The sequence below is a fragment of the Pinus tabuliformis genome, chromosome 8, assembly GCF_031772625.1.
Source record: "Pinus tabuliformis cultivar Carrire ecotype Pingquan chromosome 8, CPIR1, whole genome shotgun sequence".
Lineage (NCBI taxonomy): Eukaryota > Viridiplantae > Streptophyta > Pinopsida > Pinales > Pinaceae > Pinus > Pinus tabuliformis.
Window position 1 is genome coordinate 288,586,511 of NC_142294.1, and position 144,179 is coordinate 288,730,689.

Here is a 144,179-nt window from a genome sequence, read left to right on the forward strand (position 1 = left end):
GTGGAACAAGAGCAACCACCTCCCATGACTGAAGGGCAAACAGAAAAAGAGGTGGAACAGCAGGAAGTACATCAACAGCAGCAGCAGCAACAACAAGAAGAACAAACACAGGAGCAGCCTGTACAGCAAGAGCAGACAGTGGAAGCCCCAAAATCCACTGAGCAACAGCCACAGCAAACTGTGCCTCCAAGGCAAGAAACATCAGCTGAAGCATCAATCCTCCAAACTCCACAAAAGGAGGATACTAGCAGGAAAAGGGACAGAGAGACTCCCTTGACCACATCAATAAGTCATGGTGAGAAAAGACAGAGATTGAATCCTTTCTCTGAGGAGGAAATGCCAATAGGGCAGTCTTTGGGCATGGGCCCACCTAGTAGAGAAGCATCCGCAAGTTCCTTCCAACAGGAACAGGACAGAACAATAGGAGGAGAAGTCAGCTCCTCAAGCCACCAAAGAGAAGCTGAAGGAGGAATTAAACAGCAGTTCATAGACATAAAGAGGAGGAATGAGCCAATAAAGATACAACTATACAATCATTTGTTGAAAATGGCTCCCACTAACCAGCAAAGACTGATGTCTGCGTATGATGTTAGTGAAGGCAAAATGATCATGAGTCATTTTTTGCCAGCTGTAGCATAGCCCCAGTCTCCTGCAGATTATATAAGGACCAATCTTGAGGTCCTTGCCAAAGACATCCACCCTATGGACAAAATTGAATTACACAAAAAAACGGGTGAGATGGTGTATGCCTCCTTGGAAGACAAAACATTGGATAATTATAGGCTAGAGAATAGCCTTCATAATACAGCTGCCCAACTTGAGTTGGAAAGGGCATCCTATCAAGCAAAGGACAACAGAATAAGGTCCTTAGAAGATATAATTATAGAAATTGGGCATGATCCCAAGGATATCAAGGGCATACAAGAGATATTGAAGTTGAGGGATGCAGACATGGCAGCTTTGAGGAGAAAGATCAAAATTCCAGCCACAATTCACCCTCAAACAGATGAAATTGTCCAGCAGAGGCATGATCAAGATGCCACAGCTTTGCTGGTGTCTCTATATAAGCAGCTAATCCAGACTCAAGAAAAGCTGGGAGAATCAGAGGCTGCACAGGCAGCATTACAGGCAGCTTTGAAGCAAAAAGAAGAAGGTCAGACCTCCCAGCCTCCTCCTGAAATAATAAACCTTGAGGAAACTGCTCCAACTACTGTTCCTCCTCCTCAACAAACAGGACAGACAGCACCATCCACCTCAGCACCACCAGCAACAACAGAGCAGGCCCCAAGCCTGGACATGCAAAAGCTGAGAAATGAGATTCAGGCCTTGGAAGCACAAATGACAGAACTAAATGAGGCCAGAGAGAAATTAGCCAAGGTAAATGAAAGATATGACAAATCCAAGCAGACCGTGGCAGAAAAGGGCAGGGAAATAAAAGCCCTCAAAGACAGGATAAAGGAGCTAGAAAAGGAGCTCCAACTGGATAAAGTGGTGGCTGAGATCAAGACAGTGCTATGGGCCAATATTGGCCAGTCTATTACTAACCAATGGCAGTATATTGACACAATCCATGAGCAGTTGGAGCTCATTACAAAAGCACAAAAGGAAATTCAGAGATCAAGGGCAGCTCTAGGCAATATGCCTGAAATTGCCACCAGGATGGTCAATGTGCTCAACAATAGAACAAGTTCTCAGTTAGCAACTATGGGAATTCCGAACAGGACTGAGACTATTATGTTGGTAAAAAGGGTCCTTACACTAAGAAACTTAGTGCAGACATTGGAGAGAAGGACCCAAGACATGCAGACCGAGGTGAACAGATTTATGGACAAATTTGTGGTATTACAGAACAGAGGTCTCCCTGGCTTGCTGAACAGTGCAGGAAAACTACTTACCCATGAGCAGTATGCCAAGAGGGTCAATACATTCGCCACAAGTCAGATCACTGAAAGGCCCAGCACCTCAGAGGAAACAGGGCCAGCTACAGGGCAAAGTCTCTACAACAGAGTAGAGAATTTATTCTTTATAACGAATGAAATTAATCACCTGTTTGAAGTGCCTCCTAACTTCTATAAATACACAGAGGCAGATGAGACTATGGATGCAATTCTTAGGCATCAACTACCCACACAGGAATGGTGGACAAAGGCAATACAGATGATCCTATAGACCAGGAAGCCATTCTTCAAGTTTTCATCAAAGAATACAAATTGGCATGCACAGGAAAACTTAGTAAAATCAGCATGCATGAAAAGATAAAAGCTGAGCCAACTCAACAGGACTTTCGGCCAGCAAGTCAAGATGGACAGCTACAGGTGACAGGGCCGAAAAGATACAGCAGAGCAGCCACATCAACGCATTTTCCAGCATTTAAAGCAGATCATTCCAACCGACTCAGTGGCCTCCAAAGGCCAAAATATCTTCTGACTGATATAAATGAACATTTATGATGTATTAAAGGCAGCAATAACTTTTTATCTGCTGTTATGTACAAAGTTGGTGAAATATTTATTTCTCAGATGACTCAACGCCATAGATATTTTGTATTACCGTTTGTATATATTTGTCCCTGGCATAAGCTTGGAGGTGGTTGTTGTTGATTTCTTTTGGAGAAGTTCCTATGCTGTAATCTTTGCAGAGTTTAATAATAGAAGTAATGAAATTTCTGAAGTTCTGAGTTGTTGAATGCGTTCATGGTGTTTTGTTGAAGTTTGCAGGATCCCTGTGCATCTCATATACAATAAGTTTTCTGTAACTCTCTTCGTTCTGTGTTTCAATCTTTTACAACCCATAAATGTTTCTAAGTTCTTAGTATTTAGCAGCAAAGAAAAAGAATAGCCTTCAGGATTTATTCATGGAATACCCTGGGCTCAATCTATGTTGTTAATGAATGTTTTCCTCAGTTATAATCTTGATAAGTGTAATTCTTAATTGCTACACTTTCAGAATATATCTTTCACAGTGACCTTTGTTTCAGGAATTCAAGTTTGCTCCTGAACAAGATATTTCACTTTCACAGCATTAGCTTAATGAAAAATTCTTGATTGCTTTCCATTGGCTAAAACATGCATGATCATACATCATCACTTAAGCCTTGAATTTTGTTTGTTGAGATACCCAATAGGCCCTGCAGTCTGAACATTCCCACTGAAGCATTTCAAACATTTCACAGCTCTAGACTCCATTGCCCAATGAAATACAACTGTCTGAACATTACATCTTAGGTATTGAAAGACATCCTTCAACCAAAACATAAACAAAAAACCTGAGCATAATAGCTAGCCTAAAATACTATCATAACAGAGACAAATCATAAAGAGAGAACCCTCTCTGATTACAGTTTGGCTAGAAACTGTAGTCCAAAGATTGGTTAGTGGTTACCCGGGCCGTATTCCCTTGGGAGTCATAGGGAACAACCTGGGTGTTAACATAAATGGTGACTCCACTGGGGAACATAAGCATAATTTTCAAGCTGTTGTCCATCCGTAGACAGTGGTCCTAAAAAGCTTAAACAGTCCCTTAAACAATCCTAAAATATCTTAGAAAACACCAAAAAACAAATTCAGAAGCTGGGTCCTAAAAGGGAAGCCAGGCACACTAGGTCAAACCCTGACCTAAATCCTCCAGCAGTTTTTGAAAATCCAAATACAATTCCCAAAATAATCAGGAAACAGCAAAGGCATAAAAATTCTAGAGATTTGAGTCCTGAGACAGCTCACCCTGAACCAGTTCCAACTCCTATCAAGGTTCTATTTCGATCCACTCCTGTTTCCCCCAGTTCACCATCTACATCTCAAAGCCCTCCTTTCACATCATCACCCACTGCACATCTCCCCTTGAATAATACCCTAGGTGCTGCTACACCTCTTACCCCTGTGGTAAACACCGTTCCTTTTATCCCAGTTGCTCCTGTAAATCCCCCAAACCTTGTGAATATGGCTAACAGATATGCACCCTTGCAGATACCAGCTAATGCTGCAGCTCTACCCCAAGACTACCAAACCAAAATCTCATATTTTGACTCTACTGGTCCTTTGACAGTTATTCAGCATGCCAAAAGGATGCAAGACCATTTTGAAACTTATGAAATAGATGATGACAGTGTGAGAATGAGGATGTTTGTTCAAAGTCTCACTGGGGATGTAAGAACTTGGTTTAGATCCCTGAATGCAAATTCCATCACAACTCCTGATGAGCTTTATCAAGCCTTTACTAGCAGATGGGACAAGAAGAAGGATCCTCTGCACATACTTGGCGAATATGACACTATCAAAAGAGGTCCCCAAGAGACTGTTTTGGAGTATTGTGCAAGATTTAACAATGTATATAACGCAATCCCGCAAAATTTAAGACCTCCCCCTGATTTGGCCTTGTACAAATTTCCTGATGGTTTTGACCTTGATATGGCCTATCAGTTGAAGGAGAGAGACCCTCAAACTCTTGCAGATGCCCAAAGGGTTGCTGTCACAGTGGAAGCTAACCTGATTGCCAAAAGAAACAGAGCAAGGTTGGAAAAGAGAACCACCTTCAAAGAAGAACCCTCAGCCTTTGATAAAAAACTGGATGCAATACTCACTGGTATGAAGAGATTAGGGGACAGAGTGGAATCGGTTGAGAGAAAATCATCATGGGAAGCACCACAAAACAACCCTCCTAGGAATCCAAATTTTAGGAGAAATCAAAATCCAAACGTTGGCAAGACTAATTCTGACCAAGACATAAGACCCCCTTTCCAAGAAAACTATGCTGAAACTTCCATATCAAGTGAACCCAATGAAGATTCTCAGATTAATTTAATGGGTCTAGATGGTGAAAGTCAAGTCTTTTTGACACAAGAAGACCATGAGGATGAGGTAATCAAGCTGTTCCCAATCAAATCAGGTGAGTCATTTGACTTCAAACAAGGCTATGACACCGTTGTTTATGAAGTCCATAAGCAATACAAGCTAAGGAGCAGAACTGTACATGTAACACAGCCTGAAAAGATAAAAGATAATCAGCAGCCCAAAAGAGCCATAGTTACAGAGCCAAATGACCTAACAGATTCGCTTTCAAAAGAAGTAACCATTGAAGAAGTCACTGAACCAGCGTCTTCAAAACAGCAGCCCATGGAGGCATCATCCTTGCACCCTAACCCAAGTATCACTCCTCAAGAGATGAGCAAGAAGGGCAAGCCTCAAAGTCAGGATAACAATCAAGATGAAGAGTTAGTGAACAAGGAAAGAAATGTCATCCACAGCCAAAAGACCCAATCCGAAAAATCCTTTGACCTAGAAACTGAAATTAGTAAAGTGAAGATAGCAATTCCTCTCTCAGAGTTGGCCAAACACAGCATTTACAAACAACAAATCAGGAAATCCCTCCAACTTACTAGCAACAAAGATGATGTTAATGTGTTGGATGATACCCCAGAGCTACTTTTTGGCCCTGAGGTGGATGGAAAGACAGCAGGTGTAGGCATTTTACCTTTCTATGTCAGCCTGCATGTTCATGACAAAATATTACACAATGCAATGTTTGACTCGGGTGCCTCTCACAACCTGATGCCCAAATCAGTCATGGAAAGACTGAACCTGGATATTACCAGACCATACAAGGACCTGTTCTCCTTTGATTACAGCCAAGTCAAGTGCTTAGGCCTAATAAAAGATCTATGTGTGTGTCTTGTTCAGTACCCAAACAAAACAATTCTAATGGATGTTGTAGTTGCTGACATCCCACCCAAGTATGGGATGTTGTTATCAAGGTCATGGGGGGCTAAACTTCAAGGTTCCCTGCAGTTAGATATGTCATATGCCACCATCACTGTTTTTGGGCAACCAAAGAGATTATACAGAGAAACATTAATGAAGTACATGGTCAGCAGTGAAGAAAAGCCTCAAAACTTTCCCATATATGATGTCCATTCAGACATAGACTCATACATTCTCTTCAATAATAATGCAACTCTCTCAGACAATGAGGTTGAACCCAAGACACTCATACAAGAGGAAGACACCAAGGAGCAAACTGCTACCCAAGAAACAAGGATTAAGCAAACATTAAACACAGCTGTTGCTCAAGAAAGCGAACAGGCTCCATCAAGTGAGGATACTGCCCTAGAAAACCAACCAAATGGAAAACCACAGCTTCAACTTACAATTCCAGCACATAAGGAGGTCATTAAGTCCTCCCTGGAACCAGAGATCCTATGGGTCCTTGAGTTTGATGGGTCAGTCAACAAATTAGGGGCAGGAGCTGGAGTTTGGATACATAATAAACAAGACAGTTAGGCAGAAGGCCGAGCCTATAGACTGAATTTCAAGTGTACTAATAATATGGCAGAATATGAAGCCCTTTTACTAGGCCTCAAGCTAGTAAAGTTCTTACAAGCCACAAAGGTCTCAATTATGGGGGATTCAGATTTAGTCATCCAACAAGTGAAGGGAAATTTTGTCACCAATGACAAGAGACTGAGGTCTTATAGGTCTGTTGTGGCTGAAATACTAAGCTTCTTCACTGAATGTCAAATTACTAAGATTCCCAGAACCCAGAACTTGCATGCCCATAGTTTAGCCACATTTGCAAGTACCTGCAAGCTGCCTTTTGAGCCCCATCATTGCTTTACAGCTGAGGTAAAACACAGACCTTCTGTCCCAAACAATGTCAAAGACTGGCAGGTATTTGAAGATGATGCACAAATAAACAACTTCTTGACCTTGCAACAAGAATTTGCAGGGCTAAATATTGACACTGAAAGAGCAAGTCAATCACAAATACCTGAAAGAGCAAGTCAATCACAAATACAGTTTGAACAGACTAACCACCCAATATCACCCAAAACAGCAAAACAAATGCTAAATCCAACTATTTTCAACAAAGAGAACATACTACACATTCTGCAAACCAATCATGAGGAAGTAGCTGTGGTAGAGGCTGAAATCATAGAGCTGAAAGACAACTTTCTCCCAACAGGCCTAACTCCATTAGAAGACATCTTTGACTCAAATGACATCCCTAGAAAACCAAAAATGCAGCCCCTAAATACAGCCATTGAAGAATGCAACATTGGCACTATTGATAAGCCCAAGATAATAAAGCTATCTGCATCTCTGCCTCCTGACCAAAAACCCAAATACATTGACCTTTTCAAAGAGTTTCAGGATGTCTTTGCATGGGGTTATGAGGATTTAAAATCCTATGACACCTCTGTTATCCAGCATACTATCCCTCTCAAGCCTAATCAAAAGCCATTCAAACAGAAATTGAGAAGGATCAACCCCATGCTTCTCCCCTCAATTGAAAAGGAACTACAAAAAATGTTTAAAGCTGGTATCATAGCACCAATCAGGTTTTCTGATTGGATTTCAAATTTGGTGCCCACAAGAAAGAAAACTGGTGAAATAAGGCTTTGTGTGGATCTTAGGAACTTGAATCAAGTATCCCTCAAGGACAATTATCCCTTACCCAAGATGGATCACATTCTTCAACGAGTGGTAGGTGCCTCAAGGATCTCATTACTTGATGGATTCTCAGGTTTTAATCAAATCTTAGTACACCCTGATGATCAAGACAAAACTGCATTTACAACCCCATGGGGAACTTTCAAATATGTGAAAATGCCTTTTGGATTGAAAAATGCAGGAGCAACATTTCAAAGAGCAATGGATATTGCTTTTGCCAAGGAGATTCATGACTTTCTTGTCATTTACTTAGATGACCTTACACCTTTCTCAAAATTAGACCAAGAACATTTGAAACATTTGAGACAGATCTTCCTAACATGTAGGAAATATGGAATCTCCTTGAATCCCAAGAAATCCTTATTTGGTTTAGAGGAAGGTAAACTATTGGGCCACATCATTTCTAAAGATGGCATTAGGATTGATCCAGACAGGATACAAGCTATCTTACAAATGCCCCACCCAAGAAATATCAAAGAATTGCAAGGATTTTTGGGAAAAATCAATTTCTTGAGAAGGTTTATCCCAAACCTAGCAGAACTGATCAGACTACTAAATAATATGCTAAAGAAGGATTCAAAAGTGAAATGGACAGTCGAAGCAAACCAAGCCTTTGATGGTATAAAATTGGCCCTTACCCAAACCCCAGTCCTAACCAATCCTCAATTTGACAGGGAATTTATCATATTTTCTTTTGCTTCCCAACACACAATTGTTGCTGTCTTGTTACAGAAAGACGACCAAGGAAATGAGAAGCCCATTGCTTTCTTTAGTAGAGCTCTTAGATATGCTCCTCTAAAATACCAAATCATGGAGAAACAAGCTTATGCTTTGGTCAAGGCCATCAAAGACTTTAGGATCTACATCCTCTATTCACATGTTATAGCTTATGTACCAAGTCCTATTGTCAAAGACATTCTCACCCAAGAAAATTTAGAGGGCAGAAGAGGAAAGTGGATTGCCAACATTTTGGAATTTGAGATTGAGATAAAACCTACAAAACTAATAAAAGGGCAAGGTTTGGCCAAACTAATGACAGAAGCAAACTTCCAAGCCTTAGACATCAACCAGCTGGACAGTGAACCGGAGCTGGCGACTCCAAAGATCAATGTAGCCTTTGAACAATCCCCTTGGTACTCTGATATATGTTATGTATTGCAAAACCTGTGTGCTCCCCCAGGATTGTCCAGAACTAAATGTAGGTTCTTAAAAATGAAAGCTTCTAAATTCTGTGTTATGGATGGAAATTTATTTTGGAAAAACCATGAAGGGATATTGCTAAACTACCTAATTGAGAATGAAACTGACAATATCATAAAAGAATTTCATGCAGGTGACTGTGGTGGACACTTGTACTGGAAGTCCACTGTGGATAAAATACTGAGGGCTGGTTACTACTGGCCCACCATGTTCTCTGATGTCAAGAGATTCACAACCTCATGTCACAAATGTCAAGTGTTTGAGGGAAGGAGACAGTTACTGCCACTTCCCTTAAGGCCTATTGCAACAGAGAGACCTTTTCAACAATGGGGCTTGGATTTCATTGGGGAAATTCATCCCTCATCTTCAGGCCAACATAGATGGATCTTAACAGCCACAGACTACTTCACTAAGTGGATTGAAGCTGTTCCATGCAGACAAGCAAATGATTCAATAATCATTCAGTTTTTGGAAAATAACATATTGGCTAGATTTGGCTGCCCTGACAAAATAATAACAGACAATGCTGCTGCTTTCAGATCTAAGAAGATGGTGAATTTCTGCCACAAATTTCACATTACCCTGGGCCATTCTACTGCATACTATCCCCAAGGAAATGGCCTTGTTGAATCATCAAATAAAAGCCTGGTGAACATCATAAAAAAGGTGCTGGAAGAGAACAAAAGGAATTGGCATAAGAAGCTTGTGAATGCCCTATGGGCAGATAGACTAACAACCAAGAGATCAATTGGGACCAGCCCATATGAGTTGATTTATGGATTAGAAGCCAAATTCCCTTCATCACTAGGAGTGCCTGTTATGAAACTTCTTCAAGAAAGTCAAGCTGAACCAAATGATATGCAGAGAAGGATCAATCAAACAATATGCTTGCAGCAAACTAGAGATCAAGTCTACAGCAGAGTTCAAGTTCTACAAGAAAAATTAAAGAAGGCCTTTGACAGAAGGACTAAGGCAGAAGATTTCAACATTGGTGACAAAGTCCTCAAGTGGGATTCAAGAAGGGAAGATAAAGGAAAACATGGAAAATTTGATTCCCTTTGGAGAGGACCATTTGTTGTCCAAGCAGTACAAGGAAACAACACTTATTTCCTTAAAAGTCTTAATGAAACTGATTTGGATGAAGGTCCTGTGAATGGCAGGATGCTGAAGCACTATTTTGACTACCACCCATAAGTGCAGCCTGAGCTTCCATTGTACATATTCAAGTGTATATATTACTCTCGGTAGGATGTAAAAAGGCAGTTTCTCAAGTTTATTAACTATCAGCAAAAGGCAAATAGGATCAGAGATCTACCAAGATGGGAAGAGCACAATTTTAGCATTTTAAGGCAGCATACTGCAAGTATTGGTGAAAGCAGTCAAAGGCCAAGGCATTCTGACCTGCTGTTCTTGGTCTTTCTAATGAAAAACCATCCCCATGTGGAGCCATTGTTAGCTACCTATACCAATAGGTTTCATATTTCATGATTGGCAAGGAAAGGTCCAAATATGCTCTGCTTTGATGATGCAAAGATCCCATATTTCCAAGAGAAGACAAGCTGTGCATATAGCTTGATATAGACTCAATTTTGATGGATGGTCCAACTGCCTAATCTGGATCATGCCATGTTTTAAATTTTCAGTTGTAGAATAGAGAAAGAAGTCTGTCCAAACTGTTTAATCTTGGCAGACAAGTAGCTTAGGTAGAGAAGTAAGGCTCCCAACTACTTAATCTGGGACCTTGGAAGCAATAAGGGTAGCAGTAGATAGAAAATCAAAAGGAAAAAAGCCAGAGAAAAGAAAAGGCAAATAAGGGTCTGCAAGACTAAGTGCACCCTCCAAGAAAAAACAAAAAAATGCTAGGCAAATAGATGGATAGGCAGATGGGGTTGCAGAAGTGTCATTCCTTACAATTGAAGGTGTGCTAACCTATTTTACAAAGCAAAATCAATGGATTGAGAAGTCCTTCTTCTCTATCAGGTTGCAGCAAAGCAAAGAAGCATGTCTAACTTCCCAATTTTCCCCTTTTCCCATTCATTACTAACATCCCCTCATCAGTTGAGATTCATGAAAGAATTGGTGGTTTTATGGTGGTTCTTAGTCCTTTAAAAGCCACATTTCTTGTCTAAAACTCTTTTTATTTTGACCTACTCCCTAAGCTAAGTTATTTTCAAATAAACTTAGTAATATCACCCCTCATCCACTCTGTCATCCACATTAATTTCTAACCTCTATTATATAATTCTCCTATGTTACCCTTTCCCTACTATTATAACACCATGGTGTATAAACCCCCAAGCATTCTATAAATATCCCTCCCCTTGGCATTATAGCCAATAAAGTCCTCTGTCAGGGATCAAATGGACATCTGGTCAGTTTGAGAAACCTAAGGCTAACCCCCTTCCCCCTTCTGAATCCATTTTGACCCATTACACCTTCATTTGCTAAGAAAAACATATGAAAAACCCTTTTTACCCATAACCCGCTTCATTTGCAAAAAGCGCCCAAAAACCCACTTTGCCATTTTATCCAAAGTATCGGCGTGGTAATGTCTTTATTTCTATTTTACATTGAAAAACCATATAAACCCGCTGAAACCCAAAGTCCCGCTGGGCACGCTGTTCAAAAGAAAATACTATTTTATTACCTCCCCGCTGCCGTATCGTCCGCACTGTTCGGCGACCCGTCAACCGTCCGATCGGGCGCCTTTGATCGGACGGCCATTATGCATATCGGGTTGGGCCCGACGTCCGAAGATTAGCGCCCGAGAAACTGTCAGAGGACGACGTCAGGCCTTTGCCACGCGTCGCCCTCACAATTTCTCGGGTCGCCCTCTGACAAAACCCTGACCGTATCTAAGGCGGTCCGAGAAAAACCATTACCGCTTATCATTTACCGCCGGTTCTGTTATGCCTGCGTCATCACCACGTCGGACCCACGTCAGTGCCACCCCGCCGTCGCGTCAGCACTCTGGTCCACCCCTGCACCGATATGTCTGCCACCTCATTATCCCGTGGACCAATCACAGCTTGCCACCTCACCCGGTGACGTCATGCTGACGTCATCCGACCTTGACCCCACCCAATGACGTCATGCTGACGTCATCTCAAAAACGCGCCAATATGCCAAAAATCCATATTTTAGCCAAAAATGCGTGTTTTTTCTCACTTTTGCCAAAACAACTATTGATTTTCCTGCATGCATTTTACGACCAATTTAGCGCCAACCTGCACAACTCAACTCTGAAACCGTGGGCGCCTCCGTCGTACCTGCATTTGCAACTGTTATCGACAATTCGCAAGGTATTTCTCAAAATTGCTCCCTGCACCTAGTTTTATCCATATTTCTGCAAGAAAACTGTTTAAGAGAGTGTAAAACACCAAAATTACCATTAAGCATTCAGTGACCTGCACTCATTTTCAACTAGCAAGGCAACAAACCTTCTGCCAAGCCTGCATTTGACCAAATTGACCTGAATTCACAGGTAGTTCGCGCAGTCGTGAACTAGAAACCTCCATTACATAAATTCACCACAGAAACACTCTAGTCACTCCTACTACTGTTTTTATCAGTCCTATAAACGGTATTTCAATTGCTGTTTTCTCAATTCGCCCTCTGTCCCCTACAATTCACAGTTACATTGTCAAGAAACTCCTCTGCGTTCTTCTGCTCACTCAAAACAGTTTACATACAATTCAGAAGCCTTACTAGCCATGGAAACTCCAATAGCCTTGAATATCCAGCCTCTGAATGCCCCTCAAAGGGAGTTAGACTGGAAAGCCCTGGGGGATGTAGATTATCAGATGATAGAGTGGTTCCCAATGGGTTCTAAGTTTAATATTCACATGCTAAATGAATTGAAAGCCCAACACCTTGGTAGAGCTGATATTTTGGGGATTTGGGACTCAAATTTGCCCATCTACAACCTCCCTCAAGTCAATGCCCTTCCAGACTTGATCCACAAGTGCCAGGAATGCTATGATCCATGCCAAAGAGCTGTTCTCAGTCCTACAGGCTCAATATTATTCCATATCACCCCAGAAACCATAAATGAGATGCTGCATTTCCACTCTGCAAGGCCATTGACCCCTCTCTCCATGCTGGACTTAGTAAAGAAGGGGAGTAATTTTTCAAGTGCCCAGATCATCAAAATTAATCAATTATTCATACAGCCAAGCTCTGAAACTATGAGGACTCCTCCTATTGGATATCACTACCTGAATGACTTGGGTAGAATGCTGGTAGATTTGATCAGCTACGTTCTGGGGTACAGGGGAATTGAGGATGTTGATGACACTATAATGGCAATGCTGTCCATATTTTCTCCTGGAAAGCCTCCAGCTGTACACTATGACTATGCCACCTATATCGCAGAAAAGATCCATGAACAGCTAATGAATCTACAAAGAGAAAGGGTGTTCAGATACACCTCATACATCTACCACCTGTTCTTGTTTTATCAACCAGACAGTTTCTCCATTCCCCTCAAGAAACTTAATGCCCAGGGGAATCCAAGGTCAGTTGTGTTTTGGACTTCAGTTTTCCATAATATTTCTCAATCACCATACACATACTGTGAATTTATAGACCTGTTCATTCACCCAGCTATGACATTGCTGTATGGTGTCCCTCCTCCAAAGTTGACCGATGACATGCAGAGAGTTTTCCATCTCTCCAAATCCTACAGCATTGGTGATTGGTATTTTTACCAACACCACACAGTAATCAGAATATATGGCTATGAATTGGACCCTTACAGGCTGCCAAGGTATGTCCCTATGAGACTTTTTGCCCTAGAATACTTCAGGCAGTTTGGAAATGCAGACTGCTTCCATTTCCAAAGTAGGAATAAGAAGGTGCAGCTGAAGGTAAGGAACCAGCTAGGCCCTTTTCTATACAATAAAAGAGAGGAGGGATGGAAGGAGGCAGATATGATCTTAGAGGGCTTCAAATTGCAAACCAGTTTCAAATGGATACCTTATGACCCTAATCATTTTATCTCCCTCAGAAGGATTAAATACAAATTGGCTAACTATGCACATGTTAGGCTGCCTCATGTTGAAAAGTATGCAAATTCTTTGAGCTGGAAAGAGGGCACTCTAGAAGAGCCAATTACTAGAGAGCAGATGCTAGAGAGAGAGGCTAGGAATTTGCAAAAAGAGGCTGACTTGGAAACTTGTGGACAGGTTTCCTTATCATATCAAAGGCAACTTGGAGCATCTGCCTCTTCTTCAACAACACATCAGCAAGCTGCCATGGACACTCAACAGACATCCAGCAAAGGCAAAGAAAAGCAGGTGGAACAAGAGCAACCACCTCCCATGACTGAAGGGCAAACAGAAAAAGAGGTGGAACAGCAGGAAGTACATCAACAGCAGCAGCAGCAACAACAAGAAGAACAAACACAGGATCAGCCTGTACAGCAAGAGCAGACAGTGGAAGCCCCAAAATCCACTGAGCAACAGCCACAGCAAACTGTGCCTCCAAGGCAAGAAACATCAGCTGAAGCATCAATCCTCCAAACTCCACAAAAGGAGGATACTAGCAGGAAAAGGGATAGAGAGACTCCCTTGACCACATCAATAAGTCATGGTGAGAAAAGACAGAGATTGAATCCTTTCTCTGAGGAGGAAATGCCAATAGGGCAGTCTCTGGGCATGGGCCCACCTAGTAGAGAAGCATCCGCAAGTTCCTTCCAACAGGAACAGGACAGAACAATAGGAGGAGAAGTCAGCTCCTCAAGCCACCAAAGAGAAGCTGAAGGAGGAATTAAACAGCAGTTCATAGACATAAAGAGGAGGAATGAGCCAATAAAGATACAACTATACAATCATTTGTTGAAAATGGCTCCCACTAACCAGCAAAGACTGATGTCTGCGTATGATGTTAGTGAAGGCAAAATGATCATGAGTCATTTTTTGCCAGCTGTAGCACATCCCCAGCCTCTTGCAGATTATATAAGGACCAATCTTGAGGTCCTTGCCAAGGACATCCACCCTATGGACAAAATTGAATTACACAAACAAACGGGTGAGATGGTGTATGCCTCCTTGGCAGACAAAACATTGGATAATTTTAGGCTAGAGAATAGCCTTCATAATACAGCTGCCCAACTTGAGTTGGAAAGGGCATCCTCTCAAGCAAAGGACAACAGAATAAGGTCCTTAGAAGATATAATTATAGAAATTGGGCATGATCCCAAGGATATCAAGGGCATACAAGAGATATTGAAGTTGAGGGATGCAGACATGGCAGCTTTGAGGAGAAAGATCAAAATTCCAGCCACAATTCACCCTCAAACAGATGAAATTGTCCAGCAGAGGCATGATCAAGATGCCACAGCTTTGCTGGTGTCTCTATATAAGCAGCTAATCCAGACTCAAGAAAAGCTGGGAGAATCAGAGGCTGCACAGGCAGCATTACAGGCAGCTTTGAAGCAAAAGGAAGAAGGTCAGACCTCCCAGCCTCCTCCTGAAATAATAAACCTTGAGGAAACTGCTCCAACTACTGTTCCTCCTCCTCAACAAACAGGACAGACAGCACCATCCACCTCAGCACCACCAGCAACAACAGAGCAGGCCCCAAGCCTGGACATGCAAAAGCTGAGAAATGAGATTCAGGCCTTGGAAGCACAAATGACAGAACTAAATGAGGCCAGAGAGAAATTAGCCAAGGTAAATGAAAGATATGACAAATCCAAGCAGACCGTGGCAGAAAATGGCAGGGAAATAAACGCCCTCAAAGACAGGATTAAGGAGCTAGAAAAGGAGCTCCAACTGGATAAAGTGGTGGCCGAGATCAAGACAGTGCTATGGGCCAATATTGGCTAGTCTATTACTGACCAATGGCAGTATATTGACACAATCCATGAGCAGTTGGAGCTCATTACAAAAGCACAAAAGGAAATTCAGAGATCAAGGGCAGCTCTAGGCAATATGCCTGAAATTGCCACCAGGATGGTCAATGTGCTCAACAATAGAACAAGTTCTCAGTTAGCAACTATGGGAATTCCGAACAGGACTGAGACTATTATGTTGGTAAAAAGGGTCCTTACACTAAGAAACTTAGTGCAGACATTGGAGAGAAGGACCCAAGACATGCAGACCGAGGTGAACAGATTTATGGACAAATTTGTGGTATTACAGAACAGAGGTCTCCCTGGCTTGCTGAACAGTGCAGGAAAACTGCTTACCCATGAGCAGTATGCCAAGAGGGTCAATACATTCGCCACAAGTCAGATCACTGAAAGGCCCAGCACCTCAGAGGAAACAGGGCCAGCTACAGGGCAAAGTCTCTACAACAGAGTAGAGAATTTATTCTTTATAATGAATGAAATTAATCACCTGTTTGAAGTGCCTCCTAACTTCTATAAATACCCAGAGGCAGATGAGACTATGGATGCAATTCTTAGGCATCAACTACCCACACAGGAATGGTGGACAAAGGCAATACAGATGATCCTATAGACCGGGAAGCCATTCTTCAAGTTTTCATCAAAGAATACAAATTGGCATGCACAGGAAAACTTAGTAAAATCAGCATGCATGAAAAGATAAAAGCTGAGCCAACTCAGCAGGACTTTCGGCCAGCAAGTCAAGATGGACAGCTACAGGTGACAGGGCCGAAAAGATATAGCAGAGCAGCCACATCAGCGCATTTTCCAGCATTTAAAGCAGATCATTCCAACCGACTCAGTGGCCTCCAAAGGCCAAAATATCTTCTGACTGATATAAATGAACATTTATGATGTATTAAAGACAGCAATAACTTTTTATCTGCTGTTATGTACAAAGTTGGTGAAATATTTATTTCTCAGATGACTCAACGCCATAGATATTTTGTATTACCGTTTGTATATATTTGCCCCTCGCATAAGCTTGCAGGGGTTGTTGTTGATTTCTTTTGGAGAAGTTCCTATGTTGTAATCTTTGCAGAGTTTAATAACAGAAGTAATGGAATTTCTGAAGTTCTGAGTTGTTGAATGCGTTCATGGTGTTTTGTTGAAGTTTGCAGGATCCCTGTGCATCTCATATACAATAAGTTTTCTGTAACTCTCTTCGTTCTGTGTTTCAATCTTTTACAACCCATAAATGTTTCTAAGTTCTTAGTATTTAGCAGCAAAGAAAAAGAATAGCCTTCAGGATTTATTCATGGAATACCCTGGGCTCAATCTATGTTGTTAATGAATGTTTTCCTCAGTTATAATCTTGATAAGTGTAATTCTTAATTGCTACACTTTCAGAATATATCTTTCACAGTGACCTTTGTTTCAGGAATTCAAGTTTGCTCCTGAACAAGATATTTCACTTTCACAGCATTAGCTTAATGAAAAATTCTTGATTGCTTTCCATTGGCTAAACATGCATCATCATACATCATCACTTAAGCCTTGAATTTTGTTTGTTGAGATACCCAATAGGCCCTGCAGTCTGAACATTCCCACTGAAGCATTTCAAACATTTCACAGCTCTAGACTCCATTGCCCAATGAAATACAACTGTCTGAACATTACATCTTAGGTATTGAAAGACATCCTTCAACCAAAACATAAACAAAAACCTGAGCATAATAGCTAGCCTAAAATACTATCATAACAGAGACAAATCATAAAGAGAGAGCCCTCTCTAATTACAGTTTGGCTAGAAACTGTAGTCCAAAGATTGGTTAGTGGTTACTCCGGCCGTATTCCCTTGGGAGTCATAGGGAACAACCTGGGTGTTAACACCTAGAAGCACTCAATGGGTGCTTGAACTAAATATATTTCCCTTGAGCATGAAACCCATGTCTCAAGAACAACAATAATAAATTTATTTTTCTTTTTAATTAAATACATAAAATCATGATTACATATGTCATTATGAAGACCAAACCTAGTTACATATTTCAACACTCCCTCTTAACTAGGGAGGTATTCATAATCCATACAAGGTACTTGGACATTCTCAATCTGAAGAATTCTCATCAGAAGAGTCGTATTGGTAACTCATATGTTTAGCATCATATCATCCAGCATTGTCACATAGCAAGGTTTTGACTAACAACTCTATCTCTCCAAAAGATCAAAGCACAATGTTGGCAAGACTAATGATTTACAGACACCTTCATCATTGTCTCTCAAGGAACATACCCCACACGGGTTCTCTCAGGGTATATCCTTCCAGGACTATTCTTATCTTGGATTCCCAGTCCTCAAAGAATATTGGTCCTCTATGACTACTCCTATCTTGGATGCCCTACCAAATCCTCAAAGAGTATCATATGTCATATGTTTGCCCAATCCTCCATTCTTTCTTCCCCAAGTGAAGACAAGAATGATGTGTCTATCTCTCCCTCTCAACTAGGGAGGATATACCCATTCCTATAAAGGAATGTACCCATTCCTACAAGAGGAATGTACCCAAGTTCCTCTCATCATGGAATTTTTCCAAGCTCCCTCTCAACCAAGGACTTGCTTCCAAGCTCCCTCTCAACAAGGGACTTGCTTCCAAGCTCCCTCTTCACCAGGGACTTCTTTCCAAAAATAGTTTTCTTCTTTATTGGAGATCATGGGACTTTTAGCTGCTTATTGAGCTCCTCCTTTCAATGTCATTAATTTTATCTTCATTAATATGGAGCCTTCATCATGTAGGGCATCGGTCATCCATCACTTTCCTCAAGTCAGTTATGTCATCCTTCCCCTTATCGGAAAGTAATTTTCTAGTCCACATCTGGCTTTCCTTCATATAACTACCTCTTCCACATCATGTTTCCTTTAGGATCTTCCATCCCACCACATGATTACTAGTTGTAGGTGACATCCACAACTCTTTTTCTGATAGCCCTGCATTAATCCTTTCAGAGGTTATTCAAAAACCAAAAATGAACATCAAATCAAAATTACCTTTTGTGATGGCCTTTCATCATTACATTTGTTGCTAGAGACATCAACATCCTGCATATTCATAAACACATCTCCAAGGCTTTCAATGTCAAGGGTATTCTTCTTTTTCAGACTTTATCAAGGTCTTCATACCTTTCCCATGCAGATGTCATATCAGATTCATTGTATGTTGATTCCTTGTGACCTTAGTTGAAAATTTCACAATCTCTTATTTCTTTCTTCACATATTTCTCCCTAGGAACATCCATCTGTAGTTCCTTCATCTTTTTCAACCACCTCATATTCCATATGAGGACATATTATGTTGATTTCGTCTTGTCAATATGTGAACTATCACTTCATGCATCTTTCCAACAAAAGAGAACTCTTTTCTTCAATCATGCTCGCAAGGTAGAGCATTCATCCATGCTATCTGCAACTATATGATGGCATGACTCAAAATACATACATACCTCATTTATTCTTTTTGGTCATCTAGACTTCCTTCAACAACTTCTTTGATTGAAAGTACTTCAACCATATTGACATGTTGTACTCCTTTGTCATCATACCATCATCCCATGAATCCCATACAAGATGGAATTCTCAGCGAGACACTTGCTTATTCCAAGAGAGGTGAACCTTCAAATGAAGATTCCAATGGAAGATCTTGATTATCCTCATCCTGCAAATGCTCCTTCCTAATGATGATGATACATGATGAGTTCTTTCTATGCTAGATGACTTTTATTTTCCCATAAGTACTACTTATGATTTCAATGAGGTTACTAAGAGCTACTTCCTTTCTATGATGACTTCTATAATAATGTAGACTTCTACATCATCTATCCTTTCAAGATTTTCTAATGAGTTCTTGTTTTAACAATATGCTTCTAATATGATGAAATCTTCTACTAAGATGTACCTAGTCATAATGCTTCTCATATTGACTTCCATGGTAGAGGTATTTTCACATCCTACTTCTCCTTGCTATGCATTGAAGGAACCCTCATAGTGAAGATCTTGTTGACCTAGGTTGTCATTAATGTCAATATGGAAATATTCTAGATACTAATATGGCAATATCCTAGATACTAGAAGCCAAGGGGAAGCCGAGCATATCCATGAAGAGACAGGAGCAAGGCCATCAGGATAGCCAAGCCATAAGCAGGAGGAGTTACCAAAGGAGGCAGATTAAAGCATATCACAGGATATCAAAGCAAGAGAGGTGTTCATATATGCAAGGAGGTCTTTGAAAGACACTGCCAAGCTGGAGGAGCCACATTGGAGCAATAGGAACTATAGGAGGAGCCATATATATATGTAATATATATATACCAAAACTGAGTTCTCAGAGCTACAGGAGAAAACAAAGCGAGCAAAATAGACCATATATATATGCCATATATAGGCGTTTAACAGAGCCATATCGGAGGAGCATAAACAGAGCCTACCGGAGGAGGATTACAGTGGAGAAGTATATAATATTGGAGGAGCCACATAGAACTAATAGAAATCATATGGGAGCACATATCACATATATATGCATGCATTTAACAGCTATCGGGAGCTATCAAAGCCATATATGCCACAGATAACACTACGGGAGCAAAAATCACAGATAATGCATGCAAATACACTGTCGGGAGCAGAAATCACATGTATGTGTGAAATTACACTATCGGGAGCCATCGGAGGAGCAAAGGATGCATTAATACTATCAAAGGAAGAAATACTTATTTGTATTGCATATACACTATCGGCGACGCAGACGCATGTATTTATGTGCACTTACACTATCGAAGGAGCAAGATTCTATATCTATATATATATATATATATATATATATATATATATATATATATATATATATATATATATATATATATATATATATATATACACTACGGGAGCAAAAATCACAGATAATGCATGCAAATACACTGTCGAGAGCAGAAATCACATGTATGTGTGAAATTACACTATCGGGAGCCATCGGAGGAGCAAAGGATGCATTAACACTATCAAAGGAAGAAAGACTTATTTGTATTGCATATACACTATCGGCGACGCAGACGCATGTATTTATGTGCACTTACACTATCGAAGGGGCAAGATTCTATATCTATATATATATATACCACTATCGGTGGCATAAACATACATACATAGGCAAATACACTATGGGAGGCGGAAAGCAGACTTGAAACTTTATACACAGGAATGGTGAGTCATATCGGATCCGGAACCTAATATCACATCACCACAAGGGAGTGGTCTATGTTAAGGTCTAGACTTGGACATTTGCGATGTGCGATCGCCGACATATATCGCATCGGCACTTCGGGAGCGGGAGTTACAACATGTCAAGCGGTTCTTTGCGATCGCTGATAGCGATATCGCATTAGACCACCGCTAAGGGAAACCCCCGGTTGCGATACATATACACATGCCGACTGTGATTTCACTATGGATCCGATACAGTATAGATGCGGGTATACAATTTCTTGAAGTTCGCCCTTTAGCCATTTTGCTTGTTTTTCCTGTGTAAATGAATTTTTGGTTTACTCGGCATTTGGAGGCAGAAATACACTACGGAATGCTCCCGATAGTTCAGGAGGCTGAACTAATGTCGATGGTGATTGCGATCAAGACGTGGCAGGTCCGTTAAACGAAACAATCCCTATGTATGCTTGCTATCATGAGAAAACAGGAGTGTTGTTACAGTTTTTTGAATATGTGTCCTTTGTGTATGACTCAGTCCTCGCCATTGAATCAATGTGCCCTGTGAGCATGAATAGACAGAGGAAATCGAAAGCCGAGAAGCTGAAGAAGCAAGCGAGCATAGAGGAAATGACAGCGACTGAGGAGGAAGCTGATAGGATAAGCGAGCGTTGAGGAAGCTAAAGGGCCAGCGAAGAGAGGAAACCCGGAGACAGAGGCATGGGGAATGAATAAAATAGGTAAAAAAGAGAACAAGAACATTGTTGAACGTTGTTGAACATTTTTGTAGAAATAAGCTGGAGGAGATAGAGGCAACGAGAGGGTTCAGCAGAACAGAAATAGGGTTGAAGGACCAACAAGACAGTAGACAGTTGAAGGGGAGAAGTAGCCAGCAGAGAAACACAGAAAGTTTTTCTTTATGCAGAGCTTACTGCAGCTCACAGTAGACTGACTAAAGCTGTGTGAAGACATTATCAGAAGTCGTGAAGGGTATTGGACACTCTTTGTGGGAAATATGAAGAGTTGTAAAGACTCCTTCATAAGAATACTCGTTGGCATTGATGTTGTAGCATGGAGACTACAGTGAAGTTGTAAACAGACAGAACTCAATAATGAAGAGTTCTAAGAGCAGAGCATCACTATCAAATATGCCTTGACAAGATTGGGTCGAAACCCTTGGGACTGGTGCCTCAGAAGCAAGAAGGATTGGAGTCCTTGGGGTTGGTGCCTTAGAAGCAAGAAGCATTGGAGTCCGTGGGGCTGGTGCCTCAAAAGCAAGAAGGATTGGAGTCCTTGGGGCTGGTGCCTCAGAAGTAAGAAGGATGGAGTCCTTGGGGTTGATACCTCAAAAGTAGGAAGGATAGGTGTCTCTTGGAACTGGTGTCTCAGGAACTGGAAGGATTGAAGTCCTTGGGAGTTGGTGCTCCTAAGTCCAAGACTGGTGTCTTGGAAAAATAGAGTTGGAGCTCTGGAGATTGGAGCCTCACAAAAGTCCAAGTTGGTGCTTGGCAACCGATTGCAACCACTTATATATTGTATCTATTTTACTACAAAGATTATATTAATAAAAGCATTTATTATTGTTGTTCATCTTATGTTCTGAATATAAATGTTTTAACTGGTAAAACAATATTCGGAAAAAGAAATATTGATTCACCCACCCCCCTCTTAGTATTTCCAACAATTGGTATCAGAGCTAGTACCTTCATTCAAAGCTTAACAACTTGAAGGTTGACCTTTAGAACACAAATGGCGAGGTCAAGGAAGAAAGTCTCTAATCCTCCTAAGGATATGTCTCCCTCTACTATGAAAATAGAAGACAATCAATTTGAGGAGGCTCCAAGGCTCAATGGGAACTTTAATATATGGGAAGCAAGAATGAGGAATTTCCTACAAACTCAAGGCATTGAAATCTGGAAATCAGTGATTGTTGATAGCAGGATGGATGAGGAATCCAAGGAGTACAATGCAAAAGCAATGAAGGCAATCTTGAATGGGCTACCTGATTCTGTAAAGAACAATCTAGGAAAATGTTCATCAGCAAAGGGTATATGGGACAAACTTCATGACCTTCACTCAAAAGGGGCATTGACCATGACCATCAATCATGAAGATTATGGAAATCGAGAAGGAAATCCAGAACCCATCATAGAAGATGAAGAGAATGAAAAAGATTTTGTAAAATAACTCCTCGCTCAACTTATGACTGCCATGGAAGATATTAACAATTTGAAAAAGAAAAATGAGGAACTTAAGAAGATAGCACTAGTTGGTGACCAAGATCAAACAAGGAAGAAAGTTGACCTCATCAAGCTTCAGGTACAAAAAAGGGATGAAGAGCTTGCCAAGCTTAAGAAGGAAATTCATCAAAGCAAAAGAAAGCATCATGAAGAAGTCATATCCATGAAAAATCAATTGAATAAAGCAAAGAAGCAAGAAGATACCTTGTCAAGTCGACCTAAACAAAGGCACAAGAGCTTGAACAAACTTGAAGAAGAGATTGGTCAGTACAAGGTAGAGGTCTCCTCTCTCAAATCTCAACTACAAGAAGCCAGGAAACAAGTACAAGGAGCTGAGAAGACAAAGGAAGCATTGGAAGTCATAGAAGGACAGGCTGATAAAGCAGGAAAGGAAAGAAACACCATGATCTATCAACTAAAAGCAAAGGATGAAGAAATCTTCAAACTAAAATCTAACATCAAGCTTCCCAAGGCTGAAACATGTAAAGCTACTCGTATCAAGGAAGAAACTGAGGAACAACTTGCTAAGAAGAATAATGAATGTGAAAGATTGGAAGAAGAGATTGTCTTCCTCAGAACAAAGGTTAAAGGGATGAACAAAATCTTGAAGAGCTCTCAGGCCTTGGATGACATGCTCGTCTATCACAGATGTCCATCTGATAAATTAGGTCTCGAGTATGCAAGTGAATCCTCAAACAAGAATGAAAATGCTTCAAACAAAAGAGATGTGAAGAAGCCAGAAAGAAATGGTGATGCTCCCGGTTCCAGCAAAGGCAAGGAGAAAAATCAAGGCTACAATAGAAGAAATCCTGCTCCAAGAAGAAATGTAGATGATGTCAAAGATGTGAGAGGCAATGGTTATCATCAAAGGACCTCAAGGAAAAAAGGCTTCAGAAGTACATCAAGGAAATCTCCATCTCCCAGGTACCAAAGTTCATGTTTTGGTTATTGTTATTCTTGTACAAACTTTGGTCACATGGCAAAAGACTGTAAAGTATATCATAAAGATAGATGTTATGGTCCCCAATCATCTCATAAAAATAGATATTATAGTCCCCAACAATCTCCAAGAAACAATTTTGCAGGAAGAAAACATGAATTCTTATTCATGAACAATGTAAAATGCTTCAAGTGTCATAAAATTGGTCATATGGCATGAGACTGTAACTTAACTTGGGCTCTTACACAAGCTAGAACCATGCAAAAGAAGAAAGTTACACAAGTATGGAGAAGGAAGGAAATACAATCCAAAAGTCCCTTGAGCTCTCCAGCCAACAACATATGTCATTGGCCTGAATTTTGACAATCTAAGAATTTTATGAGAAGTCTCTACCAAAAGGAGATGATGCATATAGTTAGGGGGAGCCTGTAATTCTTGATCACTATTATAGAAGCTATTAGTGAAAAGGGTCCTAATGAAATCCTTGTTGAGCTATATTAACAATCATTCTTTGATGAAGATCATGTCTCAGGAGTACTCCATTGAAGAATAAGATCCTGTAACCATTCTTTGGACTGTTGTTAAAGAATCTTTTCACTTAAACTCTAAGTAGTATTTGGAACAACAGAGAATGGCATCTAACACTAAAGAAATAGAGCAAACAACTATGGTGTTGTTATCACAGAAGTTTATGTCTTAACTCAGGGATTTAATGAGAGAACAGATAAATTCTAAACACTAATAGAGGTAATCTTCAAACAGACAAATACGTCTAGAATGAAGATTGAAATAAGAGAAGTTGGCAGCATATAACAAAACTGAAGCATTGCATGAAGATGCAAATCAGTAATTATATTTAAAAGACAGGCATAGACTGGATATCTGAATCTGCTAGGGAAATAACATGGCAAAAGGAACAACCTCACTGAGAAAATATAGCAATAGTAAGGCACAACCTCTCACCATTTCCACCCAAATGAAATGATGTTGAACACTGGATGGTAGTCCTTTAAAGAGAAGCACAGAGACACAAAGAAACTCAGATCTAAAGAAAGATGGCAAGAAAGACAATCTCAGTGGCGTTTTTCTCTAGATTCGGACTATGAAGGTCTCTCAATTCTGCCTGTGGAGACAGCAATATGAATTGAAGCATAAAAGCTTGGACTTGGACACTTGGTGTATAGCTATTTGAAATCTGATTGTAAGCATTGAAGTAGAGCATATTTAAGCATTATTGAAGCCATGATAAAGCAGTTTTGAGACATGAAGATGGAATAATGTGCAAATTGATGATAAAGCATCAATCCTTCTATCTTGAGTAAAACGAAGAAGAGCACTATGACAGGGAGAGTCACAGACCCATGAAGACCTACCATTCATGAAGAACATAAGCAGTTTGATAGGGGGAATCACAAAGCACTCCTTTCCCATTGATGTCAAAGGGGGAGAGAAGAAGAATATTGCCATCAATAACAAAGGGGGAGATTGTTGACCTAGGTTGTCATTAATGTCAATATGGCAATATTCTAGATACTAATATGGCAATATCCTAGATACTAGAAGACAAGGGGAAGTCAAGCAGATCCATGAAGAGACAAGAGCAAGGCCATCAGGATAGCCAAGCCATAAGCAAGAGGAGTTACCAAAGGAGGCAGACCAAAGCATATCATAGGATATCAGAGCAAGAGAGGCGTTCATATATGCAATGAGGTCTTTGAAAGACACTGCCAAGTCAAAGGAGCCACATTGGAGCAAGAGGAGCTACAGGAGGAGCCATATATATATGCCAAAATTGAGTTCTCAAAGCTACAAGAGCAAACAGAGCGAGAAGAATAGACCATATATATATGCCATATATGAGCGTTTAATAAAGCCATACCGGAGGAGGCTTACAGCAGAGCATTATATAATATTGGAGGAGCCACATAGAACCAATAGAAAGCATATGGGAGCACATATCACATATATATGCATGCATTTAACAGCTATCGGGAAATATCAAAGCCATATATGCCACAGATAACACTACGGGAGCAGAAATCACAGATAATGCATGAAAATACACTGTCGGGAGCAGAAATCACATGTATGAGTGAAATTACACTATCGAGAGCCATCGGAGGAGCAAAGGATGCATTAACACTATCGAAGGAAGAAAGACTTAGTCATATTGCATATACACTATCGGCGGCGCAGACACATGTATGTATGTGCACTTACACTATCGGAGGCGCAGGCTTATATATATATATATATTACACTATCGGAGGCGCAGGATTATATAATATATATATATATATATATATATAATCCTGCGCCTCCGATAGTGTAAGTGCACATACATACATGTGTCTGCGCCGCTATATATATATATATGCATTTGCACTATTGGCGGCATAAACATATATACATAGGCAAATACACTATCAGAGGCGGAAAGTGGACTTGAAACTTTATACACAGGAGCAGTGAGTCATATCGGGTCCGGCACCTAATATCGCATCGGCACTTCAGGAGTGGGAGTTACAACATGTCAAGCGGTTCTTTGCAATTTCCGATAGCGATATCGCATTGGACCTCTGCCAAGCGAAACCCCGATTGCAATACATATACACACGTCGATTGCAATTTCGCTATGGATCCGATACAGTATAGATGCGGGTATACAATTTCTTGAAGTTCGCCCTTTAGCCATTTTGCCTCTTTTTCTTGTGTAAATGAATTTTTGGCTTGCCCGACGTTTGGAGGCAGAAATACACTATGGAATGCTCCCGATAGTTCAGGAGGTTGAACTAATGTCAATGGCGATTGCGATCAGGACGTGGTAGGTCCATTAAACGAAACAGTCCCTATGTATGCCTGCTATCATGAGAAAATAGGAGCGTTGTTACAGTTTTTTGAATATGTGTCCTCTGCGTATGACTCGGTCCTCACCATTGAATCAATGTGTCATGTGAGCACGAATAGACAGAGGAAACCGAACGCCGAGAAGCTAAAGAAGCAAGCAAGCACAGAGGAAATGACAGCGACTGAGGAGGAAGCTAATAGGATAAGCAAGCATTGAGGAAGCTAAAGGGCCAGCGAAGAGAGGAAACTGGGAGACAGAGGCATGGGGAACGAATAAAACAGGTAGAACAGAGAATAGGAACGTTGTTGAACGTTGTTGAACATTTTTGTGGAAATAAGCTGGAGGAGACAGAGGCAGCGAGAGGGTCTAGCGGAACAAAAAGAGGGCCGAAGGACCAACAGGACAGTAGACATTCGAAGGGGAGAAGTAGCCAGTAGAGAAACACAGAAAATTGTTCTTTATGCAAAGCTTAGTGCAGCTCACAGTAGACTGACTAAAGTTGTGTGAAGACATTATCAGAAGTCGTGAAGGCTATTGGACACTCTATGTGGGTAGTATGAAGAGTTGTAAAGACTTCTTGATAAGAATACTAGTTGTCATTGATGTTGTAGCATGGAGACTACAGTGAAGTTGTAAACAAACAGAACTCAATAATGAAGAGTTCTGAGAGCAGAGCATCACTATCAAATGTGCCTTGACAAGATTGGGTCGGAACCCTTGGGGCTGGTGCCTCAGAAGCAAAAAGGATTGGAGTCCTTGGGGCTGGTGCCTCAGAAGCAAGAAGGATTGGAATCTGTGGGGCTGGTGCCTCAGAAGCAAGAAGGATTGGAGTCCTTGGGGTTGGTGCCTCAGAAGTAAGAAGGATTCGAGTCCTTGGGGTTGATACCTCAAAAGTAGGAAGGATAGGTGTCTCTTGGAACTGGTGTCTCAGGAACTGGAAGGATTGAAGTCCTTGGGAGTTGGTGCTCCTAAGTCCAAGACTAGTGTCTTAGCAAAACAGAGTTGGTGCTTTGGAGGTTGGAGCCTCACAAAAGTCTAAGTTGGTGCTTGGCAACCGATCGCAACCACTTATATATTGTATCTATTTTATTGAAAGATTATATTAATAAAAGAATTTATTATTGTTGTTCATCTTGTGTTCTGAATATAAATGTTTTAATTGGTAAAACAATAGTCGGAAAAAGAAATACTGATTCACCCCCCCTCTCAGTATTTCCAACAGATCTATCCCTTTGGATTTCTTCTCATTGGGTTCTTCCACTTCTTTGGTTATATGAGCTTCATTTCTTTCTTTCCTCTTGTTGTGCTTATTGAATTTCAAACAATCTCTCTTGTGATGCCCATATTCCTAACAGCCATAGCATTGGATCTTTGACACATCCTTCTTTCCAAAAAATGCTTGATACGAAGTTGCCCCATCCATCAAGTAGTGTATTGAGTACCATGGTGGTCATTTATCATGATTTCCCCCAACTCTTGTAGTTGGTCTCATATTTCTGACAACCTCGTGAAGTATGAGGCTATTCCTTCTTCCTTTGATATCTTCATCTTATAGAGCTCGATTCTCAATGATATCACTTCTCCTACAGTACTTACAAAGAATAATTCCACCAGTTTGTCATAGATGTCTTTTGACTTTTCCAATTTTGCTACATAAGGATTCTTTGAGCCCTTATTTCCCTTTTCATGTATTCAGCTAGAGCTTGAGCTTCTTCCTTTAAAGGTTTGGTGACAGAACCCCTAACATGCTCAATGACTTCATTTTCTATGAGGATCAAATATATCCTCTTCTTCCATCCAAGAAAGTTTGACGACCCAACCAATTTGTTGTTCTCCTTACAAAATGAAGTCATTTTTTAGAGGTTCAAATATAGATATAAAGATACTTACTTGTAAAGCAAAGATACTCCTCGATGACGAAATCTTCAACTTGATGCCTTCTTGATTTTGATGATGATGTAGATAATAGAAGATGTCTTCTTGGTGAAGATGCATTCCTTCAAAAGTGATCCTTGGCTCAAAGGGAGATCACAATGATTCCTTGATGATGACGACAACGCTTTTCCCTGCTTCTCTTCCTTCAATTCAACGCTAGTCAAACTTGTTTCCCAACTTCAAATTTCGTCCCTTTTTCAGAATTTTAGCTTGTTGTAGCAGTTATGCAATTTCATCCTTTTCTGCAGTAATCCTAGATCATACAAGTGGCTAGAAGATGGAAAAATTTTCCTCCTTTCTACTTCGCTTGACTTGACTTCTTTTTCTTTTTATTTGGGTTTGCAAAGGAGACCATTCTTAGCACAAAATTTGACCCTTGATGGTGGATACAATTAGATACTTGTTGTTGTAGAAGAATGTCCTAATACTTTGCACGAGCGGAGAATATAGACCAAAAAACACACCCAAAAGTGTTTTGTTCTTCCTTCCTTGTGATAGTGATTGTAGAATGTGTGAGATTCTAAAAGCGCTTCAAGCTTATAACCCTTCTTTGGATGGGCTAGGGTTTTGAGGTCTTCTATCTTTGAGATGTGATGATCCTTGATATGAATGGTCATTCTTGATGATTGATACTCTTGATGTTTCCAAGGTGATCTCTTTATACTTCAGCCCTTGAGTATCCTTCTTTGTGTTGCCCTTCCTTGATGTAGTCACCTTAGCCCTAAAACCATGTTGAGAAATCTAGATGCAGCAAGTGTGGGCTATTTCTCTTACTTTGATAACTTCTTGTGATGTATTTTTACTTTACTTGATTAAATTATTGTCTCGTTTATTATTATTATAGTTCTCTATCATCAAACAACTACCAAATCATAAATAACAATGAGACAACAAGACACAAGATGCAGGCGATCAGCCAGAGCCAAAACCTCTCCAACTGAGAGGAAAACCCACAAGAATCCTTCTCTTCTTATAGAACTCCAATTGACAAATTACAAGTCCTATGACACTTGACCAAGACCCTCCAAGACCAATTCAACTTTCCTTCTTGATGAGCTTTCCTTACACAGCTTCCAGCAAAAAACATCGACCTTCCAACAATTTCTCTAGCAACTTCGACCTACCATCTTCATAGCTTCCACCTTGATGCAGCTCCAGGAACTTCAACCTAGCACCTTCACAGCTTCAACCTAGAAGCAACTTCATAGCTTTGACCTAGAAGCAGCTTCACAGCTTCGACCTTGCAGCTTCATAGCTTCAACCTTGCAGCTTCACGGCTTCGATGCAGCTTCATGGCTTTGATGCAGCTTCACAGCATCGACCTTGTAGCTTCACAGCTTCGATGGAGCTTCAGAATTTCATCTAGCCTGGTAACTATAGAAAACCTAAAAAGAGAGAGAGAGAGAGAGAGGCCCAAAACTTTGATTCTTCTTCTTCTTCGTCCTTGTCCATCTTCTTCCTTGAGGAGATCGAACTTTCTTGAGAGTATGTCCTGAGTTCGAGTTCCTTCTTATATATATATATATATATATATATATATATATATATATATATATAGATATATCCTTTTGACGAGTATGAATTGTTATCTTGAGGCCAACTTGTCCCTTATGTAGGACGACTTTGTATTTGTGCCATGATGAGGAATCAGAGGTTCTTTTGACTCAATAATTTTTTCTTTACAATATGTAACATGCCCAAATGGGTCTTCAATACATGACAATGACTCAATTGACTTTATGACAAACCTAGAAGCACTCAACGGGTGTTTTACCTAAAAATAAATTTCCCTTGAAGATGAAACCCATGCCTCAAGAACAATAATAATAAATTTATTTTTTATTTTCATTAAATACATAAAATCATGATTGCATGTCATTATGAAGACTAAACCTACTTACATATTTCAACACCCAATGTGTATGAAGTGGCTCAATCATGAATTGACTTAGTTTCTATATATATATATATATATATATATATATATATATGGATGGGTGTTCACATGGAACAACAATGCTTCAATAAATTATCTGTTGCCAAGTCAGGTTTAACGATACCTTTGCATAACTTCTTGAAATTCAATCGAAGTGTCCAATGATTTGCATTTCCACTTTCCAAAAACTCTTCAATATCTTCACAATATAGATTTTCTTTTCAAAACTTCAAAAAGTGATCCATCATGCCATGATTCTTCATTTCGAACTTCAGAGGCCAACTCCCTCTTATTTTGCCCATTAGAGGCTCATTACCTATCAAGAATAGACCATCAGCATATAAAACCAAATTCAAAGGCATACCTTGGACCAATTTTGAAGTAGTATTTGGATTGGAACATCTTCTTGGCTTCACCAGGTAACTGTCAATGCAGACATACCACACTCTAGAAGCTTGCTTCAAACCATACAATGCTATCTACAAACATTAAACTAATCAAACCAATATACTCAGACTCACATAAATCAACTAAGTCAGCTTTTTAAGCCTTGGATGTCAAACCAAAACTAATATCAAAGTCATAAAATTGTATGCCATGGTCATTGTAAAAAACTCTTTGGACTAGGTGTTAGGAAGAGCTCACATCCAAATACCATGTTACGACTTCATCTATTGTCATGTCAACAAATTGTTAATAAGCAAAACTCCATCAAGCCATCCATATAATCATAAAATTATTTTTTTCATTATACATCAAGGACAAGCCATATAAGTTTCATGCATTCATTGTGAGATCATTGCATACTGAATCACAATTGTTTATACTTCAACCAATGTGTCAAAGACAATCATGCCAATACATAATCACTATTGAATACCAACATTAGACACTGAAAGTCAATATGCCCACATAGCACTATCATCAAGGAAAATCATTAGTTATCAAGTCAAAACCCTAATTTGTTATCATTGTGAATTCAAACAATCCATAATCCAAAACATATCTATGAACTATCAAGCATCATGTCACAACTACTCATATATATTAAACCAATAAGCAAAATCTTGTCAAACCCTTGCAGTTGTTATCAAATACCATCATATACTAGCTTCAATGATCAAATAGCATATTGATATGCATATTTCGGTCCCCTACAAACACAAGTTTAGACAACATATTCACATTTCCTATAGTAATTCAAACATTCAAACTTCCCTACTCATAGGACTTTCTATTGTATGCTCCATAACTGTAGGGTTGTCATACTCCTAGTGCACTCTTGATCTCGAGCATAAGGCTTTAGTTTTTGTGACATACAAGCACAACCGCACCTATTCTTTTGTGCGGTTGAGAGGCCTATAACCACACTCTTAAGTATTTATCCTAGTGGTTTGGGTTTAGACTAAGAGAAACATTCTCCTCTCAAACCAAAAGTCTAACAACATCAGATATTTCACTATTCATGTCCAAAAATCAATCTTCAACAATAAAGAATCTTCTATAAATTTATAATGCAAATGATAATAGAAGTAGGAATCTTATGGAGAGTTTCACCCTTTGAATGGGAAACCACTTCAGTGATCATCATTCAAAACATCAAGGTATCTATCATTACATGTCATGCCTCAGCAGAACTGTTAGATCATAAAACTATATCAGGTTCTAAAGCATATATTCATCATGGCCATAACATGTTAGCATCGGTTACTTCATCATCACATATGAACATGACATCAAATTTTCATCAAGGTTTAGAGTCATATGATTAGGGCAGTTGACAGGGGTATCATCATACTTCAAAGACTATAATCACTACATCACTTATTTATCATATTACTCAACCATCAAGTTAAGACATCCAGATTTATCACATTGTCTAATTTACTAAGCTTATCAAAACCTAAACAAGGTCAACAAGAAGATCCTAAATATCAATCTTATTGTTACACTTTCATCATTAAGGTTACCATGCTTATCACAAGTATCAAATCACAATATATCAAAGTCAATGCATCTAGGAAATTCATCATGTTTAAAATGTAAGATCCTTTACAAATATCAAGTGCACCAATATATCACATGTACCACAAATCAAACTTCCTTTCATATGCATGCATGAGCCATTTGTGAAGGTGATATTCTCATCATACCTTAGGACTTACCTTGCCATCCAATATTGCACTTGAAACAATATACTATACATACCTTAAAACGTTCAAATACCTTTGCATTTTGCATCTCTTTGACATGGGAAATTGTACCTCTTCTCTTCATGCACCTCAAATGATCCTCAAAAATCACATCTCATAAGGAGTTTTTATAATGCCCCTAATAATAATAATAAATAAATAAAATAATATTAATGTATAAGTAAATAAATAATAAATAAGAAAGAAAATATAACAATAGTATATAAATCATAAATAATGAAGAGAATATATTAATAGTAAATAATAAATTAAAGTTCTAAATATATATATAAAAGTAAAGTTAACAAATAGTAAAAAGGAATAAAATAAGAGTGAGTTAAATTAAGAGAAATATTAAATTAAGTAAAACTTAAAATAAAGAAATAAAAGTTGGCATGTTGACACATGGAATGTATGCATGCGGATCCTATTTCCATTTTTGGAATTGTTTGGTCTATTTAATGGATGATGAGGAGGATGAAATTCATCCATTCTCTTGGGAGAAAGGTGTTGTGAGACAAAGGATTCCCTGGCAGTAATACGTTGATTGAGGGTTCGGGGGTCATCATCTGTAAAAATATTATGTAGTTGAATGTACATTTGGGTGGAGAGTCGTTCCCAAAACTTGGTTGCGGTTAGCGAGATTCAAATAGCGTTCAGTCTGAAATCATAAGGAATATCATTGCTACAAGTAAGTCATTTTTGCTCATGTTTTTCAAAAATTACATGCTAATTAGTTGAATAGTTTACATGTTGATTATGAAGCACTTTGGTTGTATATTTTAATTGTGGATCATTATAAATTTGGGAAACCCTGACTGCCATTAATAGATTTGGTGTTGAAACTATACACCCTAGTTGATTTAGAAAGTGCAATCACTCATATTTCATCAATGCATTTCAAAGAAGAAAAAGATTTGCAGAAGATAATGGAAGAAAAAAGGTGTTATCAATTGATTTTATCTTCTAATATTGAGCTTATAATTATCTTTGCAGATTGAGAACACATTCTTGGGAGAACCAAAGATTGTCAAGGGTCCAAGGGTCGATTTATAGCACAAAGTGGGCCGAGTTCCTTATTCTTGCAGTTGGTCGAGTTCATTGTGTCATTGGACTGAGTTTTTCCTTTATTTTCAGCTGAGCCTAACTCCCATTGTTGGTCATGGGTCTTCTCTTCAAGCTGGACGAGTTTTGGAAGTGTATTTGCTGGCATAAACCAAATCCCTGAGGAGCATGTAGAGGGGACACTTACTATCAGTCAAGGGCAGTGTTTCAGTGAGTTGTAGATGACTTAAAAGGGGGCAAAGTCATCAATCATTTGTGGTTTATTTAACTGTTGGACAAGTTTAGTTCAAAGCGATGGATTCTCCCTTATCTGTTACACGAGTTACCTTCATTTAAGGCTAAGTTTTGTTCTTTGGTTGGCTAAGCGTTCACCCTTTTGTTGGCTAAGTTTACTTATGGGAAAGGGTTGTGCTATACCGTGTTGACTAAGCATATACATTAGAGGTTGCATTTGAAATAGACAAGGGGTCGAGCTCCTAGTTGTAGCTTGCTTGGGCCACTAAGATTTATAGTTGGAGCAAACTTTGCCTTGAATACCCATTTGATTGTGTAAATATCAGTTTCCTATGTCCACTGTGTTTTTTTTATTCCTACATTGTTTAAGTTTGTGAAATGGCTATGTGCTCTTAAAAGACTATTGTGTATTTTTTTGAAGTATGTTTCAATTAGAAATGGTATTATGTGGTTTCCATTATGGTTGTTAATATTATCAATACTTGTTGAGCTTAAAATAAATGTCAAGTTAATGTGTTAAAGAATTCTCATAAGCATTTATCTAGCATTATATGATTTTTTGTAACAAGAACCAAGGAAATACACCTGCGGTAGTATATCTACACATTGTTTGACGAAACCTTTCACTCAAAGCTTCAGCAAAACTTAGAAATTTATTGCTAAATTTAAGGTACTTTTAAGGAAGGTATCTTACACAATTCCTACCAAGAGTTTTATATATATATATATATATATATATATATATATATATATAAGATTCCATCTTCTGTAATTTATGACATACATGGACATAATACATCTCCATTTACTCTCTTGCTTGTCTCTCTCTTCTCTTCTCTTTTAGACACACTTTGTTAATATTCCTGGGAGAGCCAAAGATTGGCAAGGGTCCAAGGGTCGATTTATAGCACAAAGTGGGTCGACTTCCTTATTCTTGCAGTGGGTCGAGTTCATTGTGTCATTGCACTGAGTTTTTCCTTTATTTTCAGCTGAGCCTAACTCCCATTATTGGTCATGGGTCTTCTCTTCAAGCTGGACGAGTTTTGGAAGTGTATTTGCTTGCATAAACCAAACCCCTGAGGAGCATGCAGAGGGGACATTAGTCAAGGGCAGTGTTTTAGTGAGTTGTAGATGACTTAAAAGGGGGCAAAGTCATCAATCATTTGTGGTTTATTTAATTGTTGGACAAGTTTAGTTCAAAGCGATGGATTCTCCCTTATCTGTTACACGAGTTACCTTCATTTAAGGCTAAGTTTTTTTCTCTGGTTGGCTAAGCATTCACCCTTTTGTTGGCTGAGTTTATTTATGGGAAAGGGTTGTGCTATACCTTGTTGACTGAGCATATACATGAGAGGTTGCGTTTGAAATAGATAAGGGGTCAAGCTCCTAGTTGTAGCTTGCTTGGGCCACTAAGATTTATAGTTGGAGCAAACTTTGCCTTGAATAGCCCTTTGATTGTGTAAATATCGATTTCCTATGTCCACTGTGTTTTTTTTATTCCTACATTGTTTAAGTTTGTGAAATGGCTATGTGCTCTTAAAAGACTATTGTGTATTTTTTTTTATGTTTCAATTAGAAATGGTATTATGTGGTTGCCATTATGGTTGTTAATATTATCAATACTTGTTGAGCTTAAAATAAATGTCAAGTTAATGTGTTAAAGAATTCTCATAAGCATTTATCTCGGCATTATATGTTTTTTTGTAACAAGAACGAAGGAAATACACCTGTGGTAGTATATCTACAAATTGTTTGATGAAACCTTTCACTCAAAGCTTCAACACAACTTAGAAATTTATTAGTAAATTTAAGGTACTTTTAAGAAAGGTATCTTACACAATTCCTACCAAGATATATATATATATATATATATATATATGAGATTCCATCTTATGTAATTTATGACATACATGGACATAATACATCTCCATTTACTCTTGCTTGTCTCTCTTTTCTCTTCTCTTTTAGACACTCTTTGTTAATATTCTTTGATTAAAATATGCATTGCACATAGTGTTATTTTGGTTATATGTGTTGAGAAATCAATGCATGTAGTTATTTAGGTTTTGATTCCTCTTTTCTTGATAATTACTTGTGATATGTGTTGGCTTCTTTACTTCTTTGTTATGTTATCTTTCATCAAGCAGTGATCAAATCAAAAATGTATGAAGATCAAAAGAGACACAAGATGTAGACACAGCCAAGGAAAAACTCCTTTCTAGGGGAAAACACAGTCAAACTCTTCTACTATAATCAAATCAAGTCACAATGAGACAATCCAAGACCTTTTGACCAAGACAAATACCTCCTTCAATCACCAAGTCAACCCTCCTTTCACGTGGACAAAATCATGCCAAAATTAACTCCTTCAAAATTGCTTCAAACCACAACTTTGGCTCCATGCAACTCAGAATTCCAGACCTGCAGATACTACAGAAATTTTGGCCCCTGCAACTAGCCCAAAAACCCTAAAGATCTCGCACATTAAAGAGATGATGCCCAAAAACTTCAATTTTGTCCTTCCTTTTATTTGACCTTTCTCCTTGACTTCCTTCTCCTTTTTCTCTTCCTTCACTTCAGATCGAACTTGTTGATGGATAGATGCCAAATAGGTTGAGCTCTGCTTCTCTTTACACTGCTTCCACGAGGTCAAATAGCCCCAAACTAATCCAACTTCATCAAGGTAGGGTCAACTTGGTGAGGAGATGAAAGATAACTATTTTGACTCAAAAATAATTTTCTTTACATGATACAAAAGCCCAAGAAAGGTCTAATAAATGTGACAATGATTCTTATGATTCAAGAAAAACCCTTGAAGCCTACAATGGAGGCTTTGACCTAACAAATAAATAAAATGAGCATGAAACCCATGCTTCAAAATAATTTTATTTTTCTTCTTTTTCAATTTTACAATAAATACATAATGATAAAGTACAATAGCAATTATGAAGATCGACGATAGTTACATTTTCAACAATATGCACCCTTACTTGATATATACATGAGAAAATTTGTATATTTGTATATAATGGTTTGGATTCATATGGATGCATATGAATATATATGTTTTTTCAGAATTTGAAGATTTTATAATTTTTTGGCTAACAGTTTTTTAGTCTAGTTGTTTTTAGTTCCTGTTACCCACCAAAATGGGTTACCCCATGGGAGAAATTTTTTCTCCTACATTTCACAGCCAACAGCCTCTAACATACACTATTTGATGATGATATGTCATGTGCCTCCACCATTTGCATCAACCATGTGCCTCTCAACATCCAACATTTAGATTTGGATAATGGCGAGCTACTATTCAAAAGGTACTTCGATAATTTTTGCAATCAGGTGCTTATGCTTATTTGCTTTGAGCATTTAGTATGGATAAAGGGGTGATCTAGAAAATTGGCCAATCTTGACCGTAAATCTATTCTCTCACTTTACAAAGGGGGTTAATCTTTATCCCTAGTCTAGTGGGACCTCCCTTGAAGCCTTAGGGTTATAGGAGGGGCACTAACTGGAAAACCCAAATTGATATTGTGTGTTCATTATCCCCTATACCATACCTTACACTTTCCATCACACATTACAACCCTTGTATAGCACCTCCATTCTCTGGGTGTAACTTGCCATTGATTCTTTGAGATTTGGCACCCACATGTCCACATTACTTGAGTAGGGCCAGAAAATTATTGTTCGAGAGGTTGACGTAGTTAAAGAGTGAAAAGCATATCATGTCTGCAATAAAAGAAAAGAAAATCAAACTACAAAAGATGGTCAGGGCATAAATTAGTGCGTGGAAAAAAGTATAGCATGAGCTCTACCCTCTTCATATAACAATCACCTAGTTCCTCAGCACATGTTGCTCCTTCATAGTACATCAAAAGGAACCCTTGTATGTTCCAACCCTTATGAGTGATGAATTGTCTCATCTTAAGGGGTAATAAAAATGCTACATCATAAAGAGCAAGTTCTAACAGTATATGCAATAATACAATGTATTATCCAGAAGAAGTAAAAGTCGAACAAGACGGATAGAAAAAGTAGGTCGAGCAGGGTAACTCATGACTCCACAATTGCTCCCTCTAAATTTTATTTTTTTTGGCCTCAGATGTTAAGAGTTCCCTCACTCCTTCCTTCCCCCTAGGATCATGCATCCAAACTCCCGAATAGCTCTAGTGGACTCAAACAGTGAACCAATGCCCCTCTTGTTCTCCTCCTCGTCGGTTATCAGACTCAGGCATTCTTGACATCATGGACCTCATGTTCAGCTCTCTCTCTCCATGCGCTCTTTACTAGTTCGTTGCTACAGTTCTATACATGTTCTTGTTCATGTAGATGTCCTATTGTTTGCATTTTTCATTACCTCATTTTACATACATATATAGATATATTTTGTATTAGATTTAGCTTTTCTAGGAGTAGCATTTGCACTCGCACATTGTACTCTTACTGGATCTATCCTCTAGTGCCATCAACCTACTTTTGTGGTCATTCATTGGACAATAACAAAATTATCTTATATTATCTTATACACTTAGGATGTGGACACCCCATCAGCTAGTCCCCTTGCCCATGGCACTTGGTTGTAAAACCATTTCCCCTTCATTATCACATATTTACACTAGCACCTATTGATTGAGGGGTTGACCTTGGAAATGTCACTTCCCCTTGAGGGTTGGAAGCACCTAATAGGGTTTATCATTAGCCACCTCTATCAAGGTAGGGAACAACTTTACAAGACTTGGTCTAGTTAGATATCGGAAGGTGATCCTTGTTTGAAGTATTAGCATGCCCTTAATATTCAAGTTTGGTCCACTTATATGCATATGTGATCTTGGTTTGTGATGAATGGTTGCCTTCACTTGAGTTCATGTTGTTTTGTCACATGGTCCATTGCAGCCTAGGCCTTGAGGGCACTCTCTCTATAGGTACCCAAGCCCTTCAAAGAGATATATGGCTTAGAAGATGCAGCGTTGAGAGATTTGTGCCTCCAGACAGCATGAGTGGATGCTACATGTCCCATAGCACCTTCAAGACCCAGGACATTGATCTTCTTTGACCCAACATAGAGAATTTCTTCACGATGACACCACTAGACCCAACATATGCCCAAGCTAGCCTTAACACAACCTTATGGGCAGGACTTGACTCAGAGCCCAAATGAGGATGGCCTCCCATTGAGAGACTTGGGAGGGCTTGTTACATGTGGAGAAACCCTAACACTGGACAAAGGAGGTCGTATTTTGACAGTTAGAGACCCATGGAAACCACGTGATGGCACCGCAACTAGACTTAGTGCCCCAGAGGATGATTTGAGGGCAATTCCTTAAATTTTGGATGATCCAAGCACTTTGAAACTTTTTCACATCTCATCACACCTTGATATGGCATTTGGAACCTAAAAAGGGTATGATGTCATACATGTGGGTATTTATTGATTATTTTGTCACTTAGCTAATAGGTTGGCTTGTAGCCCAAGGTTTTCTTATGTTAAACTTGATTTAGGGGCTTCATTAGTCATAAACTAGTAGAGGTAGAGCTCATATAAACAAAGGTCACCGCATTTATATTCTCATCATCACTTGTGGATCAATTCAAGCTCTCTTAGAGGATTTTGGCCTAGCTGAAATAGACTTGTTTCTTGTGGAGATGTGATCATTTGTGGAGTGTTTGCTTATGGAGACTTTCTATTGCTTTGGAGATGTCATTTTGGAACAATAAAGGATTGGTTCATGCATTTTCTAGGGTTTCATTTTTCATAAGTAGATCTCCCTCTAGACTCCATCACCCAAGATCAGGCACTGGCTTTTTTCGCATAGGTGATCACACCATAAATTTTTCCACTGCATAAATCACTCTCTCTATATTTTCAACCCTTTAAGGCAAGTTGCTAGGCTAGGGTTAGGGCTAAATTTCAACTAGGGTGCATGTGTTGGCTTGTGAAAGGGTTTTATATGTGGTTGGTAACACATTGCCTTAAAATCATCTTTTTCCTGTGGCTAATTCTTCCATTTTAGGGTTGACATCATAAGCCCTAGGCAAACCCTAATCTAGCCCTAGAGTTCAACTTGGGGCTTGTTGTCCCTAAAATTGATCATATTCATCTATTCAAGCATTTTCTTGGCTTTGTGCACCTAGGTAAGCCTATTAACCTTGCTTATTCATAAACCCTAGTCACTTGTGACCTAGATAGGCCTTTTGGAGGGCATGCTTTGCCTTATCTAAGCTAGTTTGAGCCTTGTCCTTAAGTTGAGTACCTATCCTAAGCCTGTCCTCATCACCTCCAAGCCTTATACTTGAATATCCATTAGGTGAGCTAAATAGGGAAGCCTCCCTGTGTGAGAATCCACTAAAGAGCAGGAGGTGGTGGCTATGGTGATAGTGGGCCACACCTCATAGTGTTGTTACTTGGTCTAGCTTTTGTCTTATGAGCTCCACTCACAAGACCTATTAGATTTTGAGGCAACAATTCTAATTTGGTTCACATTGTTGGGGTCGACTAGTTCAAGGACCAGACTAGTTTTGATAACACTAATAGCGAATACCCTCCATCATTTGTTGAGCCAATTGAAGGGTTAAGACCAAATCCTCTGCAAGGTGGACATTAAGAATTAGTTACCACCAAGCAAGGATATGCCTCTAATTTTCCCTTTCACTCTAATAGCACCTAGCAACTAACTATGGGGCAAGTAGGTATTCTTGCCTAACAGAGTATTGCAAGTGAATGGTGTCAAACAAGACACCATTCACACTAACACAGCAAATACCAAGAAAATAAAACCCATCATCACCACTATAATATTTTGTAAACGTTTTTTATTAACAAGGAAAACTATCTAGTAGTCTCAAAAACCAAACATTTTCAATATTGTTTTCAATATTTCCCTTTTAGCTTCCTTCCATAAGAATATACTATGTAAATAAAAAATAGCTATAGCATTCTCCCTCAACTATTTAAAGTGGATTTGGCACTCTTTTTAGTTAAATTTCCCTTTAGTTCCGTGCATAGTCTTATTTGGGGTTCAACACCAGCTTCAAAAATTCAAGGTTGAGCTTCAACCACTTTCATAAAATGCGGAAGACCACAAGTTCTTGAATTTTATAATGCGAATTAGAAATCAATCCCACTACCCATCCGATCCCTTCAGGAGACCCCAGAGGACTAGCATATCCCGATAAATTTGAGCACTTGCCAAGCTTGTAGCCTTGATTGCTCTTACAGCTCAGACTACACTTGCAGCTGAGGATCTTCACACTGAAAGAGCTAGGTTCAAGTTTCAACACCGATAGGAATGAGAAATCAAAAATACCAATAAATTATCCACAACGCGACAGCGAAATTGAATTTTCTCTGCATAAGAATAGAAAGACAACTATTGATCGTTGCTGAGATTAAAAATGTGTAGAAGCCAGTGCAATATAAAGTGTGTAAAAATTGTGAAGCAGAGATCCATAGAATTAACAAAGCGGTAGTCCTCCAAATGTCGGTCAATATCCAAGAGAAAAATGGTTCAGTGATTGAATAAAATAAAGTCGAATGGTTTGGAGTAATTTCATTGATTCATAGTCAAGGTTGAAAGCATACAATGACAAATACCGAATATAGAGAATGCCCACAGCCTGAAAATTTGTGCACACCATCCAGCAACCATGAACTCACTCCTAAAAAATATACTACGATAAAATGTACAGAGATTTCAGCTAGCGAAACCAGTTATGCTTTACACATATTTAGAAATGAGGTTGGATGACTTGAACGTGTAATATTCTGATCTGTACCACACTAAGGGTTGATCAGAATAAAAGAAGACTACTTTGTTGCATGATTACATCTGCAGCATGAAAATGATACTTCAAAGTATATAAACTCAATTGTTAAGCAACTCGTTGGGGTGAACTTCCTGAACCGGAATTTTGGATAGCCTGTGACTATCTGAATCATCCAATATCTTCGCAGTATGAGACGAGGATTGTAAGTGAGGATCCTGAACTGTCTTTTCCTCGGGAGTTTGAAATCCATTTAATTCTCCATTTGAATTTTCAATCCTATTATCTCCATGATAAACCTTGTCACCAGGGTAGCCACTTGTTTTCTCCGAAGAGACAGAGGGATTGTTTGGGTTTCCACTGAAACCAGCATGTTCAGCCATAGCATTAAATTTCTGTTCCTGACAGAAATAACAAAGTGTTAATGGTAGTTACGAATAAGAAACCTGAAACATATTTCCACTAATACTTGTCAAGTCAGTCTACATTTAATATTAAACATTCTAAGATCAATAATGTTCACTACTCAAAGTTATAAAAAGTCCAAGAATCTGTGTTGCCTTCCAATTGGTCCTTGCAATTTCTTGTATGATGGAAAATTTACATTAGGTAATTTGGTACAAGCCAAATACTTGACTATTGTCCATCAAAACCTTATTGTCTGGTTTTCAAAAAAAACAATAAAAAACAGTATTTTTTCCCTGGCCCTTCTTTTGCCAATATGAACTCAATATAAAAAGTCATAACATGAAACTCCAGCCAACATGTCTTCTGAGCACATCATACATGGCTGTTAAAGGTAGTTTGGGCTGTTCCTTCTAGTAAAAGGCAGCAAAAATCTCCTTCCCCATTTTAAGAAAATATAAATGGATATGACTTTGTCTATAGGAGCATTCTTTATAAAGGGATTCTATCTCATGTCTCAATCAATTTTACCAGAGTCGGATGGCAGAATTACTCTATAAGAAAGAAGTGTATGAGTTGTCTTGGACTTGGGAAAAGAATCAGGAGTTGACTTGGAAATTTAAATGGGAAAAAAATCAGGAGTTGACTAACTTGTACGAAAAATACATTTTTCATTAATATGAAAGTTTACAATGTCCTTCTAATCCAAATTCTACCCAATAACTTGTTTCATAGTACATAGATGGTACTGCATAATATAAAACTCCATGGATGGCAGAAAAGTTGACAGGTCTGTTTGTTTGCTGAGATATTTGATCAGAAAAGCAAGTAAAATGAGTGTTTTATTGTTTTTCCCATGTATTTTATAGAGAGATAACCAAATATAACTTGCGAGTCAACCTCACCAAGTCAATTTTGCCATGCTCATGAGCTAAAGTCAGAAGTATACTTGGGTCTAAGTCAGACTCAAAGGAGCTGATTCAACTTAGTTTTCTCAAAAAGGATAGTCAAACTTGACAGTCTATCAGACTTAGAAGAGAAATGTAACATTGGCCTCAATATGAATAGGTTAAAGAATAGAGTATTTGTCTACCCTTGAAATGATGCTCAGACATAGTGGGCCGTGTTGCCTCAAAATCTAGCAGGCCTTGTGAGAGGCCTCACAATAGAAGGACTAGACCAAGTGACAACACTATCCCAATGTCACCACAGCCACCACCTCCTGCTCTTTATGGATTTTCACCACAAGGGGGGCTTCCCTATGTATAGTCACCTAAGGGATATTCTAAGTTTAAGGCTAGGAGGTGACAAGGATAGGCTAATGAAAGACGCTCAAGGACAAGACTCAAACTAGCATGAGCAAGGCAAAATGTGCCCTACAAAATCCTATCTAGGGCACAAGTGATGTAGGGTTTAGTGAATAAGAATGGTAACAAGCTTAACAAGGTAGACAAGGCCAAGAAAAGGCTTGACAAGATGAATATAGTCAATGCTTGCAACAACAAGCCTTTAATAAGTCCCAAGTTGAGGCCTACGGCTAGATTAGGATTTACCCTAGGGAAAAATTGCTTAGGGCTTGTGATGTCAACCCTAAAAAGGAAGAATTCACCCTGGAAAAGGTGTGACTTTGAGGAAATGAGTTACGAACCACATGTAGAACCCTTACAAAGGCAAAATGCACTTACCTAATTGAATTTGGCCCTAAGCCTAGCCTAGCGGCTTGCCTTGAAGGGCCAAAACTTTAAAGGAGAGAAAAATTTAGGTTTTGGGAAAATTTTACAGTGTGATCACCTATGTGGAAAGGTCAGTGCTTATTCTTGGGTGATGGAGTCTAGAGGGAGATCTACTTATGAAAAATCAAACCTTAGAATGGAGTAAGGGATAATGAAAAACCCTACTTTTCAAACCCTAGCTATCATTTTACGAGGGAACAAAATCATTGACAAGAGCTTAAAAAGAAGGATCACTCAAGGGATTGTCACGCAAATCTTAAAGGGTAATGCATACAATACTTTGCAAGAACATTGGACATGTCGAACATGAGGGACGAGCTCTAACGTGGCCGCAGGCGGACAGGTGGCGCGCGCGCATCACCGCACCTGCACAGGAGACAGTCTAACACTTTTTTACCGCAGTAAAGCTTGATTTTTGTCGTAGTTGTTACTAACTTTCCTGACCTATCAACATCTGGTCCTTGCGCTCGCGGTCAACTATTTCCTCCAGCGGTCTCGGTGGCAGTTTCCGACTATGGACAGAATGGATATCGAGGAGGAGGCGGTAGATTATACCCAAGACCCGTATGAGGGACAGACTATCTTTGGCAGCCATAGTCCTAACCCTAATCTAGACTGCTCTGCAAAGAATAGGCATTCATATCTAGGTTCTTCACTGATCGTCTCGTTGCCTGGATATTCCTCATCACCGCTGCGCTTCGGTTCGCTCTCCCTGGAATCATCGGGCCTTGATTGCCCTCCGCTTTCTCCCGGAACTCTCAATTTACTCACTACCGTTGCGCCTCCATCACCCGCTTTTGATCCGCTCCCATCCTACAACCCCTCGCCCCCTCCCTGTTCAAACCCTCATTCTTCATCAAACCCTAATTCCCTTCCCTCGGGATGTTTCAACTCTCCGGTTATTAAGGTCAAAACATTGATCCCTCAGGCGGTCGAAGGATCAGATCCTCTGAAAGAACACCCGTCGGCGCCGAGAACGGGAAAAAGGAAAGTCAAGTGCATAAAGGCCACTACGAAGGACCTCACTATTACTTTTGGCGAAGACATTCCAATGGGCGAGGTAGTAGACAAGGCCAATACAGTTCTCGTTGGGCATGTTAGAGGAAGGGCATACTCTGTGGCTAGGTTAACCAGTTGGGTAAAAGAAATTTGGGGAGGCACGCTACAAGAGTTACCAGAAGTTCAAGGTCTTGCAAGGGGATGGTTTGCACTGCACTTCTCCAAGGCGGACTACACAGAATTGGTGCTCGCGAAATATTGGCATATTGAGATGGCATCGATCCTTCTCAAGCGCTAGTCGCCATTATTCGATCCAGGGTGGGAACAAATAGGTGCAGGACCCATATGGGTGTGCTTACCGGGACTGCCCCTTCAATATTGGTCTGAAGCGATGTTTATTAGGATCGGGAATGCCCTCGGCACTTATCTGGATTACGACAAGACCTATGCGCAGACAAAGAATCGAGCGCTAGCAAGAATCCTGGTGCATTTGGACGCTACGGAGTGACTACAAGAGAAGATTACTCTCAAATGGAGGCATTATACCAGAGTCCAGATTTTGGATTACGAGGGGGTTCCTTTTCAATGTAGGAGGTGCCACAAGGTAGGGCATGTATTCAAGGAATGCCCTATGCTCACGAAATCAACAGAACCCCTCGAATCACCAGCACCACAAAAAGGGAAAGCTATTGCAAGTCAGATCAGCACCCCGGCATCGGTCCTTAAAGAACAAAAACATGGCGAATCCTCAAAGGCCGCGGAGGAGCATTACAGAGCGCCCTCGCCCCCACTGACTCGAGCTAGAGCCGCTGCTGCCGCGGAAAGAAAAGCGGGTACAGCTCTCTCTCCTCCCCTTTCCTCTCACTTTACTTCTATGTCTTATGTTGTCTGTGCATCATTTGAATCTACTTCAAAATTGATTAAGCCACCTGCCATTACTTGTGAAATCTCCTTACCCCCGCCCATCATCACCTCCACCGCCCCTATCCTGCCCTCCCCTCCACCCTCACCCAGGGTCTCGGCCATTATCCATCCTGCTCTGCCCCACTCATACAACCTTCGCTCTCGGCTCATTCCGGATCCTTGCATCCAGACTGGGCTAGGTCTCACCTTCCTTGGACCATCCACTCAATCATCCCGGGGTCACAAATCTAATCTACCCAAAGCTATCCAGAAGGCCAAGGCTAAAGTAGTCTCTAGTAAACAATCCACTATGGAAGGGGTTCTTAGAGCATTGAATACCCCTGGGAGGGTTCCTCCATGAAATGCCTCTCCTATAATTGCAAAGGTATGGATAAGACCTCCAAAAAACTAGCCCTGAGGAGGTTATCTGAAAGTGAGCCCGTTGATATTATAATGTTGCAGGAAACCCTGGGCACTGCTGAATCCATCGATCAAACCCTTTCCTCCATTAACCCTGGTTGGCATTTTCATTCTCTGTATGCTATGGGTAGATCAGGGGGATTATCCATAGGATATAATCCACGCACCATTAATGTATATGCCACTTGGGGAGGCACAGGATTTATTGGACTAGATCTATTCTCGGCCGAGCTCGGCTTGTCCATCAGATTCATCAATGTATATGGCCCCTGTCATCGGAGAGAGGAATTTTGGCAGCACTTCCTTCATACCAATATCACATCAGTGGATCAGGTGATCATTGGGGGCGACCTAAACTTTTCACTAGGTTTTGGGGAATCCTGGGGATCACAAGCCCAAATTGACCCCTTGACTAATTTCTTCAAGGATATCCTAGACCAGCATGATCTCACTAATGTCCCCATGATCAAGCCTTTGCCCACTTGGAGAAACAGAAGAGTTGGGGAGGCAGCTCTGGCTAGAAGACTTGATCGTTTTCTGATTAAAGTTCCTTTGCTTCAACATTTTTCTAGATATAGACAGTGGATTGGGTCTGGGGGCATATCTGACCACTCACCCATCTACTTGGAAATTCTTGGACCTGATGCCAAGCCAAAGGCCCCTTTCAAATTTAACCATGTCTGGCTCCAAGATGAGGGATATACAAAGCTGGTCAAAGACTATTGGACATCTCACCCCATCTCTGGTCACAGATCCGCGACTGAAGGTTTCTGTCACAACCTATCTTTAGCTTAAACATTTATCCATAGAATGGGCAAAGGAGAAAAAAGCGAAGGATGATCAGACCATTACAACTATTGAAGCTGAGTTGAACAATCTATTAGATGACAGAAACAAAGGTTTTGCCTCAGCTGAAGAGAAAGCAAAGATGATTGAGCTCAAAAAACAGAGAGACAAGATACTAAAGGAAAGAGAAGAAACATGGAGACTGAAGAGTAGGGCAATATGGTTACAGGCAGGAGATGAAAACACAAAGTTCTATCACAATTATGCAAAAGGAAGGAAGATAGCCAATACCATTTGGAAAATGCCCCTTCCGAATGGAGAGATGGCTGATACTTTCAAAAAAATATCTATGTTGGGTACCACTCACTTTCAAAATCTGTTCAGATCCCCTCAAGAAGCCAATCTGACTGATATCATACAAGTGGCAGGCCATTTTCCTAGATATGTGGGGGAGCAGGCAACAATTGAACTCAATGCCCCGGTCACTCTGGAGGAACTTGAAGGGACCTTAAAATGGTTCAAAAAAGATAAAAGTCCGAGTCTAGACGGGTGGACGATTGAGTTTTACCTGGCCTTCTATGATCTTCTGGCCCAGGACCTTCTCCAAGTTGTGGAGGAATGCCGGTCTTCTGGCAAAATGTACAGCGCTATCAATACTACTTTTATTGCCCTCATTCCCAAATCCGATTCCCCGGCATCCTTCAATGATTTCCGGCCTATCTCCCTTTGCAACTGTCTCTACAAGATCATATCCAAAATCATTACAAATCGTATTAGGCCCATCCTGTCTCAGCATATCCTCCCTGAACAGTTTGCCTTCCTGGAAGATCGATAGATCCACGAAGCCATCAGTACTGCACAAGAAGCCATTCATTCTATTCAATCCAGAAGACTCAAGGGGATCATCCTCAAGATAGATCTGGCTAAAGCTTTTGACCGGGTAAGCTGGCTTTACATTAAAATGATGCTTATCCACTTGGGCTTTCCGCATCTCTTTACCACATGGATCATGGCCTGCATTACTACGCCCACTTCTAGTCTCCTCATCAGTGGTTTTGCCTCTCCTTTCTTCCATGCTGAAAGAGGACTCAGGCAAGGATGCCCACTTTCCCCTCTCCTCTTCGTGATTGTCATGGAATGTCTAAGTAGGCTAATCTACCATGAAAAGCAAAGCGGCAGATTATTTGGATTGAAAATCAATGATCAATGCTACCTCACTCATCTCCTGTTCGTAGACGATGTCCTTATTTTCCTGGATGGCAGCATTCATGATTCGAACGCCCTTGACAAGATCCTTGACATTTTCTCCCGGACCACTGGTATGCAAGCAAATCATGCTAAATCCACCATCACGATGGCCCATACTTCTGCTCAAGAATCCACCTTCGCCTCGCTGCACTTTGCTTATTGCCCTCGACCTCTTGATCAGGGTTTCAAATACTTAGGGTTCTGGATCAAGCCCATGAGTCAAAAGATAGCTGATTGGACTTGGTTGGTCACCAAATTAGAGAAAAGAATCTCTCACTAGTGCCACTATTTCCTATCCAGAGCAGGCAGGCTGGTGCTGATCAAATCTGTTTTAGAAGCCACTCCAGTCTTCTGGATGGCATTAGCATGGATTCCTAGAAGTATCCTGGCCCGGCTCAAATAGATTTGTTGCAGATTTCTATGGAATGGAAGCCAGGACAAAAGAGTCTTTGCTTGGATAAGTTGGAACAAGATTGCGTTGCCCAAAAAATGGGGTGGATGGGGCCTCAAAGATCTAACCTCATTTGCACAAGCTTTGGCTGCAAAAATGGGATGGACTCTCCTCACCAAGCATAACCTATGGACATCCATCTCATACCATAAATATATCTGGCCTCTCCAAATTATGGACTGGATAAGGATGCCACGTTGGAATAAGACAGGCATATCCTCGGTTTGGAAATCTCTTCTATTCTCGCTCCCTCTTATTCGAAGCCACCTGGCCTAGAGGATAAATGCAGGTACAAGTGCTCGCATTGGTCTGGACCCTTGGACTAGGGGAGGGGGTCGATGTCTCCTTCCAAGAGAGCTCACCCTTCTTCTAAATCAACAAGACATCAAGGTAATTGCTCATGTTGCGGATCAAGAGACTACCTCTGTTTTTACTCAAGCATGGAAATCTGCCACTCAGCTAAATCTACCTCCTCAATGGCACCATATCTGGAATGAGTACACAAATGCTTTGCGTGAGTCACACATCCGTATCAAAGAGGGGCCAGATGAGCTCATATGGTGCATGGCAGAATCTGGAATCTACACTCCAAAGGAAGGCTACCTGTGTCTGCTACAAGATAAACAACCTGATAACATACAATCTTGGTGGCAGAACATATGGAAGTTAAAATCTCCTCCCCGCACCAGACTTTTCTTCTGGTGCATCCTTTGAAACAAAGTACCAACAGGGGACACACTCTCTCACAAATCTATGTATGGTCCTCATTGGTGCATCCTTTGTAAACAGAGCTCTGAAACGACCGAGCACTTGTTCCTCACCTGCAATACCACAAAACAGATATGGAGATCTGTTGCTGCTGAGATCCGATTCACGGGAGAATGGAAAGGAGACAGTATAACAGTTGCATGGGAAGCCTGGAACAGTGCACACTCTAGGACAAATCTACCATGCCTCCCCCTGATTATTTGCTGGGCTATATGGTTGGCCAGAAATAAATTGACCTTCGAGGACAGCATCATCAGATGGCAGAGCATAACTGCCAAAATCGTAGCAGCCTTCTTTGAGCTACCTGAATACTCTCCGCCTCGACCCCGCAGACCAACTGTTCCCAAACCAGTTGACCACTCCACACTGTGGGCTTTTTTTGATGGGGCAGCCCAACAACAAGGATGCGGGGGGGGGGGCTTCCTTTTATACCTTTCTGATCAACATTACTATAGAGTCAAAATGGGTTTGGGTGGAGGAACAAACAATTTCGCAGAATTAATCACTCTTCGACATCTTTTACATTTTGCTCTAAATCATGAATGCAGAGATATTCAGATCTTTGGTGACTCAAATATCATTATAAATTGGATCAACAATAACTCTAGATGCCACGCACACACACTTATCAACATTCTGGACAAAGTGATGCATTTAAAATCTCTATTTAATTCCATACTTGTTCGTCATATTTATAGGGAGCATAACAATCGTGCCGACGGCCTATCCAAGGAGGCCACGCACCTGCCAAGAGGACAATGGATAATCCATGAACAGAGGGGTACTTCACAATACCAGTATTATCACAAACCTTATATAGATTGGACTTATCAGGTGGATGGCACCTAAATTATTTTGTAGATCACCGGCTATATATGATGATGTAGATATCTAGTTTTTTTCTTTTATTTATGCACATCACCCTGCGAGGTGTATATGTGTTTTGAACTCCTTATAGCATCATCCTGCGTGATGATTTTTTTATTTTTGATACAGCGATTCATAGGAATGGAATTGTAGATATTCTGTACATATTACAAACTGACATGAACGCATATGCTAACAAGCACATACTGTATGTAATTTTTCAACATATAATGAAAGATTACGATTTTTTCCTGGGGAAAAAAATACTTTGCAAGAATTAATAGAAAAATATTCAACAAAACTAACAGCAATAGCCATAAAAAGATAATCAACATGTAGAATACTTACAAGAAATGTATTAACCAATCCTCTCTTATCCCAAAATGATGTATTCACAACAAGAAAGAGTTTTTCGAAAGCAAAATCTCCACAATAGATCACATCTCCACAAGTATACAAGAGTATTTTAGCTAGGCCAAAATCCTTCAAAGAGGTCGTGTTGACCACACATGTCAACTCCCCCAAGATGCAGAGTTCAGGTTAGAATAGATGAAATTTTTTCAGATTCATCATCATCATGCAGCTTCGAGATTGTCATTGTAGTTCCAAATTTTGCAGTGCTATGGGCCTTTATTGTAAAAATGATTCTAGTATGTCTATTAAGCCATGTAAAACATCTAGGTAAGCCTATGATTCTTAGCAAAGAGTTTCACTCTAGGGAGTTTTTTTTCCTCCACTAATTATTTGTGTTTTTTGATGCTTATAATTGGTAGAGTTTTCTCCCACACATACCCCAAAGCTAGAGTGGGGCTCGATGGTAAGGTCTTAGGCGAGTCCTAGTGTTATCGAGTCTATGTAAATTATCATACTAGATCATCTATCAAGTGTCGCAGAATTTGGTTGTGTCTAGAGGTCATGTTTTAATTGTAAAATTTCCCCTTCTATATGGGATGTCTATGTAATATTTGATGTAAAAAGTGTTGTCTATAGAAGTTATAGGGGGTATGAGTACTTGATTTTACACCTCAACTCCTAAACTTTCTATCTAGACACACTTTGAGGGTGGAAAATATATGTAAAACCCCTCTTGAGTCATTTATTTTATTTTCTAGCAAAAAATGTACAAAATAATTAGCTAGAAATTTGTCAAAAAATTAAAATGAGAGAAAATTAAATTCTCTCCAAGTGGAAAAATTATTAAAAATTATTGAGGACCTTTCCCAAAAGGAATCAAGTCAAAAATATGAGAAAGGTCACATTTCCAAGGTAGAAAGTTCCACTCAAAAAATTCGTTGGGCCAAAAAAATAATTTCAAGGGAAAATTGAACTTTTGGTCCAGGTGGGTATTTTGAATGAGAAGATTTCGAGAAAAATATTTTTGAAGATTTCCCAGTGGTCCAAAACCATCCAGAATTCAAAGATTGGTCCATCCAATAGATGCATCAAGGAAATCAAATTTTCCTGGAGATTTGTGCAGCAGTTATCAAGGATTCGAAACTGTTTGCAGAGGATCAAGCCATGGATCAAGGGAACTAGCCGTTTTTCCACTTGGAGGGGTCTCATGCTCTCATTTTTCCTATATATAATGAAGCTATTTGCTTATTGTATCATCAGATATCATGAAAAAATTGTAATCGAGCTCTAAGTCAAGCTATGTTGATCTCTAATATTTTTTTGGAAATAATAAATAAGTCTTTGGGGTTTATTCATGGTGGTGTTCCTCTTCTGCTTTTTGTGGTAATATTTTTTTGAATCATGTTCAAGGGCGTGATGGTCAAGGTCTCACGGTCCAATGAGATATTGATGATTGCAGGGGACACAGTTCTCGGGGAGCAGAATTTTGTCGGCGGAAGTGAGTCAGCATAGGGAAATGGCTGCAGAGAAAACCAGGATTGGACGCAGGCAGAGGCAATGAAGGGGGAATAGCACAGCGTGGGCCTACGGAAATTGGATAGTGCTGCAAGTGACAATGGCAAGATTGGACGGTTGCAATGGTAAGAGCGGACAACAACAAGGTAGAAGTTGATATGGAATGTTTTTTTTACTATGTCGACAGCAGAGCAGTGGTTGCAGAGTACGAAGTCAGCTAGGGGCGGCTAACGGTGGTCGTGTGGCGTGTCGACGCCTATTGTGCAGTGCACTGTGAATGGTGGTCTCCAGGCAGCACCGCGGGACGTCAGGGTTGGTTGGCTGGCTCTTCTATTGATTTTTATTTTATTTTTTCTTTATTTGTATTTTTATATTTTCTTTTTCTTTTTCTTTCTATATTTTTTTAACTCTTTTTTTTTACTATTGTTTTTATAAACTTATTTCATATTTTCTTTTTCTTTTTCTTTCTATATTTTTTTAACTCTTCTTTTTTACTATTGTTTTTATAAACTTGTTATATATATATATATATATATATATATATATATATATATATTCTTTTTTTCCTTTTTTTTCAATTGTTTTCTTTATTTGCTTTTTTTTAAATATAGATATATTTATTCCATTTTTTTCTATTCTCCTCCTTTTTTTCTTAACCCTTATATATATATATATATATATATATATATATATATATATATATATATATATATATATATATATATTCTTTTATTTTATTTTTTAATTTTCTCATTTCGATTTTTTTTATAACACTCTTTTTTAAATAATGGCCAAAGGTCTGACAATAAAATGGAGAATCTCCAGAAACTATATTGCGAAAGATCTCAACGACAACAAAGTTGACAAAAAGTTGATGGCCAAAGGCCAGATCAAACTAACTCTGTGCAACAGCTAAGCAGCCAGAGGATTGAACAGCTCTGATACCAATGTTACGAACAAAGTTCGTATATGCAACAAAAAGTTCACAGCACTTCAAAGATGAAGACTTCCATTAAGATTACAAGTATGTATGTTGAATAGTGTATATAAGAATTGATATGAGATGTGATTGTTACAAATGATGGCCCACTTATATACCTAGGCAGGTGCCCTTTCATTGAATGGTCATGTCTTTTTGAAGTTTAGAACATTCCTTTTCATTAACTAATCACTAGTTAATTAATCATTAATTATGATTATTTATTGTTTACATTACTTTTACTATTTTTTTATAAATTATTTTCATAACAACTATTATTTTATTGAGTACTTTGTTAAGCCAAAACCTCATATATGCAAGGCTCCTCGTATAGTGGTTGTCCAAAGTTTGAGGAGACAATATACAATTGTTTGGCATATTATTGTTGCTTGTTTGGAACTTGAGGCTTGTGGTTTGTTATGAATAAATACAATAATGTAAAACAATAATAATAATAAATAATGATTAATTAGTAACTAGTGAATGAAAAGGTATGTCCCTAAGGGCATAACTGTTGGTGAAGAGGTACTTGCCTAGAGCATATAAGGAGTTTCTCACCCTCATTGTAATCATCTCATATCAATTCTTTTATAATATTCAATACACAATTACTTGTCCTACAATGGATGTCTTTGTCTTCAAGGTATTTGAAACTTACATCATTGCATATACGAACTTTGTTCGTTACATTGGTATCATAGTTGTTTGATCCTCTGGCCGCTTAACTGCTGCAGAGAACCAATCTGATTTGGCCCTTGGCCATCAACACTTCATCAACATCGTTGTTGTGTAATTTAAGCGTTTCGCTCGAGTTTGGAGTTTCTCCATTTCTCAGTTTTCAGGCCTTTGCCCATTTTTTTAAGTGCATATATTATAGAAAAAACTAAAAAAAAAAAAGGAAATGAAAAGATGAAAAAAGAAAAGAGAAAAACAAAAAACAAAACAATATCAAGAAAAAACAAGTCTATATTTTAGGAAAAACAAAAAAAAGGAAAAAAAAATATAAAAAATCAAATAGAAAAAATAAAAAAAATTATATAGCAAGCGTGTGTGTTGTGTTCGTTTATATATATATTAAAAAAAACGAACACTGAACCGGCCCTGCAACATCGTCATCTTCCCTCTACGCGCATCTAACCCAAAGCTTCGCCACCACCGCAAACGAAACCACTGTCGCAACACAACTACAGCCACAGTGCCAACTTTGTTGACATCAGACCAACCCATCCACAGCGACATACCAAGTCCGACAACTGTCTCAACCTCAACCAATACTTTGGGGTTGACGAACTGCCCTCTCCAACCGCTGCTCAATCGGGTGCACCATCGTCGTCCGACCACTTAGCATAGTCGTCATCTGAATTAGTCGTTGTCATGGAAGAAAACACCACCACTGCTCCACGTCCTCAAGTCATAACGCAGGTTCGACTACCACCACCATACTATTGTTTCTCGTTAAGTTTTCCCAGTGTTGTGAAAAGCGTGATTAAATCGCAATTTAATGAAAAAATTGCGCCTTTTTCAGGATGGTGATCAAATCGCGATTTTTATGCCAAAAAATCGGCAACTTTTTTTTGCCGATTTTTTCCGAAAAAATCTCGGTTTTTTCAAAAAATCGCGATTTTTTCGAAAAAATCGCGGGGTTGCCGGGCAGCGCGATTTATAATGCGTTTTTTGGTTTTTTGTTTGTCATTTGGACAGTGGGCGCGCGCGGAAGGAGGAGGAGGTGTTGGAGAGCAGCTGAAGAGGGTTTGTGACCAAATCTAAGTGCTTAGAGGACAAATTCAAGAGGAGACCACCGATTTCTCCATAGAAACGGTATGTGGATTAACAATTTTTTGTTGTCATTGTTTAAAAACATTGTTTTTCTATGTTTTTCATTGTTTTTGGTTGGGAAACTTCATATGGGCACCATTTTTCTTTTGTTTTCATTGTTTAAAGAATTTTTTGTATTTTTTCATTGATTTGGGATGGGTAACTTGGTATGACTATGCGAACCAATTTTTTTTTTTTTCATTTTTTTTAAACATTGTTTATGTTTTTTCATTGTTTTTGGCATTTGCCATTTGGTTGGGTAACTTGGGTTTGGAACTTTGGATTCTGGAAATTTGTAACTTGTAATTTTGTAAATGCTAAATTGTATTCCTAAATTCCTATTTCCTAATCCTTATTTTCCCATAGGTTTGCAAATTCAAAGTTCAAAAACAAACATGCCAAGGAAATTGGATCCTTTCTGGGAATATGGTGAACCTAAAGCTCTGAATGATAGACAAAACTTGAATTGCAAGTTGTGTGGAAAGGAGATATACGGGGGGGTGTACAGGTTGAAGTTTCACCTTGCACAAATCCCTGGACATGATGTGGGGCCCTGTATAAATACAAATCCTGAAATTATCCAAAGAGCCATGAGAGCATTGGAAGAATTAGAGCACACTAGAGAGGCCAAAGAAGAACTCAAAAGGCAACTAAAAAGGTCAGCTGAAGGAAGTGGGCCAAGTGGCACTGGTTCTACTGCAGCATCAGTCAATCTGGTAGCTACATCATCATTTTTTGTTCCTCGAACCACACCTGGTTCACAACCATCTATCAATTCAATGCTAAAAAGAACTGATAAAGAACAAGCTGACAGGTTGATGGCAAAATTTCTCCTCTGGAGTGATATTCCTTTCAGCGTTGTAAGGAATAATCCATTTTTCCAGCCTACTGTTGATGCTATTGCCAGTGTTGGCCCGAGATACAAAATCCCTTCTTATCATGATTTCAGAGGCCGGATTCTTCAAAATGAAAAGCGTGACTGCACCCAAAGATTGGAGGATTTTAGGGCATCATGGGCACAAACAGGATGCACTGTTATGTCAGATGGTTGGACTGACCAAAAGAGGAGAACCCTTATAAACTTCTTGGTTAGTTGTCCCAAGGGGACTATGTTTATCAAATCTGTTGATGCATCTCATCAAATCAAAGATGCAAGAATTTTATGTGATTTGCTGGATGTGTTTATTTTGGAGGTGGGTGAACAACATGTTGTCCAAGTCATAACGGACAATGCTGCAAATTATGTTGCTGCTGGTAGAATGCTTATGGACAGGCATCCTACTTTATTTTGGACACCTTGTGCTGCCCATTGTATTGATTTGATGTTAGAGGACATAGGGAAAATTCCCTTTGTCAAAGATATTGTTGACTCATCAAAAAGCATCACAAAATTTATATATAATCATACATCTGTGCTTAGCTTGATGAGAAGATTCACCAACAACAAAGAGTTGGTGCGCCCCGCCATTACACGGTTTGCCACGAGTTTCATATCTCTTCAATCCCTCTTGAATTCTATGTGGGATGTGAAGAGAATGTTTCTTTCAGAGGAGTGGCGTGCTTTGTCAATGAGCCGCAAACCAGAAGGAAAGGCCGTATGCAGATTCATACCAGGAAGACTTCTGGGCGGGAGTGCAGGAGGTGTGCGCCGTTACTGAACCTTTGGTAAAGGTTTTTCGATTGGTTGATGGTGAGAAGCCCGCAATGGGCTATTTGTATGAAGCCATGGACAGAGCCAAAGAAGCCATTCGGGCCTACTATGATGATAAGGGAGATGATGGGTTTCAGAAACAATTCCTTCTATGGGGAGTGATTGATGAGCGATGGAACAACACACTCCATCGTCCCATTCATGCTGCTGGGCTTTTCCCGAACCCTGCATTTTCTTATGCATGTGGATTTGATTTTGATGCTGAGATCATGGATGGATTCTTCTCCTGTGTCCAGAAAATGGTGCGATCTCCAGAACAACGTATAGAGATCTCTAAACAAATTGAGACATATAAGATGGCAGGTGGCACATTTGGCTTTGAGATAGCTATCACTAATAGGACGATTAAAATGCCAGGTATTTTTTAGTTTGTAACTTTGTTTCAAATTTCATTCTCTTCAAATTCCATTTTTTTCTTATGTTTATTTAAAATTTTATTTGTAATTTTGTTGTAGATGCATGGTGGAAAATGTATGGTGGCAGGGTACCCCTTTTGCAAAAGCTTGCCATTCGCATCCTCAGCCAAACATGCAGCTCCTCAGGATGTAAGCACAACTGGAGTGTATTTGAAAAAATACACAACAAGAAGCGCAACAGGTTAACACTTAAACATTTAAAATATTGCAAATTTCCAAATAAATTTTTTAATTCATTAAACAATATTTTTTTTATAATATTAATTATTAATTATTATTTCATGATCTTTGTACAGGTTGGAGTCCCAGCGACTTAATGACATGGTCTACGTCTACTACAATCTTCGATTGTGGGTGAGGCAACTTGAGAGGACACCTGATGTGGATGCCATCTCATTGGATGGGATTGACACCACTACTGCATGGAGGGTTGAGGCCGAGAGGCCTCTCATGGATTCTACTGATGATTGGTTAGTGCAGGATGTAGTGGAGGGGGAGGAGGAGCAGGAGCAGGAGGGGGAGGAGGAGCAGGAGCAGGAGGAGGTGGAGGAGGAGGAGGAGCAGGAGCAAGAGGAGGAACAGGAGGAGGAGGTGACACCGCCTGCCTGGGCTACCACTGCCACCAGTAGAAGACATGGTCTACCTCCTATAGCTCCTACTTCTAGTTCTTCAGCTTCTAGAGCATATCAAACTCCACTACCATTTCCACCAGCACGGGCACCAGCATTTACATCTAGAGGGAAAGGGAAAGCTGTGGCATTTTCTCGCAAGAGGGGCAGAGGAAATCAATAGGATTAGACTTTCATTTTATTGTATATGACATTATGACATGATGAGATACATTATCATATTTTTTGTTGATATTTTGAGGCTGAGTTGGGACTCAGGAGTCAGGACTTACTATTCAGGACATGATTTAATGTTATGTGTGATTTTAGCCTAGAAATGATATTAAACATCTTATATATTAGTTTTTTTTATCATATTTATGTGTCAATGTATTTATTTTATGTTGTAGATGGTTTAGATATTAAAAAAATTGAAAAAAATGAAAAAAATGAATATTTTTGTACCAAACGATTTTTTCCCGCTTTTTTCCGATTTTTCCCGATTTTTCCGATTTTTTCCGATTCGTTCCCCGCGCCGATTTAATCCCGCTCGCGCTTTTCACAACATTGAGTTTTCCCCACAACACTGCTCCCCCGACAAACACAGTGCACTCACTGTCATGCTACTTTGTAGACACAGTATAACTAACTTCTTATATTCTCAACCACAATCCTATTTGTCGTTGTCTCTACACCATTCCTATTCAATGGCTACTACGCCCATTCTCTTTCTCTTTCCCGAACCACTAATTCAATGAGCAGACAATATTATTTTGGAGGAAACTAAATATTAATTTCCAGAAGTTTCGTTTCCAAGCGTTGCAATCCTCCACAAGATACATTGGTCAATTAATTAATCAAGCCATTGCCGTTGGGATAAGGTGTGAGGGCTCGTACCAAAAAAAAAAATCTATAAATTAAATTAACATAGTTTTAACCCTGAAACTCATGTAAATCAAAATTTAAATCTAAGTTGAACGTCCAATGAGTATTCTATCATTAATCTATTCGAAGGTGATCTCAGTAAATATTGACTTTTGAGAGGCATTACATATTTTCAATCTATTCGAAGGTGATCTCAGTGTAAAGAGAGAGGAGAAGAGGTAACTGTTGAAAAAAAAACAATATTAAGTAGAATTTTATTAAAAAAAAAGAGTTCAAAGGGGAATAATAAACCTGTATTTAATATATCAAAGGTGTAAAGTGAAAAGAATTAGCTGATAAAAAAGAAAAGAAAAAAAATAGAGGGTTATAAAGAATAATATATATATAAAGGGCCATTTAGCATGGACGTCCAAGTATTTTTCGACAAAAAATTATCGAGGAACCATCCAAAGGGAAAAAGTTAATATCGCTATTAGTACAAGAAACGACGAAAATTACATAAATATTATTTGGTGAATCAACAGTTAACTTCAGATGCCAATGTAGGCAAAACAAACAAAATTTTTTGGAAAAAAATATGAAACCAATGATTTACAAATAACAGTGGTTACAACCAGGACCAGGACTCCGACCAGGATTCGGTAATGACTCGGCCTAGTCGATTTCAATGACTCGGTCGTTGTAAAAAATACATTAAATATTTATTTTTTTTATAAAAAAACATAATTTTAAATATTTTAAACATAATTTTAAAGATTTTCATTCATGTTTCCAAACACATAGCATTATAATATAGATGGAAGACAACATATGATCAAAGTAGGCTCATGATCTGAGCTTATACTTAAAGAATCAACTCAAGTGCTAATCACTAATATATGAAGTCGATGCAAGTGGGTAGTAACTTATGAAACCTTGTATTCTAGACTTAGAAGTTAGGGAACCTGGTTGCTGTTAGAGAAGGTCCCTTTGTGTTGGATTCCCCAACCTAAAGTGAGGGGCAATAGTTATTGAGGTGACAATGACAACTCCTGTGAGTTACACTTGAGCTTAGTACCCCCTTGTGTTGGATTACCCAACCTAAAGTGAGGGGAAGTAGCTGTTGAGGTGACAATGACAACTCCTATGAGTTACACTTGAGATTAGTAACCCCTTGTGTTGGATTACCCAACCTAAAGTAAGGGTAGGTAGTTGTTGAGGTGACAATGACAACTCCTGTGAGTTAAACTTGAACGTGGTACCATGTGAAGGCTTTGCACTAAGGGCTGCAAGTTTGGGTGATAACAGGGACAATACTAATAAGTCAAACAACTAAGAGGAGGATTGGCAGTTACCCCAAGGGCTGTCAATTAGATCAACACTATCTGATTAGTTAAATCTGTGTTTTCCTTCTCTCTTTCTCTATGCATTTCTAGCGTAAATTAGCTGAACCCCATTAGACAACTTATAAGTTATAACTATGTTTAATCTATCAGAGTTATCCAGATTCCATAACATCAATTAGCATAATCTTAACCCACAAAGTTCCCACAAGAACAAACTGCCATACAATTATGTATGTCTGTATACTTATGTGCTTAACTCTCGAGATTCAATAATTGATTATGGTTATGATGCTTCACATAAGAAAATGTGGGAAAAAGACTCTGCTTTTACGATGCTCAACCTCTGGATCTTTCCAAAGGTCAAGTTTTCAATTCTGTGTTGAACATTAAAGAAATTTACCAGAATTAGGCAATATTCCCCTTACTCTACTCCATATTATCCTCAGATACCTTCTTCCCTACTCTATTACATAGCAAATGCAATAAATTCTCTTTAATTTCTAATCGTTAAATGAGAAACCAAGAATGTCAAAAATGGCAAAGGACAAATTGGATAAACTAAACCTCATGTTCTGTGCACAAAATTATCCAGCCCAGCACGGATACCATAAATTTAGTAGTAACACTTATCTGCCCTTCCAGACATGCACACAGCCAAAAAATCACTGCTAGCCAGGACAACTTGCACAGTAACTACATCAGAGTTCTATCATCACTGAATGGTGAGCCATTTTCAGCATTATGCCAATTTTTTGACATTGACATCATCAAGAACAAGACAATCCAATATCAGCATTCATCTCTTTCACAAGGTCCTAAATTTTTGTACTGGCTACAGCTGAAAATCAAAATTCATCGATTGCACTGAAGCATCAGAAGTGAGATCAGCATACATAAGGTAGAATTTCTGCAGTTTATTTTTACTGACTTCAAATACAGTGATTAATACCTGTACAAGAAACAACAAACAATCAGATCAACCCACTGTGTCCTCTCTGTAAATTACAGTTGAGATTTTGTATTCACAATCAAATACATGTCATTGAATTAAATTCACATGCCTCCAATTATAAAGTGTTGAATTAAATTCACATGTTTAACGCTGCCCAGCCGCTTTTTATTGACCCGGCCTGGTCAATGCGGACTCGGCCTGGTTGACCGAGTCAGCTATGACTCGGCCTGGTCATTAGATGACTAGGCCGAGTCATAGCTGACTCGGCCAAACTGGCCGGTTACTTGGCCTGGTCGCATTTTTTTTTTCCGACTCGGTATGACCAGGCCGTTTCCGAGTCAACTCGGCCTGGTTGTAAAACACTGATTATGAGTACATATCACAATTTCGTGTTATAAAAATGCATGACATAGAGGTTGAAAAAATTCTTGATCAACCTTGTTTTAGAGAATTGGATGCATTCATGTTAAACATAGAGAAAAAAAATGATTTTTCTTATAAGGGATAGTTGACCACATTTCAAGACACGGCGATGAAGTCAAAATCAATAATGTCCTCATCAAAAGACTTTAAGGATGTTACGAACTTGATACTTCAAATGAATCAAAACTCAATATCGAAGAAACAAAAAGAGCTTGAGGAGGCCATATCCAATAAAAACGAAGAAAAATCTCGTTTAATAATATCATATTCAGAAACTACTTGCACAAGTCAAAAAGTGTAAAACTAAGAAGCACAAGTTAGAACAAGAAAAAGAAATTAAGCAAAGTCTTTCGGTAGAAATCACATAAGAGAATTTTTTGGCCGATGCGTTTCGAACCAACAAGTGTGGTTCATCATCAGGACCCGATGAAGAGGTAGACCATGGCAAAGGCTTAAATAGTGAGCAATGTAGAGACATAATTTCAACTAACGACTATATTTGAACAATAATATTTAAATTATGATATTTATTTATTAATATATTAAAAACAAATAATATTACGTAACGACTATATTAAATGGCTAGTTTTTGAAAAATAATGATATTAGGTTATTAGTTTATTAAAAAATATTAATAGGTAACAGCGATATTAAACGACTAGTTTTTGATAAATAATATTTAAATTAATTTATTAAAACCAAATATTACTAGTTTTTGAAAAATAATATTTGAATAATGATATTACTTGCTTAATTTATTAAAAAATATTAATAAGTAGCGGCTATATTAATAAAATCAAATATTACTAGTTTTCGAAAAATATTATTTAAATTCTGATATTAGTTTATTAATTTATTAAAAACAAATATTAATAAGTAACCGCTATATAAAACAGCGAGTTTTTGAAAAATAATATTTAAATTAATTTATTAAAAAAAATCAAAGTCAAACTCTAAACAAAGAGGGAAGTCAAAAATTATAAAAACGAGTCAAGACCCTAATCGAGAAAAGATCATTTAATAAATAAAATAATTAATGGAAATAAAATAAACTAAATTAAAAATAATTAATGGAAAAATAAATAAAATAAAACAAAAATATGCACAAGTCAAAAGAAATATATATATAAATAAATAAAATTAATAATTAAAAAAAATTATATATATATATATATATATATATATATATATATATTCTCAAAGAAAAGTAATCAATAAATAAAATGGGGTCAACAATAAAATATGGGGTTGAGGCCCATTAAACAAATAACAAAAATATTAAAAGGAGTTAAAAACGAATAAGATGATAAAATACATAAAAAACATGAAGGATCAAGAAAATAAACTCTAATGAAGAATAAATCAACAACAAATACTATAAAAATGACGTCAATACCTACATAGATAAACAAACAAACAAAATAAAATCCCAAAAAGAAGCCTTAAAAACTAGGAGAACAGGACAGGGACCCAACTTCTACTAATATTCCAACCATCATCTCTATTCAAATTATTGGGTCTTTCTTCAATTTCTAGGGCCTCCTTCAATTTACAACGATCGAAATGACTAACCCTAGCGAAGCCTAAATACAAAAAAGAAAAGGAAAGTTTTGACAAAAAATTCAACGAAATTCTATCAAAGAAAGAAGAAGAAAATTTACGCTTAAAGGACCTTCACAAAAAATTATTAGAACAAATCAAGTGTTTAAAAGACGAGAAGCTTGAATGCCAAAATAAAGTTGACTCAGAAAACGAGGAACTCTTATATCTCAAAAATCATAATCAAAGTCTACTCATTCATATTAAGAAACTTAAAAATGATAAGAAATTATTAAACAACAAATTAGAAGAATTTATCATGAAAGAAGTGTCGAAGTCTTCAATCCAAGTTGAAGAAAAAGATACGAACTCCAACCCAGTAAATATCACAACTCAAGAAGAAGAGAAACCTATAGAAGTTAAAACCAATTCAGATATTGCAGTTCAAACAATGGAAATTCCAAGTGATGATTCAGTAACCAACTCAACAACAACAGTACCTGAAGTAAATGAGGAAATTACCACACACATCATAAGGGGAAATCCAACCAGCAGAACTCCTTATCGACATCTGAACCATAAGAGTAGACAACTAAGTCAATCTATATATTTGAACCATTCAGAACAGAAACAACAGATTTATGTTCCAAGGAATACTGAAGTTTGCAGAATCCAGTCCTATGATAACAATTCATTACAAAATTCTAGTGATCGAAAGATTCCACAGAAGGTTAATCTAGGATGGTCTAATCCATTCTCAGTCCGACAATTTTGTCTATCACTCAGAGGATCATATCGTCTTGTATCAATGAAGATGAAAGTTCAAAGACAATAAGATATTCGAAACAGGAAAAGAGATCAAGCCCTTCATCAGTAAGCTTTGAGGACAAATCTTTTTGAAGAGGAAGGCAATGTTATGAATAAAAATATATATAAACTAATATAATAACGTAAAACAATAATAATTATAAATAATGATAAATTAGTGACTAGTTAATAAAAATGTATGTCCCTAAGGACATAACCATTGGTGAAGAGGTACCTGCCTAGGGTATATAAGCAAGCTCTCACCCTCATTGTAATCATCTCATATCAATTCTTTTGTAATATTCAATACAAAAGTACTAGTCCTACAATGGATGCCTTTGTCTTCGAAGTATTTTGAAACATGCACCGTTGCGTATCCAAACTTTGTTCGTTACATGGTTTTGGAACAAATTTGTTGAACACAAAGGCTAGAACTTTCATCTCTGCAAATTTGTCAATGCGAGCTTAATTCATGTATTGTTTTTCCTCATTTATGAGATTTTTATTGAGAAATCAAGGGAAGCTATATTATGGTGATTTCGCTTACTTTGAAATTTGCTTGTGATGTTCTTTTACTTAACTTGATGTACTAGTTATTAGCTTCTTCTTTCACTTGGATATTATTGTGTTTTTATCATCAAACAGCTACCAAACAATGAAAATCAATGAGACAAGAGGACACAAAATGTAGGCTACTAGTCAGGGCCAAAACCTCTCCTCTTGAGAGGAAAACCCACAAGAATTTTTCTCTTATAGAATCTTGACCCTTGACAAAGACTCCTCCAAGACCAATTCAAACCTCTTCTCACAAAGTCAACCCAAATCAAACTTGCTTCACAGCAGCTGCAACTTCTCCTTCAATCACAATTTCAGACCTGCAATTTCTTACTGTGATTCTCAGCCTTCCTGCAAAAACCCTAGCTCGCACTTGTGGTAGGAATATCGTGCAATAGGTCTCTTTTCTCCTTCGCTTGGTGAGCTTCCTTTTCCTCGACAATTCAGTCTGCAAACTTGATCCTTTTCACACTAGATTTCGGCCTCCAAGATGACTGCAAATTTTGGTCTTGCTGCCACAAAAGATCCTAATTTGCTCGCACATGAGATGAAGGTGGCCCAAAAACAGAGTTTAATGCTTCACTCTTCCTTCCTTTATTTCTCCTCTTCTTCACTTGTCTTTCTTGTGCTATATTGAACTTCTTGGATGCTTAATTGATGTCTCCAAAATGAGGTCGATTGCCTCTTATATATAGGCTTCCCATGGTGGTCGAACAGCCCTTTCATGAGGCTGACTTGTTACTTTGTAGGCCGACTTGTTGCAGCTAGGCTGACTTGATCTTGGAGGAAGACATTTGACCCTTTTGACTCTAAATAAATTTCTTTTACATGATACAGAGTGCCCAATGGGGTCTTTCATATTTAAAAATGAATCAATTGACTTCTTGACTCTATGACAAACCCTAGAAGCACTCAATGGGTATTTGACCTACAAATAAATTGACCTTGAGAATGAAACTCATGCTATAAAATTAATAATTATATTTTTTCTTTTCTTTTTACAATATACAAGAATCAAGAGTACAGTTCATATTTATGAAGATCGAACCTAGTTACTTATTTCAACAAGTTTATGGATGGATAATTTCCTCCTAAAAATCCTGTGTTATTGATGGCTGAAAGTATTGAATTAAAGAAAAATTTTGTGGTTAGAAATCACTGGAAATTTTATTACTTTCAGATGTCGACATCCTCCTATTACATACTTGATGAATCTTTCACCATTAGTACCTACATCTAAAATCCAGACTTTGTAAATAGAAATAAATAGATGGTTGTAGCATGTGTTTTCCACTATAATCAGCGCTATTTTTCAGAGAATTAACTTCAAATGACCTTGTGCCTTAGACCCCCATAAGCCCAATATTTTTTAGGCACTGATCTTGGTTTCCAACCACTGAAAATTTTTCAAAATTTATCCTTTAATTTGTTGGTTTATAAATCTGGAAATTACATTCAAAATATTACAATCCAGATTTCATTTTAGGAAAACAACCTTGTATGCATTATCTTTTATCAGACTTATTCTCTTCATATAGATCTGAAATCTCATACAAAATTTCTGCACGTAAAAATGAGATCCAACATAAGTCTAAGTAACCATTTCATACCTAACATATTGCTAGACTTCGAATACTTCAGCTATCCCCACCTTGAGTAGGAGAAGAGCCAACCTAAAGAGTGGGAGTGGGTTGTTGTGGTGAAATCGGGATGACCCCTCCAAGCTGACCTTCAGTTTCCACCTTGTGAGTTAGGACTTTGAACATCTTAGGTCAGAATTTAAATGATAACAAAGCTAGGATTTTTCATGGCTTTTCCTCACTAGGGTTTAGGATAGCTAGAGTATTGTACTAGCAATGGGATGAGATTTATGGTATGTACATGTATTTCATCTTTATACATATATATAAAGTTTCCAACTGTCCACGATTGTCTCAATTGTAGAATTAAATTTCAGCATTCACTATCATTTTGGTTTGATAATTTCCAGCACCAGTTTGTCATGTTAATTTTCCATAGTGAAGGTTGAAAATGTTAAGTGATTTAACATTAATATAGAAGATAATAGGGCAGATTTACTATTGTAACTCTGCAATAATTGCAGTAATTCCAAATCTATGCTTGGAAAGTGTTCCCTAAAAGATGAAACTTGTGGAACTCGGAATATGTTTATATCCTTACTCTTGAATTGCCTAGTGAGTTGAAGTTGCAGTGAATTGAAATATTGTCATTTGTTTTCTGTTGAAATTAATATTTCAGATCAGCCATAGGATTTGCATCCTAGAAACCTCTAGTGTTAGATGAAATTTCAGAATTTGTTTTCGAAGAAAGCATTCCAAAATTTCTACATATAGGCCTACATTTCACTTGGGGCCCCTTTCCATTTAAATAGGTCAATATTGCCACCTATTTGTTCTTTCTTTGAAGGCTTGGACCATGTCAACAATGTCACATGGCATCTCCTCATGAAAATAGTTCTACCCCAAATATGTAGAAAATGGCTCAAACAAAGTGACCTCACCACAAATACCTAAAAGGTAAAAAAAAACCTCCAAATATGTGAAATATGTTTTCAATAATGTGTAATGCCCCAAGGGACCTCTTCAAAAATAAAATACACCTCCAAATACATGAATGTTCCTCCTTTGGGGTATTTCTCATCCTTTCTTGCTTTCAAAACCTGCTAGCCACTTCTTTGAAGAGAGATTTCAAGATTAAGTGAGCCTTTGACCATGACAAGTGCAATTTTAGTGCCATATGGCACCTTTTCAAGTAGGGTATTTCTCCCTTCTGCTCATTAACCCCTTGTCCTTGCCATGTGTCATGCTTTGGGCCTCCAACCACAGAAAAAATATCCCTAGGAGAAAATTTTGTGGGTAATATCCCTAGGAGAAAAAATTTCTCCAAGATGTTCCTCAGTCGGCAACCAGCAACCCCTTGCAACCACCAGCTAGCTCATTGTGCTATTTCTCCGCCACCTGAGCCAACCATGTCATCCCTCACCCATCTACCATGATCGTATGTTTGAAGGTGGGCCTCCCAAACTTAAAGTTATACCTTGTCATTTGGAAATTGAATACTATAGTTTGCTTATCATGGACACTTTTGGGCATGGATTAATGGGGGGATTCGGCAAAAGAACGGGCTAGGTCTATGTCTTGTCCCCTAGACCCCTTTGGGAATCAACCTTGGATTCTAGTCCCATGGGATCTCTCTTACCAACCATTTGGCTCTAGGGATGGTATTTCATGGGAAACCCTGTTTTTGGTTGCATGGTCTCGCTCCCTTATATGCTTATATTACCCACTTCCATTCATTATTATTCATCATTTCTCCCACCTGGGTCCACATTCCTCCACTAGGTTCATATAGGGCTAGCATGTCCCTTCCCCTTGCCCACACCTAGGGTCATGGCTTGGAATGAAGCTCAAAGGTTGATGCAGCTAAAAAGAAAGATAAAAGCATACATGGACACACTCAATGGGAAAATGTACCACAAAATGCAAAAGATGGCCAGGACAAAAACATTTAGCACGCGGGAAAAAGTCAATACATGAGCTCTACCCCATCATCATGGCCATCACCCTGGTTCCAATAGGTTCTATAAGCCTTTTTCATCATATAGGAACCCATGATTGTCCCAACCCCTTGTGGGCGAAGAACCGCCCCACCTAAAGGGGGGATTCATTGCTATATCTTACACATCATGCTCTAACCCCTTTGAGCCCCGAGCAGTTAATCAAATCATAAAAAGGCAAAAGGCATATAAAGAAGGGTGGAAAAATCAAGTTTATGGCACCTCATGTACCACGATTGCTCTCTCCTACACATTATAAACCCAAGTGTCGCATTCCCGCTTGTTAGCTACCCTTGTACCAAGCATGTGACCTAGAGCTACCCCTTTTCATCCCCTACTCCATTCATCTATCTGTCACATGCCGCCAGCTTTTGAGGGATGTACCTTAACTATATTATCTCCTTTAGAGGTAGAAACCATCTAATAGGATACTTGGTTAACCCCATTAGGAGTTTATGAGACATTGGCACATCCCGGAGCCCATTATAGAAGGGCAGGCCATCATGAAGACCCCACCTGTGTGGTTCATGATTAGGTAAGCTCATTTACTCGATTTCTTAATGACTTGTTGTACTGGAAGGCTAAGGGATGCATTGGATCTTATGCAGGATTGCAGATGGTTTCCATTTAGGGTTTTGTCTCCCTATACGAGGTCCTAACCCTCTAGAGGGCTACATTGGCACATATAGGGTGAGCATTGAGAGCCATGGGCCTCCACAGCAGCAGATTGCACTTCATGGATCCTCGCAGCCATTCAGAGATTGCTCATGGTTCACTTGTTGGATGAGGAGGATGTACCTGATCCATCATACCCAGCTGACCCCAAATCTACACCATACACTTGGCAGATGATCCAGGACTCATACGATGATGTGGCATTGCCTACATTATCATCCTAGCCCTTACAAGCAACCTACAGGCATCTTCGATTTGTTTGGAGGCCCATGAGGACACTTGTGTGCCGCCACATGTCATTTGGAGCACCACAGATTATTACAAGGGGCCAACCCCTTGTCCACTACAGGGTCCTATTCTTCATTGTGGCACCCATGGACCTCATTAGGCCTCTTAGAAGGCCCTACGACATGCATAGATTATTATTTAACATCTTGAGAGGCTTACCTTTTCATTTATGAGCTAGTTTGGTGGGCTTGTCACCAAAAGTTGTATTATTAGAACATTATTTTATTTTTGGGGCTTATGTAGGCCAAGGAGGCTAATTCAAACTCTTAGGATGTGTATAAATACAAGTGAGGTGAGATCATTTCTCATCGTCACTTTGGGTTTGGACCACTTATCTCTCTTGACATTTTCGCACTTTTTCTAAGGATGAATTGGAGCTTTATGTATGAGTTTTGATTTATGGATATTGGTCTATCTTCTCTTGGAGCTTCTTTACTGTCAATTGTGAATGGCTTGGTATACTCTATTACATGTAAGTACGTGCTTTTGGTGTTATTCTTGTTTACTTTTGTCATATATCTTGGACTAGGATTTTTGCTATTCTAGGTCTAATTGCTACATGCATTTACTGCTTAATATTGTAGAATTTGTCTCTATTATAGCATTTCCTTCAATGTATGGGCCATGTAATAGGAATGAAATCTCCTAGGGGTAAAATTTGACCTTGACAAACCATTTCTCTTGCACATCAAAGTATAAAAGCTGCAAGGTTGCTTCTTCTTGACCTAGAAGGCAAACGAAGTGATCTTGAGGCCTCCTTGACTAGGAACCAAGAAATCCTACTCTTACTCAACATAGACTCCATTCTCCCAAAGATTAAGGCACTGATCTACCAAGGGTGGTCACTAAAATCCACATTTTCTCACATTCTTCTAGGACTAGCCACATTGGGGTGACTAGGGCATCAATTTCCCAGCAAGCTAGCCATCAAAAAAATTCGATCTCCTAGGGTCTCTTGTGCTAGCCTTTCATCTAGCCCTCTAATTTTGAGGCCATTCTGCCAGTGGAGTTGGAAGAAAAAGTCAAGCCCTAGCTTCGGGATCAAAACTTGCCCTGCCATCCCCAAGGCTAGTACCTCATAGGGTCAAGACAACATCTTCAAGTGAAATTATTCTCTTGATCCTTTTCCCCACCTTGTCTAGGGTAAGAATATCATTGGTTGCTTCATACCTTCCTCATATCCTAGACCGAGTCCACTTGGCCCCATGTGGTCCCATTCCTTCAAAAGACTATTCTTCAAGAACCATCCGGGATACCAATTCTAACAAGGATTTTAGGGATTGGGGAACTCCTTCACAAGCCTATTCCCATAAACCTAGCCCTCAAAATCCTCTCTTCCTTTCCCTAGAAACACATAGTACCTTGCTTAGAAAGCAAGCAAGCTCTATCCTTCAAACTTTCTGGAAAAGGGTGTGGGTCACTCATATCCATTGACATATCATACATTAGTGACTCCATACATATCGGGTCTCCTCCCATCAATGAAATTCCGCAAATAGAAGGGAGCCTTAGCTGAGGTGATAGTGGGCTAAGTCTCCATTTGTTGCCCTTGGCCTAGCATTTGCCCTTTAGGGATCCCCCTTAGGTCCCCTGCTAGTTTGAGCAGTAGCATTTTGGCGTCATTGTCGAGGACACGAAACGTGACATTATTGATATATCATTTGGTAACTGCATTGGAGGAATGAAGTCCAGTTCCTCATTGAACTTCAAAGTCAATGCTTGTAGGGTGAAGCAAGCATCTGTGAAGGCATTTTAATTCACCCTAGCGACTCCATTTTGGCATTATATGCAAGATCATGAAAAATGGTTAAAGAAAGTATCCACGACATTAGCCCCGAAGAAGAACAAGACATGTGGGAAAGATTGGATTTGTGGTCTAAGCTTTGTGATCATCTGATAGAGCACATGAACGAGGACTTCATACTCAATTTTTTATAACAAAAGCAGGTCAAACCTCGACAGCATAAGGCAGGAGTATGAAGAAGATCCCACAGATTATCTCTTCTTGGAGCTTGCCTATTAGACTAGTGCATTTAATTCTTTGTCTCACAAGATCAAAGGAAAATATGGCTCATTACCAGATGAGGATTTGGATGACCAGGATGACCAACAAAATGAGGATGATGAGCAAATATTAGTTATGGAATTAGGGGACAATAGCAGTGAAGTGAAACACATCTCCTTGGAGGACGATGAAGAGGTGGATCCTGAAAGCCTCCAAATTACACAAGAAAGAATGGATGAATATAGTAGGTCGTGCAAGGAGGTAGTAAGGGAATATAATTCTAATGAATTTTTTTCCTGCTTATATGATGAGGAAGTAAAGCTTCATAAAATGAAATGTGATTATAAAGAGAACCCTACTAATGCTCTCCTCCTAGAAGCATACTATCAAAATCATGTAACAAATACCTTAGCCATTGTTCTTCAAGAGAAGAGAGAAGAAGAGAGGTCTTGCTTGTCAACCAACCAAGATGAAGATGACCTTGAGGACCTCGGTGATGGGCAGGATGATTTTGAGAGCACATGTGTTGAGGACAATGAAGTTATGGAAAGTAAGGTCGAAACTGACCTTACCTTTCTCAAGGTTATCACTCCTAATGACTCTCCTTTTTAAAACCTGGAGGAAGGTGATCCCGTAAGCTCCTTAAAGAATGACATTGGAGATTATTTCCGCATTGAAAAATAGAAATGGGAGATTGTTGGGCCCCAATTTCACTGTGCTCCCATTTATGGTACCAACAAGGAAGATGAGATTGAAATTGGTTTTTCCTTTATCTTGGACATTACTTGCGATGACATATCCATCGATGCCTTTGGGAAGGAGAATTATTATTTTCCCTTGCATGAAAAAAGACAGTTGGAAGTGATTTATTCTCCTTTTAACGAAAACCCAATCTTTGATGCTTATAATGAGGAAAGAAATGAGGCTCCCACCTGCCCACCTTATGATTATGTATTCAAATCACTTGAGCCTTTAGATTGTGGCGAGGGAAATCGCGTTGAATATGATACTTCGCCCTCCCCTTTGCCTTTCCCACTTGTTCATCACCTTGAGTCTTCCTCAAGTAGTTCCCTCATCTCTTTTGATATGACCTCGAGTGACCATGCCCCTTCTCCCCTTTCTAAATATGGTGTCAAGAAAGAACCTTTCATTGAATATACTATATCCCCTTTGACCCATCCTCAGGATTATGATCACTCTGTGACCTCCCCTCTCCGATGTGAGCATCACATTGAGCGACCTATTTGTTGCACTCCTTTCTCTCACCTTTCGTTCACCTCTCATCACAATCGTGTGACATCCTCAAAGCATGATATTACAAATAGTGATTGTGACGAGGAGTTTTCGAGAGTGATCATTCATTCCACCATTGTGTACCTTGAAGGGAAGCCCGGGACCTCTAGATTGACCAATTTTCTTTCTCATAGGACTTCCCTTTACCTTGGATGGAGATCATATTTTCCTGCTTCATCCGCCATGTGACTATGTCCACATTCGATTTGGGGGTTGCTACATGAGTAATCATATAATATATTGGCAAGCATATGTATATTGATGTGATGATATGTTGGTTGAACTGGCTCTATGATTACACTTAGTATTAGCCTTACTATATGCATGTTAGGGTAGTATGCATTGCATGCAAATTTTCTCATTAGAACTAACATCATATGATATTTCTCATGGTAGATTAGATGCATCTAAATTAAAATTTGCATATTTTATTTTTATGTTGATTTATGGCCTAGCATTAAGCATATGTGATCATGAGATGGCACGAAGGCATGCTACCCTGTGTTTTTCAATCTATTATATGTCCAAGTGACAAGTTTACTGTAAGTTGGTAACCAAGAGATTGTTGGAGTTCTCGTGACCTCCCGTTTGAGAAGCTTTGCCCACTTCATCGAGAGATCACGTCCCCGATGGGGCCAAATGTTACCCACCATTTTATGGGTAGTATCCCTAGGAGAAAAAATTTCTCCAAGATGGTCCTCAGCCACCAACTAGCTCAATGTGTCATTTCTCTGCCACCTGAACTAGCCATGTGGTCCCTCGCCCATTTACCATGATCATATGTTCGAAGGTGGGCCTCCCAAAGCTAAAGGTATGCCTTGTCATTTGGAAAATGAGCACTGTAGTTTGCTTATCATGGACACTTTTGGGCATAGATTAATGGGGGCGATTTGGTGGAAAGAATAGGCTAGGTCTGTGCTCTTGTCCCCTAGACCCCTTTGGGTATTAACCTTGGATTCTAGTCCCGTGGGATCTCTTTCACTGACCATTTGGCTCTAGGGATGGTATTTCATGGGAAACCCCGATTTTGGTTGTGTGTTCCCGCTCCCTTATCCGCTTATATTACCCTCTTCCATTCATTATTACCCTATTCATCATTTCTCCCACCTGGGTCCACATTCCTCCACTGGGTCCACATAGGGTTAACATGCCCCTTCCCCTTGCCCTAGAATGAAGCTCGAAGGTTGATGCAGCTAAAAAGAAAGATAAAAGCATACATGCCCACATTCAACAAGAAAATGTACCACAAAATGCAAAAGATGGTGGGGACAAAAACATTTAGCACGTGGGCAAAAGCCAATACATGAGCTCTACCCCATCATCATGGCCATCACCCCGGTTCCAACAGGTTCTATAAGCCTTCTTCATCATATAGGAACCCATGATTGTCCCAACCCCTGGTGGGCGATGAAGCGCCCCACCTAAAGGGTGGAATTCACTGCCATACCTAAAGGGTGGAATTCACTACTATATCTTATACATCATGCTCTAACCCCTTTGAACCTCGAGCAGTTAATCAAAGAAAATCATAAAAAGGCAAAAGGCATAAAAAGAAGGGTGGAAAACTCAAGGTCAAGGCACCTCACGTACCACGATTTCTCCCTCCTACACATTATAAACCCAAGTGTGGACATCCCGCTTATTAGCTACCCTTGTACCCCAGCATGTGACCTAGGGCTACCCCTTCTCATCCCCTACTCCATTTACCTATCTGTCACATGGCGCCACCTTTTGATGGATGTACCTTGACCATATTATCCCCTTTAGAAGTAGAAACCACCTGATAGGATACTTGGTTAACCCCATTACGAGTTTAGGAGACATTGGCACATCCGGAAGCCCATTATGGAAGGGCAGGCTATTATGAAATCCCCACCTATCATCCATGATTAGGTAAGCTCATTTACTCGATTCTTTAGTGACTTGTTGTACTGGAAGGCTAGGGGGCACATTAGATCTTATGGAGGATTGCAAATGGTTTCCGTTTGGGGTTTGGTCTCCCTATACGGGGTCCTAACCCTCCAAAGGGCTACATTGGCACATACAAGGTGAGCGTTGAGAGCCATGGGCCTCCACAGCAGCAGATTGCACTTCATGGATCCCCGCAACCATTCAAAGATTGCTTGTGGTTCACTTGTTAGACGAGGAGGATGCACCTGATCCATCATGCCCAGCTGGCGCCAAATCTATACCATACACTTGGCAGATAATCCAGGACTTGTACGATGATGTGGCATCGCCTACATTATCATCCTAGCCCTTGCAGGCAACATACAGGAATATTCGATTTGGTTGGATACCCATGAGAACACTTGTGTGTTGGAAATACTGAGAGGGGGGTGAATCAGTATTTCTTTTCAATTGTTATTATGTCCAGTTAGATTCTACACAATTTAAAATCAGAGAAATGAATAATCTTATTATAGAAACAAGGAGGATAAAAATCCTTTTATCAAATGAAAGAGTACAATAAGATGTGAGGGTTCCAACCCTTCAAAAACTTAGGCACCAACCTATTTCCAAGCACCTACTTGGTCTTTGGTGAGGCTTTGACCTCTAGGGCTTCGACCCTATCTTATCCAAGGCTCCAACCTTGTGTTTAGGAGCACCAACTCCAAGGACACCAATCTTGTTGTTTAATAGAGAATGTGTAAAGTACTTACTTGAATGTTCTAGGCATATTCTTCATTGTCTTCACCACTTCAAAACTTCTTGCCAATCACATAGATCACCACAGGAGTTCACCATAGGAGGGCTATTCCACAATGATGTGACGAGCTCCAAAAATTGTGCTTGACTGTGCAATATAGGTCTCCACCACCTTCCTTTGCTCTAGTTATATCTTCACTGTAGATATAAGAGTGTTGATGCTGCAATCATAATTTGACTCTGAATCTAGGCTTGATCTCCACAGTCTGAGAGCAACATTTGTCGCAACATTGTTGTTGATTTGTGGTAGCATCGAATGTGCTCTAGCCACGAAATTTGGTGGAGAAGTTGGGGCACATGAGATCTCCAATACCCAGAAAGGGTTTGGGCAGATTCTAAATAGTTTAGGAGATATTAAAATTATTAATATTTTAAATGGAGTCCCTAAGTCTAAAGTTAGGGAAAATAAAATATTAATGTGTATTAAAATGAAACTGTGTTAGAATGGTCCAAAATACATGGATCAAGCCAGATCTAAAATTAGTCGTTGATTAGGGACTTAATCTCAGTCGTTGATATGTCAACAGGAAAAGTATAAGAGGAGGCTTGAGGGTCACTTGGAGAACACACCAGAGTGATCAGTCATTCTATTCTCTAGAATGGGGTTTGCTAAGAGAGATAGAATTAGTGATCGGGAGTTGCAGTTGAGGGGCATTGAGTACAGAGAAACAAAGAGGCAGAGATAATGCCGGAAGAGCGGCGCAGTGGCTAGAGAGAGAGACGCAAAGTAGTCAGAGCTCACGCAGGACCACGTAGAGGCAGTCAAGTGCTGTGCAGAGGGCCAGAAAGCTGACGCAGGGCCTCCCAAGGCTGACGCAAACCCATTCAAGGTGACGCAAGGCCAGCGCTGGGTAGAGAGGGGCTGACGCAGTCCAGAAAGGGCAGACACTAGGGTTTTTGGGGAAGATTGTTGTTGCGGAGCTACCGAAAGGATTATCCGGGGTTTCAGCCGGGACAGTTGTCTCAAACTTAGAGGTATCACTGCCAAGGAAATTCTTTGTTGGGTAGGCCAGTTACAGCACCCAGATTGTACTCTGATATTGCTTAATAAGAAAACCCTCAGATAGTTGCACCGATTTTCCCACATTGGGATTTTCTGGGGACATTGGTCCAAAATAACGGTGTCATTTGGTGTGATTGTTTATGTTTCTTTCAGTTGTTGATCTGCAATATGTTGAGCATGCACTCGTGTTTATTTTCAGTATTTACATTGTAAATAACTTGTTAAGTAACGGAACATGTAGGTAGGAATAAATCAGACAAAGCGCATGAAGGGTTTCTAACTAAGTAGACTTACAAACTTCAAAATGGTATCAAAGCGTGATTGCAGATCACAAGAGGACTAACGACATCAGCCAAGCGGAGCAATAGCAGCAGAAAACAGTTGTCTTGAGGTGATAGAAGTTGTTTCTAGCAGAGCGGCAATAAGGGAAGGGTGACGCAATAGCAGTAGAAAACAGTTGTCCCGAGCTGACAGAAGTTGTTTCTAGCAGAGCAACAACAAGGGAAGGGTGGCGCAGTGTCTGCGTCATCAAGAGTTTGTCGGGAAGAGGAAGCGTAGAGGCTAAGGAAGGCAAAGGGAGCCTCATGCAAAGCCACGCAAACGCTAGGAGGGTTGACGCAATTGGCTGCGGAGGTCGGGTTGCTGGTGTCAAGATTGCGCAGAGCCTAGGAGCTCTCACCTTCAGGGTGTTGGGGTTTAGAAGGTTGTGGGAATATTGCAAAGTGGAGTTGGTGAGGTACTATAGTCAGAACAGTACTTGACAGAGCAAGGCCAAGAGGAGGGAGTTGCAAATGAGGGTTTCTAGCCGAGGAACTCGGATCAGTGGTGCGGTTGCACAAGACGATTAGAGTAGGGGGCATCTTGACAGTGGCAGAAGGATTTCCAGGGGGGAAATCAAGACTCAAAGGGAGTCCAGAAGTGAACTTCCAGGCGGGAAGTAAAGACTCGAAGGAGTCGAACAGAGAACTTCCAAGAGAGAAGTAGAAGAGCATCATAGCACTACACAGAGTAAGAGACCAGGAGAGACTAAACGGAGCGTCGAACTTCGCAGTCTGGAAGGCCAGAATCTTATCTGTACTTGACAGAAATCGTGTCAAGAACTTCGCCTTGAAGGTTATAGCTATCCCAGTCGACCCCAATGTAACAAGTACGAGGAGGCAATGGCAAGGTCCAAGAGCATCATCCTTGACGGGGTCAAGGACCATGTATTACCACACATTGTCGAGAAGGAAACGGCATATGAGATGTGGGAGGCCCTCAAGAAATTGTACCAGCATACTTTTGTGCAGTGAACAATGTTACTTGAGAATCAGTTGAGGCCGTATCAGATGAAGAAGGGAGAGCTGATTGACACCTTCCTCGTAGGACTAAATGAGATCCGAGATCAATTGACTACTATAGAAGCCACGCTAGATCAGAAATTGATGGTGAGGACGGCCCTGAATGTAGTCTCAGAAGATTGGGAGTTATTTGTCCAGAGTATACTGGGCAGAGGGACACTTCCGCCTTGGGATGAGATGTGGGTTGCTATTCGCCAAGAAGAGATCAGACAGCAGTCGAAGACAGGTAGCAGCAGCAAGGGGATCAAAGTCAAGCAGGAGGAGAAAGATGTCGCCCTAGCATCTGAGGGAAAACAAGAAAAGCAAAAGAAGAAAGATCTCTCCAAGATCAAGTGCTTCCACTGTGGGGAGTTAGGTCATTATGCGACCCAATGTCCAAGGAAGAAGAGTAAGGGAGAGTCTTCCGAGACTAAGGCAGCGCCAACAAGGGCAGAGAAAGAAGTGTTGATAGACGATGATTGTGCCATAAGTGCACACGCACCACTTGAGTGGAAGTGGGGAGACATCAAGCTGTAGTCAGGCAGACTACAGGCGATGAGGGGCAGGATCCTCGGGGTTCCCAGCCTCTTGGATTAGACTTTGCTATGGGAGCCGCGAAGAAGAATAGCAGGACTGGTTGAGTCGGGTAGAGATGGATGCGGATGGAGCAGCAGAGAGAGCTACAGTGCAGGAGTCCCCAGACAGCGCAAAGCTAACAGGCTACAGCAGTGCGAGAGGCACAGGAGTGTTGCACCAGTGCAGGATGGCTCAGAGAGGTGTGCAATGGTGCGAGATGCAGGCAGTTGTTGCAGTAGCGCAAAGGTTAGAGAGGGAGCACTTGTTAGTGGCAGAGGGAGCTTCAGCATCAGGAGGGTCTCTGGCCCAATAGAGAGGTCAGAGTTGGGAGATCAATTACTTACTTCTCAGTAACTGAGTTGCAATGCAGCAGTAGGCAACACGATGCAACATGATGAGAAGAGGTGCAGTGCTAGGAGAAAGGACCTGCAGTTGCACGGATGCAGAAGGAGTTGGCGTATAGATCATAGTTTTCAAAACCGTTTTAAAAAACCAGTTACTGGTCTAACCGGCCGGTTAGCAAGGCCGCCGGTCTAAACCGGCCAAAAAACCCGGTTGGAAAGGCCCTTTCGCCCATTTTTTGCCCTAACCGGTGGAAAACCGGCCGGTTTAGGACGGAACCGGCCGGTTTGTATCAAACCAGCCGGTTCCGTACTAAACCGGCCGGTTTTAGGCACGCCCACCGTAAGTTAAAAAAGCATATTTTTGACTGTGTTTCAGGGGCTTTGGGGGGAAACTAAGGGTGTTTCAACCCTAACAATGTTGGCAATTAATGGTAATGTTAAATTCTTAAAGTAAAAGTGACATTTCCTTTAATTTTCATTTTCATCATTTTACTTAAATTTTTAACATTACCATGAAATGACTCAGGATGTTTGAGAGTGGTTTCGACCTCATTGGATTTCATATGGAGAAACTAGAATTTTAGATTTCACTCAAAATTCAACAGACTTAATGGTTTTCAGGATTTTATGGTTTGGGGGTAAACAATAAATGCAATCGGAGCTCCAAATGATGAGCAAAACTCTAATCTAGATTCCATTGTGATGGACGATATTGATCCAACATCAGAATGGGTGGAGGAGACTGAAGAACCTGTGTTTGAGGCTGATTTTGATATCGACATGGCTTTAGCGGGGGATGACGCAGATTATGTAGTGGCATCAGAACTAGGATCAGTAGCGGCATCAAGGAAAGGCAAAGAACCAATGGAAGGCACTAGTCATGCAGGTCGACAAACTTGTGCTTCCATTAGGTCCACTTCTATTGTCATTGGTGGCATTGATACTGAGGTTGCAGATCAGGCTGAGGCATCCTCGGACTCTGAACCAGATGATGTCTATGTAGCCCTTGATGATGATCCTGTGTCTAATAGTGGTGATGAACTTGATGATTGATCATGTGTACATTGTAGACTTGTAGTAGGCCAATGGCCTCATAGCTTGCAGCATTGTTTTTGGACTTTATAGGCCATTTAGAACCTCATTTCTTATGCATTTTACTATTTTGTCGATGATATGTGTTGCACTCGGTGCCATTTTGATATATTCACCTTTACATGGTATATAAATGAGCAAAATTTGCATATTTTGTCTCTATTGGCTTGGAATCATGGTTTTACATCTTAAAAATAGTTTTGTTTCATTAAAAATTAATTATTTAATGTATTTTTTTAAAACCGGTTCGTTTAGACCAAACCAGTCCCGGTTAGACCGGTTCATTAGGTGGACCAGACCGGTCACCGGTTCCAGTTTTAAAAACTATGGTACAGATGCAATAGTGGCAGGGGCAGAACCATGGGCAGCAATACAAGATACAGCAGTGCAGAGGATGGTGGGAAGCAGGCCTAGCATCAACACAGGGACCAATGCCAGATGATCAGAGTAATACTTAGTGAGGAGTATTGCTAGAGCACAGTCCTCGCTAAGAGGGAGTGTTGATTTGTGGTAGCATCGGATGTGCTCTAGCCACGAAATTTGGTGGAGAGGTTTGGGCACATGAGATCTCCAATACCCAGAAAGGATTTGGGTAAATTCTAAACAGTTTTGGAGATATTAAAATAATTAATATTTATAATGGAGTCCCTAAGTCTAAACTTAGGGAAAATACAATATTAATGTGTATTAATATGAAACTGTGTTAAAATGGTCCAAAAGACATGGATCAAGCCAAATCTAATCTTAGTCGTTGATTAGGGCCTTAATCTCGGCCGTTGATATGTCAACAAGAAAAGTATAAGAGGAGGCTTGAGGATCACTTGGAGAACACACCAGAGTGATCAGTCATTCTAATTTCTAGAGCAAGGTTTGTTAAGAGAGATAGAATTAGTGATCCGGAGTTGCAGCTGAGGGGCATTAAGTACAGAGAAATAGAGAGGCAAAGATATTGCCGGAAGAGCAGCGCAGTAGTCAGAGAGAGACACAGAGGCAGCCGGGAGCTGCGCAGAGCCTCAAAGAGGCTAGTGTTGCTGACGCAGAGGGCCAGAAAGCTAACGCAGGGCCTCCCAAGGCTGACGCAAACCCATTCAGGATGACGCAAGGCCAACGCTGGGTAGAGAGGAGCTGACGCAGTCCGAAAAGGGTAGACACTGAAGTTTTTGGGGCAGATTGGAGCTGAGGAGCTGCCGGAAGGATTATCCAGGGTTTCAGCCAGGAAATTTGTCTCAAACTGAGAGGTATTACTACCAAGGAAATTCTCTGTTGGGTAGACCAGTTACGACACCCAAATTGTACTCTGATATTGCTTAATAAGAAAACCCTTAGATAGCTACACCGGTTTTCCCACATTGGGTTTTTCCAGGGACATTGATCCAAAATAACGGTGTCATTTGGTGTGATTGTTTCTGTTTCTTTCACTTGTTGATCTGTAATATGTTGAGCATGCACTTGTGTTTATTTTCAGTATTTACATTGTAAATAACTTGTTAAGTAATGGAACAAGTAGGTAGGAATAAATTAGATAAGTGCATGGAGGGTTTCTAACTAAGTAGACTTAGAAACTTCAACAATTGTTCCTTCAATGCTTCATACAAACTAAACCATCTGAGCCACTGTCCACTGTACCTAACCCACAGAAAGTCTTTGTCCACAGTATCCAAGCCTTCTTCAAAGTTTAACGATGTTTCATACTCCAAAGCTGTCACAGGGTCCGAGCAAAGGATCTGAGCCTCTATTTTGACATAGTTCCAGGCTATAGCAAGGGATCTGAGACATAATCTAAAGCTACAACAAGGGATCTGAACAACAAAATGATGATGACACAGTCCAATGAGAAGATCTGAGCCTCTGTCCAAGAATCCGAGCTACTGTTTTCACTTAGGAGACACAGTCCGAAGCTATTGATCACAGGGAGGCCGAGAATTTACTTTTGTACAGTCCGAGCTACAGAAGTTGCCATAGTTAGCCCGAAAATCACAGTGAGCTGAGGTTCTGAGATGCCCTTATCTTCTTTCTTCAAGTTTTATGCTCCTTTTCTCCTTTTGTTCACGAGTTGTGAACAGTGATTATGTTTCCTGTGATTGTGTGCCGAAGTTCTGGATCAAAATGAGGTCGAATGTCCCATATTTATAGTGTTTTTACAGTTGAACAAGCGAAGAGACATGTCTCATAGGTAGGCCAACATGAGAGGCTAGTATAGGTCGGCTCACTGTCATAAATAAATTCCTTAACTTCAAAAATCCATTTCTCCCAAACCGCTTGGAGTTTTGGGCCAAGTAATAACTTGTTGGAAAGGCAAAAATGTGCTCTAAAAGATGGTGTAGGTGTCATAATTAAATGTTGCCTCTAAGGTAGTGAAAAAATATTTTTTAATGTGACTGGTCATTTATTAGTGCAGAATTTGAGGTAGGGCAGTTAGGCCTCTTCATGGTTTGGCTTCTTGTTAGGCTTCTTCATCATAGGCTTATAATGTCATCAAGATATGCCATTAATCATATGAAGCATTGACTTTTCCATGTCATCATAAAGTCTTCCATCATCAATATCATCCGAGGTGAGAACATCTAAGGTTATGGCTTCATCATCAAGATCATCAAAGGTACATGATTGGCACTTCTTCATTAGTGTCTTGATATCTTCAAGAGTTATGACATCATTTGGTATCTCAAAAATATTTTTCATCTCGGCCAATACCATATTGACATCAATGACAACCTAGATTAACATTGTGTGCCCCCACATGTCATTTGGAGCACCAAAGGTTATTACAAGGGGCAAATCCCTTGTCCGCTGCTTTTGAGGGTCCTATTCTTCATTGTGGCACCCATGGACCTCATTAGGCCTCTTAGAGGGCCCTATGACATGCATAGATTATTATTTGACCTCTTGAGAGGCTTACATTTTCATTTATGAGCTAATTTGGTGGGTTTGTCACCAAAAGTTGTATTATTAGCACATGATTTTATTTTTGGGGCTTATGTAGGCCAAGGAGGCTAATTCGTACTCCTAAGATGTGTATAAATACAAGTGAGGTGAGATCATTTCTCATCATCACTTCGGGTTTGGATCACTTATCTCTTTTGACATTTTCGCACTTTTTCTAAGGATGAATTGGAGCTTTATGGATGAGTTTTGATGTATGGATATTGGTCTATCTTCTCTTGGAGCTTCTTTATTGTCAATTGTGAATGGCTGGATATACTCTATTACATGTAATTACATGTTTTTGATGTTATTCATTTTTAATTTTCATATATGTTGGACTGGGATTTTTGTTGTTCTAGAGCTAATTGTTGCATGCATTTACTGCTTAATATTGTAGAATTTGTCTCTATTATAGCATTTCCTTCAATATATGGGCCATGTAATAGGAGCGAAATCTCCTAAGGGTAAAATTTGACCTTGACAAGCCATTTCTCTTGCACATCGAAGTATAAAAGCTGCAAGGTTGCGTCTTCTTGACCTACAAGGCAGACGAAGTGATCTTGAGGCCTCCTTGACTAGGAACCAAGAAATCCTACTCTTACTCAACATAGACTCCATTCTCCCAAAGATTAAGGCACTAATCTAACAAGGGTGGTCACTAAAATCCACATTTTCTCACATTCTTCTAGGATTAGCCACATTGGGGTGACTAGGGCATCGATTTCTCGGCAAGCTAGCCATCAAAAAATTTTAATCTCCTAGGGTCTCCTGTGTTGGCCTTTCCTCTAGCCCTCCTCCAATTTTGAGGCCATTTTAACGATGGAGTTGGAAGAAAAATTCAATCCCTAGCTTCGGTATCAAAACTTGCCCTGTCATCCCCAAGGCTAGTACCTCATAAGGTCAAGACAACATCTTCAAGTGAAATTCTTCTGTTGACCCTTTTCCCCACCTTATCTAGGGTAGGAATATCATTGGTTGCTTCATACCTTCCCCATATCCTAGACCGGGTCCACTTGGCCCTGTGTGATCTCGTTCCTTCAAAAGACTATTCTTCAACCATCCAATATACCAATTCTAACAAGGATTTTAGGGATTGGGGAACTCCTTCACAATCCTATTCCCATAAATCTAGCCCTCAAAATCTTCTCTTCCCTTCCCTAGAAACACATAGTACCTTTCTTAGAAAGCAAGCAAGCTCTATCCTTCAAACTTTCTGGAAAAGGGTATGGGTCACTCATATCCACTGACTTATCATTCATTAGTGACTCCATACATATCGAGTCTCCTCCCATCGGTGAAAGTCCGTAAATAGAAGGTAGCCTTAGTTGAGGTGACAGTTGGCTAAGTCTCCATTTGTTGTCCTTGGCCTAGCATTTGCCCTTTAGGGATCCCCCTTAGGTCCCCTACTAGTTTGAGAGGTAACAAGCCTAACGGTACCTAGAGAGGCTGAAAGCTTTAGTCCATCTTAGTCCCACCCGGATAGATTGCCTTGGTGAGGAATCTAGTCCGTGGCACTATGAGTGCCTAAACTCTTCATGGTTCCTCTGTTTTGGGATCTTCCATATACTTGTATGTATGAATACCTCCCTAGTTAAGAGAGTGTGCCTAGTTAAGAGAGAGTGTTGAAGAATGTAACTAGGTTTGGTCTTCATAATAGTATTTGAGTTATAATGAAATGTATTTATCAAAAGAAAGAAGAATATTTTTTTTATTATTATTGTTATGATTTATTAAAGTATGGGTTTCATGCTTGGATCATCATGTTTTTAGGTCAAAGTCCGCATTGAGGACTTTTAAGTTTTGTCTTGAGTCATTAGTCATTGTCCATTTAAAGAGACCCTTCTTGGGCTTTTGAATCATGTAAAAAGAATTAATATTGAGTAAAATAAGTCATTTGTCACCTCCACACCAAGTGGGCCCTTACCTAATCAAGTTAGCCTACATGAGGGTAATTCGACCTCCAAAAATGGGTATATATACAAGCAGTTCAATTCATTTGGAGGACATATCTCACACAAGTTCGATATCCAAGAGGAGGAGGCAGAAATAGTGCGAAATTCCAAGAGGAGATTTGCTAGAGAAGGAAAATCAAAGTTTTTGGGTTGTCTCTCTCTCTCTCTCACGTGTGGATTTACTGGGCTATTTGTTGGAAGGTTGAAATTAATGTTGGGTCGAAGTTTTGTTGGACTACTGCTGGGTCAAAGTCTTGTTATTGCATATAGGTCAAAGTTGTTGTTGGAAGCTTATCGTTTGCAGAAGAAGGAAAGGGCTAACTTGGTGGTTGGAGGAAGTTTGTGTTTAGGTTAAGGAGTCTTGGATCAGCTCATGAAATTATTAAGGAAGAGTTGTTCACTGGGCTTTCCCCTAGATAGGGGTTTTACCCAGGTTTTCCACCTACATCTGGAGCCTTTGATCTTCATGTTATTGTTATTGGTAATTGCTTGATGAACTAAGATAAAAAATATATATATATATATATATATATATATCAAGAAAGCTAATAAGAAAATAAGAATATCACAAGTGATTATCATCATAAAGAAAAAAAATTGCCTTTCTAATTTTGTAACAACATAGATCCATCAATAATCAATGTTATGTGGAACATATGGTTAATTATGATTTATGGATGATACATGATTTATATGATTATATATGCTTAATATTTCACTAAGCAGGATGTCACAGGGGACCTGGTCATGTAATATTCCTAATTAGCCATGGCTAATTGGAATATTCAATTTTGCTCAATTTTGCCTTCTATAGTTATTTATAAATAAAAAGGTGAGGAAAGGGGGACATAACTCACTTTTTGAATAAAGACACTCCCTAGTAGCACAACGTTGTAACTTAAAAGGGGAGCCAAGGGGGCCAAAGGACCATGTAGAGAAGGGGGCCCATGTAAACACTTGGAAGGACTGCGCAAATGGAGAAGGAGCACGTGGCAAGAGAGAGGCTATGATGGAGGAGCTGGGCCTTAGGGTTTTGAGAGAGGCCAACACTATAAAGGAGAGAGGAGCCTCCTCATTTTGATCATTCGATTATGTTGCATTTGAGCTAGTCACTTCGACTTAGAGCACGCTGGTTATTTAGCCTGTTTGCAGAACTGTTTAGTGCATCGAGTGTCTCTGTTCGGAGATCTCACCCTTAGCCCCGGGGGACTTCGAGTGCCTTCTCGGGCAAGGTAGTTTCATCAGTATTTTGCAGGAGGAGAAATCTCTAGAGTTGAGGAGGAACTGAGCATTTTGATGACTGCGCAGTCTTGAGAAGGGAGGACGCAGTCTCTTTTGGTAGGAGCTCCGGATTGGGTTTATGTGGAGGATTTGAGCTGGGAGATTGAGCAAGGGATCAACCCTTGCATATTGGAGGATTTTGGCAGAGTTTCAGGTAGAGTTTTGGAGGATTCTCTTCAGGGGCAGCGCAGAGCCTTGAGGGATTGCGTAGATCCCCAAGGGGGTGATTTTCGGGGGTCAGCTATTTCAGGAAATCTTTCTGGGATTTTCTGAGTTTATTGAGCAAAGGCTGATTCCAAAGTTTCAGCATTTTCTGAGGAGGGGAACAGCCCCAAATCCTCATTTGATTCCAGCAGTAGCCGCAGCACAACAGTTCTCCGACAGTTTGGACACAATTCAGAGAGAGGCCATTTCCTTACCATTCTGAGTGTATTTCTTCACTTGCCTTGTGCAAGTCGAGGTGCTATCTTTCTGATCACCTCTTGTACTCTTTCCATTACTCAGTATAATAAAATGGCTTCGCATTTCTTTCTACATTTCTCGAGTATCTGCTTATATTCCATGTATACATTATTGTACGTTGCACTACTGTTATTTCTCTGGTTGGAGTTTGCTTGTGTTTGAGGGATATCTCTGATAAGGGATATTACAGTGGTATGAGAGCATAGATCTGGCTTAGCCTGTGGAGCTAGCAGTCTATGACATTGAGGGAGAAACCCTACATCTGTTACAAAGGTAGGAAATACAGAGATATTGAGCGTAGAACACCTACAGAGAGGGAGACTGTGTTCGGGTGGTGGACACAGAACATGAAGAACCTGTGGTGAACACAAAACAAGAGGAGCATGTGGTGGACGCAGAGCAGGAGGATCAGATGGCAGATGAGGACGGGAAGAGATTTGCGGACATGCTCCTCAAATCAATGCAGGATCTGTTGAGGCAGATCGAGGTGATGGGGCAGAGATTCACGGCAGTGGAGGCTAGACAGTGTGAGAACCCACAGGTTTTCCAGGTTGGTGAGGGATCGGGTACATCCCACCATTTGCCAGAGCAGGGTGCCACTCAGCATGATACTACTCAACAGATGGCCTCACATGCCCCTACACGCTCTACCATGCCCACTTTCCTAGGAGCAGACACGGGGGCTGGAGCCCAGCAGGAGGCAGAGCCTAGTCATATGGGCGATTATTTTGCAGAGTACCAGGCCTATGGGCAGGAGTTCAGGGATGCTCTCTCATTCAGAGACTTTGTTCAGCTCCAGCGAGATAGTAGACCCCGCGACCATCACAGAGGGTACCGGCATTATCATGATGGAGACACCCACCACACAGCTAGTAGATTCCACTTGCCTACGTTTGATGGCTCATCAAACAGTTCGGCAAAGTCTTGGGTGGAGAAGTTGGACATCTATTTCTAGCTTAACCAGATGTCGGAGACAGAGGCCATCAAGGTGGCAACATTACATTTGGATGGTGAGGCCCAGGACTGGTGGTTCCATGGGTTGGTTACACTCGGACACTCCACAGTGACGACATATGCCGAGTTCACCAGGAGACTGATAGAGAGGTTTGACCGGAGGGATCCGGAACAGCACTTTGTTGAGCTGACGAGGCTCAAACAGACCGAGAACCCAAAGACCTACATTGCAGACTTCTTGAGGGTTTCAGTGATGGTGCCAAATCTATCCATGGCACGGAGGATCTACATGTTTGTTGAGGGGTTAGCAGAGCCACTTCGGGGTCTAGTCAGATCCACTAGACCAGCCACACTCCAGGATGTTATTAGCAGGACCCGGGACTTACAGGATGCCTTACCCAGGACCCGGACACCTTACCCCCAAAGACAGGGTTTCCAGCCTAAGGGGAAGGATGTGAGGATTCCGCCTCCAAAGGGGAATCCAGGATGAGCACAGATTGATGATGATGCCAGGAGGGAGCTGAAGAAGAAGAGGTTGTGCTTTACCTGTCAGGAGCCGTGGGCATCGGGTCATAGATGTGCCGCTGGCAAAGCACATTTTATTGAGGTCTTCTCCGAGAGTAACAGGGAAGAGGATGAGGAGGATGATGTGGAGACAGGAGATAGTCATGCCGCACAAGATCCTTTGCCACCTCCACCGCCAACAGCAGGTGGTGCAGCTTTTGCACCTACCGGAGGGGCCCTTGCAGCATTGCGAGGAGTTCCCAAGTATTTGTCACTGCGCGAATGGGGGACAATACGTGGCCAGCGAGTATCAGTTTTGGTTGACAGTAGGGCAACCCACAACTTCATCGATGCACAAATGGTTGAGCGGAAAGGTATACAGACAGAGAGCTTTGATGGCTTTTCAATTTTGGTCCCAAGAGATCAGACCATGGTGTGGGCTCGTTATGTCCCAAAGTTATCAGTGACGATGGGCACCTACACATTGACTGACCACTTTTTCGTGGTCAATATTCTGGACACCAACCTAATACTAGGTGTTCAGTGGCTTATCACTCTAGGGAAGGTCACGACAGATTGGAAGGCCCTAGAGATGTAGTGGGATGATGAGAAGACAGGGAGGCATGAGAAGATACGAGGACAGCACACATATCTGCCTCAGACTGTTTCGGCTCATCGGATGGAGGCAATCTTTCGAAAAGGAGACATAGAGTGGGCAGTGGAGCTGCGTGCATCAAAGGCAGGGACTACAGGGCAGACGGTGCACCTAGAGATACAGTCCATCCTTGACCAATATGCCACAGTGTTTGGGGAGATTCCGCCGGGATAGCCACCGAACCGGGGTTTGAGCACACCATTGAGCTTGAGCAGGGCATACAGGCAGTGATTACTACCCCCTATAAGCATCCCAAGGCCTATCGGGATGAGATTGAGCGGGCCATTTAAGAGTTGTTGGCTCTTGGGCACATCCGGCCGAGCACAAGTCCTTTTGCTTCTTCCGTGGTGTTGGCGAAGAAGAAGGACGGCACATTGAGGATGTGCATTGACTACAGGGCCCTGAACAAGAAGACCCTGAAGAACAGGTACCCCATACCCAGGATCAATGAGTTGATGGGTGAGTTGAGAGGAGCACGGTTCTTCTCACAGATTGATTTGAGATCTGGGTACCATCAGATTCGCGTGACAGATCAGGACATTCACAAGACCGCCTTTAGGTGTCACTATGGACACTTTGAGTTTTTGGTGATGCCCTTCGGGCTAACCAACGCTCCAACTACATTCCAGTCCTGCATGAATCACATCTTTCGCAGTCACTTAAGGAAGTTTGTGTTGGTGTTCTTTGATGATATTCTCATTTACAGCAGGACTTGGGAGGAGCATCTCCAGCACATTGAGACAGTGTTGCGCATCTTGGAGGAGTAGCGGTTCTATGCCAAGCTCTCCAAGTGTGAGTTTGGGTTGACGGAGATGTTGTACTTGGGACACATCATAGGGGTGGACGGAGTGAGAGTCCACGAGGAGAAGATCAAGGCCATCAGAGATTGGCCGAAGCCGAGGAACGTGACAGAACTTTGGGGATTCATTGGCATTTGTACTTACTAACGGAAGTTCGTCAAGAGTTTCTCACAGCTTGTTGCAGCCCTTACAGATCTGACGAGGAAGGGGGAATTCAGTTGGTTGGATATAGCGTAGCGAGCCTTTGATAGGCTCAAGGAGGTTATGAGCCGCTGCCCAGTGCTTGTATTGCCGGATTTTTCGCAGCTTTTTTTTTGGAGTGTGATGCGTCGGGTGAGCGGCTCGGCGCAGTGTTGATGCAGGGAGGTCACCCTATAGCCTTTGAGAGCCGGAAGCTCCTTCCACATAAGAGGTTGTATTCTATATACGACAAGGAGATGTTGGCCATTATGCATGCATTGGCCAAATTCTAGCAGTATTTAGTGGGTAACAGGTTTAGGGTGAGGACTGATCACAACAACCTCGGGTTCTTTTTGGAGCAAAAACAGCTACAGGAGAGGCAGCAGAAGTGGATTAGTAAGATCCAAGCGTACGACTTTGACATTGAGTATGTCAAGGGTAAGAACAACGTCGTAGCAGATGCCCTTTCACGTAGACCAGCCACGTTGTCTCTTATGAGCTTGGACACAGAGTGGAGGGCTCGACTCTTAGTAGAGTACTCCAAGGACAAATTTGCATGTGAGGTTCTGGATGGGCAGGTGGCGGATGACAAGTACAGGGTAGTCGATGAGATCATCTACTATAGGGACCGGATCTTCTTGATTAAGGGATCTCAGCTCAAGAAGAAGATACTTCAGGCATCACATGATTCACCATTGGCCGGCCATCAGGGGTTTACCAAAACCTATAGGGCCATTAGAGAGAGGTTCTCATGGAAGGGCCTCAAGGAGGACGTACTCCAGCATATCCGAGAGTGCGATATTTGCCAGAGGAACAAGGGGGGGATGAGCCATCCTGCAGGATTAGTGCAGCCTCTTCCCATTCCGGAGGGGAAATGGGAGAGTATTTTAGTGGACTTCATCACAGGGTTGCCCATGGTGCAGGGCAAGGATTGTATCTTTGTCGTCGTTGATCGACTGACAAAGTATGCACATTTTATTGCCATATCTGCACACTACACAGCAGAGCAGGTGGCCGCGCTGTTCTTCAGAGAGGTCTTCAGGCTACATGGTCTTCCTAAGACCATCATCAGTGATAGGGACAGTCGTTTCATGGGCGGGTTTTGGCAGGAGCTTTTTCGGTTGGTGGGGACGGAGTTGACACCGAGTACCAATTATCATCCACAGACAGACGAGTAGACAGAGATAGTTAACAAGTGGCTGGAGGGCTACTTGCATAACTATGTCAGTGGGCAACAGCGAGCATGGCTGAAGTGGCTGCATCTGGGGGAGTACTACTACAACACTACACATCACATGTCCATTGGTATGTCACCATTCTATGCCTTGTATGGATATCATCCTTTATCTTTTGCTGACGTGATGTTGGGTGCTAGCAAGGCTTCGAGAGCCAAGATTTGGATCCAAGAGAGTCAGGATATCCTCCGAGCTTTCAAGGATAATATGGCTACAGTGCAGAACCAGCGACGCTGTATGCCGACAGGGGTTGGGTGGAGAGACAGTTTGAGGTAGGGGACTTGGTCTACCTATGATTACAGCCATACCGACAGTCGTCACTGAAGCAGAAGGGAGCTGATAAGCTCAAGCCCCGCTTTTACGGGCCATACAGGGTGATACGCAGGATTGGACAGGTTGCGTATGAATTGGAGCTGCCCCACGGCAGCAAGATTCATAACACTTTTCATGTATCATGCCTGAAGAAGGCATTGGGGCAGCAGATGACAGTGACAGATGAGCTACCACCCACGGATGATGAGGGGCATTTGGTGTTGCAGCCAGAGGCTATTATTGATGCCAGGGAGATGCAGCTGCAGAGCAGGACGGTTCGGGAATTCTTGGTGAGGTGGAAGAATTTACCAGATGAGGATATCACTTGGGAGAGAGAAAATTTTGCAGCATCCGTCACTTCAGTTGCTTGAGGACAAGCAACATTTTGTCGGGGGAGACTGTAATATTCCTAATTAGCCATGGCTAATTGGAATATTCGATTTTGCTCAATTTTGCCTTCTATAGTTATTTATAAATAAAAAGGTGAGGAAAGGGGGACATAACTCACTTTTTGAATAAAGACACTCCCTAGTAGCACAACGTTGTAACTTAAAAGGGGAGCCAAGGGGGCCAAAGGACCACGTAGAGAAGGGGGCCCACGTAGACACTTGGAGGGATTGCATAGATGGAGAAGAAGCACATGGCAAGAGAGAGGCTACGATGGAGGAGATGGGCCTTAGGGTTTTGAGAGAGGTCAATGCTATAAAGGAGAGAGGAGCCTCCTCATTTTGATCATTCGATTATGTTGCATTTGAGCTAGTCACTTCGACTTCGAGCACGATGGTTGTTTAGCCTGTCTACAGCACTGTTTAGTGCATCGAGTGTCTCCGTTCGGAGATCTCACCCTTAGCCCCAAGGGACTTCGAGGGCCTACTCAAGCAAGGTAGTTTCATCAGTATTTTGCAAGAGAAGCAATCTCTGGATTTGAGGAGGAATTGAGCATTTTGATGACTGTGCATTGTTGAGAGGGGAAGACGCGGTCTCTTTTGGTAGGAGCTCTGGATTGGGTTTATGTGGAGGATTTGAGCTGGGAGATTGAGCAAGGGATCAGCCCTTGCATATTGGAGGATTTTGACAGAGTTTCGGGTAGAGTTTTGGAGGATTCTCTTCAGGGGCAATGCAGAGCCTTGACGGATTGCATAGATCCCCAAGGGGGTGATTTTCGGTGGTCAACTATTTCAAGAAAGATTTCTGGGCTTTTCTGGGTTTATTGAGCAGAGGCTGATTCCAGAGTTTCAATGTTTTCTGAGGAGGGGAACAGCCCCAAATCCTCATTTGGTTCCAACAATAGCAGCAGCACAACAGTTCTCCAGCAGTTTGGACGCAGTTCAGAGAGAGGCCATTTCCTTACCATTCTGAGTGCATTTCTTCACTTGCCTTGTGTAAGTCGAGGTGCAATCTTTCTGATCACCTCTTGTACTCCTTCCATTACTCAGTATAATAAAATGGCTTAGCATTTCTTTTTGCATTTCTCGAGTATCTGCTTATATTCCATGTATACATTATTGTACGTTGCACTACTGTTATTTCTCTGGTTGGAGTTTGCTTAGTTTGAGGGATACCTCTGATAAGGGATATTACAGGTCATTTGACAACAAGGTGTTGATCTAGATTGTCATTGATATCAATATGGCAATATTCTGGATAGTAAATAATGATGTGAAGCCAAGCAGAGCAAATCTATGAAACAACAGGAGTAGCAAGAGTTCATCAAAGACCATCAAAGAAGAGCTAATCGGAAGAAGAGCTATCGGAGCAGTGTATCGGAAGTCATAGGAATAAAGAGAAACCACAAGAGCGACGAGCCAAGACAATGCAGATCTATCGCATATGTCAAGATTAAGGGCCATATCAGAGAAAGTAATAAACCATGGGAACCCTTTCGACAGTATATCGGCAGAAATCTTATCGGCAGTTCTATTATATTAAGTTATGTAAACACTACTCAAACCCCCGATTGCGATATGTGTTACGGACCCGATGGTCCTGTTAGCTCTGCTATTACTTTCAGCATTTTAAGGACAAATGCAGACCCGATTGGGTTGTTGATGATCAAAAAAGGGGTCGCAGCAATTGGTTTTCCTTCCCTCCTTCATTTACTTTATAACTCTATAACTCCCGATACCTACGTTTCCTCCTCCTCCTTCATTTTTATACGTTCCCATAACCCCGTTATCTCTGTTTTTCCTCCCAAAACCCTCTATAAACCCATTTTCCCAGGCCCCCAAGTGTTAATGGCGTTAAACCCATATGACTGTGCCTTCGCAAAAAGCGCCACCCGCGGATGTCCCTGTCACATCAATCCTGCTAAACCACGTTCATCTCCCCACCGTCCGATCAACCCATGTCGCGATCGGACGGCATCCGTAGCTCCCACTCCCATAACCTGCACGCTTGTTAGCCAGCGGGGAAAGCGGTTTCCCGCGAGTCACATCCGCCACGCGTCAATGCCTGAGTGGTATCGCGACCCCTCTGTACGAATACCACTGTCTCCCATAAGCGGTGTGGGGAAACCGCTAACCGCCTACTCGTACGTCCCCCGCTCGTTAACATTCTTGCATCTCTGCCGCCCGATAGCCATCGGATCTGCCCGACCGCGATCCGACGGCCCACGTTTCTCCATTCGCGTTTTCTCCCAATACCCCCTATAAATCAATCTCAGCCATTCATCCGCACGATCCAACGGCTGGTATTTGCCTTCCGCCATGCTGCCTGTGTCCATAGCCTATCCAGTGTACCCGAGGGAGGAAGGTGGCCAGTTTTTCAGCTCTCTGCGCAATAAATCCTCAACAACTGCATTTAACAAGAGAGGATGGCCGAGAAGAAAAAGGACGGCCTCGAGCATATCAAAGCGTTAATCAGTTATGGAGCTCCTTTCAGTCAACACTTCACCTGCTCAAGGAGTACAACAGAGTACCAGAAAAGGTCAATTTGTTCATTAAAGCACATAGTTTGCAGCAGAGCCCCATATTAGATAGTTAAGGTGGTTGGTGGTCCATGATGACCCCTCCACGCATAGAACAGCAGGATATTTTTGTAAACAAACTCTATATATACCCAAAAACAAGATGTAATGAGGGTTGATGGATATTATTTTGATGTAAGGTTCAACTTCTGGAGACTGTAACTACTGTGATACTTGCAGCATCTGGTCTTCATTTTCAGCTAATACAAGCTTCTTTTGTTGTTAATTGTTTACTTACCACTTCTTCTTTGTTCCAGGCTATGCCTGTTACGCATTTTTCATGTGCTCTTGATGTTTAGCATTAGAGGGGCTGTCATCCCACCTCTATGTTAGAATCTAGTATGTATCATTGAATGTGTATGCAGGTTTCTGTTATTTTGATGCCAGAGAGCTATCATCCTGTCTGTGTATTAGGAAATAGATTTACAAACCTTTTAACTGGTTGCAGCCGGCCATCACAGGGTCCTGTGCATCCGCTGGTGTGGTTAGTATTCTCCATCTTCATCTATTCCTTAAACTATGAGTGATTGGTGGTCTAAAGCCTTGTAGTCTGGGGCTGTTCACCTATGTCTGGGGTTAAGCATAGTAGAAGTGGTTATCTAGCTTGAATATGCATCATTCCCTCCATTCATCCACCATTTTCCAACATTTTTTTTGAGTTTGTAATGTTTTCGAGCATCTCTGATATACAACCTAGGAGAGTTTCTTGGGCTGATAACATTAATTGGCGCCATTGCCGGGGAGAGGAGATTGAAGCTCAGCTTCCCCGGGAGAACGACACAGTTCCAGATTTTGATGATAGACAAGGTCTGGGCACATTTCTAGTTGTAATCATCTATCTGGCGACTCCACATTGAAGTTTTGGCTCAGTTTGTGAGGCATACATGGAGAAATCCTCAAACATCACCAGCTGAACTAGTGCTTGACCCTGAAAAGAGCGTTAAGTCGAAAAAAGCATCACAGAAAGGGGCATCAGGATCAGGTAAGCCTAAGAAAATTCATGCTTCTCTGAAAGATAAAGTTGTAGCTGAAGATATACAGTTTGAAGATTTAGAGCTTAGCATTGTTAGTAAGGGAATTCCTTCGGAGATTAATACAGCCCCTTGTCCATCTAGTTCCCCTTTGAATCTCAATCCAAAGAAAACTTTCCATACAATCCATAACATTCCTTTGTCTCTGTCATCCATTTCATTATTTCAAACTGCTCAATCTGCTAGTATCCTTCCACATATCCTAGTCATGGCAGGCCAGCGAGCACCCACGAAGATAGAAAGAATTGTTGCAGCCAGATATGGACCCTTGGTCTTGCCTATTCCTTTAAATCCCATGCCTGTGGGAGAATACCAGAAATATATGTCTAAGTTCACTGGCACGGAGGGAGTGACAGCAGAAAAACACCTTGAAGCTTTTTACGGTTATGCTGATAATTTAGATATAAGTGAAAATGATGTGTGGATGAAAGTTTTTGTACAGAGCCTTGATGGAGAGGCTAGGAAGTGGTTCAGAGAACTAGCCCCTAGATCTATTGCTCATATTGAAACCTTAGACGAAGCATTTTTGAAGCACTAGGGAGATAAAAAGGACTTGTTGTATTACCATACTTAGTTTGGTAACCCGAAGAGAGAAAATGGGGAATCATTACCTGAGTTCAATAAAAAATTCAATCGTATGTATAGTAAGATACCAGCGGAAGTAAAGCCTACCCCCACCTCTGCCAAACTCACTTATGCCAATGATTTTGACTCTGATTTCTGCCTGTTATTGACAAAAAGAAGATGTGCTACTCTGGCAGACATGCAAGATGCAGCTCTAGAAGTAGAGTCTAATATCATGGCTGTAGAAAAGCTCAAAAGTCAAGCTGACAGAAGGAGGCAGAGAGGTCAGGCTTCTACTTCCTCTGCTTCATCTTTAGAACCTAAATTAGATAAAATGACTAAGATGATAGAGTCATTGGCTACTGAAATAGCTAAGCTGAAGGTTGAGCAGAATTCAGGAAAAACAAGGCAACAGAACGCATTTGCTCCTAGAAATCAGAATCCATTCAGAAGGGCAAATGAACAGTTGCAAATAATTCAGAGGGAAAAAGAACCAAATGAAGAACAGAAGGTTAAAGCTCCTTTTTAGAATGTAGTCATGGAGGAGGAACAATTTGAAGATGAGGATGAAATTCACTGCATGGAAGATAAAGGCAGTGCTGCCTTTTTGACATTGGCTGCATATGAAGAATCACTGCTGCAAGAACAAGACAGTCAGGACTGGGACAGAGGAGTTGTTCTGCAAATTGAGGAGCAGCGAAGATATAATTTGACCTCACATGCAAAAAATGTCAAAGAGAATCCTGCCCAAAGAGTTGTTGTCCAAACAGAATCACAGAATATCAAACAGAGAAGACCAGCAGCTGACCCAGTTATCCTCAAAGCTCCAGTTCAAGAGGTAAGAGGTTCTGATAAGTTACCTTCCTCTTTCAGCTTTGAGTCAGAGGTTCAGAAATTGAAAATATCTGTGCCCCTGATAGAGTTGGTGAAGACCGAAGTATTTAGAAAGCCTATCCTTGAAGCTCTTGAGCTGGAAACCACATAAACCTCCACTGTCTCTGTCAATTTGCAAGATGATAAGCCTGTTGTTGTGCTTAGCCCCATGATTGAACCTGCTGATAATAATTCTCCATCATTTTATGTCTCCTTGACTCTTCATGACAAAATCCTCCACAACTGCCTACTAGATACAGGGGCCAGCCACAATTTGATGCCTAAAGCTGTCATGGAAGAATTAGGCCTTGACATCACCAGACCTTATCATGATTTGTTCTCTTTTGATTCAAGAAAGGTGAAATGTCTAGGATTGCTTAAAGATTTAGCCATTACCCTAACTCAGCTGCCCATGAAGAGTATGATGATGGATATTGTGGTAGCAGACGTCCCTCCTAAGTTTGGCATGCTGCTGTCCAGATGATGGATTAAGAGACTAGGTGGGACATTACAAAATGATCTATCTTATGCCATTGTCCTAGTTTTTGGAGGGGAAAGCAGGAGATTGTACAGAGAAACACAGTTGGCATACATCATCAGTGATGAGAAAAACCCTACTAATCATCCCATATATGCTGTGGACACTGATTTTGGAGCATGTATCCTCCAAATATAAGAATCTCAGAAAGCCTCAATGCAGATCAGGAAACGAATAGTCCAAGCCAAGGAAAAGCAAGAAAGTCAGGTTTGGGAGATGTTCTTTGATGGAGCATGTTCCAGGGAGACTGCAGGAGCAAGGGTGGTGTTGATATCTCCAGAACAAAAAAGCACGCATCTATCTTTTAAGCTGGCTTTTCAAGTCGCAAACAACATAGCAGAGTATGAGGCTCTGTTATTGGGCCTTAACGCAGCAAAAGACAGAGGAATCGGGAACATAAAGGTGTTTGGGGATGCTGATTTGATCATTCAGCAAGTAAATAGAACATTTCAGGCAAAGCACCCAAGGCTGAAAGCATACAGAGATGAGGTATGGAGAATCAGAGATTCTTTTGATTATTTATGTATTTCATATATCCCTAGAGCCAAAAATCAGCTTGTTGATTCTCTTGCTGTTTTTGCTAGTCTATTTATCCCTCCAATGCCTTCCAGACTGGTGTATGAAGTCTAAATGAAATATAGACCATCCTTGCCTGATAATGTCCAGCATTGGAAAGTTTTTGATGATCATGATGAGATAAATAGGTTTCTACAAGTCATTGATGAGTTTTCTGAAATGCAAATTGGCCAAGATAATGAAGCCTTGTTAGAAAGCCCCAAATCCCAGCTTAGAAATAAAATTGGGAAAGATAGCATTGTCCAGCTTCCCAGCAATCATATTCCTAAGGGTTTAATTCCTCTAGAAAGATTGTTTGACCAGAATGATGTGCCTTACAAGGCTGCCCAGAAAGAAGACCAATCTGTAGTCTATAAGCATGATATAGGGAATCCAAGTCAGCCTAGATACATAAATTTGTCCACTCATCTGTCTGCTGACCAGAGTGTTGAATATTGCAATTTAATGAAGCAATTTGCTGACGTGTTTGCCTGGGAGTATAGTGATCTGAAAACGTATGATAAGAAGATAATCCAGCATAAAATCCCTTTGGAGAAAGACACCATTCCTTTCAAACAAAAGCTGAGACCAATAAATCCTATGCTTCTTCCACTAATTGAAAAAAAATTAAAAAGTTGCTGGCTGCCAAAATCATAGTCCCTCTCAGATATTTCAAATGGGTAGCCAACCTAGTAGTAGTGAGGAAGAAAAGTGGAGAAATCAGACTGTGTTGTTTCCAGAAACTTAAACAAATGCTCAAAGAAAGACAATTACCCTCTACCCAAGATGGAGCATTTACTACAGAAGGTCTCACGAGCCAAAGTAATGTCTTTCTTGGACAGATATTCAAGGTTTAATCAGATTGCCGTGCATCCAGATGACCAAGAGAAGACTACATTCACCACTCCTTGGGGCACTTTTATGTATGCCAAGATGCCTTTTGGATTGATGAATGCTGGAGCAACCTTTCAGAGAGCTATGGATATAGCATTTGTAGGAGAGAAGGATAAATTTGTCCTTATCTACCTTGATGACATAACAGTATACTCCAGCAGCCATCAAAATCATTTGCAGCATTTGAAAAAAGTGTTTCTGAAGTGCAGAAGGTTTGGGATTTCAGTCAATCCTAAAAAGTCACAATTTGCTTTAGAAGAAGGCAAGTTGTTAGGACATGTTGTTTCTGCTGCAGGTGTTCAAATTGACCCAGAAAGAGTAAAAGCAATACAAACTTTGTCTGTCCCAAGATCGAAGAAAGATATCCAATCCTTTTTGGGCAAAATTAATTTTGTAAGGAGGTTTATACCAAATTTTGCAGAACTGGTGAAGCATGTTACCTCCATGTTGAAGAAAGGGTCAGAGGTCAGATGGACTGATGCAGCAAGAGGATCTTTTGAGTCCATTAAAAAAGCTATTATGGAGGCTCCCACTTTAATAAGTTCGGACTACAACAAGGAGTTCCATGTATTCTCATTTGCCTCTGAAGACACCATTGCAGCAGTTCTATTGCAAGCAGATGAAGAAGGCTCAGAGCATCCGGTGGCATTTTTCAGCAAAAACTTGAGGGATGTTGAGCTGAGGTATGACATTATTGAAAAACAAGCATATGCCCTTATCAAATCCTTGAAAGCTTTTAGAGTTTATATCTTGCATTCCAAGATAATTGCATATGTACCCTCTGCTGCAATAAAAGATGTCTTAACACAACCTGATGTTGATGGAAGAAGGGCTAAATGGATTGCAAAGCTAATTGAATTTAATATAGAACTGAAGCCCACCAAACTTGTCAGAGGTCAGGGTCTTGCCAAGTTATTGGCTGAAGAAAATTGTAGATCATTGGATATTGATTTCCTGTGCACAATTGCAGAAAGTGGTCAGACAGATGAAGAAGAGGAAGCAGCTGAACCAGAGAGAAAGCAGTTAGTGGCCGAAAATCTAGCTTCTTGTGATTGGTATTCTGCAATAGTTAAATTCTTGCTGAAGCTAGAAATCCCTTCAGAACTTACTCAAAGTCAAGCCAGAACTATCAAGCTTAGGGCAGCAAAATATTGTATCTATGAAAATCTGCTCTATTGGAGGGATCCATCTGGAATGCTTTTGAGGTGTCTGGACAAAGAACAGTCAATAGAAGTCATGCAGCAATTTCATTCCAGCATGTGTGGAGGGCACCATTATTGGAAGACTACAGCCCACAAGATCCTCAGAGCTAGGTATTACTGACCCTCCTTATTTTCTGATGTATTTTCATTTGTTAAATCTTATGACAGGTGCCAAAGATTTGAAGGAAAGCAGCAATTGAAGTCCCTGCCCCTAAAACCAATACATGCAAAAGGACTTTTTCAGCAATGGGGTTTGGATTTCATTAGAGAGATCAATCCACATTCCAGTGGCCAGCACAGATGGATATTAGTAGCCACTGATTATTTCACTAAGTGGATTGAAGCAATCCCTACCAGAAAGGTTGATCATAATGTGGTCATGAAATTTTTGACAGAGAATATCTTTACCAGATTTGGTTGTCCACATAAGTTAGTCACAGACAATGCAGCAGCCTTCAGGGCAAAAGAATTGGTGGATATGTGTGATTCAATGGGTATTAAACTAGTTCATTCCACCTCATATTATCCTCAAGGAAATGGTCTGGCAGAATCCTCTAATAAAAGCCTGATAAGGATAATTAAGAAGCTGTTAGAGGAAAACAAAAAGAATTGAGATTCTAAGCTCAAGTATGCACTGTGAGCTGACAGGGTGACTATTAAAAAATCCACAGGAAATTCTCCTTTCAAGCTGGTATATGGCACTGAAGTTGTATTCCCAATTCAGTTAACTCTCCCTGTGGCAAAATTCCTTCAAGAAGAGCAGAACGAGGAAGAAGACATGGCAAAAAGGATCACTGATTTGGCAGAGGTACATCAGATCAGAGAACAGCTGGTTGAAAGGGCTGCAGCACATCAGAAGAAGATCAAGCAGGCTTTTGACAAAGGGACAAAATCAGATAATTTTCAGGTTGGAGACTTGGTTCTAAAATGGGATGTATTGAAAGAAAAGAAAGGCAACCATGGGAAATTTGATGCTTTCTGGATAGGCCCTTTTATTATTTCACATATTCAAGGGAACAATACCTTCATACTGAAAAGTATGGGAGGAGAAGCAGTTTTTGATGACCCAGTTAATAGGCGTTTTCTGAAAATTTATGTGTTTTAAGGCCTTTTGGCCCTAAAATTGTAAATATTTTATTTTATTAGTTTATTGTAAGCAAAGTAGACTCCATACCCAATGGAACAATAGGAATTTTGCTAATTTGTTTTCATCAGGAAGGCATTGATCTGCAGGTTCTTGAGACCTCACAGAGAGGATCTCATCCCCAGAAGGAGCCAATGTTAGCTCTGCTATTACTTTCAACATTTTAAGGACAAATGCAGGCCTGATTGGGTTGTTGATGATCAAAACGGGGGTCGCAGTAGTTGATTTTCCTTCCCTCCTTCATTTTCTTTATACCTCTATAACTCTCGCTACCTCCGTTTCCTCCTCCTCCTTCATTTTTCTACGTTCCCATAACCCCGTTATCCCTGTTTTTCCTCCCAAAACCCTCTATAAACCCATTTTCCCAGGCCCCCAGGCGCTAATGGCGTTAAACCCATATGACTGCGCCTTCGCAAAAAGCGCCACCCGCGGCTGTCCCTGTCACATCAATCCTGCTAAACCACGTTCATCTCCCCACCGTCTGATCAACCCCTACCGCGATCGGACGGCATCCGCAGCTCCCGCTCCCGTAACCTGCACGCTTGTTAGCAAGCAGGGAAAGCGGTTTCCCGCGAGTCACATCCGCCACGCGTCAACGCCTAAGTGGTATCGCGACCCCTCTGTACGAATACCACTGTCTCCCATAAGCGGTGCAGGGAAACCACTAACTGCCTACTTGTACGTCCCCCACTCATTAACATTCTTGCATCTCTACCGCCCGATAGCCGTCAGATCTGCCCGACCGCGATCCGATAGCCCACGTTTCTCCATTCGCGTTTTCTCCCGATACCCCCTGTAAATCGATCTCAATCGTTCATCCGCGCAATCCAACGGCTGGTATTTGCCTTCCACCATGCTACCTGTGTCCATAGCCTATCCAATGTACCCGAGGGAGGAAGGTGGCCAATTTTTCAGCCCTCTGCACAATAAATCCTCAACAACTGCATTTAACAAGAGAGGATGGCCGAGAAGAAAAAGGACAGCCTCGAGCAGATCAAAGCGTTAATCAGTTATGGAGCTCCTTTCAGTCAACACTTCACCTGCTCAAGGAGTACAACAGAGTACCAGAAAAGGTCAATTTGTTCATTAAAGCACACAGTTTGCAGCAGAGACCCATATTAGATAGTTAAGGTGGTTGGTGGTCCATGATGACCCCTCCACGCATAGAACAACAGGATATTTTTGTAAACAAACTCTATATATACCCAGAAACAAGATGTAATGAGGGTTGATGGATATTATTTTGATATAAGGTTCAACTTCTAGAGACTGTAACTACTATGATATCTGCAGCGTCTGGTCTTCATTTTCAGCTAATACAAGCTTCTTTTGTTGTTAATTGCTTACTTACCACTTCTTCTTTATTCCAGGTTGTGCCTGTTATGCATTTTTCATGTGCTCTTGATGTTTAGCGTTAGAGGGGTTGTCATCCCACCCCTGTGTTAGAATCTAATATGTATCATTGAATGTGTACGCAGGTTTATGTTATTTTGATGCCAGAGAGCTGTCATCCTGTCTGTGCATTAGAAAATAGATTTACAAACCTTTTAACTGGTTGCATCTGGCCATCACAGGGTCCTGTGCATCTGCTGGTGTGGTCAGTATTCTCCATCTTCACCTATTCATTAAACCGTGAGTGATTCGTGGTCTAAAGCCTTGTAGTCTGGGGCTGTTCACCCATGTCTGGGGTTAAGCATAGTAGAAGTGGTTATCTGGCTTGAATATGCATCATTCCCTCCATTCATCCACCATTTTCCAACATTTTTGTTGAGTTTGTAATGTTCCCGAGCATCTCTGATATACAACCTAGGAGAGTTTCTTGGGGTGATAATAGGTCCCATTACAACACGCCCTAAAAAATATCGCATCTGCCATATCGCTAACCTTAAAACCTTGTCACATACAAATCCATCGATTGCGATATAATATGCAGACCCGCTAGACCATTATACTACACCTTAATGGAATATCGCATCTGCATTGGAAGTTATGTATCACAAAGGAATGCCAGTTAAATCATCTGATTGCGATAATATTACGACCCTACGGGACCATTACAATTCAACTTAATGAAATATCGCATCCGCAATAATCACAAGTTTCAAAGGGATTTCAAAACGCTGATTGCGATATAATACGCAGACCCGATAGCTCCATAGAATATACCTTTATGTAATATTGCGTCCAGGGATCGAGGAAGTTATGCAAATCATTAGGGTTGTCACCGTCGGACCGCCGATTGCGATAAGACTTGTGAACTAGGCCGCTGATTGCAATAAGTATTGTGAACCCGACCGCTGATTGTGATATTAGCTGTGGACCCGACAGATCTATTGACGATGGTTTAATATTATATCACGTTCGTTTCATTGACAGTGTGAATATCAGTGATGTTAAGAGTTGTAATTGCGGGACCTCCTTGGGTACGGTCTCTCCTATGAAATCCTCCATAAATAAAACAAGTGTATGAGTAATCGGATGAATATCCATAAGTCGACCTCTCCCTCCAAATGAATGTGTCTTTTGATTATTGGTCAAACTCGTATAAAAACGAGTTAAAATGCTTCACTTATGAGCATAGAACTCGAGCATAAAAAAAAAAACAAAGCATAAGGAAAGTTCACAACTAGTGAACTTGAAGAGACAGAGAAATTTGAAGGTCGAGAAGATGCAGAAGGTGTAGCAAAAGCCAAAGGCCCAGCGAAGAAGGAAGCTGAAGACAGAGTGAGAAGGCAATCTTTTGACCTGATTCATCTTGGAAGGATCGGACCTGAAGTGAAGCCACAGCGCAGACAACGACCTATTGCAAAGACCTAATGCAGAGATCTTATTGAAAACATTAGCAGATCTTGAAGACTTTATTGAAGATCATGATGCATTGTTGACATCATCGTGAGGTAAACTTTGCAAACTCTGTTAGACAGTATGAAAAATTGTGAAGACTCCTTCATATGAAGATAGGTCGTCATTGATGATGTAGCATGGAGACTACAGTGAAACTGTAGATTGACAAAATTCAGCGAAGAAGATTTTGGGAGCAGAGAATGAATATCAAAACATATCTAGACAAAATATAGCAATGGGTTGGAGCCCAGAGGGTTGGTGCCCTGAAGGTTGGAGCCTCAAACAAACACATAGGTGCCTTGAAGGATAGGGTTAGAGCCCTAGAGGATCGGTGTCCTCAAGAAACCAGGTCGGAGCCTGTACCAGAGAAGGGTTGGAGCCCTAGGGGTTGGAGCCTCTAAACACAAGGTTGGTGCCTTGAGAAGATAGGGTCAGTGCCCTAGAGGTTGGAGCCTCACAAAAGACCAAGTTGGTGCTTGGCAACAGGTTGGAGCCTGGAAGATTGAAGATCGATGTCTTCATCAAGGGTTGGAGCCCTATATATATTGTACTTGATTTATTATAAAGATTATATTAATAAAAGCATTTATTCCTATTGTTCATTTTGTGTTCCCAACATAATTGATTTAACTGGTAAAAGTAACAATTGAAAAGAAATACTAATTCACCCCCCCAGTATTTCCAACACAAGGATGCTCAAGTATAAATGACTGCGGAAGTCATTTCTCCAAAACCAAAATGTTTGTGGAAGTCATGCACAATCCTTGGTAAAATGTGAATAAGTTAATTATGAAATTCATTTGGTTCCTTTGATCTATGAGATTGTGATGTGTGCAGGTTGTGGAACAAGACCTTACCAATGAACCATCAGATGGGTACGAGCTCACAATCAATCCCTTAAGGTGAAGCGCGGAGTTTCAAAGTAGAGTAGATGAGAAGCCATGGAAATTAGAGTGCGGAGTCCTAAATCCACGAAAGATAAAGACATGGAGTCCTCAATCTACTAAAGCATGGAGATGCATGCAATAGGGATGTAGAATCCCTATTCTCTAAAAGAAAAATACTGCTCATGGGCAGCGCAGGGATGAATTTCCTTAATAAAATCTCATTTTGGAGTGAGTTTCTAAAAATAGAAAGTCATGTCTAGCATCTCAAGTATGACTTTCCAAAAAGAGTAAATCACCTTCAATCAATGGGTAATCTGGTATAGTTGAAGGAAAATCACTTAACTTATCATTAATCAATCCTGATAGTTCAATCTCAAATTAATCCTCAATATTATTAATATTACTATTATTTTTTATGAAACTATGATATTATTATTAAAAGGAAATTACAAATCACCTTCATCTCCTCAATCATTTCACACCTCTCTCCTTGATGACTCTCATGGCTCTATGTAACTCTCTCTCTCTTTTAATAATACATTACACTCTCTTTTATGCACTCATCAAAGAATGACATATTCCTCTTACACTCATTAAAGACATGTCATAAAAGATTCCTCTTACGCTCTCTTTAATGCATATGTTACACTCTCCTTAACTAAGGCATGCATACCTCTCCTTAATGGCATGAGTTACACTCCTCTAAATGGAATACAAGGCATGCATATTACTCCTCCTTTATGACAAGAATTTGTTGCTCCTCCTATATATGTGTCTCATGTATTCTCACTTGGAGGAAGGTGCATGGTGATACCAAGAGTTTGAGAGATTTGAAGAAGATTGTGAGAGGGAGAGATTTGGAGAGTAGCCAAATTCTAATCTAAATTACTAAGTAGCTCTACTCAATCGAGTTGAACATGAGTGGCATTGAGAGAAACTAAAACTTATTTTCTTCAGTTTGCCTTGTATATCTCTCTACTACTATATTTTAGTACTACTTGTGAGCTCTTACAGCTTAGGGATTCCAGGGGGAGAAGTTCTCTCTCGATATGGTTGGGTGCAAAACTGGATGGTTCAAATGAGTTGGTTAAGGGATCAAAGATGGATCATATTCTCAACGATTGGAGTTGAATATCTCTTCAGGGATAATTTTCATTGTCCTAAAATTTAATATAGCTTTAGCATAAAATAAAAAATAGAAATTTAAATTTTTGTAAGCATCTATTTTGGTTTAATCTTATGTTATCTAGAATCTTATTGGCTAGTTGAAAATGAAGACTAAGAGTGGTCAATATGTATGGATATTTAGATCTCAAGATGTTATGGAATTATTATCGGTGTAATTTATTGTACTAACCTTGGTACTATAGCATTTGAGAAAGGAAAGCCAAATATTGCTGAAGGTAATTGCAATAAAGAAATTCCAAAGGACTCGAGTAAGAATTTCATGAGTTATGGTTTTGTTTCAAGTAATTAGAGGCATGTTTTAGAAATGGTTTCAGGATATTTTGCAAAGTGTTTGACAAAATCCCTGAATGGGAAATGCTATTTTTTTTTAATCATTATGCATGAATAAGTGTTAACTTGCAGCCTACCAGAGTAGGAAATGGATGCATACCCGAAATATACTTGGAAGATTCACTAGATCAACCCTTAAAATAAAAATGAAAAAAAAAACTGATGGCAGCCAAGAGTTTCAAAGAGAATCATTGAGGTAATTTTCAATCATTGTGTATTGCAATAGTTCAAGATGCTTGCCATGTGTTTGTAGGAATGATTGAATGAAAATAATGCTTGCTGAATCTCAAAGCCCTTCAACTCATTTACAGTGGATGGAAAGATTTCGAAAAGCATTTAGACAATACATAAGTAATTATAATTTAATTCTATGTTGTTATTTGTTTTGCATAGTTGTAGATTCAAGCTTACATGTCATCTGTTTGACAAAATTTGTAAATGAAATTCTCGGAGTCAGCATATTTTCTAGTTTTTTAAAAAATGCATCTATGCGTGGTTTTGTAATGATTTAGGACAACATCAAGAGGTATCTGTGCCATATGGACATGTAACCCTCAATTTGATTCCAAAAAAAACATGTTTCAGAACCTAAATCATAAGTATGGGCAATTTTGCAGATCGTTGATGCTAACTATGTTTGTCTGTTGTCGAGTTTTTGGTGAAAGACTAAGATTATTTAGTCCCTATTTTAAGATGCCAACATTTGGAGTTTCAATTTATGAATTTTATGAGATAAATAGGTTGAAGAAAAATCTCAAATTCATTGCTGCCAAGTGTTTGACAAAATGCCTCAATGGCTTTTGATTGCATGCTTGCAAAGTGTTTGTCAAAAGGCCTCAATGGTTGTAGATTGCATGTTTGCAAAGTGTTTGTCAAAAGCCCTAAATCGTTGTAGCTTTTGTGCATATAAATTGTTAATCTTACTTACAATAGTTTTTATGTATTAGAAATTTATGAATGGAATATTTAATAGATGTAGCTTCCTATATCTGTAAGTTTTTGGTATGAATGTGAAAATAAATTTAATAATTTGTTGAAGTGTGAATAGAGAATATGACAGTTGTTACTTTTATTATCTAAAGATTTCATAAAAAAGGGGTTGTTGTTGGAAACAATTTTACAGTGACTAATTTTGTAGGATTTTGTGCAAGTGAGCATAATAAGTTTTATTTGAGCTACATGTATTCATGGGTGCATTCTTGTGCTTCAATGACTGTAGAAAACAACTATTTGTGCCCAATTTATGCAAGTCCATTGTTTTACTTGGCACTTTTTGAAGAATAATATGCTTCTGAATTTCTGAATTGGTAACAGTGGTTGCTCTTGCTACAACATTCATTATACAATTCTCATGATTGAAGCATTGCCTTAATAATTGGGATTGGGAATTTTAAATTGATAAATTTGGAAATGTTGTTGGGTCAATATATTTTGTGATTTCATTTCATAAACATATCATATTTATTAGATTTACTAGTGAAGAGAGGCATATTCTTCCCTCAGTTACCTTGCTATAGGTAGGTTAATACTCATACACTTATATGTGATTTTTGTAAAAGAAGCATGATACTTTTGTGGTTATGATATCAAGAGTCAATAAGTGAAGCTTATTTAGCATAATCTAGGAAATCAAATAGGTTGATCTAGCTTAATGTTCGCACATGGCATTATGGTGGAATTTATTTCCAGTCTTACTTAGAGCTCATGTATAAGTATGAAAAGAGCACATGCTATCATCTTTTAAACTTGAGAGGAAATGTGTTTTGGAATTGGTTTTAAGGGAAAGTTATCCCTAACTTCTTATGTGATATTCTTATATTGAAATAGATGAAGGAACATGATTACATGATAACTAAGTTAGTAATGTTACAAAAAAAAATGAGTATTAGTGATTAATGTGACCTCTACTTCTCTATATTATTGATGGTTGGTAAGGTGGGAACTTGCACCCTCCAAAACACAAGGGTTAAGTTTCAGAAAGCCTCCTTTATTTTATCTAATTTCTGCAGCCTATGAAATCAAAGAAAATTTGTAATTCTCATATTAAAAAAAAAAAAACTATTTTTTTGGAGTTCCTTAGATAGCCCATTTAAGACCTCAAATTTCCCCTAATAACAGAAAAATAAAATCACACTTCAAGCAGAAATCAAAGTTACAAGACATGCCAAAGAACATAAATGGAAAACAAGTCTGTTGATTTTGTTGGGTAGCTGCGGCAGTTATTCCCCAGCTACACAAGTCGGCTCATGAAAGAAAATTAAAAGAAAGAAAAACTTAATTTAATTTGCTCAAGTAGGCCCCAAAAATACAAGTTGGCCCAGCAAAGAGACGTGCCACCCGGGCATCCTAAAATCACTATAAAAAGGCACTCGAACTTCTCATTTTTTCACTCACTTATCACTCACACATTTCTCTCTCTCACACGTGGGAAGCAATCTGAGGAAGAGGCTGAAGTTTCTAAGGAACCAAATTTCTGAGACAGCCGAAGTTTGACCAGAATTTTATCAGAGTTGACCGAGACTTTCTGAGATCTGTTCTGACCAGAGTTGACCAAGTTTCTGAGATCTATTTGACATGCGTTGACCAAGCTTCTCTGTCATCTGTTTGAGCTGTGGTTGACTAAGTTTGACCTCGTACATGTGGGCCACATTGTTTGCCTGTTTGACCGAGTATTTCTGGGCAGTTTGACCAAGCTGATTTGCTGCAGAAGGCCAAATTTTGGCCTGTTTGACAAGGTTTGACCAGTGCTGTATTTTTTGTCTGGGTTGACCAAGTTTGACTTGTAAATCTTACTTTTGCTGAACTGAACAATTTCTCCTAGAAAAGATTGTTGGGTTTTCTCCCAAGTTTGGGTTTCCCAAGGCAAAATTCTGGTGTCTACTATGCATGGCTATTCTACTGTGATCTTTACTATTTCCGTTGCATTTACAGTTGAATTTTCTGAGCATAATTGTTTAATGATGTTATGGGGTGTGCTGAAGTAATATCATATATCATTGAAAGTAATTAATTATCAGTTGCAGAAAATCGGGCTTGTGTAATTAGCATTAAAAACTCAACAAAGTCAACATATGCAAGGCAACAAAATAGTAAATACACTATTTGCAACTTAAAATGAAATTGTTCAACAATATATTGTGGGAAACTGGGCAAATTGAAACAAAATTCTAAGACAATTGCGAAATTGCTCCTAGTTTTCTATTGACTAGAAATATGAAAATTCAAAAAGCACATAAATACATATGAAGACAAAAATCACTTTGCAAAAATATGTATACTTTTCCCAATATTCACATTTGTAATAACTCGACCCTAAACTCATTTCCATATGGACTCTAAACCAGAATCAATACACGTGAAAAACTATCATTTCATTTAAATCGTAATCAGCTCACTACTGAAGCACAACTATCACAATTGTGGAAGAAGAATGAAAAATTGGTAAGAGCCATTAATAGGTCTGTTTTGTTTACCAGCTAGTAGATTAGCATACTTACATTCTGTTTGGCTTCCATCATCATCTTCCTATGCAATGCTTCATGTTCTTCTCTAACACGTGAAGGTGCACCACGCTTCTGGTAAATGTTTTTCTGTGCAAAGTCTTCATCAATATCATTGTTAGCAGTTGCAAATGGATGATTTGCAGGGATCCATCTGACTGTGTCTGGATCAATGCCTGGTGGTATAGGGTCCCCTTCCTTCAAAAACAGGGTTGGTCTTTTCCATTGGTATGCCCGGACACGCCTATTTTGATGATTCAATGCCTTTTCTTCAGTCAGAGTAACAGGTGTTAAACGGAAAACCTTCCCACATATTTTTACAATTGAATTCTTTTTACCAGCTCTCACCAATGGATTGTTGAAAGGATCATCATACTTCAGGGGCCTAGAACTGCAGTGTAAAAATGTGAGTAGCAAACCTGCTAGGATTAAAATAATATGAAAAAACTTTACGACAATAAAAAAGAAGGCATAAACGAGTATCACTTCTCTGCTTGTATGACTTTCGATCAGCATAATACAACTAAATGCTTCACAGTAATTTAAACCCTTCAGGTAAAAGGAAAACACTTACTACTGCCTTGATAATGTATGCTTTATGTTGTCAGCCAAAATTCAAACAACTAAGACTCTTTTCTGTTCTGAAGGTTAAGGGGCCTATAATAGAAACTCATCATAATTGCGAAGAAGTGGTCATTACAAGCCCAAAAGTATTCTGGTGCTAAGGTAGTTGTGATGTACCGCATGCTGAAATTTTATGAAAGAGATGCAGCTGTAAATGCTGAAAAAGTGTACTTGAACAGAAGTCATAAAATGACCTATGTATAGTGTTCATGTAAAACCCAGTGCTCTTCAAAATGGAGCTGGCAGTTCAAATAGTAGCTGTGCATGACATAACCAAATTTTCTCACAGTAGGAAGGTTTGTGTGCCCCCCAAAGGGAGAAGAGTTGTGGGGTGTCCCCAGTTCCAAAGAACCATCCCAGTTCATTCTGCTCAAGGAGGCAGCATAAAGAGAAAAGCATAGCAGCCAGCAGGCAATGTGATATGCAGTATCCAGGTTGGCTTCATATTGGAAAGTGCAGCAGCGGCACCAACTTTTCCAGAAAAGCGGAAACAAACATAAAATGTAATGTATGTTGGTTTTACACACACAAGTGTGAACAGGAATACACAATAAAATAAGAAAGAGTGGATTCATTCATGTCATTAGATGATACAATGCCTCATTGCATAGTAGGAGAAGAAGAGTACATTACGTAACTCCCAAAAACATAAGTAATAACCACTACATTAGTCACTGTATTAAATGGCTTGTTACTACATCACTTCATCAGTGAGACTTTATTATACATCTAAGTTTTAAATATGACCATTATCTCTAACACCCTCCCATAATGGTCATTTTACATGCTTGTTCAAAATTAAAAATACAAAAGCTTTGGATAAACAAGATGGTTGTGAATTCTAACAGGCAGTGTTGATGAAATGTAATTTACATCACTATCCTTTTGTCTTAAACCATTGACTCATCAACCAGATGAGAGATAATGTTCACTAAATAGTCAACCTTTCCACCATTGAGATAAAACTTGGCTTGTTCATTGTGTTACCCCTCATGTTGACATGAGTAGTGTTACCTGTGCATATACATGGGTAACACTAAGAGAAAAATTTATCCTGAGATACAGACGACCAGTCAGCAACTTCACATGATCCTCAGATAGCAGCTTCTCAGATGCTTCTCACCCCCTTACTGGTCAGCTCATCCACTTGATTACCAAGCTCTTCCAATGAAGGTATGTCAGCAACCATGAGGTACACTAGCCATCGTTTCATACAAACCACTTAGACTTAATGTTTTAGGCATCTAAGTAAGAATCATGGGTTGAAATCAGATAATGGATCAGGAGGCTTAGAAGTTATACTTGTTGCCTTATTTCACCTTGGTGGTTATCTCTTCCTTCTAGTAAAGTGCAAGCACCCAGGACTTATTTTTTCACTATCTAGGAGGGGCACGAATAGGTGCCCTTGATAGAGGTACTGTGTCCATATCCTTCCATGCTTAACACTTGCCATCTGTCCATGATCCATTGTTCTTTCTTCTGTTTGGTTGTTGTTGGTCACTAATACAGTAATACCAGTTCCCTGCTTGTCTCATCCTATGAGAAAAAGGGCTTGAAAATGCGCAGAGGTTGATGAAGCTACATAAGGAAAGTGACTTAAAGAAAACATCCCAACCCCTATGAGAAATGAACTGCCCATCTAAAACAGGGATTGAAATGAAACCAATGAAAGCTTGCTAAGCAAGCCAATCAAAGCAAAGAAAAAGGCTAAGTAAAGGGTTGAAAATGCAATGCCAAGGAAAGGGTAACTCAAGTAATGCAAGAACTCCCTCTACAAAGGTGTTTATGGGTGATGGTCTTACATAACCCATGTATAAGATTATGACACCCATCACGAAGTACACCCAAAACCATATCACTTATCACTCACACCTATTGATTTAAGGGTCCACCTAGGAACTGTTTCTCCCCCAACTTTGGGAGCACCCAATAGGGGCATTTGATGATCCCTCTAAACCTAAATATGACAACTTCTACAAGGTCATAAGCTAGTGTGAACTTTGAAGATGATACTTTGTGTGATATAATTATATGGCTTTAATATCGAATATAGTTCACTTTTTGTGCTTTAATGACACTTCTGCCCATGCTAGTTGATCCTACTTGATTCCTTGAGCTTATACTTAATGACGATCTAGACAAGGTCATGGCCCTTTGGAGGACATTGGTGATGCTTCTCCTTCACTTCATGGATGATCAATTATTGCAATGTTGCGAACATCATGATCAGGATTAAATTGGTGAGGGTCCGAACAATTTAATTAATAAAAAAAAGAAAAAAATTTGTAAAAATCGGGAAAAAAATTGGTGTAAATCGGGAAAAAATCAGCAAATACAAAAAAATCATTTTTTCAATTTTTTAAATATCTAAAGCATCCACAACATAAAATAAACACATTGACACATAAATATGAAAAGAGAACTAACATATAAGATGTGTAATATCATGTCTAGTGCTACATCACACATCACAGTGAGTCATGCCCTGAATACTAAGTCCTGAGTCCCAACTCAACCTCAAATATCAACAAAAAACATAATAATGTATCTCATATCATGAGTCATAATGCCATATATAATGAAATGAACCAAATAACTAATACTATTGATTTCCACTGCCCCTCTTGCGAGAAAATGTAACATCTTTCCCTCTAGATGAAGAAAGCACTAGGGTTGGCACTAGCAGTGGACTTTGTTGTGCTCTAGAAGTTGAAGAATTAGGAGCTATAGGAGGTAGACCACGTCCTCTACTGGTGACCATGGTAGGTTGTGTCACCTCCTCTTCCTCCTCCTCCTCCTCTGCAACTGCTACCCCCTCCACTACCTCCTCTAACCAATCAACGGTTGACTCCATGACAAGCCTCTCAGCGTCAACCCTCCATGTAGCAATAGTGTCAATCCCATCCAATGAGATGGCCTCCACATCAGGTGTCTTCTTGTTAAAATTGGCAACCAAGGCAAAACTTCATGTGGGTCATCTTATTCATGGCTAATAATATTTTTATTAGATTCCTCTCGTCGAGAGGTGTAGGATTGATATAAAGATCATCCAATTCCGATAAGTATTCATGGAGATATGAATTTATTTTGATTATGGAATTATTATCAAGCCGACCTACAACTCATGTAGGCTCAGAAGCCCAACAGTCGCATCTATTCACCCACCAACGTTGTGTATAAATATAAGAGGACTTTTCCTCATTTAGACTCACTCATCTCATCACATCTCTCTCTCTACTGCGCAGATATGAGTCTCTTCTCTACTGCGCTGAAATGGGTCTCTCTCTCTCTCACATGTGAAGCCGGAAGCTGTTGAATTTGAAGCTGCAACTACAGAAGTAAAGATTGACTTGCGTGGCCTAGAAGACCGCCTCTTTGGAATTGCGTTGTAGGTTCATCTGAACCTCCTTTGAAAGCCGCAACTTTTGGTGGTGGAATGAAGTCAATCCGACGAACGGTTTGCAAGATATCGACTGCCCTAGTTTGAAGCCAGAAACTGCTGAAACTGAAGCTGGAACTGCAGAAGCAAAGATTGACTTGCATGGCCTAGAAGATCTCCTCATCTGAACTGCGCTGTAGGTTCATCTGAACCTCCTCTGGAAGCCGAAACTTTTGGTGGTGGAATGAAGTCAATCAGACTGTCGGTTTGTGAGATATGGTCTGCCCTAGTTTGATAATGAAGCCGCTAATGCTGATGCTACTGATCTAGGGTTTGCTACTGCTTATATGAATTAGATTTATTGTACTATTTCTCTCTGCTGAATTATTGAAGATAAAAGAAGATTTGATCAAAGGGTTTCCCCACACATTGCGGGGTTTGTCCCTGGCTAGCCGCCACATCTTGTGTCTCTTGTCTTGGCTTGTTTTCTGTCGATCGTTTAATGTTCTATCTGCACTTTACTTTATGTACATGTGATTGCTAATCGGTAGAATATAATAAGAAAAAGAAGTAAACTGTTATAAGCATAGAACATACCATATCTTAACACTTCTCAAGTTGCCTCACCAACAATCGAAGATTGTCGTAGACGTAGACCATGTCATTAAGTCGCTGAGACTCCAACCTGTACAAGGGTCATAAATTAATAAATTATAAATAATAAATTAATAACTATAAAAAATTATTATTTAATGAATTCAAAAAATTAATTGGAATATTTTTGACCTATTGCACTTTCTAGTGTGTATTTTTTCAAATACATTCCAGTTGCACTCGCATCCGAAGGAACTACATGTTTGGATGAGCACTTGAATGGGAATCCTTTGGAAATTGGGTACTTTGCCACCATCCATGACCTCAAAATCAAATAAGAAGCCACAGGAGTAAAATAATGCGGGGTTCAGGTAGATCCCTGCAGCATGAATGGGACGATGGAGTGTATTATTCCATTGCATATCAATCACTTCCCATATGAGTTGCTGTCTTTGAAACCCCTCATCCCCCTTATCATCATAGTAGCTGCGAATGGATTCTTTGGCCCTATCCATGGCCTCATACAAGTAGCCCATTGCAGGCTTGTCTCCATTAACTAATCAAAGAACCTTTACCAAAGGTTCAGTAATGCTACACACCTCTTGCACTCCCGCCCACTTTCCTGGTATGAAACTAGCCTACATATGGCCTCTCCCTCTAGTTTGCAGCTATATGGTAAAGCACGCCACTCCTCTAAAAGAAACATTCTCTTCACATCCCACATAGAATTCAAGAGGGATTGAAGAGATATGTAGCTAGTGGCAAATTGTGTAATGGCAGGGTGCACCAACTCCTTGTCATTGGTGAATGTTCTCATCAAATTAAGCAAATATGCATGATTATATATAAATTTTGTAATGTTTTTTGATGATTTAACAATATCATTGACAAAAGGATTTTTTCCTATGTACTCCAACATCAAATCAATGCAGTGTACAGCACAAGGTGTCCAAAATAAGTTAGGAAACCTCTCCATAAGCATCCTACTAGCATCAACATAATTTGCAGCATTGTCCGTTATGATTTGGACAACATGATGTGGACCCACCTCCTGAATGAATACATCCAACAAATCACATAATAATCGTGCATCCTTGATTTGTGCAGATGCATCAATAGATTTCATAAACATTGTCCCCTTGAGACAATTAACCAAGAAGTTAATAAGGGTTCTACCCTTTTGATCGGTCCAACCATCTAACATCACAGTGTTGTTGAAGAATGTAACTAGGTTCGGTCTACATAATTGTACTTGAAGTCAAAATGTAATATATATTTGCCAAAAGAAAGCAAAAAAAAAATTATTATTATTTTTAATTGACTTGTTAAAGCATGGGTTTCATGCTTGGGTCAAATGTATAGGTCAAGCCTCCATTGTAGGCTTTAGGTTATTGTCAAAGTCAATTTGTGAAGACTCCTCCATCCATCTAGTCTCCTTGTTGTTGAAAGAATCCTTATCAAGTCAGCTACCCTCAAAAGAACACATGTTGGCTCAATACAGTGACACATCTCCTCACATGCTCATGTCGGCTCATTTCAATATGGAAACAACTATATATAGGAGTGTGACCTTCGCTCAAAATCACAAAACAGAAACTCAACTATTTCAAAGAACAAGTTGGTCCTATTACAAAGACAAGTTCGGATGACAACTCAGAGACATGTTTCGGTATTTTTATAGTGGAGGAACTCGGATTAATTGCAGGGATGATCTCGGTGTAAATCACAGTGTGACAAATCAAATATCACAGTTTTGGTGCTAATACAATTCAGTGATATTACAGTGGTTATATCTCGGTGCTACCACAGTGAATGTCTCAGTGTTATTACAGTGAGGAAGTCTCAGTATCTCGGTGCTATCACAGTCATGAAGTCACAATGTTAGTGCTCACTGCTATCACAGTGGTATGGTTTTGATGCTAAAGGATAAACTTCGATGTGTATATATTTCAGTGAGTAAGTTCAGAGATCATTGCTATCACAATGATACAAGTTCGGTGCCATTGCAAGGATCAAAGTGTGAAAGAAGAATGACTACTACAGGAGCTATTGAACTGAAGAATGACAAGGTTGACTTGATGGATGGAGGTTGTCTCGAGTTTGAGTTGAAAGGGTCTTGGTCGTCTCATCTTGAATCTACTGAAGGAAGAATTTTGATCGGGTTTTCCCCTAGAATGGGGTTTTTCCCTGGCAGCGTGCCTACATCTTGTGTTCTCTTCTATTTATTGCTTGGCATTAGTCTTGATGGTAAGAAAAGATAATTAAAAGATCTAATAATAATAATAATAATAATAACATCACAAGTTAATTTCATAATAAGAGAAATCGTTTAACTACCATCTTCTGGATTTCTCAACATGGTATCAGCGCTATAGTCAAGGTCAAAAGGCAGTTTTCTCTGTGAAAGGCAGTTTGAAGTATTCTTTATTTGCATTAGATCATGTTAGATCATTGATCTTGATCTAGTTTAGTGTTTATTCACCACAGTAAAGACATCTTGAAAAAGGAGGATTTCGGTATTCCTCAAAGAGACAAGTTCGAACCTAATTCAGAAAGTAAGGGTCAGTAAAATCACAGTAAGACAATGCGGATTACAGGCTTGGTGCAAAATTTCAGAAGGAGGATTTTGGTTCAATTTCAAAGAATGTAACTTCACTCAAAATACATAGAAGGTTTCGGTGAAATCATATGACAGAGTTTTGACATACTACAAGGAGAAAATTTGGATGTCACAAGATTTCGATCTACCACAGTGAGACAAGTTTGATCAATTTCATAAATGATCTTATGAAGCAATTCCAGTGTGAAGTTCGGTGTCATTCACTATCACAGTCATAAAGGAGATTTCAGGCTCAGTGAATTATTTATAGTAGAAGCACTAAGTGTCGAAGTTATGTGTAAGGTCAAAATAGTGAAAAAGTATATTCTATCTTCCACTCGTTGAAGAAATGAAACTTGGTACAGCTTCTTGTGGAGATCTATCAAGTTCAAGCACAAGGTACTAGCTCAAGGAAATCAAGTATTTAACAAGATGCATTTGCAACAAGTCAAATAAGGTACGTAAACACAAGGTACATTTATGAGATTTTATATTTATATTAATGATCCTTGTTTATAACTAGTCTAGGATTAAGAGTGTACTCTCTAGATAACATATTAGAACCTTAATCCTCTCCCTCTAGGATTTACATGTAATCTAGGATTCCAAGCAAAAGTCCTTGATTAAAAGAAAGAATAACTTTTCATAGAATTCCATCCTCCATGGCTATGTAGGAAATCTAACTAAAGAAATTAAATCACATTCTTGGTATCACATGGTTTGCTTATAACTATGTATTACAAGTATAAAAGATCATGGCTTAGTACAAAGAAGACACTTCAAGGAATCCTTCCAAGGTCTGTTAAGAAACATCACCAGGTATGTCTTAAACTATACACCTTACAAAATTCTCTTAAAGTACGTTCATATTATTTTTGCATCACATTACTAACATCATTATGTCTAGTTCTCTCGAATCATAATGATTCTTGTTTCGGGTGATTCATCACTTGATAAATCTACCCTCCTTACATCCTTAATTGTTCTTATAGAACCCTAGACTAGTCTTCTCGAAAACCCTAACCTGTGTATGTTTATGTTAATGTCTAAAACCCTAAAATTGCTTAGGGTTATTGTGAAATGCTATTTGAAGTTTTTGTTATTCATGTCAAGTTTAGGGTTTTGGTATGATCGTGAAAATCCTAACTTGTTAGGGTTGAAATAATGTTGTCTAAAATCTCAAACCTTTGAAGTTTTAATGTAGTAGGGTTTGCTTTGCTATGTTATGAAACCCTAGACCTTTAGGGTTTGGTTGGGTCTATAAGCAAAACCCTTGATATGTATTTAATGTCTTAGGAATGAAGCCCTAGGTATATATATGTGTCCATTTGGTCAAAACCCTAGCTTGGTCTAGGTCGGTATATGACATGTGATGTGCTTATGCATGATAATGAATTCCTAGATATGAATGTAATCTAATTATTGACGGTCATGAGTCCTAGGGTTTGGAAATAGGCCATAGTCAAAGTTTCATGTTTTAGGATAATGTTGTCTGGTAAATCTAGGATTTTGCAGCTAAACCCTAGTAGTAGTTAAAATCTCTAGTATGTATAACCGTCTGGAATTTATGAATCTATATAGTGATTGTTGAGAATATATAGATGGAAATCTAGGGTTTACATCAAACCCTAGTAGATGTTAATCATGTTGTTGATTAAGTTGTGATTGGTTTTGATTGTTGAAGCTCATGTATGAAATCTAAGATATGTATGAAATCCTAGTGAGGAGTCTAACATATGAATTTTGATAATTGTTAGACACATTACTTGTTTGAATTATTTTTGGGTTTTGCTAGATGAAAGAACTTGTCATCTCATTGAAAGAATATTGAAACCCTAGGTGAGTTTTTGAGCCGTGGATTTGATTTAGGGTTTGTGACAAAACTTGGGCAAGAAGTTGAAGTATTGAAGTATAGTCTCTTGTTGATTATGTTTGAAAAGTCTAATGCTTCCGTTATTATAAGATTTTGATATGGCTAACTTCATGCTTCTATGGTTTTGGTTGTACTTGTTGTCTAAGTTGTGCAAGTACATCATCTTCAAGAGAGTGAAGATGATCGTAAGTAAAGTTGATGTCATAAGGATATTATATGAATGATTCTAATAAGAAGGATGGAAGCCATGAAATATTCTCCAATGTCGTAAAGAAGAAGTTGATCTCCCTGAAGTTAAGAAGGAGCTTGGATAGAAGAGCTCTCCCTAAGATTAAGAGGGAGCCTAGATAGAGAAACTCTCCCTGGTTGAGAGGGAGGGCATAGCATGGTTTTGATTGGAGAATGCATTTTGAAGGATATGTTGTCACATGTGAAGTAGGAAAGGAAAGTGTATGATTGAGGAATCTTTTGTCAAATATTCGGTTGATAGTCATACTGTGTTGAGAAGCAACATTAGTTGTCTGAAAGACCCTGGAAGTTTGTATTTGATTATGTATATGTGAAAGTATATTATTGATTAGGGTTGTATTTGGATAAGTAAATCTTTCGAATTTTTTGATAGCATGCTACTTACCAATCCATTTGATCAGGAGAGATTGATTGTCCTTGATCTGTTGGATCAAGGAGTGTTGAGGCTTTGTGAGTGAAGCATTGCCTGGGAGGACATCTGGCCGACACTTTGTGTTGATGTCTAGGTCCTGAAGTTGGAAAGGTGATGTTGGTCATAGAGTTCTGACCTTGGATATGTTGAAGAATCTAGGGCAGTTAGAGTTGATGAGATTCTTCTCGCCATGATAACTATTTGTAAGGTTCTTTTAACTTTTCTTATTAGTATTATCTTTCCTTATTATTAGAGTGTGTCTGCGTAGTTCATCAAATAGTTACCAAAAACAAAAGAGACAAGAACACACGATGTTGGCTTTCTACCAAGGCCAAAACTTCTCACTCTTTGAGAGCAAAAACCACACGAAATTCTTCTTATAGAGATTCCAATTGACGAATGCCAAGACCATGACCCTTGACCTATTAAGCCACTCCAAGACCAAGACACCAGTCCTCTTCTTTGTCACTATTGAGATCATTATCACTGTTGCACCACTAAGGCCATCACTACTGCACCACTGAGATATTCATTCCTCCTACACCATGATTGCTCCATCATTGAGATCTTCATCACTGTTGCATCATGATTGTTCCTTCATTGAGATCTTGATGCACCAATTCTTCACCTTCACCAATAACTTTATCACACGAATGAGATCTCCATTTCGAGGTATTTATGTATGGCAGTTGTATTGAAGTCTTCATCATCATTAGGATCATGACTGATATAATGATTACAGTGATGTCGAGGACATGACTGTGTATGATATAAGCTTCACCGAGATCCTTCCTCTAACATGAATGCCGAGACTATTACTGTGATCTTAACCAATACTGTAACCATGTTTTCCTTGCACTAATATTTGTCATAACTATGCCGAGATAGTATCACTATGACCTTGTAACTAGGCCAAGACTGCAAAGATGAATGCTTTAGGATTTTTGTTAAGTCAAAATCAAATTTATTATGTAAGAATCCCTTCTTGGGTTCATGGTGTCAAAGATAAAAATCTCTTTTGTAATGTCAAAACCTCCTCCATCAAGTCACCTTGCAAGTCGGCCTCCAGATTGATCCTCCACAAGTCGTCTTCCACAAATGATTCATGTCAGCTAATTTATAGTCAGAGACAACAACAAATACCCATGTGACCTCGACCCAACTAAGACAAAAGATAGAAGTTTGGATATATATTACAGGTCAGTGAAGATAGGATTATCTTCAAGATTGAAGCAATGAGTATTTGCAGGACCAAGACACTAAGTAATTGTAGGACTGAGACACTAAGTGATTGCACGACCTAGGTACTGAGTTATTGCAGGGCCAAAGCATGACATAAATACAAGACCAAGGTCTGACAAGATTGCATGACCAAAACATGGCATGAATACAGAATTGAGGCATAACAAGACAGTAGGATCAAAGCATCACATAAATACAGGACTGAAATAAAGTATTATTACAGAACTTAAGTATGATTTTACTACAGAATTGAAGCATGATGTGTCACTTAGGAACAAGGTTGACTTGATGGATGGAAGGTGTGCTTGGTCTAGGTAATTAGGGTCTTGTTCATTTCAATTTTATTTGAATCTACTGAAGGAAGAGTTGTTGACTGGGTTTTCCCCTCCATAGGGGTTTTTCCTTGGCTGAGTGCCTACATCTTGTGTCCCTTGTTGTTTGGCGTTTATCTTGATGAAATAAAAATTTAAATAACAACTAACAACCATATAAGAATATTCACAAGTAAATGTCAAGATCTAAGACAAATATAATGCCCTATATTTCTCAACAGTTTTGTGAGGAGAAAACCCACAAAAGGATGTGTTTGTGGGCAAAGTACCCACGTTTGGGCTTTTTGACCTAAAGCAAAGGGCTTGGAAGTTGGAACCCAAAAATACTAATATTATATTCTGTTAAAATTGGCAACTAGGGGCAAATTCCACCTTGGGACAGCTCATTTGATGGATATGATGATTGCATTAAATTCCTCTTATCAAGAGGACCAAAATTGATATAAAGATCATCTAATTTGGACAAGCAGAAGTGTGATTTTGAATTTATGCCCACACATGTGCAAATTGTTCAGGTCGGCCACATCATCATGTAGGCTCATGGAGCCCAGTGGACATGACTCTTCACCCTCAACGACTTTTATAAATACAAGTGCCTTCTCACCTCCTTTGGCATCATCATCACTCTCACAATATTCTCTCTCCCTCTCTCATTGGTTCGTACAACTATTGGACAACTTCTCTCTCTCTCTCTCACGTGTGGCAAGAAGGACAAGTTTTTGGACTGAATTGCAGGGCCGAAAATTTCAGGAGCTGACCAAGTTTGACCATCGTTGACCAAAGACTCTTTGACCTGTTTTGACTGCGATTTTTGGAAGGTTATTTTTGTTTCTCTAGGCCGCATTTCTAGGCACAAAAATCGAGAATATATGGGCAGTTTGACCAGCGCTGACTTCGGGGTTGACTACAACTTTGACCACAGAAAATTGCCGCAGATTCTCTCTCGTTTGACCGAATTTGACTGGATTGTTTTAGGCTAATTTTGATCAACACAGTCGAATTTGACTGAGGTTGACCGAGCTCAAGGAGGCAAGCTTGATAGTTGCATTGACAATCTTTGACTTTCTAGTTAGCGCTGAAGTTTGACTACAGTTGACTGCAGAGTTGTTAGGGTTGTTTTGACTTTGATTTGGCAAGTCAATTTTTGTACTCTCTCTTTGTTGAACATTTGATATAATAATAAGAAGATTTGATCAAAGAGTTTTCCCCTCAATGGGGTTTTTCCCTGGCATCTGCCAAATCTGGTGTCCTCTTGTCTTGACTTGTCTTCTGCATTTTGTTTCATGTCCTATCTACTTTTATTGTCAATGTGATTAATGGTTAATGTGATTTCTATTGGAAAACTAAATTGAAATTGTCATTGGGGTGCTAAAGGAACATTGAAGTAATTGTGTTAAGCGTAGAACATACCATTGTTATCTAAAATTAACATGGTATCAGAGCACAAGTGAAGACAAAGCCCAAGCAAGAGTGAGAAAAAGCAATCACTAAGGGAGATCTGTTGAACAAGACTATTGGACTAATGGCTACTACATCTTACGTCAAATCTGAGGATAAGCTCAAGAACAAATATGACTATCATGCATGGAAGAGACTTCGGAAGAGCATGATGCCATGGACTATGTGAAGGGAAGAGTGGTGGAGCCTCCTTTAAATGCCCCTGTTGTTGTGAAGACTAAATATAAGAAAGGTGAGGTCAAAGCTAAGAAAATTATCATAGACTCCATTCTAAAGCATTTGGTTGCCTATATTTCTAATTTGGAAACATCTAAGGAGATGTATGATAAGCTGGTTGGGATGTTCAAAGTAAACAATGCAAATCAAATCCTCTTTCTCAAGAGCACGTTGAAGGACGTCAAGATGGATAAAGGGGAGTCTGTCCAATCCTACTTCATGAGGATCACACAAATCAAGAATGACCTTCTATCTATTGGAGAAGTTATTGCTGACAAGCAGCTCACTCGCATTGCACTTGGAGGTCTTCCAAGATCGTGGGATGTGTTTAACAAAACCATTCTCAACAATGACAAGATTCCTAGTTTCGATGAATTATTAGCTAGATGCACTCATGAAGAGACAAGGATGATGGAGAGAGACAAACCCTCAAATGGAAATGAACCCATTGCCTTCTCCATTCATGCTAAGAGGAAGAGTAATGCTGGTCCAAGAAGACAAGGTCAATTATTCAAGCAGGGATTCAAAGAAGGAAGAAAAGGAAGGTGCAACAATTGCAACAGGTTTGGCTATTATGCTAAAGAGTGTCCTCACAAGAAGGATACTCCAAGGGATGACAACAACAACTACAAAGGCAATGGCAATCAAACGAACAACAGGTCCAACAATAAATGAAAGAGGAATGCTCCCGCTGCTCGATATGGAAATGGTCGACCTCCCAAAAGGACAAGAAATTTCAAGTATGAAGAAAGTAATGTTGGAGAAAAACAAAAGGAGTTTTATCTTATTTCCACTCTATCCACTGCCTCTCCTCTAGATACTTTGGATCATTGGTTGATTGATAGTGGAGCCTCAAGGCACTTCATTGGGTACAAGGAGGTCCTCTCAAATTTGGTTGAAAAGAAGACTAATTTCGAGACCACTCTTTGAGACAATGCCACCTACCCCATGAAAGGGATACGGAATGTCACTCTTCACCTAAATCAAGGTCAAACCATTCATCTACAAGAAGTATTGTATGTGCCCGATTGAAGAAGAACCTAGTGTCTATTTTTGCAATGGAAGATAAAGGCTTCAAGGTAGGATTCATTGATGGAAAGGTATGTATCTCGCAAAGGAACCCTAAAGATGCATTTACACTTGGATTTAGGGTTGAAGGCCTCTATCAAGTTGGAGGAAGTCCTTTGGGAGCCTTAACTTGCGATACTTCTCTTCTATCTGAATTATGGCACCGGAGATTTTCTCACCTTCATTACAAAGCCTTACCTGGGATAAGGAAGATGGTCACAGGTATGCCCGACTTCAACATGAATCACGAAGGAGTTTGTGAGGGTTGTGCAGCTGGGAAACTTACAAGGGGACCATTCCCTTCAAGTAAAAGTCAAACTAATAATATTCTTCAATTGGTCCACTCTGACCTATCTGGTATGTTGCTCGTAACATCATTAGGAGGATACATATACTATGCAATTTTTGTGGATCATTTCTCTCACAAAACATGGATCTATTTCTTGAAGAAGAAGGATGAAGAGTTCAAATGGTTCCATTCTTTCAAAGCCTTGGCGGAAAATCAAACAGGGAAGAAGATCAAAATATTAAGGACTGACAATGGAACCAAATATGAATCAAATGAATTCAATGACTTTTGCAAAGAAGTTGGCATTAAGAGGTAAAATCGTTCCATACACTCCTGAGCAAAATGGAGTTGTTGAAAGAAATAATCGAACAATCATGGAAGCCACCCATGCCATGCTACATGATCAAGGTCTACCGAAGTTCTTATGTGGAAAAGTTACAAACATTGCTGTATATGTTCAAAATAGGAGCCTACATTAAGCACTGAATTTAAAGACAACTGAAGAAGTTTTCACTAGTAAGAAACCAGATGTTTCTCATTTTAGAATATTTGGTTGTCCCGTGTATTTTCATGTGCCTAAAGAGAAAAGAAACAAGTTAGAAGCATCTGGGAAGAAAGGTATATTTGTGGGCTACTATGAAAATTTGAAGGCATATAGAATCTATGTGCCTGGACAAAGAGATGTGGAAGTAAGCCATGATGTCACCTTCGATGAAGACATTGCCCTTGGGAAGGCCATAGACCTCTCTGTTCCAAGGAAGGATGATGATGCTAGAGAAAAGCAGGATGAACCTCCAACAGATGAGGCTATGCCCAATGTTGAAGGGCTAATAGATCCCATTGATCCACCTCCTAGTGATCCCTCTACCTCAAGAAAAAGACCTTTGTGGCTCAAAGATACTCTCAAAGATGTTGAAAGACATATTGCTCCAAGAGGGTCATTCTGTGAAAGCAAGAAGTCGAACAGGTATCAAGGGTACTTAGTTACTATGAGTACTATTGTTCGATTTGACCCATGTTCGTTCGAAGAAGCTGTAAAGCACCAAGTCTGGAAGGATGCAATGAATGAGGAATATGAATCTATTATGAAAAATGATGTATGGGATGTGGTGCCCAGACCAAAGGACAAGTCCGTAGTCTCTCAAAATGGCTATACAAAATTAACCATGGAGCTCATGGGAGTGCTGAAAAATATAAGGCCAATCTTGTTGCTCAAGGCTTCTCTCAAGAGGAAGGAGTGGACTATGATGAAGTATTTCCACTGGTCGTCTGATATACCACTATCTAATCGATTATTGCTCTCGTTGCCTCTCAAGGATGGAGCCTACATCAAATGGACGTTAAGACTGCTTTCTTGCATGGCTCACTTAAGGAGGAAGTCTCTTTGGAACAACCTCAAGGGTTTGAAGTACAATATCGAAGGACACACATATGCAGGTTAAAGAAATCCCTCTATGGGTTGAAACAAGCCCTAAGGCTTGGTATGAAAGGATTGATAGTTATCTTATGAAGCTAGGATTTACAAGGAGTGATGCTTATCCTAACCTATACTTCAAGGTTGAAAAGGACATGCTTCTCATTTAGGTCCTTTATGTAGATGATCTCTTTCTAACAGGTGCAGACCCTCTCATTTATCAATCCAAGAGGGAATTGGCTTTCGAGTTCGAGATGGACCTAGGTTTGATGCACTACTTCCTAGGCCAGGGGTTCTAGCAAAATCCAGGTGAGATTTTCCTTTCTCAAGGAAAATACATTGTGAAGTTGCTCGAGAGATGCGGGATGGTGTATTGCAAGTCTATGTCTACTGCGATGGAACTCAACTTCAAGAAGCTATGTGGTAGTGCTGTTGGGCCCAAATTGGCAAACCCTTCTAAATATAGACAACTTGTGGGGGCTCCGATGTTCTTGGTAAACTCTCGTTTGGACATATGCTTCATTGTGAATACGTTGAGTCAATTTATGGTCGAGCCTTAGCACATACATTGGATTGCTGCTAAGAATCTCTTGAGATATCTCCATGGCACAATCAACTATGAACTGAGATACACTGCCGGGAATTTGAGGCTACATGGATATACTGATGTTGATTGGGATAGCAGTGTGGTTGATCGTAAGACAATGTCTGGATGTTGCTTCTCAGTGGGATCTACTTCAATTTCTTAGATGAGCAAGAAGCGGAAATCGGTTGCTCTAAGCACCGTTGAGGCCGAATACATTGTTGCTAGTATGGCCTATTGTGAAGCTATTTGGTTGAGGAAGCTCTTTAGTGAGCTATTTGAGCATGTGTTGGATACCACCGTGATATACTGCGACAACCAGAGTGGGATTCGCCTTTCAAAGAATCCCGTGTTCCACGACCACTCCAAGCACATTGATATCAAGTACCACTTTATCCGGGATATGGTACAATGGGGAGAAATAAGGCTCCAACACATCAGGACTGATGAGCAGGTCGCAGACATCCTCACAAAGCCCTTAGGGAAGGTCAAATTCTTAGCCTTCCGAGAGAGACTTGGAATCGTGGAAAGACCCTCCCATGAGGGTCCCACTTGAGTTCGACATTGAGCTTTGGGAGCTCCTAGGGGCTTGAGGTACTTCTTGGAGCTATGAGCAACCATTGGGTGAGTGGTTCACCTTCCGCTGTTGGTGCAATGTGTACAGGGAGAGTGGTTCACCTTCCCCTGTGATACCCCATGATGACATGTGTGTAAGGTGAGTGGTTCACCTTCCCCTACGATTGATGACACGTGTGTAGTGTGAGTGATTCACCTTCTTCTATGACTGACAGATGCATAGGATGAGTGGTTCACATTCTCCTATGGCATATGAGCAGGATGAGTGGTTTATTCTCCTGCTGATGCCCCAGCATACATCCTACCCATGTAGTCTGGGACTCATGGGAAGTACCTCTCATCTAGCCAATGAGTTGGGAAAAGTGGATAGGGACCATAGCACTATTGATGGACACATCATGTACTGTCGTACTGCCTATGTCTAGGATGCATGGTGTCCCACAACTACTTGATCTGGGATCAAGTCTGAATTTTGTCAATGGAGAGAGGTAAGGTCTTATGACTCACTCTCGATCAATTCTTCTTCATTATTCATATCAATGTTCAACACAGCAGAGATGAGATAAGATTCAAAGATGGTTCATGACGACAAGATGGCATGATGATCAATGATGATGGATGGATTGGCAGGTGGAATTCTCCCTAGTTGAGAGGGAGTGTTAAAATTAGCAACTAGGACCAAATTCCACCTTGGGACAACTCATTTGATGGAGATGATGATTGCATTAAATTCCTCTTTTCGAGAGGACCAAAATTGAGATAAAGATCATCTAATTTGGACAAGCAGAAGTGTGATTTTGAATTTATGCCCACACGTGCAAATTGTTCAGGTCGGCCACATTCTTCTCTCTCCTCTCATTGGTTCATACAGTGATTGGACAACTTCTCTCTCTCACACATGTCGCAAGAAGGACGAGTTTCTAGACTGAATTGCAAGGCCGAAAATTTCAGGAGCTGACCAAGTTTGACCAGCATTGACTAGGGACTCTTTGACCTGTTTTGACTACGATTTTTGGAGGGTTATTTCTGTTTCTCTAGGCCACATTTCTAGGCACAAAAATTGAGAAGATCTAGGCAGTTTGACCAGCACAGACTTCAAGGTTGACTACAACTTTGACCGCAGAAAATTACAGCAGAATCTCTCTCTCCTTTGACCGAATTTGACTGGACTGTTTTGGGTTGATTTTTATCAACAAGGAAGGTCGAATTTGACTGAGGTTGACCAAGCTCAAGGAGGCAAGTTTGACAATTGCATTAACCATCTTTGACTTTCTGGTTAGGGATGAAATTTGACTACAATTGACTACAGAATTGTTAGGGTCCTTTTGACTTTGATTTGGCAAGTCAATTTTTGTACTCTCTCTCTCTATTGAACATTTGATATAATAATAAGAAGATTTGATCAAAGGGTTTTCCCCTCATTGGGGTTTTCCCCTGGCATCCGCCAAATCTGGTGTCCTCTTGTTTTGACTTGTCTTCTGCATTTTGATTCATGTTCTATCTACTTTCACTGTCAATGTGATTAATGATTAATGTGATTGCTCTTTTAAAACTAAATTGAAGTAACATTGAAGTAATTGTGCTAAGCATAGAACATACCATTGTTATCTAAAATTAACATATTCTAATTTGTTGTTGAGGAGTCTCACGAAGGATTAAGAGGGCACCTAAGGCACCTATTAGAGAGATATAAAAGCAAGCCAAAGGATAGGCTAGACACAACGTGGAAGTACTCACCTTTGTGCATGGCTGTGTAAGCTTTGAGGACGTAGTCTTGCTTGAATTAGGTTGCAGTTGTTATAGGACATCTGAGTCTAAACTGAGGATGTTTAGGATTGGTTTAGAGGTTTGATCCATGTTAAACCAAGTTGAAGGTGATCTGAGCAGGGCCGAGTGCCTTGGAGACTAATGTGAGCTAATTGCGGAGTGGATGGTCTATTTTGAGTAGGTCGCAGACTGGTTAGGGTTGTTGATAAATCAATGCATGTAGTTATTAGGGTTTTGACCCAGTGGACAAATGTGGACTGTTGAGAATGTCATCCAATGAGGATTCCATCAGAGAATCTTGAGTATCTTGAGTATCCTTATCCAGCAGATATTTCCTTTTGATTGATGTATGATGAGAATTGTCTTGGATGACTTCTTCCTTTGATCTTTCAATGAGGTCACCAAGAGCTATATCCTTCAAAGTTGAATAGCAGACATCCTTCATGTTTCTTACTTCTAATGCTTTTCCTCTTCCTTGGACTTCCTTCTTTCAACTTCCTCCACTTCTTTGGTGAAATGGAATTCTTCTCTATTCTTCTTGTTATTGCCCTTGAACTTAGGACAATCTTTCATGTAGTGCTCATAGCATTGAATCTTAGCTATGTTCTTTTCTTTCAACAAATGTCTGAATATGTTTGCCCTCAACCTGTCTTCTTCTATCTTACATAGAAAACACAAGTTGTTGAATGGGATAGCTTCCTTATCCTCATAGACATTTGTTACCTTATTCATCGGTTAGTGCAATTAGAACAATGAGGATTATCTCTCCCAGATCTTGCAATTTATCCTTTGATACCTTCACTTTGTGAAGATCAAACCTAAGTAATGTTACCTCCTTTATCACATATTCAAAGAATAGCTCTACCAGCCTATCATATATATCTCTTTGATGTCTCCAATACTACTATATGAGGGGCCATTTCATGAGAATCCCTTTCCATGTATTCAGAGCAAACCTTTTCATTGATATGTTCAATGACTTCACTTTCTTCGAGGACTATGTCTATCCTCCTTTTCCATGCAAGGAATTTCAATGACCCAACCAGCTTATAGATCTCCTTGCAAAACGAAGTCATTTTACCAAATTTGATTATAGAATGAAAGATACTTACTTGACAAGTGAAGATGAAATCTTCAGCTTGATCACTTTGATGGTGGTTGAAGAGATGTATTCGTGCACCTTTTGGATGATCTTCTTCCAAATAAAAGGCCCTTCTTCAATAAAGGAGATTGCTCCTTTTATGATGTCAACACCTTTAGATCTAGCTTCCTTTGTTGGTGCTTCCTCGGATGATCTTTTTCAGGGATAAGGAGGGGATCCTTGCTGCAATGATAGGGAGCTTCCCTTATGGCTTTAGAAGATGGTGCTAATGCCTTCTAGCCTTCTTTTTTCAAGATACTTCGACTTCTCAGTGGTGAATGAGTGCAGATTAGAAATGCTTCTAGGGTCTCCAAGATAATGTGATCTTAGTCCTACAAATGCTTCTTTGTAGATCTCTTCATCTTGATGAGGGTCTTTGTGGTCTTTTTTCTAAGGACTATAGGATCCAACAATCTTGTTGGTGTAGAATTCTGGTTGCCTTGATTTGTAAATCTATTTGCCTTGAGTAGAGATAAGGCTTCGGCCTTGATTATTTGATGATCCCAAGACTTCTTCTAAAGTAGACTTTCTTCTTTGATCTAGGGTTTGATTCTTCAATGTAGATCTTGAAAATTTTCTTTTATATCCTTCGACTTTCGCTTTGATGCCTTTATGGAGATTCGATCCTTGAGTGTCCCTTTGATAAGATGCCCTTCCTTGACTTTGACACCTTAGCTCTGATACCATGTTGAGAAATCAAGGAAAGTAGACTTAGGTGATTTTTCTTGATTAGTAACTGCTTGTGAGTATCATTTACTTCATTAGATTAGGATCTTCTCTTTGATTAAGTTATTAGTGTTCTTCTTCATCAAACAACTACCAATGCATAAATATTCATACACAAGAGACACAGAATGTAGGCTATGAGCCAGGGCCAAAACCTCTCACTCTTTGAAAGGAAAACCTGCAGAAATTCTTCTTATAGAGATTCCAATTGACAAATACCAAAACCAAGACCCTTGACCTATTAGCCACTCTAAGACCAAGACACTAGTTCTCTTGATTGTCTTCTCTTCTTCTATTCCTCTTCGATCTCCTTAGCATTGGGACACTTGTCACCATCGAGATCATCTTACTGTCTGCATATCGAGATCTTCTTTCTATGAGACCTCCTTGCTGTCATGGCATCGATCTCTTTCCCTTGAGATAGTACTAATATCCTTTCTTAGCACCGAGACCTTAAACAGAGGTTTTACTATAATATGTTGCAGCTCCTCCATAATCATGACATCGAACTGTACTTCGCATCACTGTAGTCTTCTGGTCACTGTGCTTTGGTTACCCAAATTCAGAGGGATCTGAATTCCCTTGACTGTAATGACATCCGAACTTTCTTGTTGTATCTATCCACCCAAAACAGAGATTCGAATTTTCTTGTTGACTGTAATAGAGGTCTAAACTTATCACTATTACATCCATCCGAAAATCTCAGAGGTGTCACCGAATTGTTGAATGTAGTTCATCACCGAAACTTCAGAGAATCTGAACTTCTTGATACTATTGTCTACCTGAAATCAAAGAGACCCATCTGAACTTCATTCTACAATCATCTAACTTCTCTCTGCCTTTGTCTACCGAAAAACTCAAAGATGTATCAAAATGATTCTGTGCTAGTGCAAAAATCCTTCACTCATATTTATAGTGGTTGGTCCCATATAATAAGCCGACATGACAACCCGAATAGATGTGTCTCCATATAAGTTGAGCCAACATGAATTTCTTATGCATCTTGAGGCCGACATCAAGAGGAGGATTAGTGCTTGTCGTTGGAGGGCTTTCTAGACATTTTATAGACTCATATACATTGTTATATCCCCAAGAAGGGTTCTTCATACATGACATTGACTCTTTGACTCTAATGACAAATCCTAAGGCTCTCAATGGGAGCCATATAAATAAAATCTCTTTTTCATGAAACCCATGAAGCAAGGCATTACAAAAATAATTGTATTCTCTTCATTTCATCATTTACAAAGATCATATTACATGTCATTATGAAGACCGAACCTTGTTACACTTTTCAACACATGTGGGTAGTGTGCATAGGAGAAAAATTTTCTCCCAGATGGTCCTCAGTCGGCAGCCAGCAACCCCTTGCGTCTACACCTGATACCTAGATGTGCCATTATCTCCACCACCTGAGCCAACCATGTGGTCCCTCACCCATCTGTTATGATTGTATGTTTGAAGGTGGGCCCCCCAACCACATGTTGAAGAATCTAGGGCAGTTAGCATTAGATAGATTCTTCTATACTTGATAACAATTTGTGAAATGCTTTTACTATTTATCTTATCTTGATCTGCTTCTTATTATGAGTGTGTGTGTTTACTTCATCAAACTGCCACCAAAACAAAGAGACAAGAACACAAGAAGTTGGCATTCTACCAAGGACAAAACCTCTCCCTCTTGGAGAGGAGAACCCGCACATAATTCTTCTTATAGAGATCCTAATTGATGAACACCAAGACCATTATACTTGACCCTCTATGCCACTCCAAGACCAAGACACCAATCCTCTTCCTTTGTCATTGTTGAGATCATCATCACTACTAAAACACCGAGATCATCACTCCTGCACCACCGAGATCATTATTGTTGCATCCTCACCAAGATAACGACGAGATCTAAGATATATGAGAGTTGCACTTAGATTCACCGAGATAATGATCTTCTCCATTAAGGTCATGACTGTATCTATTATACTGAGACCATAATTACATGATACATCTATCACTGCTTCTAGACTATATGTCGAGAAAGAGTATGCTATTATGAGATCACTGAGACCCTCCTTATCACAAGTATGTCGAGACTGTAAGGAGACAAATCTGAGCCCTTTTCTATGGCATCTGAGGTTGCTTCTGTAGGCCAAGACTTTGATCACCAAGACAGAGTTTCGAAACTTCTTCACTGTGACCTCTGAAATACCTCCTGTGATTGCCCTCTGAAAATCTGAACTTCTTGTACTATCCGAAAATTACAAGTAATTTAAGTTTTGTACCTTCGAAGTTGCAAAGATATCCGAAATTTCAGAGCTCCCTACACCATATGAAATTTCAGAGGTGCACGAATATGTTTTTTGTGGTGACCCCAGTGGGGTATAGTGATCTGTGTGTAGGTAAGCCGACTTGTATTCATGACTAGACATGTCACTTTAACTGAGTCGACATGATTGTTCTTTAATATATATTTTGAGGTCGACTTAATTGTTTTCTTCATTGTTTTGCAGGCAGACTTCTTTGTGCTTGTCTTGGAGGATTGTTCTTGACCAATGTTGCACGAAGCGGGGACGAAACGGGGACGTTTTTTAGAAGCGGGGACGTCGAAGCGTCATTTTCCAAAAATCTAGGAAGCGAAGTGTCTGCAGAAGCATCTGCTATTGCATTTATACTCAAAACAAACATCCCAAATACCAAATTAATTGTAGAAGACATGAAAACATGCATATTTTTGCATAAATCAAGATAGATATAACATCCATTGTACATTAATGATTAATTATTCGAGCATCAACCATTTAGATGCATCAACCATCTAGAATCTAAATTCTTCTCCTCTTGTCTAGCCTTTGCCTCTACCTCGATTGTCTAGGGATATTAGTCAACATTGCCCAATTTTGATCAAACTACCTAATTCAAGACTTAAAACATGGTAGAAAAAGCTTAACATGCTTGATCGATGATTTTGACTTGATTGAAAGGTAATTTTTTGCGAAGGGCGTGCCACGTGACAAAGGAGTTCAACAATTAACACCACCAACACTAGGGTACATAATACATATAGGGCTTGGTGCTCTTGATTAAATGCTAATCGCATACCTTCATACTTGATATAATCTAATGAAATGCCACAATCCCATTGATCCTGAATTCCTGAAAACTGTTAAGTCTGCTGAATTTTGAATAGGATATGAAATTCTATTTTCTCCATATGAAGTCCAATGAGGCTGGAACCACTCTCAAACATCCTGAGTCATTTCAGGGTAATGTTAAAAATTTAAGTAAAAGGATGAAAATGAAAAATAAAGGAGAATGTCACTTTTACTTTAAGAATTTAACATTACCATGAGGGAGCATCTACTATATTTATATTTTTTTATGTTTTTTTTGCCTTCATTCCTCACCCTAACCCAAGGTGGACCCACCCCAACAAGCAAACTCACCTAAAATTAAAAAAAAAAACGACCAGAATCGTACGGGAAGCGTACGCTTCGCCCTCCGAAGCGCCACGCTTCGTACTGCCAAAGCGTCGTACGAAGCACACTTTGGAGATTCAGAAGCGCGCTTCCGAGCCACGCTTTGGAAAATTCCAGGAAGCAGCAAAATCAGGCAGAAGCGCGCTTCCGCCGAAGCTTCCTAGACGCTTCCGCACGGGTTGCGCTTCCGGACTTGGAACCAGGGGGCAGGCAGGGGGGGCGCTTCGTGCAACATTGTTCTTGACTAGTATACATTTTACATATATGCTCAAGAAGAGCTTTTTGCACATGACTTTGACTCTTTGACTTTCCTAGACCTATGGAATGAGCAAGAAACTCATTCATATAATTTATAAAAATAATATTTCTTTTTCTTGACAAGTACAAAGATCAAAGTTATATTGACAAATATTGAACCTAGTTATACTTTTCTTCAACACTCCCTCTTAACTAGGGAGGTATTTACAATGGTACTTGGTTATTCTCAATCTGAAAAATTTCTCATAAGAAGAATCGAATTGGTAATCCCATCTATATAGCATCATATCAATCAGCATTGTCATAGTGCAAGGCCTTGACTAATAGCTCCATCTCTCCACGAGACCATGAGCTACAATGCTGGCGAGACCAATGATTTATAGACACCTTCATCGTCTCTCAAGGCACATACCCACCTAGGTGTTCACTGAGTATGACCTTTTAGGACTATTCTTATCTTGGGTTCCCAACCCTCAAAGAATATCGATCCCCTTGCCTACTCTTATCTTGGATGCCCTACACATCCTAAAAGAGTATCGGATGCCCGATGATTACCCAGTCCTCCCATTCTTTGTTCGCAAGTGAAGACAAGAATGTTGTGTCTATCATGTGTCTACTTTTCCATTCATCTAGACTTACAGTTGTTAGTCTTGGTCTAGTGCATGACACATGACATGGAAAAACACAATTGTCACTCCTTTGTAATCAGGAGTGAGCTAAATTCAAACTCCCTCTAGATCAAGGACTCTTCTATATATCAGCAACTTTTTCTTTATTGGTCCTTCAACTGCTTGATCAACTTCTCTCCTTGATGTCATGAAATTTAGTTGAGCTTCTTCCTTGTAGGGCAACAACCATCGATCACTTTCCTTCTTATTCCGTCATGTCATTCCTTTCCTCATGAAAAGTGGCCTTCTTGGTACATATCTAAAACCTTCTTCATATGGCTACTTCTTTTCTCTCCATACTTCTTTCAAGAGTTTCCATCCATCGCATGAATGCTGGTTGCACTTGTACTTACAAGTCTTGTTCTAGTAGCCCTGCATGAACTCATCTAGATATTATTCAAGAAATTATATTAAATTAAATCATACCTTACAAGATGGCTTTTCATCATGACATCTTCTTGTAGGTATCAGCACCCTGTACACATATTGTCACATCTCCCAAAGATATCCATTATCAAGGGTCTTCATTCTTTTCAGACTTTTATCAGTCTTCATATCTTTCTGGGAGATTTCCTAGTCAAATCTTCTTAGCCTTTTGGATGTTGATTGCCTTTCATCATGGTTGCATATCTCACGATCTCTTCCTTCCTCACACATTCTATAGCTTTCAATCAGAGTTTCTTTATTGTAGTCAATCATCTCATACTTCATGAGAACATATTATGTTGATTTCATCTAGTGTGACTTATGCCTTCCTACATCTTTTTAGAGGAAGAGATCCTTTTCCTCTTATTCGTGCTCCTCAAGATAGAAACAATGATCCATGTTACCTGCAACCATATGGCATGACATTATAATATTAAACATAAGCATACATACCTTGTTTTACCTTCAGGTCATCGAGGCTTCTTCCAGCAGCTTCATTGATTGAAAAGATTTTCAATCCATTGATCTACTTCATGTCATCACATCATCATCTCATGGATTCCATAAGTTGGAGTTCCTACTGAAACACTTGCTTCCTCTCTAGATTAGTGAACCCTACGATGAGGATTCCATCAGAGAATGTTGAGGATCTTGTATATCCCCAACTGTCAGATGTTTCCCTTTTTACTTGACGTATGTTGAGCCTTAGATGACTCCTTTTTTCCTTCAATGTCCACTGAGGTTCCCAAGAGCTATATGTCCTACATGTTGTCTGCCATGGATTTTTGTCCTTCATGATCACTATGGAGATGTTATGTGCTCCTTTCTAATGCCTTCATGGTACCATGATGCATCTTATTATCATTGTCATATCTTATAACACAAGATGTGGGAGCTTATGATAAGACCTTTTCGTGAGGGATACTATCTTACTCATAGGAGAGATTTGTTACTCCCTCTTTCCTTGGCCCTTTTCTTCAGCTTCCTCTATCTTTCATTGATATGAGCTTCCAAAATCTTTCTAAAGCATTGAATCTTAACTATACTTATTTTGTCTTGCTTGAGGACCAACATTGCCTTCCTTTTCTGCACATGGTTGAGTTCTTTTAACCTTCAACATTTTTGCCATCAACTTGTCCTTCTCTATCTTGCATAGAGACTACAAGTTGTTGAATGAGGTAACCTTCTTGTTCATGGATATTTGTTACCTTGCCAGTGCATCAATGATGGTTGCCTTCATTCCTAGATCTTATATATAAGACCTTGTGAAGATATCCTACATCCTTTGATGCCTTTTTACTTTCATGTAGATCAAATTTCATTTGACCTTCTCTATTGCACCTTAAGAGAATGAGTTTATCATCTACGTCACTTTGATATCTCCAATTTTGCTATGTGAGGGAATCTTTCATAAATATCCCTTTTCATAAATTCAAAGGAGACCTTTTGATGACTTCAGCGACTTAGTGGACTATGTCTATTCTCCTTCTTCATGCAAGGAATCTTGATAACCCATCCAATTCATAGATGTCCTTGCAATCATGAAGTCATTTAACCAAACTTGAATATAGAATAAAAAGATACTTGTCATGTGAAGATGAAATCTTCACCTTGATGCTTTCTTGAATGATCTCCTTCAATGAGATTCTTGCTTGAGCTGCCTAGTACAATAGAGTTCCAGAACCTTTCTTGAGACTTCCTTGCATTGTTTAGCACCAAGCACTACTGCCTTTTATGATATGTTGAGATTATTTGATTCCTTGACTGTGAGGGTATGGAATCGAAATCAAGAATTTTGAGAGCATTGTCATGATGTCCACTCGAGATGTGGCATTGTGTTCTCCTTCTGAAGTGATATTGTTGTAATGTATGTTGTGACTGTATATTTTTGTAACCTTCCTGCAATGCTCCTTCTTGGAGTAGAACCTTGCTTGAGTTGACTAGCATGAGCAAAGATCTTTGTGGCCTTTGAGCATTGTTCAATACCAATCATCAACATTGCTTAAGTCATTGAGATTGTTATGGTATGACATGGGTTGTAATGACACCCAAATTTTGAGGCTAGCACCAAGACTGTGAAAGGCACTGTGTTTTCCTTTTGTTGTAGTGTAGATTAGGACTGCTCCTCGAATTTTCGATCTTCTCTAAGATGATAATCTTTGTTGATGTAGACTGCTTGTTGTAGACTTGATACTTTATTCTTGACAAAACCCTTAACCTTACTTTGATGCCTTTGAAGACTGGTCCTTGTATGTCTCTTTGCTGCCTTTCTTTTGACTTCTAAACCTTAGCTCCGATACCATGTTGAAGAATCTAGGGCAGTTAGCATTAGATAGATTCATTTATACTTGATAACAATTTGTGAAATGCTTTTACTATTTATCTTATCTTGATATTCTTTTTATTACGAGTGTGTGTGTTTACTTCATCAAATTGCTACCAAAACAAAGAGACAAGAACACAAGAAGTTGGCATTTTACCAAGGCCAAAACCTCTCCCTCTTGGAGAGGAAAACCCGAACATAATTCTTCTTATAGAGATCCTAATTGACGAACACCAAGACCATTATACTTTACCCTCTATGCCACTCCAAGACCAAGACACCAATCCTCTTCCTTTTTCATTGCTGAGATCATCATCACTGCTAAAACACCGAGATCATCACTCCTACACCACCGAGATCATTATTGTTACATCCTCACCGAGATAACAACGAGATCTGAGATATATGAGAGTTGCACTTAGATTCACCAAGATAATGATCTTCTCCATTAAGGTCATGACTGTATCTATTATACTGAGACCATAATTACATCTATGACTGCTTTTGGACTATATGTCGAAAAAGAATGTGTCATTATGAGATCACTGAGATCCTCCTTATCACAAGTATGTCGAGACTGTAAGGAGACAGATCTGAGCCCTTTCCTATGGCATCTGAGCCTGCTTCTGTAGGCCAATACTTTGATCACCAAGACTGTGATCACCAAGACAACTTCTGAAAATTCTTCACTGTGACCTCCGAAATACCTCTTGTGACTGCCCTCCGAAAATCAAAACTTCTTGTACCATCCAAAAATTACAGGTAATCTGAGTTTTGTACCCCTCCGAAGTTGCAGAGATATCTGAAATTTCAGAGCTTCCTACACCATATGAAATTTCAGAGGTGTACGAGTATGTTTTCTGTGGTGACCCCAACGGGGTATATATAGTGGTTTGTGTGTAGGTAAACCAACTTGTATTCATGACTAGACATGTCACTTTAAATGAGCCGACATGACTATTCTTTAATATATATTTTGAGGCCAACTTAATTGTTTTCTTCATTCTTTTGCAGGCAGACTTCTTCGTGCTTATCTTGGAGGATTGTGCTTGTCTTGGAGGGTTGTTCTTGACTAGTATACATTTTACATATATGCTCAAGAAGAGCTTTTTGCACCTGACTTTGACTCTTTGACTTTCCTAGACCTACGGAATGAGCAAGAAACTCATTCATATAATTTATAAAAACAATATTTTTTTTCTTGACAAGTACAAAGATCAAAGTTATATTGACAAATACCGAACCTAGTTATACTTTTCTTCAACACCACGAAGATATGGCTTTTCATTGGTATAGTTGAGTAATTTTCCTTACTATTCATGGACATTTTTAGGCATGATGGGTGGGAGGATTTGTAGGAAAGAGTAGGCTACGTTTGTACTCTTGTCTCCTCCGCTCGAATTGTTGGTTGCCCTTGTATCCTAGTCCCATGGTATCTCCTTTACTGGCCATTAGCTTTAGGGTTGAACTACGTGGGAAATCTTGATTTTGGTTGCATGGTCCCACTTCCCGACACCATATACATCATTCCCTTTCGCTCATTCTAACCCCATTCATCATTTTTCCCATTCTGGTCCACATGTGTCCACTGGATCCACATAGGTTAGCCTCCGCCTCCGCCTCCCCCTCCCCTTGTCCACACCTTGGGTCAGGCCTGGAATGATGCCCTAGAGATCAATGCAGCTAAAAAGAAAAGAAAAAGCATAATTTGGCCACTCACAACAGGAAATGTACCACAAAATAAAAAAGATGGCGAAGACATATAAATTTAGCATGTGGGCAAAAGCCAAACATGAGGTCTACCCCTTATTTATAGCCATCACCCTGGTTCCTATTGGCCATAGATGAGCCCCCTCCACATTAAGGAACCCATGATTGTACCATGATCTGCTCCCTCCTACACTCACATACCTAAGTATGGGCTTTCCTCATCATAGCTACCCTTGTACCATGACATGTGGCCTAGAGCATTCCCCTGATCCCCACTCTGTTCCATGATCCCCTGATCCCCACTCTTGTGATATTCTTGTCATGCTTCGATCATGTGGTAGTGTATTCTTGTATCCCTCATCATGCTTCTATCATACTTCATTAGTGTCATAATTCGGTCCTGAAATGATCTTGTAACAAAGTAATATTTCAGTCCTTTAATGGTACTGTGGTGGTGTCAATCTTTGGTTTTGTGATAGCACAAAGATTCGGCTTTGTGGTAGCCCAAAAGCATTTATACTTCAGTTTTGTCACTTGTGGTAGCCTTCAACCTGAAATGATTAGATCACCGAATTTATTCTTCCCTATAATCACTAGCTTCCTTTCTGAAACTTATACCAAACTTGTACCTCTGTGATTTGAGCGAAGTCCACATGCCTATATATAATTGTTTCCCTCAGTAAAATAAGCCGACCCGATCTTTTTGTGAAGCCAACTTTGGAGGATTTGTTTGGAGGCCGACTTTGCAAGGTGACTTGATGGAGGAGTCTTTTGACAAAATAAATTTAACTTTGACTTCTATAAAAATCCTAAAAGCCTACAATGGAGGCTTGACCTATGACAATTGACCCAAGCATGAAACCCATGCTTTAACAAGTCAATTTAATTAATAATAAAATTTCTTTTGCTTTCTTTTGATAAATATATTTCATTTTGACTCAAGTACAATTATGAAGACCGAACCTAGTTACATTCTTCAACACTCCCTCTTAACTAGGGAGGTATTCATACTTACATATATCTATAGAGGTACATGGAAGATCTCAAAACACATGATCTATGAAGAGTTTAGGCACCACAATGCCATGGACTAGATTCCTGACCAAGGAAATCTATCCAAGGTCCTCAAACAGTTTAGGCACTCACAGTGCCACAGACTAGATTCCTGACCAGGGCAATCTATCCAGGTGGGACTAAGATGGACTAAAGCTTTCAGCCAATCTAGGTACCATCAGGCTTACTTGCTAACCATCAACCTAGATATCCAAGTGCATATCCGAGGTCAGAGCTCTATGACCAACGCCACCCTCCCTACTTAGGGATCTAGACATCAACACATAGTGTCAGCCTGATGTCCTCCCAGGCAATGTGTCTCACGCACAAAGCCTCAACACATCAAATCTCTCTAATATTAAGCCAGCCTTTTCAAAAAGTTGAGAGATTTAACTAAACAGTCACAACCCCAATTAGTAGCAACCTTTCAAATACTCATGAGTAAACACAAACATTTGGGGTCTTCCAACTTCTTGATGCTGCCACATAATTCATCATAGTAGGACTTCGAGGTTTTCCAAACAAAACTTGACAAAGTTTTCCTCAATCATTTAGCACCCTTTCCTACTTCACATGCAGCAACCAAAACCAACTTCCCTTCTTTCAACAACACCTTAATATGCATTCTCCAATTACTTCAAGGTATCCATCATGACTCTAGTATGCCCTCCCTCTCAACTCAAGAGATATACTCCTTTCTTTATCTAGGCTCCCTCTTAACTTAGGGAGATCAACTTCTTTTCTACGACATCAAAGAATCTTTCATGGCTTCCATCCTTCTTATCGGAGTCATCATGACCATCATCATTCACTTTTTTCATCGTGCTTATAATATCAACTTTACTTACGAGCATCTTCACCATCTTGAAGATTATGTACCCGCACAACCTAGATAGCAATTACAACCAAATCCATAGAAGCATGAAGTTAACCACATCATACAATAATGGAAGCATTAAATATATGCATCAAATTCTCAGACTTAGTTAGGTATATAATCAACAAGAGACTATACTTCTATATTTCAACTTATTTCCCAAGCTTTGTTACAAACCCTAGACCACATCAGTTAAAGTAACTCAATCAAGATATCAGTCTCATTATATCTAGGGCTTCAATATTTCCTTCAGAGATATGACAAACTTTTCATATTGCAAACCCTAGAAACAATTTGAACAAGTGCAATTCAACAATGCATCTAACAACTTTCAGAATTCATATGTTAGACTTTCTACTAGGATTTAGTGCAAAACCCTAGATTTCATACATGAGCTTCAACAATCAAAACCAATCATAGCTCAATTTAAAGTTTCAACAACATGACCAATTGCTACTAGGGTTTCATTGTAAACCCTAGATTCATCATCAAGGTTAAACAATATCATCCTAGAATATCAAACTTCAACAAGGGTTTAGTTACAAACCCTAGGACTTATGACCATCAACAATTAGGTCAACACATATATACATATCTAGGATTTCGTCATCATGCATAAGCATATCATAACATATATCAACCAAACCTAATGACACAAATATCAATATATCAAACTTGATCAGAAACAAACATATACCTAGGGATTCATTCCTAGGACATTATCTAAAATAAGGGTCTTGCTTATAAACCCTACCAAACCCTAAAGATCTAGGGTTTCAATACATAACACAACAAACCCTAATTTACCAAAACCTCAAAGGTTTGGGATTTCAGACATTACCATCCAACCCTAAAAGATTAGGGTTTCCATGACCATACCAAAACCCCAAACATGACATCATCAAAAACTTCAAACATCAAGAATAGCATTTTCTTAGACTTTACCAATAACCCTAAGTAGGCTAGGGTTTCACACATTATCATTGACATACCCTTAAGTTAGGGTTTTACAAAGAACCTTTTTAGGGTTCCACAAGAATGATCAAAGATATAAAGAGGGTAGATTTATCTAATGATTAATCACCCAAATAAGAATCTTTATGATTGGGGAGCTAGACACAATGATGTTAGTAATGTAATGCAAATTTTAAAAGATGATGAATGTACCTTTTATATTAAGAGAATTTCATAAAGTGTATAGTCTAAGACATACCTGGAGATGTTCCTTGACAAACCTTGTAAGGATTCCTTGAAGTGTTCTCTTTGTATTAAGCCATGATCTTTTATACCTGTAATAAATACTTTCAAGCAAAACATGTGATACCAAGAACATGATTTTAATTTCTCAATCTAGATTTTCTATGCAACAATGGAGGATGGAATCCTAGTATAAACCTTATATATAAAAATCAAATTATCTTTTCTTCCAATCAACACTAGGATTTTACTTGACATCCTAGACTACTTATAAACAAGGATTATATAGACCATCTAAGATTTGAAAATGTAGAAGCTCATAGAAATAAATATAAGTACCTTTGACTTGATAGTCCATTAGACTTGTTGCATATGCATTTGTTAAGTAAGGAATAGTGACAAAACTTACTTGATTTTTTTGAGTTGGTACCTAGAGTGTTGAGTACCCTTTGTTTGATGAGATTTCAGGATCAATCTCTTTCATTCAGATTTATGCATGTGTTAACCTGGATGGCCATCAATACTAGTGGTTCCTTAGACAAAGGATATAGGCTTGCGGTTCTTAAATGTTGGAAGTGATTACTCATCAAAGCCCTTTGTTGGTCCTTTAAACAACTTTGTTGCCCCTTACTTGAGTATTGTTCTAGCCTTCGCTGCCCTAAAGAGGTCCTATAGTTCTTGGTTATCAATAGGAACATTGTTCTTGATTATTTGACTTGCACAAAACAGTTTAGGGCTCTGTTGGCCTTAGACACATCTTCATATAATTGCCCTAACTCAAAGCCTTCCTCACATTTCAAAAATTTCAAATCATATTCTCCTTAGACGCATCTTCATATAATTGCCCTAACTCAAAGCCTCCCTCACATTTCAAAAAATTCAGATCATATTCTTTTTTTCTTTCAAGACTGCGTTTCCTTCTTGCCAACAACGTGATTTTCAACCATAGCTCTGCAACCATGTTGAGAAATCCAATAGGGTGGCAAGTTAATTGATTTCTCTTATTATGACATTATCTTGTGATTTTCATTATTATTTTTCCTTCTTTCAATTTTATCTTTTCTTATCATCAAGACTAATGCCAAACAACAAATAGAAAAGGAAACGAGATGTAGGCACGCATACAGGGAAAAACCCCTACGTAGGGGAAAACCCAGTCAAGTAATTCTTCCTTCTGTAGATTCGAAAACAAAATTGAGACGACCAAGACCCTCACAACCTAGACCAAAGACTCCTTCCCTCCATCAAGTCAACCTTGTTAGATCATGCTTCAGTTCTGAGTCTTGTAATCAGCATTTCATTCTTCAATATTTTGTTCCACAGGCCTGCAATTCTTTTCAATCTTTGGTACTATGCTTTAATCTTGCAATTATGGCATACTTCAGTCCTATGTTAGCTCAATCATCCTTTGCTCCTGTGACAGCCTATTCTTGTTTCAGTTTTGTGGCAGTCTAATCATACTTCGGTCATATGGCAGCCTTCTCATGCTTTTGTTCTATGACATCCTTACCATGCTTCAATCTGTAGTAGCCTTCTCATGCTTTTGTTCTATGACATCCTTACCATGCTTCAATCTGTAGTAGCCTTCTCATGCTTTGGTATTGTGATATTCTTGTCATGCTTCGATCATGTGGCAGCGTATTCTTGTATCCCTCATCATGATTCTATCATACTTCATTAGTGTCATAATTTGGTCCCGAAATGATCTTGTAACAAATTAATATTTCGGTCCTTTAATGGTACTGTGGCGGTGTCAATATTTGGTTCTGTGATAGCAAAAAGATTCAGTTCTGTGGTAGCCCAAAGACATTTATACTTCAGTTCTGTCACTTGTGGTAGCCTTCAACCTGAAATGATTAGATCATGAAATTTATTCTTCACTGTAATCACCGAACTTCCTCTCTGAAACTTATACCAAACTTGTATCTCTCTGATTTGAGCGAAGTCCACATGCCTATAGATAGTTGTTTCCCTCAGTGAAATAAGTCGACCTGATCTTTTTGTGAAGCCAACTTTTGGAGGATTTGTTTGGAGGCAGACTTTGCAAGGTGACTTGATGGAGGAGTCTTTTAACAAAATAAATCTGACTTTGACTTCTATAAAAATCCTAAAAGCCTACAACGGAGAGTTGACCTATGACAATTGACCCAAGCATGAAACACATGCTTTAACTAGTCAATTTAATTAATAATAAAATTTCTTTTGCCTTCTTTTGATTTTCATTTTGACTCAAGTACAATTATGAAGACAGAACCTAGTTACACTCTTTAACAAAGACCTCCTTGGTATATATAGGAGTCTAAAGGGTAAAACTATAATTGGGGCCTACATAACAATAATAGTGTAAGGGAACAACAATAACAATAGGGAGCTTCTATGGCGCATTGTTGATCACACTTTGTCAATAGTCCAAGAAGCAGAGTACAAAGCACCACACAAGTTTCCAAGGATCAATGTCATCATTTAGCTTCTAGTTGTATCATCGTAAACCCAGTTTCTACAAAATTATTGTGAATGATGCTAGTATGGCCATTAAGCCATGTAATAACACCTAGGCAAGTCTATGATTTTTGTCAAAGGATTTCATCCTAGGAAGTTTTTTAACCTCCCCAAATTATGTGTGTTTGTGAACATGGATAATCAACAGATTTTTTCTT

At 39.7% G+C, this 144,179-nt stretch overlaps 1 protein-coding gene across 2 annotated transcripts; it reads right to left on the reverse strand.

Moving 5' to 3' along the window:
* Positions 1-41,629: 41,629 nt before the first annotated feature.
* On the reverse strand, positions 41,630-109,529 carry LOC149235257 (protein MULTIPLE CHLOROPLAST DIVISION SITE 1-like). 2 transcript variants are annotated; one of them, XM_089372056.1, is made up of 2 exons: positions 108,996-109,529; positions 41,630-42,273 (listed from the first exon to the last, which is right to left on the reverse strand). In XM_089372056.1, exons 1-2 carry the CDS (start codon positions 109,512-109,514, stop codon positions 41,980-41,982), a joined length of 813 nt encoding a protein of 270 aa, XP_089228182.1. In that variant the 5' UTR covers positions 109,515-109,529; the 3' UTR covers positions 41,630-41,979. The 2 variants fall into 2 exon arrangements, with proteins under 2 accessions (XP_089228182.1, XP_089228181.1); XM_089372055.1 differs by having other exon boundaries at positions 41,630-42,279.
* Positions 109,530-144,179: the final 34,650 nt, after the last annotated feature.

What these genes read in the sequence shown, in the direction of transcription:
- LOC149235257 (XM_089372055.1), bottom strand. Translation starts at nt 109,514, where the DNA reads ATGCTGATCGAAAGTCATACAAGCAGAGAAGTGATACTCGTTTATGCC. An exon ending in TGATGGAAGCCAAACAGAAT is followed by an intron (nt 42,280 to 108,995) that starts GTAAGTATGCTA and finishes TATTTCTGTCAG; the next exon opens with GAACAGAAATTTAATGCTAT.